The sequence below is a fragment of the Notechis scutatus genome, chromosome 3 (assembly GCF_049901735.1).
Source record: "Notechis scutatus isolate UNSWTSFEM ecotype Mainland chromosome 3, rNotScu1.2, whole genome shotgun sequence".
NCBI classification, from domain to species: domain Eukaryota; kingdom Metazoa; phylum Chordata; class Lepidosauria; order Squamata; family Elapidae; genus Notechis; species Notechis scutatus.
In genome coordinates this window covers 110,583,042-110,704,937 of record NC_142011.1, presented here as the reverse complement: position 1 = coordinate 110,704,937, position 121,896 = coordinate 110,583,042, and the positions used below count along the sequence as shown (strand labels likewise).

Sequence of the window (121,896 nt, the reverse complement as noted above, 5' to 3'; positions counted from 1 at the left end):
GCCACTGTGAGAGTTTTGGCAATTACAGTTGCTTTTTTATTTAGATAATGAAGTTTGCAGCAATGTCTTTCCAATCATTTTTATTTGTCCATTTTTGAAACTGTTGTTGTATTGTTAAATGATTTATTTCATCAATTAGTCTAGCATGTATATGTGAATATTCAGAGTATAAACTTTTTGCAGCTAAATTCACAACAGCAGCCATGTTGAGAAACTGACTTAAACATCCTGCTGTGCTGCTGTTACAGCTTTCCCACATTCCAGAGGTTACAGAATTTCGAAACATGAATTTTGATTCACATTCCACGTATGCAAAGGATAATCATTAATAAACTATTTCTTCATATATATATATATATGTAAAGCTCGCCAAGGATACTTGACAATGCCAACACCACAAAATCTCATCAGATCCTGCCTCTGTCAAAATGGGAGGAGTAATTGCTTAATGGTGTCTTTGGGTAAATCTTTCTCCTGTTGAGAAACTTTTATTATACAAGAAGCAAAGAAGAGAATGTATACATTCATTTCCCCTGCTATAGACTGTTCATCTGCAGCCTTTTCAGGTTTGTTGCAATTTGTTGATATGAACATGTTTCTATATGCTTGCTGTTTGTTGTGGCAGTGGATCTGCAAAAAGGTGTAAATCAGTCAGTTAAGACTGGAAAAGAGACCTGGTCATGTTTCCTTGTCTCCTTTAGTCTAAAGGATTAGGCTTATTCGGGTAGCACAATCTGTTTCTTAAAGCTTCTTTTTTTTGTCTAAATTAAGGTTACAAAATAAATTTGAATGAAAGAGAAACAGGAAAATAATTCTGGTTTCTTTTGTGTTAATTAATAATAGCAAATATAGCTGACAAAGAGTAAAGTTTGAGAGACTATCTTGGGATGACGAGGCAGGGCTGCTTATTTTATTCTGATTTCTTTGAAGACAAGCTAAATTAGCAATTTTAAGGGAAGCTTTGTGGAAATATTGTTGCTCAAGTAGTCCTCCCTTCTTCTCCTCCATTATTTCTTTTGGCTTAGAAAGTTAACAAGGAAAAAAAGCTTTACCTTTAATTCAGAACAACGCCTGCATTGTTTTTCTTCCCTTTTTTTCATTTTGATAATCCTATCCAAGACTAAAAGGTCCTTCAAATTTGTTCCTGCTGCTCTTCTCTTCCACATGTGTGAACCAGTGTATTTTTTTAAAGTTTTTATTTTTTAAGACAAACATATACAGACAAAAACATAAAAACATAAATCCATCTTCCAATTATATACATACAGCGTGTCAGTTGGTTACAAATCTTTTTGTGCTATTCTTTCATCGTCCTTGCTCACAAGTTATATAGATTCTCAAATTGTCAATCTAGTATATGCCTATATGTTTATCAATTGTTAATCATTCATTTGACTAAATTATTGTCATCATTTTATATGAGATGTAAAGGCTATATGTTGTTTTATCATTTTTTCCAACCATGTGTGGATTTTAGTCCAATATCTTTTTGCTTCCGAACATGTCCACCACATATGGTAATATGAACCGGGTATCTGATGACATTTCCAACATTTATCTGATTTGTTCTTAAACATTCTGGCAATTCTTGTCGGGGGTACTTGTAAAAAATCTTATACAAATTTTGAGACCACAATTTTTGCCATTTCTCTAAGTCAATCCCATATCCAAAATTTTCCCCCCAAGCAATCATTGTTTCTTTAATTTGTTCTTCCTCTAATTTAAATTATAATAAATGTCTATAGAGTTTTTTAATTACCTTTTCATCAGTACCCATCAACATTTTATCTAAATCAGTCAACTTTCATAAAAACCTTCTGTTTTAAAATCTTTATCAAATCTAGATTGTATTTGTGCATATGAGAACCAATTCATTTTTATACCCTGTTCTTCCAGCGCTTGCATAGATTTAAGTTTACCCTTTTCATTCAATATCTCACCATATCTAGCTGTTTGTTCCTTTTTATATGTTATTGGATAAGAAATAGTTTCAATAGTAGATATCCATAATGGAATTTTTAAGTAATATTGCTTTTTTATCTTCTCCCAGTTTAAAAACAATGCCTCTCGAATATAACATCTTCTAAAATACCCCTGTGTTTTAGTTCCTTATACCAAAGAAAAGCATGCCATCCCAACAGCAAGTTGTGTCCTTCTAGGGTCAATAATCTGCTGTTCCTTAAGGTTATCCATTCCTTTACCCACATCAAGTTTGTCACCTGATAATATAATTCCCAATTGGGCAAAGCGAATCCTCCTCTTATTCTTGCATCTTGTAACAGTTTGAGTTTTATTCTCGCTTTCTTTCCCTGCCAAATGTATTTTAACATTATTTTGTTTAGATCTTCAAAAAACTCTTTCCCTAATCTGATTGGAATTGTCTGGAATAAATATAAAATTCTAGGCAATACATTCATCTTAATTGTAGATATTGTAGATATCAATGATAATTGCTAGTTTTCCCATTTTATCAAGTCTGTTGCAATCTGTTGTTTGAGTTTAAGATAGTTATCCTCTTTCAGTGTGCTGCATCTTCCTGTTATGTATACTTAGCCTTGTTTGTGACCTGGATTTCCAAGACTTCCTTTAACTCTTTCTTTCGTCTTGCTAATATGTTCTTTGTTAATATGTTTGTTTTATCTTTATTTATTTTTAAACCTGCTACTTTTCCATATTCTTCTATTCTTTCTATTAATTTGGGTGCTATTTCCAATGGATCCTCTAGTATAAATACCAGGTCATCTGCAAAGGCTTGCAATTTATAATCTTCTTTTTTAATTTTCATTCCTTTTATTTCTTTTTCTTCTCTAATGTTCCTATTCAGTACTTCCAATGTCAACACAAACAACAGAGGTGATAGTGGACAGCCTTGTCTAGTCCCTTTTCTTATATCTATAGAATCTGTTAACTCTCCATTTATCATAACTTTTGCAGTTTGCTTATAATATATCGTTTCAATGGCTTGAATCATTTTTTTTAACCAAAGCCCATTTGTTCCAGTTGTAGTAACATAAATCACCAACTCACGTTGTCAAAGGTTTTCTGTGCATCTAAAAACATCAGAGCCATTTGCTTTTCAGGATGTGCCTCATAATATTCCAAAGTATCCAGAATTATTCTCATATTATCTTTAATTTGTCTCTTTGGCAGAAATCCATTTTGATCAGGATGAATAAAGTTATCTAGATATCTTTTCAGTCTTTCTGCCAAAATTGAAGCAAAGATTTTATAGTCTGAATTTAATAGGGATGTGGGTCTGCAGTTTTTAACTTGCTGTGGGTCTGTATCTTCCTTCAGTATAAGTGTAATGTATGCTTCTGATCATATTTTGGATATTCTTTTCTTTGACATAACTTCTAGTAATTGAAGATTCAGTGTTTCCTGAAATATCTTATAAAATTTTGCGGGCAGACCATCTGGACCTGGTGTTTTTCCAGTGTTTTGTTTTTTAAGAGCTTCTGTTAATTCCATCATCGTTATATTCCCTTCTAGCATTATTTCAATGTCTGGGTATCTGGGGTAAATTCGCTTTCTGTAAATATTGCTTAATTTTTTCTTCTTGAATATTCTCTTGATAATACAGTTTTCCATAATAATCTTGTATAATTTTTTTCTTTTCCGCATTTCCATAGCAGACATATCCTTGTTCATCTGTTAATTGGTTTATCCTTCTCGATTCTCTTTCCTTTCTCAATTTATAAGCTAACCATCTGCCTGGTTTATTTGCATCTTCAAAATAATTCTGTTTAGCATTTTTACTTTTTTGTGCTAATTCCTCTTTTTCCATTAGTCCCATTTTATGTTTAGTTATGCCCATTTTAACTTTAATGTCTCTTTTTTGTGGAAATTTCTGTAACTCTTTTTCCAGTCTCTTATATTCATCTTCCACTATTTTAAAAGTTTTTTTTTATGTTTTATATTTCTTTTTCTTGTATATTCTATTATCAAACCTCTTGTGTAGGCCTTCATCATGTCCCAGAGATTCTGTAAAGATGTATCCTCTTTTTTATTTTCTTTAAAAAAGAAAACCAATTCTCTCTCAATTTTCTGTTTAAAGTCTTTTTTCTTTAATATTGTGTTGTTTAAAGTCCATCTAGATCTCCTCTTTTGTCCTTTCCATGTAACAGTCATTGAATTGTGATCTGTCCAAGTACTTGTTTCTATTTCGATTTCTTGTATGTTAGAAAGTAATTCTGTTGACAGAATCTTATCTATTCTAGACCATGATGTGTGTCTATTTGAATAAAAAGTATATTGTTTATTTTCTATGTTTCTCTCTCTCCATGCATCTTTTAAGTTTATTTCCTCTATCATTCGAAAGAAGGATTTTGACAATGTCTTTCTAGTTTTCTTTGTTGTTTTCTGTGTTTTATAGTCCAATTTATTGTTAATTATTCCATTAAAATCTCCCATTATACAAATATTAACATAGTCGAGTTCAAATATTTTCATATGTAATTTCCTGTAAAATTCTTCTTGATTCTCATATTCTATTCTATTCTATTTATGGTTTCTTTACCACTGACTCTTCTCACCTTTTCTTCTTGTAAACAACTAAATACACACGTGTCCTCTGAATTTGATTTTTTCCTTTGAATCTGTATCTCTCAGAGCCCTACTCTGTGGCCAAAGAATCATAGAAAGTATGAGTTCCCAGTGGAACTTCATAGGTTAACTAGCCTGGCTGCTGCATTAAACTACCTTCAACAAGTGGCCGTCCAGTCCCTATCTGAAATCTTCCTAAGGAAGGGAGACCATCACTATTCTAAGGCAAATGGTTCCAGCTTAAGAACTTTTTTTTATATTCAGCCCAAATCTCCTTTATTTAAATTTCTATTTGTCTGGTTTTTGTCCTGAAAAAGCGGGAAAAATAACAGATCTATCCCATTACACAGAACAGTCAGATATTTATACACTGCTATATATCTTCTCACTCTTGCAAAGGGAACATAACTGCTACTTTCATTGTTTTTGGTTAAGGCTTCATTTTCCTACTAATTATCATCCTAGAGCAGGGGTGTCAAACTCAAGGCCCGCGGGCCGGATCCCGCCTGCAAGGTGGTTAGATCTGGCCTGCAGGGCTGTCCTGGGAATAGGAAAGGACTGGTTTGCAGCAGCCTGGCCCAGGCCGACCAGGAACCGATCTGCAATGTGACAGTGGCCATTCAAGCTGGTATGCAGCACCACTCTGGAGCCAGCAGGAGGCTGCCCCCATCCCGCCCCCTTGCTTGCACCCAGGACGTGGTGAGTGCACGTGGGGCCTAGCCCCAGGGATCGTCTTGCCCCACAGGCTAACTAAATTCTGAGCGCTTCTCTTTAACCCAAGATGCCAGTGCTTGCACACTCGCCACCTCCTGGGTGCATGCCCAGGGGACAGGGCCGAGGTTGCAGGACATCTCTCACTGGCTCAAGGCAGCCACATAGGTCGGAACTAAGGCACAGGCATAGGAACCAATTCCGTCTGTGGCCCAAGTGGGCTTCTCGCTCGCATGTGCCGGCCTTACCGTTTGAGGGCAGGAACAAAGCCTTCAACTGAGCAAAGCCCTCACACCCACATCCAGCCCACCAGAGCTCACCACATTGGGGGGATGAATGAGACCCATTGTCTCATGGAGCCCACTGCTGCTTGACCAGGGAGGAGGAGGAGAAGGGCAGTGAGGGTTTGTGCTTGCTGGCTGGTGAGGCAGGGAGTAGGTTGGGCGGGACTGGCTGGCTGGGGATCATGGCTGCTCAGGTGGCTCCTGCCACCACCACCAGCAGCTCGGGTGCCTGGCTCCATCTGAGCTGAAGAAAGTGGAGGCACAGCAGCAAGATTGCCCTCAAAGATTGCTCTATTCCCAAGCACCCTATTTGCATGCAAATGCCCCACTTGCATGCAGGCAAACTTCATAGGACAATGGGGTCTCATTCCTCAGCGAGCTGTGACAGGCTGGTCATGGGTATGAGGACTTTGCTCAATTGAAGGCTTTTTTCATGCCCTCAAACAGTAAGGCTGGCACATGCGAAGGTCTCTTGCTCAGTGCAAAGATCCTCCAGCAGCTGCGCTTGTAACACCCAAGTTCCATGTCCTTCCTTCTTTTCCTCCTCCTGCTCCTTCTACTATGTCTGCTTCTGCCTCCTCCCCCTCTTCCTGGTCCTGCTTCCTCTTCCTCCTGCTTCTACTTGGAGGACACCACTGTTGACAGGTACAGAATTTGACAGGACGCTCCTAATTTTGACCATTTGTTGTCTGTTCGACAGGAATGCTTCTATCCAATTATTCAGTTGTCCAGAGATACCGTAAGATTTTAGTTTTAGGAATAGTTTGTGGTGTACCACTGAATCAAAGGTTTTACAGAAGTCTATGTAGATTGTGTCTATTGCTTTGCCCTGATCGAGTTGTGTAGTCCATATGTTTTTGCAGTGTAAGAGTTGCAGATTACAGGATAGTTTTTTTCTGAAACCAAATTGTTTATTAGAGAGTAGATTGTTTGTTTCTAAGTGGAAGATGATGGATTGGTTAATAATTGATTCCATGACTTTACAGGTGATGCAGCATAAAGAGATTGGTCTGTAATGTTCACCTAGGCTGGGTTCTCCCTCTTTGAAGATGGGGATGACCGTGGCTTGTGACCATAGTTTTGGCAAGGAGCTGGTCCTGAAAGATTTTTCAAAGATTATGCTTAGAGGTTCATGGCAGTGGATAGCTTTTTTAAGAAGTAGGCACATATTCCATCCGGTCCAATAGATAGAGATCGTTTTAGATCGCCTAGTGCTTTTTCAACATTGTCTTCTGTAAAATCAATATGTATTAGATCATTGTAGTTGTCTGTGGTTCGACTATGAAATACTGGGCATGATCCATTGCTGTTTACAAATACTGAGCCAAAGAATGTGTTAAATGATTTATCCATCTTATATGTAAGAACACTATGAGAGACATTGCAAAAGTCTTTATTTTTACTGAGATCAACGTAACCTACATCTATGGCCTTGCCTACTAAATTAGTTTCTGCCTCTTAAATATATGAAATTAGCTTGCTATTTTTGTTTTTTACCAATATGGTCATTCATTATAAATTTCTTTCTTATGTGCTTGCAGACATGCTGCTTGATACTGCTATTATCTTTCCCAATGCAGATGATGTAGTAGTTTTCCATGTCCACGCTGCTCCCTTTTTGAATATTGGGATTAAGTTGCCCTTCCTCAGTTTTCTAAAACCTCATCCATTTTTAAGTCTTACGCTCAGTAGTTCTGGGAATAGTTCAATAAACTCGGCATCCAGCTTCTTAGATGGTCATGTGGAGGGGACAGCCATTCATGATCTTCAATCACTATGGAGATGCTTGTGGGAGGCCTGAGCATGATTTAATTTAAGGAAGTGCTAATCATTCTGAAACCATTGGAGGAACTGAGAGTCTTGGAAGGACAATGGGCTGGGAGGTATGCAGATGAAATTGAGGTTGGCAGCCATCTAAAGAAGTGATAGGAAATGGCAACTATTGGTTGGATTCATGATCCTTTCCCTGTTATTTCCAAAGATATTGGATTATTTATTTTTTCAGGTGTTATTATTATAAAATACATAGAAATAAATAAATTGGTCCTAACACATCTGCTTTTGGGAAACAGAAGATGGGAAAGAAAAGAGTGGCAATTATTGGAGCTGGTTCCAGTGGCCTCTGTAATATCAAATGCTGCTTGGAAGAAGGTCTGGAGCCTGTATGCTTTGAAAGCAGTGATGATATTGGGGGACTCTGGAGGTTCAAGGTAAGTGCAAATGCTCCATAATATTGAAGCTTTACTTCCAAGGGATTGTTGTAAATTCTCTCTACCTTCAGCACTGTTTCATGTAGACACTTGGTCTATATTTATCATAGTTAGAAATATGAAAAATATATTTTTACCTCAAAAGCATCCTGAAGATCATAGAAATATGCATAAGTCAGAATGAAGAGAAGGAAAAGATGCAGCTAATTTTGTCAAAATTTACAGCTTTCCGTGAAAACCATTCTGGAGTGCAGCTTACAGAATAGGCAGATGATTTTCTGTGCATACGAGGGCTGGATACATAGGGCATGATGAATTTAGGTTTAGAGCTGCATATGTACCTCTTTCTGTGCTCTTATATTGATATTGAAACTTGGTACTTTTATTTGAGGATCTTAAACCTTAAAATCATCTCAGACACAGGAAATGAGCAATAAAGTCTGAATTGAATTTCCAGGGACTTGAGAAACAGGAATGCATTTCAAATAATATGTATAATAAAAACACTATGCAACAAACATTAAATTTTTATTTGTTGCAGGACAATCCTGAGGAAGACCGGGCTAGTATTTACAAATCTGTGATCATCAACACCTCCAAAGAGATGATGTGCTTCAGTGACTTCCCCATCCCAGATGATTTTCCCAACTACATGCACAATTCAAAGATAATGGACTATTTCCGGATGTATGCAAAACACTTTGACCTTCTGAAATATATTCACTTCAAGGTAAGATGAATATGACCCTTTTTTTCTGAAGCATTGCAGAGGCACATATGTTCTTTTCACCTTCAAAATCGGGGGTGGGGGGTGGGGAGGACAGGATCGAGGTGAGTACTAGGCAGTTTGGTGTTGACACTGGGCAAAACTCTGGAACAGATTATTTGTGAGCATTTTAAAAAAATGCATTGCTGGGCAGGAGAGTAAATCATGCCAAATCTTATCTACTTTTCTCATAGTGACCAACTACAAATGTATTAACAAAGCATTGTGTCCTGATTAAGAGTCATTTGGGTGCCTATTTTACTTTGATCAGATTGCACCTACAATATACCATATGTTTCTTGGGCATTGCATTGAAGGAAGGACATTGACAAACTGGAAGAAAAATGATAACAGTCCTGAAAGAAAAAAACCTATGAGGAAGGATTGGATGTGTTAGGTATGTGTCACCTAGAGATGGTTGAGGAGAAATGATAGCTCTGTTCCAATATATGAAAGATGTGTAGAAAACAGAATAGAATTGTGCAAAGCTACACCAGAAAACAAGATGCAGTAGGTATACTGTAAATGGCAAAGAAGCAGATTTTAGATGGACATCAGGAAAAATTTTCTAATGGCAACATATCTTCAACAAAGAAATAGCTTTGGAACCTGATGGGTTCTTCTTTACTGGAGGTGTTTTTAATGGAAGATGTGGTAGCCTGGTCAGGGGGTCGAACTACATTAAGGAGACTTTCTCCACTTATATTCTAGATTTGATGAGTTTGCCTAATTTTCAGGTTAACTATACCCATCTTCTTTTGAGAGCAACAACCTATCCTTGATGACTAAAATTCCTGTATCTAGCAAGTTACACTAAAAGAGTTTAATGGACTGGTTACTTGTAACATACCTATGTTTTAGAGACTGTTATGCTTATACTTATTCCGTCAACATCTTAAATGAGATTACATCCTAGTACAGGTAGTCTTTGATTTATAACCATTATTTAATGACTGTTCAAAGGTTCAATAGCACTGAAAAAAGTGACGTACAATCGTCACAGAATCCTCATTATCAAAATCCAGGCAGTATCCCAAGGTCATCATTTGTGACCTTCTCAACTGGCTTCCAACAGACCAAGTCAAAGAGGAAGCTGGATTCTCTTAATAACTGCTTGATTCATTTAACAACCATGGCAAAAAAGTCATAAAATCAGGTATAACTCACTTAACAGCTGCCTTGCTAGCAATGGAAATTCTGATCCCAATTGTGATCATAAGCTGAAAACTACCTGAAATTAGCATGCTTGGTGAGAACACATTCTATGTTAAAATATGGATGGGATTTTAGTGTTTTAGGAACTGATTTTAATCCTTCCACTTGTATAGTTGCAGAAATATCATAAAATCATTGAGTTGGAAATAAACATTGTAGTCAACTAGTCCAGCCCATTACTCCATTCAGGATCCAATAGAGAAGTATATTTTAAATGTTTTGCTCTCCAAACTCCTTCCCATATTTAAACATTATTGAAGAGCCCAAAATAACTTTTGTTTGTATGGGTTATATTTATCATTTTTACTGTATTGAAAGGAGAAATAATGCATTTGTAGAATATTTATTGATTGAATAAATAAAGTCAGGAAGTTCTGCTTAATTTTTAGACTTGAACCACATTCATATAATTTTTTAAACCACTGATACTTGTCCTACCTTAGGATTAAGCATAGTTTTGTTTCTAAATGTCTTCAGATTTCTCTGCCAGCCATAGGAAGTTAGAGTGGTCACATACACTGCTCCTGAGTAGGGGTGGGATTCAATTTTTTTAACAACCGGTTCTGTGGGTGTGGCTTAGTTGGTGGGCGTGGCTTGGTGGCCATGTTATTGGCTGGGCATAGCCAACTCAACATCACTCACATCATGGCACGCATCTCCTTGCCTGGCCTCTCATGACTGTGGGGATGCTGCAACAGTCGTAAGTGTGAAAAATGGTCATGTCACTTTTTTCAGTGCCATTGTAACTTTAAATGGTCACTCCACACAAGCAAAGTACCAGCTAAGGAGGTGAAAAAGACTCCAGAGAAATTCCTGAGACAGGAAGTCTAGTCCTGCCAAGAATGTAATAAGGGTTAATGGAGAGGCAGTTTCTGTAAGCAACACCAGAATGTTTCCTTCCTGCCTTCCTTACAGGATTAGGCCAGTAATTTCTTCTAACAACCAGTTCTTCGAACTGCTTAGAATATTAATAACCGGTTCTAGCGAATAGGTGCGAACCTGTAGAATCCTACCCCTGCTCCTGAGCACAAGCAACATATGGGGTTCCCTTCCATGTGTAACCTGCTTGCTTGGTTGCTTGCTTAGCCAAGGTGAGTGGAAAATTCCAATCAAATTTGCTTCTAAAGCACACCCACACTTTCATTTAAATCTTATGCAAGAGATCCAGAAGTTTACTAGAGATTATCTCTCTTAATATTTTGTTCATTTATTAAGGTATGTAAGATTAAACCAATACATGCAGAGACCTGTTTTTCAGGTGCGGTGAAAGAGTTTTGTGCAGTGTCATTTCCACACTGCAGGATATGTTTCCATCAGAAATATGGTACTCCACACTACTTGGATTTTAGGACAAAAATGTTAAGACCCAGCTTTCTAACCCTTTAACCTATTTATTTAAGCAGACTCCTCTGAAATTTAATCTTTGGGTTTAATTTTTATTGGAAAGTAACTAGAAAGTAATCCCCAGGCCCTTCTCTAATAAATCCTATTATTTTTATGTATTTATTTATTTTATTCATTTTGTCAAACACTTACAATATAATAGAAATAAGAATAAACATAAGTTTAAAACATGACTAGGAACTAATAATTGGGGACAATAGGACAGGGGTGGTAGGCATGATTGTTCCCTTATGCATGCCCTTTACAGACCTCTTAGGAATGTGGTGAGGTCGATAGAGGTTAGTTATTATGTCTACAGTTTTCTAGAGGGAGAAAGATTTTCTGAGCAAATAAATAACTATGCGTTGATTTATTCTTTTCCTGACTTCTGCTTTCAGACTAAAGTCTGCAGCGTAACAAAATGCTCAGATTTCTCTACCAGTGGCCAATGGGATGTTACCACAGAATCAGATGGGAAGCAGGAATCATCAGTTTTTGATGCAGTTTTGGTCTGCACTGGCCACCACACCAGTGCATATCTGCCCCTGGACTCCTTCCCAGGTATGATTTGAAGTTTTTAAGAGACTGACATTCCTTTTTGAAATACAGAGTTGCACCAAATGAGACAAAAGACCAGCCCTCGTCTCCAGGGAGGCCCAAATACCCACAAGTATTCCATCTTGCTAGGTTTGAGTCAGAGCTATTTCACACATCTAGTCCTCAACATCCTCCAGTCATTGGGATAGGACATCCACAGTATCACTCAAATGGAGGAACAGAACTTAACAGAATAACAGAGTTGGAAGGGACCTTATAGGTCATCTAGTCCAAAACCTTGCCCAAGCAGGAGACCCTACACCATTTCTGATAGATTGGGGTGGGTGGGGGGTGGACTAGATGACCTACAAGGTCTCTTCCAACTCTGTTAATCTATATATCTATGATACATATATAATCTATGATACATATATAATCTATGATAGATAGATAGATAGATAGATAGATAGATAGATAGATAGATAGATAGATAGATAGATATACACACATACATACATACATGCATGCATGCATACATACATACATACATACATACATACATACATACATACATACAAACAAGATGGAAGTATCTTCTTGAAAGTTTCCAGTGATTAAGCTCCCAGAACTTCTGAAGGCAAGCTGTTCCATTGGTTGATTGTTCTCAATGTCAGAAAATTTCTCCTTATTTCTAGGCTGAATCACTCCTTGATCAGTTTTCATCCTTTATTCCTTGTCTGGCCTTCAGGTGCTTTGGAAAATAGATTGACCCCCCTCCTCTCTGTGACAGCCCCTCAAATATTGGAACACTGCTGTCACGTCATCCCTGGTCCTTCTCTTCACTAGACTAGCCATATTCAGTTCCTCTAACCATTTTTCATATGTTTAACTTCCAGTCCCCTAATCATTTTTGTTGCTTTTCTCTGTATTTTTCTAGAGTCTAAACATCTTTTTTATAATGTGGTAACCAAAACTGGATGCAGTATTCTAGGTGTGGTCTTACTAAGGCTTTATAGAGTGGTATTAGTACCTCATATGATCTTGATTGAATCCTCTGTTAATACAACTTAGGATTGCATTGGCTTTTTTGGCTGCCGCTGCACATTGTTGACTCATATTTAATTGGTTGTCCATTAAGATTCCAAGATCCCTGGTTTCTCCTAATCTATATGTGTACTTTTGGTTTTTCTTGCCTAAGACTTTACTTCTCTCTGCATTGAATTTCATTTTATAAGTTGGGTCCCAGTGTTCAAATCTGTCAAGATCCATCCGGATCTTGAGCCTATCATCTAGGGCAGGGGTGTCAAACTCTCAGCCTGCGGGGCCGGATGTGTCACATGCTGGCCCTGCCCCCGCCTTGTTTAGCGAAGGGGGGAAAAGTCCCGATACATCACGTGACGCTGCTGTGACAATGTGAGTTTGACAGCCCAGATCTAGGGTGTTGGCTATTTCTGCCAGCTGCAGATGTAGATGTAGTACCAATAAGGACTACTTGTTGAGTATGGTTTGTCAGCCAGTTAGAAATCCATCTGATGGTGATACTTTTTTCTAGTTTACCAAGAAGTAGGTTGTGGTTTACTTTGTCAAATGCCTTGCTAAAGCCTAAGTGTATTATGTCCACAGCATTTCACTGATCTAGTAATGTAGTCACTATGTCAAAGAATGAAATAGGATTGGTTTGCATGATCTTTTTTAAATAAACCCATGCTGACTTTTAGTTATTACTTTACTCGTTTCTAGGTGTTCACAGATCTGGTTTTTTTTATTATCTTTTCCAGTATCTTCCCAGATATTGATGTTTGGCTGATTGGTCTATAGTTTCTGTTCCAGTCCCCCATGTGCACACAAATGAGGAGTTTAAGGACTTTATTGAGGCTATACAGACTTTATTGAGGCTATACAGACTTTATTGAGGCTATACAGACTAATACAGGGTTATTCCCCAGGTTTCTACTTGCATCAAATGCAAAGTTCTATTGAGCCTGATATTGCACAGCGTAGGCACAACTCCACAAAGACAAAGTCTGAAATCCAGGCACAGTCCAAAGTCCACACATGGTAATTAAGCCAAGGTTCAAGTTCAGAATCCAATGAGCAAATTCAAGGTTCAAATACATGGCCAAAGGGGAAGAAAGAACAGAATCCTGAGGTATTCCACAAAGTAGGGGATGTGATTTGGATTTCTCTTTCTCTGTCATCGCTGACTGGCACTGGCACTGAAGTAAGGAGGAGAACCAGCACTATACAGTGCCACTTACCTTTAATTCCTAGAACTGGAAAGATACTATGATAAATAGTACCAAATCCCACTGAGAAGTTAGGAAGAGCCAGGATGGATGCACTACCTCCACCCAGAAGAAGTTATGATATGTATATGAGCATGATCAATGTGATCTGAGTTCCAAATCCTGTTCTGAACCCAGACTAAAAGGGGTCTAGATAATCTGCCTCATCCACTGTTCTCTAAAGCTGCCATTGACCACTCTCTCCACCACCTTACCTAGAAAGGGGAGATTGGAAACCAGACTTTAATTGTCTAATCTAGCCGAGCCGAACAATGGTGTCAGAACTGCCATCATACACTGAACTGTGCATTTGCTTGCTGTCAGTCTGCCATGGACATGAGAGGAGGAAGCCGGGTTGGAGGGAGGTAATTACTCATTGTGCCTTCCAGAAACAGCACGGGGCAAAGCAGAGAGCTAGAGCCTGAGAGCAGCGCAGATAGCAATCAGGAAAGAGACAGTGGAGATGAGTGGAGGGCTGAGTGAGCAGACCAGACAGCGGAGCTGAGCTGACTGGAAAGCTGCACTGCAGGCCAAGAGAGCTGACCAGAGCAGGGATGAGGTCGAAAAGACTCAAGCACCAAAAGACAGAACGGACCTGGCAGAGAAAATGACAAGAGGCCAGAGCAGCGAATGACAGAAGTGAAGGCAACAAATTAAGCCAGAGGTCCCAATAGGCAGGGAGGGAAGACCCCAGTAGATAATAAAAATAAATACAGGACAGAAAATAAAAGATAAATAAATGGGCAAATAATGACAAAAGTGGAAAATTAGAAATCAAGGAATTTAACAGGATTAATAAACATCAATCAAATAAATAAGGCAAATCTTAAGATAGGGAGGAACTGGAGCTTAAATTTCTTTTAAAAATATAGGAAAGAAAGGGATAAATAAAACTAACATAATAGTAAGCAAGTAAAATAAATAACAAGGTATAAAAAAAAAGCAGAAAAAGGCAGAAAAAAGGATAGGAAAAAAACCAGATACAAAACTTTTGACTCTTAAAAGAACCAGCAAAAAGAAACAAACTCATGGAACAGGTGACTATTACGGTATGCAATATATGTTCCATGCATGTGCTTATGCCCAACGAACATCCAAATTATACATATATTAAATGTAAGCTATGTGAACTACTAGAGGAAAAAGTAAGGGATCTAGAGGCAGCTCCAAATCCAACCTACGCAAAAAACCTATGCTCAAATTGAACCAAATAATGAACAAATAATTCCCAGAGGATTTGACCCTGCTGACAAACCCCTGGAGGAAGACAAGTGGAGGTACGTCACAAATAGAAGGAAACACAATAATCAAAGAAAAAAGCGGCACACAACTAACAAACTCCTACTGCCTAATCTCACCCAATCAGAAGTGGTCCCATTAAAACGGGGCATGTGCTCTCAGGACGCTTCCCTGAGGCCCACTAGGCCAAAAACAGGGTGTGGTGGGATGCTGCAAAGGAAAAAAGAAAGAGAAAGAAAGAAAGAGGGAGGAAGGAAGGGGAGAAAGAAAGGGAGGGAAGGGAGAAAGAAAGAAAAAAGAAAAAAGGGAGGGTGGGAGGGGGGAAGGAGAGGAAGGAAGGACCTTGCCACAAGAGACGCAGCTTCAGAGAATGCTTTGAAACAGCACAACAATCCAGGGTTGGAAGGTACCTGGAGGTTATCTAGTCTGACCCCCTGCTCCAGAAAGTGAGTTTCTGTTTTTTGGACCCCCCTCCCAGTCACATGACCACATATCCATGCCCACCCAGTCACATGACCACATACCCACTCCCACCCAGTCATAGCCTCGCCCACAGAAGCGATAGTAAAAAAAATTGAATCCCCCACTGGTCACCGCACTAAAAAAGATGTTGAGACTCTGGAAAAAGTGCAGAGAAGAGCAACCAGGATGATTAGGGGACTGGAGAGTAAAACATATGAAGAACGGTTACTGGAACTGGGCGTGGCTAGTCTACTGAAGAGAAGAACCCGGGGAGACATGAAAGCAATGTTCCAATATTTGAGGAGCTGCCAGAGAAAGGAAGGGATCGAGCTATTTTCCAAGGCACCTGAAGGCCAGACAAGGAATAATGGATGGAAACTGAACAAGGACAGATTTAAGTTGGAAATAAGGAGAAATTTTCTGACAGTGAGAACAATCAACCTATGGAACAGCTTGTGTTTTTCCTTGGAAAGGCAAGTACCCCCATAGATATGAGGCAAAAAGAGGAATAGAGCAAGCTTTTCATTGATCAATTTGTGTTGAACTTACCATCTTCACCCTAACTGAAAGAAAACAGGCACACAACAGCAATTTGAACAATTTTACTCTTGGTTTACAGGGATTACCACTTTCAAGGGTCACTATTTACACAGTCGTGATTACAAGAGTCCCAATGAATTTACAGGAAAAAGAGTCATTGTGATTGGTATTGGGAACTCAGGAGTGGACCTTGCTGTGGAGATAAGCCACACAGCACAACAGGTTTGTAACTACATGCTTTCTTTTATATTAATGAAGGGCAAGATATTAGGAAAGTGTTCTGAAAATTATGAATGTCCACTGACCTTGTGAACTCTAAAATTCTGATGCTATCAAACTTTTTACATGCAAGAAGTCTTTTTGAAAATATCCATAGGATATCGTAGAATGTGATAAAAGTGGCGGAACAGGTGTTTTGAAACAAAGGATTACTTGGCTAAAGGATTGTCTGTGGTACAGCTGTGGCAAGTTCCCTCTTGCTCATCTTCAGAGATTTTTTCCCCCAAAGCTTTTCCAAAACTTTTGATCATGTACAGTATCTGTATAGCTTAGAAAAGAAAGTGAAATGGAAGCACCTATTTAGTTTATTCACCCAGTAAGGAGGGTGGTTTTATTATTGAAACAGGTACGGGAAATTCTTTTTTAGGTTTGAGAGAAATGTGAGAGATTGATTGGCAAGTGTTGCAGTGATATGGAGGATCTCTACTAGCCTCTATGCAGAAATTATATTTGAAGGTTTTGCACTGATGGTATTAAACCTTCCAGGAATTGCACAAATATCATTATCCAGCCAGATGTTGGAAGGGTTATAAATAGAAAGGGACATTCCTCCATTTTGATGGACAAGTGAAAAAGAATTTTTGATAAATGTTATGATTAAAAAAATAATTAAATTAGGATTATTACATATAATTCAATGCAGAGTCTATGGGGCTAAACGGTCAAAAAGTACTACATTGCTTTTGGCTTTTCAGCACTGGAAAAATCTAGCATATTTTATATATTGAAATTGACATAGAAAAATTTGATCAGTAGCTTTGTATTAGATAAAATGTATATGTTGAAGAAACACTATTGAAACTTTAATATTATCTTTAAAAACGGATTTAACCATGCCTGTCAGTCCATAGACCACAGTGGCTTTATAGTTTGTATTCCCTAGGTCTGGAACATCATTTTGAAATCCAGACTGACCATGAGACTTTGGAACACTAAAATTTTCTCATAAGTTCAAACACTACTGTAACAGCTCAATTGGGCACAATTCTGTTTTTGTTTAAACATTCTTACTTTCTCAGGTCAAATAATTTTTAAAAAATTATCCTTTATCAGCCAGAGTATTTATTGATTTATGGTTCCCCAATTTCTAATGGGTACCTGGAAAAGTTTGTTCCCAAGCACCTGGCTGACCCTAGAGATAGAAAGGAAACTAGTTTTCCAAGTGAACAAGCTATATGATCCAAAACGACACCTATATAAAGATTCAGTTACAGTAAATGATCTACTATTGTTTTTTCTTTGCCTTCTACCTGTCTTTTCTTGAGAATGAAGAAACTTTACTACGTGCCATTCCAATGGTAGTTGAACTTTTCTCTCTGGTAGCTGTTCCCTGTTATTTCATGGCCTCGTGATCACTCTCCATGATGCAGATTCAGCAGATGCAGAATCAAACACTGATGCTCTATCAAATCACTCCTCAGCCAGGCCCAATTCATTTTTTTTTGGCCAAGGAGTAGGGAAGATCCACTTTCCTGCCTAAGAATTCTATACCCTGCTAAGCATCTTGTGAATAAATGGCAAGGCACTGATTTTGCATGCACCTGGTTCTTCGTTATTGGCAACTATTGAGCAAGGAAACTTCATTCATGCATGCTGGACAAGGAGAAGATTTAAACCATGAAGGGACTGCCTTCTGTTGCTGGAAGTTTTGTACTTCATTTATTCTTGCACCAGATTGCTGATACTTTTTTTTAACCATAGTATGTTCTTAACCAAGTTTTTGGGTCTTTCCTTGGCACTTTTGAAGGTGTTGTGTGTTTTCCGATGACAGACTAACTGAATTGTCTTCTCTTAGCCTCCAGTAAGCATATGCATATGGCGCATATTCATGCTCTTTGTTCTACTTCTCACTACCTCTGCTGTCATCTCTCCTGTCTGGCTAGACTTGGCTTCTTGATGCATTCACAAGCCTCACTGAAAATGCACCACTCCAACTGCTTGTACTTGCTTCCTCACTTTTGCATCTGTTACCAAACTCCTACCAGGTTCCCTCCCTAACATCTCTGCAAGCCTTCCATGCAATCACTCACATCCTACCTGTATTTTGTTACTAACAGCATGGGTTTTTATACACACACACACATGTTGCCATGGGACAACATGCTGCGGGACAAGAGTTACTGTCTTGAAAGGTAACCTTTGCACAGGAATATTCAGATCTAGCCTAATGTCAGCCCTCCCCAAGTCAGATCTTCAGGAGAGAAAGACCCTCAACTCCATTTGGTTGAAGGGGTTGGTTCTTTTACTAATGTTAAGTGAGTGCAGTAAAACTAAGGCTAGATCTGAATATTCCCACACAAAAGTTACATTTTCCCTTTTTTTTATGGTCCTCCCCCCTTTGACCAGTCCATCAGTGGCCAATGGCAGGCCATTTATATGTTTTTGGAACCACTTGGTTGTTTGGTGCCACTCGATGCAGTTTTGCATTCTGTTCCCAGTCAGCTATTGTTGGTGGTTGGTTTAATCTGGCATCGCATCTCTGGTTTTTATCAAGGATGTCTCCCCTTCCCTCTTTGCATTTTATGGCAGGATGCCAGCAAAGCATAGAAGGTGAGGATAACAGATCTGACATTTACATAATATTGAAGAAATGGTGAAATAGAATCATTAAAGAAAGGATACAAAAGGAGAGCAGAATGAAATATGAATAATAAATATTAAAATAATTGTTTAATTATTTTAAATAATATAAAACTGTTGAATTGTGCTGCGGCGAGTTGTTCTGTGGTGAATTGTCAGCAGCTACATGTCCCATGGCAAGTTGGGCACGGTGAGCTGGCCATGGCAAGTTAGCCATGGTGAATTGGCAGCAGTGAGTTGACCTCACCATGTTGGCCATGGCAAATTGTCCCATTCCGGTACTGAAAATGCACCCAGATTCCCATCGGATATCCTAGGCTTGGAATGGCCTCTTTCCCCCTCTACTTCTTCTTTAAACTCCCCCACCCCCACCCCATTTTGGTTCAGTGGAAGAAAAAAATGATGTGGACTTTTAGTGTATGTGATGTAAACTAGAATAGTTGATTCACTGGAAAATCTACCAAGATACTGAATGTAAAGGGAAAAAGCAGGAAATGGGCGTTGGTACCTACCTGATACGCCCGTTCTCGTTGAGCTGCGTAGAGCATCCAGATAGTGGGAGGTGCTCCAGTCTTCGCTCTGACAGGCTGAGCTATAATTGAGGAATGCTCCTCCTCCTCCACGTGACTCCTCCACGCGTTCCCCCAGTTTTACGAAGACGAGAAGACAACAGCTATCCTCTCATGTCAACTATATTACAAGACTCAACTCTGAACTATAAACATCATTGGCCGAAACGGGATTCCCCCCCAGACGGACCAAGTAGGGTGGGGCTGGATGCTCTCACGCAGCTCGGCGAGAACGGGCGTATCAGGTAGGTACCAACGCCCATTCTCCGTTGAGCTGCTGCAGCATCCAGATAGTGGGACATACCAAAGCCTGGCTTGTCCCTACGGGAGGGACTCCGTCTGGTCCGGAATCACCTCTGGATCCTTTGCCACCTGTTGAAGGACTCGCCTGCCAAAGGAAGCCTCAGCTGAGGCGAAAACATCGATTTTATAGTGGCGTATAAATGGAGATGGAGAAGCCCAGGTAGCTGCTCGACATATGTCCTGAATTGACGCCTGAGTAGCCCAGGCAGCCGAGGTGGCCGCACTCCTTGTAGAGTGAGCGGTAATACCACTAGGGACAGGAAGAGCCTGCGCTATATAGGCCTTGGATATAGTAGCCCTAATCCAACGACCAACAGTAGACGGGGAAACCTTGCAACCCAGCGTCTTTGGCTGAAAAGACAGGAATAAAGATTCAGATTTTCTGATTGATTGAGTACGGTAGATGTAAATACGAAGAGCCCTTCGCACATCAAGAGTGTGCCACTGCCTTTCCCTTTCTCGAGAAGGCTTGGGGAAAAAATTAGGTAGGATCAATTCCTGGGATCTGTGAAAAGCCGAGTTGATCTTAGGCATAAAAGCGGGGTCTGGCCTCAGAACCACCCGATCAGCGTGGAAGACGCATAAATCTTTTCTCACGGATAGACCTGCTATTTCAGATATCCTTCTTGCTGATGTTATTGCCACCAGGAACACTACTTTGAATGTGAGGGACTGAAGTGAAGCCTCCCTGAGAGGTTCGAAAGGAGGTTTAGTTAATGCCATAAGAACTTTATTAAGATCCCAGGTAGGGTACCTGTGAATCACTGGAGGGCGTAGATTGGAAGCCCCTCTAAGGAAGGACCTTATGCGAGGGTGGTGTGAAAGTGAGCCAGAAGAACTGCTAGAGATCACCGTTGCCAGGGCTGCGACCTGCCTTTTCAGAGTGTTGGGGGAGAGACCTCTATCTAGCCCGGCCTGTAGAAAGGCTAGGAGTTGGGCGATTGAAGGTGAGAGCGGATTCACGGATGACTTACTGCACCACTGACAAAAGATATTCCAGGTGGCGTCATAAATGCGAGTAGTCGAAGGCCGCCTTGCTGCCAAGATGGTAGTGATGACCTGGGCCGACAACCCCTCATCCTTTAATCTTTCCCGCTCAACCTCCAGACGGCTAGCTGAAGCCACTGCGGGTCCGGATGCTGAAGAGGACCCTGGGACAGAGAGATCCTGTCGAGGGGGATCCTCCACGGTGGGGCCACTGATAGATTGCGAAGATCCGCAAACCACGGTCTCCTGGGCCAAAAAGGGGCTATCAGGAGGACCTCCACTTGTTCGAGGATCAATTTCTGAATCACCCTGGGTATCAGCGGGAGGGGTGGGAAGGCGTATAGAAGCCCGGTGGGCCAAGGGCAACGCAGGGCATCGTGATTCTCTGCGCCGTGTGCAGGATAACGAGAGAAGAACCTCGGTGTCTGGGCGTTGAGGGGAGATGCGAACAGGTCCACCACAGGCTGACCGAACCTCGCTGCCGCCTCCCTGAATAAGGAGGGGTTCAGGCGCCATTCTGATTGGTCCAGCTTGGCCCTGCTTAGCCAGTCTGCTTGGACGTTTGAGACCCCCGAGATGTGCTCTGCCCTGATGGATAAGAGATGTCTTTCTGCCCATCGACAAATGCGCTCGGCCTCTCTCATGAGACGAATGGAATGAGTGCCCCCTTGACGGTTGATGTGGGCCTTGGTGGTAGTGTTGTCTGTTAAAACCAGGATGTGACGGCCTCGTACCTGAGGGAGGAAGGCACGTAACGCCAGATACACTGCATGCAGCTCCAGCCAGTTGATGCTGCAGCGTCGCTCGGCTGCTGACCAAGTTCCTTGGGTTGAAAATGACTGCATGTGAGCTCCCCATCTGTAAAGGCTGGCGTCTGTTGTGAGAGTGACCCTCTGGGGCTCCTTGAAAAGATGACCTCGATTGGTAGACGGTCTTGTCCACCAGAGAAGCGAGGCGAGAACCTTTGGGGGGACCTTCACCACGAGACTTGAGTTGCTCCTTCTGGAACGTTGGTAAGGCAGGAGAAACCACTGCAGGGATCTGGAATGTAAACGTGCCCAGGGAATAATTGATATACAGGAGACCAACTTTCCAAGCAGCTTGGATAGGTTTAGTAACGAAGCCCTTTTATTTTGCCTTATTGTCCTGATAGCTTTTTGTATATTGGTGAATCTTTCTTGTGAAAGAAATACCCTCTCTTGAACCGAATCAATTACAGCTCCTAGATGCGCTATGCGTGTGGAAGGATTAAGCTGGCTCTTTTCCCAGTTAACGAGAAATCCATGAGCCTGAAGCACTGAGAGGGTGATCTTAGTGTCACTCTCAGCCTGCTGTCAGGTAGGAGACAGAATAAGGATGTCGTCAAGATAGCAGTGAATGCGAATAGGGAAGTGTCTAAGGTGTGCTGCCAGGGCCGCCAACACCTTGGTAAAGGTCCTCGGGGCCGAGGCAAGACCGAAAGGAAGGGCTACATACTGGAAGTGTTGATTGTTATAGCAAAATCTCAGATACTTGGAATACGAGGGATGAATAGGTACATGCAGATAAGCCTCAGAGAGATTGATGGAAGTGAGCCAGTCTCCCTTCCTAGTACCCTGTAAGATAGACTGAAGTGTGTGCATTTTGAATTTGTGATGAACAATATAGAGATTGAGCCTCTTTAGATCTAAAATGGGTCTCCAACCCCCGGAATGCTTCGGGACCAGAAAGAGGAGGGAATAAAACCCTCCTCCCCGCTGTGACAAGGGAACAGGCTGGATGGCCTTGATATTTAAAAGATGAGTGACAGCAGACGCCATGAGAGCCCGCTTAGTCGGGTCCCTGGAAAGGGGAGAAACCATAAAGTGCTCCGGGGGAGGTGATTGAAACTGAAGAGGGAGACCAAACCTTACAGTATCCCTAACCCAGGAATCAGACGTGGATAAGTCCCACTGGTCGGCAAAGTACTTAAGGCGGCCGCCAATGGGATAAGAAGTTGAAGGGCTACCTGGGACGGCGGGGAGCTTTATTCCCAGCGCCCCGGAAGGGTCTCCTGTAGGAGCCGCCCCTTCTATTTCTATCCCCCGAGTCGCTCCGGTCCTGATAGGTCGACCGGAACATCGGGGAGCCCTGATACCTGGGGGTGAAGGCCGGTGGAAAGGAAGATCGAAAGGAGCCTCTCCAAAAGGACTGAGACCCTCTAGACTCTTGCCTTCGAAAAAGAGATGGAAGGAACTTCTTCTTATTCCTGCTCTCCATCAGCAACGGATCAAGTGCAGGGCCAAACAATTTTCCCCCTGACAAAGGAGCTGAGGCTAATTTGGCTTTGTTCTTGACATCGGCCTGCCAGTGCCGAAGCCATAGTAATCTACGTGCAGAAACGTGTGAGGAGATGGCCCTAGCAGAAAATTTAACAGAATGAAAAGTGGCATCGGCTGCGAACTCTGCTGCGGCCGTTAGTTTCGCAATGTCCTGATGTGTCCTAGTGTTTGAAGGGGGGACATGCTGTCTTAACTGCCTGAGCCACCTGATAGAAGCTCGGGTGAAGAATGATGCGGCTGGGGCCGACCGGATGGCCCAAGCATCCGACTGGTGCGCTCGCCGTAAAGCCATCTCAGCCCGCTTATCCTCCGGCTTCAGCGCTTCTAAGGCGTCGGTGGGGTTGGATGAGGATGCTAGCCATACTATTGGATCATCTACCTCCGGGGTGTTCAGCATGTTGGAAAACTCTGAGTCGAGATTGAACAACCTCTTGTCTTGACTGGAGGGAGCGGGAGAGGGGCCGGCAGAGGCCCATTGTCTAGCGACCAAATCGGAAAAAATTGGGGGAGTTGGAATGACCTCGGTTTCGATGACCAGTTGTCTGAAAACTAAGTCTTCTGGTCCCCCCGGGATCGCCGGTGGTGGTTCAGAAGGAGCCTGGGGAATCAGACCCAAAACATTCTTTGCCTTGAATAACAAGGACTTAAACAAGTGCGGCTTAAATAAGCCTACGAATACTGGCTGGTCAGGGGAAATGCCCTCGTCCTCGGACATTTCCCCTTCCATGGGGTCTACCTCGAAGAATGGTTCTGAATACTGGATCGACCCCCTGTCTGAACCTTCCTCTTCCCTGAAGGGATCAAACCCCATTTCTTCCTCTTCCTGGCTCACCCCCCCTTCCAGGAAGGGGGCTTCCACATGGGAAGGTACCTGACCATGCTGTGATGGCAGCCTGGAGAGAGATCTTCCGGACATCGACTCGACCTCGGGTGCCATCGTTTGGGATCCAGTTCTGGACAACTGTTGCATGCCCTCTGCTATTCCTTGTTTGATAGCCAGCTGCATCCACTCTCTAATGCTGTCCGGGATAATGGATGAGGACGGGTTTTCTGGATGCAAGCCTGCAGCGGTTGGCGTAAAAGTCGCTTCAGGCCAGATGGTCTGGAGGCTTCGGGCGGGAGAACTGCGCCTGGAAACAGAAGGTTGTTCTGGCAAAGGAAGAGGTTGAGTAGAAGTAGAAGGGGTAGGGAGGGCTGGTGGTACAGATTGAGATTCCCTAGAGCACCTATCAAACTCCTTCTCCAAAGCCTTGTGACGCCCTTTGAGAGGCTTTGGAAGATTCCTCGGTCCGCTTGCGCAGATGGTGTGTCTTTGCCTTAGCCTTCAAAGAAGGACCTCTGGGATTTCCTTCTGCCATAATAAATCCTGAATAAGATAATATTAATACAAAGGCGGTTGGCACGCCTAGGAGTTCAGCCTAGTTGTGGGTCGGCTACCTTAACGTTGGGCTGCGTCCCCCTTTTGGTAAAAAAAAATTTTTTGTTATTCGTATTTTATTTATTTATTTTTATTTTTATTTTTTATTGTTTATTTTGAACAAAAAAAGAATCAAAAGTAGGCCAAAACTAAACTCTAAGGTAATTCAGAAAAAGGATAATAACAGGACCAATAGATCGAATGAACGCTGGGGCCAGGCAAAAAAGAGCCAAAGAAAGAGTAAAAATTTTTAGGAAAAAAATATATAAATGTCTATGGAAGAAAAAACAATGGCCTCCTGAGACAGCCTCCCAACACCAATGGGAAGTAGGTGTCTCTCCTCCCTTCTGAGTCGCTGCGGTAGCCAACCAAAAGCACTAAAAACAGGGCAGCAGGGCACGGAACCACAGACCCTTTTAAATGAAAAAACGAACTTCAAAAGGCCTGCCGGTCCTGTTCTAAGCCTCTCAAATCGTCGCAGCCAAAAACGAAAGTGAAAAACACAAAAAAACAAAATGGCGGCCGGCCACGAGGCGCACCCAAAATGGCCGCCGGAACCAGCACTCACTCAGAGGGGAGGAAAGCCCCTCGAAAACAGTAGAAAAAACTGCCGAAAACGAGGCAGAACGAGGGCCTGAGAGAGCAGAGCTCGCCCTCTCTCCTGCGTTCGTGGGGGGAAAGACGCAACGACGCGCTATGCAGCGCGCTAGTACAAGCCGCTATGGCAACGATACGGCTAGAAACGGCAGGCACCAGAGTGAGGGGGGTGGAGGGGGCGAAAGGGCCCTAAACCCCCCAATCTCCCCCTGAGGGGCGAAAATAAACGACCCCTTCTATATCCTAGACAAATTCAGCTGCGCAGGGACCGGAGGAAACAAGGAGAAATTCAAACCTGAACAATGTTAAAGAGAAATCCCAATTCGGCCAAGGAGCGAAATGCTAAAGCTGCCTGTCTCTGCGAGGCTGAGCTAAAACTGGGGGAACGCGTGGAGGAGTCACGTGGAGGAGGAGGAGCATTCCTCAATTATAGCTCAGCCTGTCAGAGCGAAGACTGGAGCACCTCCCACTATCTGGATGCTCGCAGCAGCTCAACGGAGAATATAAATGCACATGTGCATTTCAGTGTGGAATGTGTAGCTGATGTGGCAGTCATCAGACATAACAAGCAAAGAGACAGGAAAACAGTAAAAGTAACCCAAATTTGCATTATCTTCAATTAGATCATCTTTGTATTCTTGATTAGATATTGTAACACTGAAAATAATACAGAAAAAGTATTGGAAATCTTCTCTACACAATTTATTCAGGATCAAAGAATAATGAGATAATTTACAGGTTCACTTCACTTTTCCATCACTGTTTACTTTATGTACATTGGCATCTAGCAGCTACTTTAATAATGATTAGCAAAAAAAAAAAATACTACTAAGGCAAAAATGTTACTGGATTTGTTAGTTTAAGATACTGTCTTTATGTTGTCCAGGTTTTCCTCAGTACTCGCCGAGGAGCATGGATATTAGGCCGCGTTGCTGATAAAGGCTATCCACTTGACACTATATTAAGTACTCGAGCTCATTTATTCCTGAAACAATTTTTTCCCTTGTCCATGATTGATCAGTGGATACAGCACAAATTAAATAACAGATTCAATCATTCTCATTATGGCTTGAAACCTAAACACAGGTATTTACAATAATATGCTGCTTTGCTTTCTTAATTTTAAAAAAAATGTATCTCACATTTCTTGCAACACACAACTCAGGATACTGTACATTGATGCCAACTAAATACTGACCGGTCCATTATTTACCCCTAGATAAGTGGGATGGCTACAATATCATAAATTATTGGATACTAACTACCTCTTCTGTTTAAACAGGATACGTTAGAACTGAGAATCAGTTTTCTTTCTTCCTTACCAACTCTGAGGTTAGCTTTTTCTGAGGCCAGGAATCTCCAACTGGGTATGATGCTCAGCAGCTATGGATAGAGAATGGATGAGGACCAGCTGGCTTCTTAGATGTTTCAGCTCTCCCTTAAGAAAACATTATTTATTAAAGGGCCTATTTGCTCAATACTTTCATGAACTCTCAATAACCCATGTTCTCTGTGGTGGTGTAAAGCAGTGGTCCCCAACCTTTTTCGTACCAGGGACCAGTTTCACGCAGAAACACTTTTTCAAGGACCGGGGAGGAGTCCGAGTTTGGTGGTTTGCTTGCAGACGTTTCATTACCTGACTAGGTAACATCTGATGTTGTTACCTAGTCGGGTAATAAAACGTCTGCCAGCAAACCACCAAGTTCAGGGAGCGCCAATGCCTCCTCATTGCAACCCTGAGCGACAGATATTCTCTTCTATTGGGACATTTAAAACGGAGGGTTTCAGCTGCAGATTCAGGAACTGCGCCGGGCTGAGGAGCGGCTTCAAAACTGAGCGCTGGGCGGCGGCGGCCCACGACTGTCTCCGCGGCTCAGGACAAGTCCCTGCAGGACGGCTGAAAAGCCCCACCTCTCAGCCCTGCCTCCCTCAGCCTCATCCCTCAGGTGTCTGCCTCGTTCCTCTCTCAGTCGCTCTCTCGCTCCTCCACTAGCCCAGGAAGAAACAGCTTCAAAGAAGCCGGCAGGGTGGCTTTTCCTGTCAGCGCAGCTCCTCCGAAGCGCCCATTCACCCCCACCCCGCCGCCCGCGGTTCAATCCAGTGCTCCGTTCTGCCTGCCTGCCTGCCTGCCTGCCTGCCTGCGTTTCTGGTTGTTTCGGAGCAGCTTCGGCTGAGAAAAAGAGGCGAATAGTTATTATTCTCAGCCGAAGCTGCTCCAAAACAACCAGAAACGAAGGCAGGCAGGCAGAACGGAGCACTGGATTGAACCTGGATTGATTGGCGGCGGGGTGGGGGTGAATGGGCGCTTCGGGGGAGCTGCGCCGACAGGAAAAGCCACCCTGCCGGCTTCTTTGAAGCAGTTTCTTCCTGGGCTGGTGGAGGAGCGAGAGAGCGACTGAGAGAGGAACGAGGCGGGAGGAAACCGAAGCCACTGAGCCGGAGAGCAGGACAGGCTTTGGTTGCTTCCTCCCTCCCCTTCTTTCATTTGTGTCCTTGATCCCTGATCCCAGCAGCATTCACCGAAGGCGAAGAAAGCCGCCATTTTTATTTTATTTTTTATTTTTATTTTCTTTGTGGCCCGGTGCAAAGTGATCCACGGCCCGGTACCGGTCCGTGGCCCGGTGGTTGGGGACCCCTGGTGTAAACAGTAAAGAAATATTGCTTAAGCCCAGACTAGGGGGGAAGGTTTAAAAATATATCAGACAGACATTTCATCTAATATATTAAAGAGAGTGTTTGGTGTAGTGGTTAAGGCATCAGGTTAGAAACTGGGAGTCCGTGAATTCTACTCCATCTTAGACTAAATGCAACTGGGCAACCTAGGACCAGTTACTTTCTTCTCCTGCATAGGAAGGAGGTGATGCCAAACCATTTTTGGAAAAAAAAATCTTGCCAAGAAAAATGCAGGGACTTGTTCAGGCAGTCTCCATGGAGTAGACATGATTGAATGGAAGGAAAAAAAATGTAAAAGAGAGAGGAGGGGAAATATTTTTATAAAAGTAGATTTAGGCTATATGGAAAAAAAAATTTGGTCTGGTGTACCTTGTAGGGCTGACAAGTACGACTATCAGTTTGTCTAATCCATCATCAGGCCCTCAGCTACCTACAATTCTGGACTGGACTGCAAACCTCTGAGAGTCTAGGAGCCCTAAACTCTTGTTTGCCCTGAAATAACTGGATCCTAATGATGGATAAAATATCTGATAAAAAACCATCTTTTGTGAATCCAGACTCTGAAGCAGAACTTCAAATACAGCTTTCTCATCCCTTGCAATTATCTGAAGCACCAAGATGAAACCAATTCCCTTTTTGTGCACCTCAGAATTATTCGCTTCTTGCTGTCAAGGTGCAGTGGAAAGCCAGCAATTAAAAATAATGTTACTGAAGAGATAGAAATCTTAGATAGGTTGGAGTGGGGAGGATGGATAATATATGACTGAGGGAGTGTCCCTCCGGCTCTCAAGACATCAATAAGTAATGTGTGGTCCTTGAAGCCAAAACATAGCATTTTCCTTATCTAGAATTTAATTCACAGCTACTAAAATATCTAGTAATTATTTTAAATCTTGTTTCCTGATTGAAAAATTGGATGCTGCTTTTCAGAGTACCAGTCCTGGAAGCTTTAAAGAGATTGTTTTAATAACGTGTTCATTTTAGTGCTCACTGATTCCAGGACTATGACTTTATACAAATGGATATTTAAAATATTTATTTAAATGGCCACCTATCTTATACAGTAATCCTACATGACTCATCCCAAAATCAATAAATCAATAAATCAATTAAAGCATTTCAATCTCTCCTCACCATGGTGCCATGATATCCAATCTTAATGATAATATGAAAATTTTATCAATGGCACAGAATATTTTGATAACCACCTAAGGTAGTGTCAGGCTACAGAACTTTTCCCATTCAATCAACAAGAATGAACTTCTGAAAACCAAACGTATCAAAAGGAATCCTTTATTGAGCTAATTCATCGAGGGATTAAAAGCAGCATCTAACGTGCCTTAGGCATGCAGGGATAGATAAGGGAGTTTAAGACACCTCCCCTTCTCTTGATGTTTATTTAGTAAAACAAAGAGCCAACATGTTTATCCCCTCCCCTCTTCTGAGAACGATCTTTTTTTGAGGTTCCCAGGAGACATCTCCCAGCAGGAATTTGTCTCTTCATCCTGTGGCTGTCTCTTTCAGAGGTGACCGGTTTCCGGGACATCTGGTTTCTGTCCCTCCATAGTATATCATGAGTTATCCAAATTCAATATAAGATTTAATATATCCAGGTTACATCAAAAAGGATTTCTTTTACCAACTCCCCCCCCCTTCTTCCATGAAGAATGGCAGATACATGGATCTGACATCCTGCCCTCATTAAAAAGCAGATAGATGTACCTTGAAAACAAAAATAATGCGTTACACTTTGCAATTTAGGATGGTTTATCAGGGTATTTCAGGTGGAACTTTCGTAGCAATGTGGGCGCTTTTATGTGTCGTTTGGCTACCCACTCATTTTCTGAGGAAGGAAGGTGTTTCCAAGCTACTAAATATTGGGTGGATCCACGGTGTGTGCGCGAATCAAGGATATCTTTAATTTCAAAATATAGTTCCCCAAGTACCATGATGGGAGTTGGAGGTGTGGGAAGGGGGGGTCTCAGGTTTGAAGTGATCTCTGGTTTGAGCTAGCTACAGTGAAATACTGGATGAACCTGCCTAAGTGTTTTGGGAAGTAGAAGCTCTACCGTAACAGGGTTAATAATTCTGGAGATGGGGAATGGTCCAATGAATTTTGACCCCAGTTTCTTAGAGGGTTGTAATGATTTTAAGAATTTTGTGGACAAATATACATGGTCCCCAATCTTGAAAGGTTTAGGATTGCAGCGTTTTTTGTCCGCTTGAACTTTAAAAGCTGCTCTAGCTTCTTGTAAAGCTAATCTTACCACTGGCCACATGGCTTGCAAGTTATTAATCCACTCCTTAAGGGAATGGATTTCAGGTTCCTTGGTGGGTAGTTCTGGCATGGGATTGAATTCTTGGCCTGTGGCTACGTGGAATGGGGTGAAACCCATGCTGCTGTGGACCGTTATTGTATGCTACCTCTGCAAAAGGAAAAAAGTCAGTCCAATTGTCCTGTTGGTAATTAATAAAGCATCTTAAATATTGTTCTAATACACTGTTAACTGTCTCTGACGAGCCATCCATCTGGGGGTGATTGGGTGACGATAACCCCTGGGTGGAGTTTAAAAGGTTTAAAATAGGTTTAAAAATGCCCACCAAAATGTGGATGTGAATTGAACACCCCTAGCAGAGATAATCTGTTGGGGAGCTCCGTGAAGGCAACAAATGTGTATTAAAAACATCTTTGCCAAGGCTTTGGCCATTGTGATCTTTTGGCAAGGGACAAAGTGAACCTGTTTTGAAAAAAAGATCAGTTACAACCCAAATGACAGTATTTCCTGCATTTTCAGGGAGCTCCACTATAAAGTCCATAGAGATCTTTTTCCAGGGTGTTGAAGGTTCTACTACTGTTTGTAGAAATCCAGGGGATTTTCCTTTTTTTCTTTTTGCAGCAGCACAGATGGGGCACTTAGCAACATAGTTTTCAATGTCCTTTTTGAGAGACGGCCACCAAAATTGTCTTTTGATGAGGTGCAGGGTTTTTACAAAACCAAAGTGTTCTGCTATTTTTGAGTCATGGCAGCGTTTCATGAGATCCACCCTCTGGCTTGCCGGGACATAAAGTTTGTTTTCTACCCAGGCTAACCTATCTTTGAGTAAGCATGTGTTTTTGTTAGCCTGGAGCTGGTCATCCTTAAGTAGTGCCTCCTTAAATATTGAAGTTGTTGCATTATCAGTCAGTGATTGTTTCTTCTCTTGTGCCCAGGTGATTACTTTGGTTGCAAGTTGGGTCGGATGGATCATGGGTTTTATAACTTCAATCTTTTTGCTATTGAATTGGGGTTTTCTGGACAGGGCATCTGCCAAAAATTTTTTTCTCCCTGGAAGATATTTGAGAGTGAAATTAAACTGTTTAAAATATTGAGCCCACCTTGCTTGTTTTTCTGAGAGTTTCCATGAAGTTTTCAGGGCTTCTAGATTTTTATGATCAATCCAGACTTCAAAGGGGATTAGGTTCCTTTCCAGGAAATGTCTCCATGTGAGGAGTGCCCATCTTACAGCATATGCCTCTTTCTCCCATATGGCCCATCTTTGCTCTGTTTCCGTCAGTTTTTTGGAGGTTTTTTGGAAGCGCATGGTTGTAGCTGTCCACTTACATTCTTTTGGAGTAGGACTGCTCCAACTGCTGCATCACTAGTGTCTGCTTGGATTACAAATGGTTGCTCGGGGTCCAGGTGTTTCAAGATTGGTTCTACTGAGAACAGACGTGTAAGTTTTTCGAATGCCGCTTGGCATTCCATTGTCCAGATAAGGGGTTGCCTTGGTTTGGGTTTCTCCCCCCCCCCCCCATTCGTTTTTAACAAGTTCGTGATGGGGAGGGTGATATTTGCAAAAGCTGGAATAAACTGGCGATAAAAGTTTGCAAACCCCAGGAAGCTTTGTAGTTATTTGTGAGTATGGGGCAGTTCCCAATCGACCACAGCTTTTACTTTTTGTGGGTCCATCTCTATTCTCTCGTGGGATATTCTATATCTCAGGTAGTCATTTTTTTCTTGGTGGAATTCGCATTTAGAGAGTTTTGCATATAGTTTAGCATCTAAGAGTTTTGTGAGAACTGCTCGGAGTAGCTTGATGTGTTCTTGTATTGTTTCTGTGTAAATTAAAATATCATCAAGATAAACAAGAACCCTTTTATATAAAAATTTGTGGAGGTTCTCATTAATTAATTGCATGAACATGGCAGGTGCTACTTGTAATCCAAAAGGGAGTACTTTAAATTGGTAGCATCCCAATGGGATGTTAAAAGCGGTCTTCCACTCATCCCCTTCCCTTATTCTGATGCGGTAGTATGCCTCTCATAGGTCTAACTTTGAAAAAAAAAAATCCTTTAGAGAGGTGGGCTAACATGTCCTTCATGAGGGGGAGTGGGTACATATTCTCCAACATGATGGCGTTCAGGTTTTGGTAATTAACACATAGACGCCTCGAGCCATCTTTCTTTTCGCAGAATAGTACTGGGGCTGCTATTTTTGGTCGGGTAGGTTCTATGAAACCCCATTTTAGATTTTTATCAATAAATGCTTTGAGTTTTTTTAGTTCTCTGGGGGACATGCAGTACATTTTCGGTTTTGGAGGTAGGATTTCAGTAGGATTTCAGTAGCGCAGTCAGTGGCACCATGGGGTGGGACTTCATTAGAAGCCTCCTCGCTAAATGCTTGGGCTAAATCCTGGTACTCATTGAGGATGTTAATGGGTTCAGCTGGCTGACCGGACATGGCCAGTTCTCTGTTCCCTATCCCCATTCCTTTCCTTTCCCCTGGGCTATTTGCAAATGCTACGTGTTTCTGGAAATGCACGGTCCCTCTCTTCCAATTTATTTTTGGATTCCATTTCCATAGCCATGTGATACCTAGGACTAGTGGCCCTTCCATTCCTGGGGCTACAATGAATGTGAGCATCTCCCTATGGTTCCCTAGTCTTATTTTCAATGGTTCTGTGGCAAACCTGGCTGGCTCCCCCCCCTCCCCATAGTTCCATCTAATTGGCAAAAAGCAATGGGATTTTCCATTTTTTTCAGTTGGATTCCCAATTTCTCTGCTAGGGAGTGGTTGATTAGGCATCAGGTACATCCCGAATCCAGTAATGCTGCAACTTCCTCCCCCTTCCCTTGCCTGGGGATAAACAGTCTTAGACGTAGAGTGATTGGTTCAATTGGGTCGCTTACCAGTGGGTCGTCTTCTGGATCACTTTCAGACTGGTTCAGGTCTCCTCAGAACACTGGGATTCTTCCTCTGGGTTGGGGGGGACCGGAACCTCAGAGCTTCTCGGCTTCTCAGGTCAGTCTCCTTTCCTCGAGGGTTGGATGTTCCAGGTTTCCCCCCGATGGGTGGTCTGGCTTTCTGGCAGGGGTCTTCAAATGGAATTTTGCTATGCAGTGTCCCTCCTTTCCACACTTAAAGCAGCCAGATGGACTTGGGGTCATGGTGGTTTGGGGTTTGAAAAAATCCCACTTTCCCTGGGTGGCGGATTTTCTCCAAAGTTTGCCCCTGTGGTACTGGTTATGGGTCATGTCTATCTCTGCTTCCTCTGCCATCAGGTGCCATTCATGCAGGAGGTTTGGGGCCCCATGGGCCAGGCATGCAGCATACAGGTTTTCATTGAGTCCATCTTTGAACCAACAGACTAGGATATCTTCTGGCCAGTCGACTCGGCCGGCCAGGTCACAAAATTCCTCGGTGTACTCAGCAACCAGGCTTTACTACTCTGATGCAATCGTGGGCTTTTCTATTGGCGAGGGGGTCTTTGAAGCGGTGGCGTAGGGCTGTCATGAATCCATTGAGGTTCCTCAGTTCTGGGGCATTGACGTTGTGGAGAGTCACCATCCATCTGGCTGCTGCCCCTTCGAGGGCCAGGGTGATGACTCGCATTCAAGCCCCCTGGGTCGGGTAATTCTGCCTGTATTCTTGCATGTTGGTGAGGACTTGCGCCAGGAAAAATCCCAGTTTCTGGGGGTCTCCATTGAATTTTACCCCCAAGAGCGGGACCTTTCTTTGCAGTTGTATGTCTCTGTATTGGCCAGGGTTAATCCCCTGCTCTGGGGTGGCAAGCGTTCAGGTACCTGGTATGGCTGCTGGTTCTTCAGCTTGTTCCTCTGCCCAACCATTCTCAGCTGGATCAGGGGCGACGGCTCAGGTTCTCTCAATTTCTGGATCCCTCGCTCTCCTACATTGGTCTCCTGGTACATCCCTCACATTGAGGTCCTCCAGGGCTTCCCTCACGAGGCAATTTATGTACCGTTTCAGTCAGTCATCTGCCGGTGGTTCCTCAACCCATTCTTCCTGATCAGATAGGGTCTCCAGCTCCAATTTCCACCTGGGTTTACAATTACCCCAGGTGAGGGTTACTCCCTTGGTTCTTCCATCCCAGCTGTCTCTCTGTCCTACACCTATAGACCACTGGGGCTTTGTGGAGTTTTTGCAGGCAGCTTCATTGTCTTTGATGGGGTACGCCAAATCAGTGTCTGGCTGGGTAGATATCGATGTTTCTCCCCAGCATTCAGCTTCCCCATGCTCCTTGCTATATTGAGACATTTTTGCAGGGTTCCCTCGGTATAGTGAATTTTTTTAAAAAAGAAATTCCTCTCCGGGTTGACCGCTATTGCAGACTAAGCTTTATGTCAGCTACTGGATTTTTCCCAGTCAACCGAAAAGAATGAACTTCTGATTACTGGATGTTTCAAGAGGAATTCTTTATTGAAATGAGATTATTCCAGCAGGATTCAAAGCAAAGTCTAATGGCTCCCAGGCACGCAGTGGTAGAGAAGGGAAGTTAGGACCCCTCCCCTTATCTTGATGTGTATTTTGTCAAACAAAGACCTAACCTGTTAATTCCCCCTCCCCTTCTTTGGGAACGATCTTTTGAAGAGTTTTTCAGGGATTATCTTCCGGAACTGAAATTTTAATGGTCCCTTCTGCCCTTGCTGTCTCTTCAAGAGGTGATAGGTTTCTGGACACCTGTCCCCCAACCTTCAGTTATATATCCTGTGTTGGTTATACAAATTCAATATAAGATTTAATATATTCAGGTTACATCAGAAAGGATTACTCATACCAACTTCCCTCTCCCCTTCTTCTTCCATTGAAGAATGGAAGATACATGGATCTGACACCTGCTGTTTCCTTTAGTTTTTAGAATAAACCCCCTTTTAATTACAATGTTAAACCTCCTACTATTAATTCTCTTTCTATTCCCCCTTTGCTTAAGTTTCCATTGGTTCAAGTGTTCATTTAAGACGGCTACTTCTTGCATTGATTTCTCTTCTTGATGTTGTTCTTGGTATTTTGAAACCTCCATTTCCAGAAATTGCAATGCAAAACCAAATGATTTACCTTCTTTTTGTAGTATGTCTTTTCTATTTTTAAGTTCCAGTTTAAGGTCCAATAACATTCCTGCCATCTTTAAACAATATTTATAAAGGTTTTCCAACGTAAATCGAATGGATCAAAGTTTTAAAATAGAAAGGAATATTCATAAACAATTCCCCTCTCCACTAGATGGCACTCTTTGTTGTGTTTGAAGTCAATTCTCCTTTTTCCCGATCCTTCACTCATTCAATGATTTTAAAGTTCCGGTATCAGTAAATCCAAATATTAATTTTCAAATTTTATTTTCCACCTTGACACAGCCCAGTCCAGCTATAATATACCTGTTTGGTGTCAGGGTTGTATATTTAATTATTTCAAATACAAGTTTCTTCTTCCAGCTTCTTCCTTTTCACTACAAAGCCACTTCATCTGTCAGAATTTTTTCTTAATTACTTTGTCCGCCACTTAAATCCACTTTCATAACGATTTTAAAAGTTGTACTTTTTCTGATCACCCTTTCTAATGTTGCTTTTGGAAGAGTTTCTATTGATATTGTGTTAGCTCCTTTGTGTATCACTATCAACATTTTGTTTTTTCTCTTACAGATTTAGCAGCCAGCATCCAACTGTCAATGATGAACTCCCAAATTGCATTATTTCAGGGAAAATTGTCATGAAATCAAACATCACAGAGTTTACTGATACTGCTGCCATCTTTGAAGATGGTTCCAAGGAAGAGGATATCGATTGTGTTATTTTTGCTACAGGATACAGTTTCTCATTTCCTTTCCTTGGGAACGTTATGGGAGTTGTTGAAAATAATATCTCCTTATATAAGTTTGTCTTCTCACCTCAACTGGAGAAACCCACACTAGCAATCATTGGTCTTGTGCAGCCACTGGGGGCCATCATGCCCATTGCAGAACTACAAGCTCGCTGGGCTACACGTGTCTTTAAGGGTAAGGTCTTTCAAAGTTTGTCTGGATCAAGATTCTTCAAACTTGGCAAGTTTAAGACTTGTGGACTTCAACTTCCAGAATTCCTGAGCTAACATGACTGGAGGGCGAATTCTGGGAGTTGAAGTCCACAAGTCTTAAAGCTGTCAAGTTTGAAGACCCCTGGTCTGGATTATCAATGTACTAATCTTGGGCACTGGGTTCGCTATATTTATCATGGTTAACTGAAGTGTACTGAAATAATCCAATTGCTTGAGTTTACACAACATGCCAAATGATAAGCAATTATGCCAGCTGAATTATCATAACAATCTGAACAACACATCAAGTGAAACCAGCAATACTTTCAGAACCAAGCTAGAAATGATATTTTGATGGTACTGGGCATTTATTTTCTGGCATTAAAATATTTATCTAATGAGAGCTGCCATTGGAGAAACTTCCTCATATGGACTATCTTCAGAAATCTTCCTATTTGATCAGCCAATCTTAATTACGAATAGAATATCATAGAGGAAAAGATGATTCCATCCATTCTGGATAGGATGTTTTAATTTAGCTGAATAATAGTGTTTTCAGAAATTCTTTGTTTTCATTTCCCTGTCTTTAGAAACCTTCCTTCCTTTAGATCCATGAAAGTATTGTCTCTTAATTTTTGACCCACTTTTTTAGGGCTTGCTGAGCTGCCATCAACAAGTGAGATGATATCTGATATTACTGTTAAGAAGTTTTCCATGGCAAAAAGGTATGTGTTTCAACTGTTGAAATGTGTATCAGTCTTCTAATAATTACTTTAAGCATAATAATTGGTAAACATGTCGATTGGATAGGTGATCTTCTGTCCTATAACGTATTTGCAGACTTTTCTAAGCAGGTGACACTGTCAGGCTTCCCGACACTAAAGCCTCTTAGAGACATCCATAAGAGGCAGAAACTAAATCTTTACTATATTTCAGAACAGTCAGTTGATATTCACTGAGCCATTGAAGCTCAGTGATAGATTTTTTCCTAGATGAAATCCAGCATTTTCCCCCATGTCCATTCTTTTCGTAATGGAGCTCTGAGAACTCAGATGTCTATGCACTAAGGCCCAAAGTATGAGAATCAAACAGGGTGAACTTTAAGTCCTAGTACATGAGGGCAGTACAATATTGTTTCCATTACCAGGACTTGGTGGGATGAAGCCCATGATTGGAATGTATTGTTAGAAGGAGATAAATTGTTTAAAAGAAAGACCTAACAAAGGAGGAGGTAGAGTTGGATTATATGTAAGAAATTACTGCACCTCTACAGAAATGTACAAAAACGAAGATGAAAGCCTTTTTTCAATGCATTTGGGTTAATATAACATTTATTGTCACTTTTTTCTGTCAACACATTGGCACACATTAAAAATGAAACTCTGTTGTTTGCTCTCAAAACAGTACACACACACACACACACAGAGTATATATATTAATCATGGTCAATTTTGAATACATAGTGGAAAAACAAATCTTGAGCCTTAACAAGGTCGATACTACCATGTTTCCCTAAAAATAACACCCGGTCTTATTTTCTTTTGGGTTTGAAAATAAACACTTGGGCTTATTTTTGTGGAGGTCTTGATTTTTTTTAATAGTCCCCATTAACATTTTTATTGAGCTCTATAACAACAACAACAACAACAATAATAATAATAATAAAACTTCTTTATTTGGGGTCACAGACCAAAACACAAGTACAACAAAAGAACATGGGAAAACTAATCATGAACAATTGGTCACCAAAAATCTGACTAAGGGGAATTACAGTGTTCTCCTCTGATGGTTCTTAAAAAGCTCTTTAAAAAATTGGAAACCAAAGAAGTGATATATGAGGAGCTATCCCCTAGACAATATAAGAACAAATTACTAACACTGGGTCTAGAAGGGTCTATTTCAAGGACAGTAACTTAGATCTGCCTGCGTTATACATAGGGCAATATAAAAGGACATGCTCCACAGTTTCAACCTCAGCTCTGTCACAGGGGCATAGCCGCTTTATTGAGTTATAAATAGAGGTGGTATTCAGCTAGTTTGGACCATTCGGGTGAACTGGTAGCAGAAATTGGTAGGACCGGCAAACACCACCTCTAGCTGGCCCTGGCCCCACCTGCCTGGTCACCTCGTCGCTGCTCAGCCCTGCCCGCTTGCTGCCTGCCCCGCCTGCCTACCCGCTCGCCTCCCCCCCTCTCGCCCCGCCTGCCTGCTCAACCCACCCCACCCAGTCACTCCTCATCTTGCTTGCCGCGGCATTGCAAACCTACCTTCGCCTGCCATTGCTGCCTACCTTCTGCCGCAGCCCTGATCTCCCTGGGTGAGTTATTGTGCAAGCCCTGGTCGAGTCGACTCCTGGCGTGTCCTACCTGTTTCTGCTGCCACAAGCCCCAGTTGAGTGCTGACTCCCAGTCCGGCCTAGGCCGCTGCACGCCCCCCCATCTCCGGGCTTGATTGGCTTGCTTTGCTGCCAGTGTCACGTTTCCATCACATGCGGTGCTCGCAGTGTGGCTAGCTAGCTGCCCCGCCCCACTGTACTCAGCCTCCAGTGCTGCTTCCAATGCTTCCCGGCACTTCCTGCCCCTTCCCACTGTTCCCGGCATTTCCTGTGTTTCCCGGAACTTCCCATGTTTCCCAGATCTTCCCGCTTGCCTCTGAATGCTGTCTGAGAAGCCACATTGCTCTGCTGGCTGGAAGAACGGGGAGAGTGTTATCCCCTTGGCTGGGAGGCTGCATGGCTATGCTGGCTAAGAGAACTGGGAGGGCGTTTTTCCCTCTGGCCAGGAAGCCACATGGTTGTGCTGGCTGCGAGAACGGCAGAGCGCTTTTCCCCTGGCCGGAAAGCTACATAGCCACACTGGCTGGGACAACAGGAGAGCCTTCTCTCCCCTGGCCAGGAAGCCACATGGCTACGCTGGCTAGGAGGATACTTGCCTCATGCAACATTGCTCACCTGCCTTGCCAGTGTGTGTCAGAAGAAAGGGAAGCAAAAAGTTCAGCCAAATCTCCTCTTTCTCAGGCATACATGCAGAGAATACCTTCTGCAAGGAGAGGGCGCGGAGTGAGTCCCTCCGGTGCCATGAGATGTGCGCACGCTCCGTGTGTATGCCCGAGAAGGAGGAAAAGTCTTGGCTGAACTTTTCTGCCTCCCTTCGCAGCGGAGCTGCTCAGAAGGCAGCAGGACCTTTAAGGTACTTCGATGCAGGAGGGAGAGAGGGACCAAAAAGGAACAGGCAGCCGCAGGAGCTGCCTTCCGAGCATCTCCACTGGGAAGGGAGGCAGAAAAGTTCAGCAAGTCTTCTTCTTGAGCATACACACAGAGCGTGCACACATCTCATGGCGCCAGGATCTTCTGTGAGGAGACGGCACATGGACGAGTCCCTCTTGCACCATGAAATGGGTGCACGCTCTGTGTGTATGCCCGAGAAGGAGGAGAAGAGTTGCCGAACTTTTCTGCCTCCCTTCGCAGTGCGAAGGCAGCTGCCGCAGTCTGCCTCTTTAAGGTACTTCGATGAGCTGGTGTGGTTCTTTACTTGGGTAGCCCGACGGCGCCACAGCGCCTGCAGTAGAAGCAAGCAATGTTGCAACAATGAAGTACAGTAAGATTTGACGGTGCAGAAATTGGTCCGTACAAAAATAGTGCATCTCTGAGGGGCTTCTGACCAAAAGAAACAAACAAACCAACACCACCGCAAAACAAAACCATTCGGCAGGCAGACTCGGCAAGCAGTCGCAATCTTCAGATTGGCTTTTATTTTGTCAGGGGAGGTACGTAGGGAATCACCCTGTCTCTGCAGCATCGGTCATGTGACTGAGTGGGCGGGGCCAACTCGACATCACTCACAGCAAGGTGCCACCCCACCATGCCATGAGTGACATTGAGTTGGCTACGCCCACCCAGTCACATGACCACCTAGCCACGCCCACAGAACCGGTGGTAGTAAATTTTAAATCCCACCACTGATTATAAAGTATTATAAAATATAAAATACAAAGGAAATAGAAAAGCGGAGAGGGGAAAGAAAAGTTAGAAAAGGTAAGAAAGAAAAAGAACCATTGACCTCTGAGTCTCTCTGTTACAGTAAAATAAGGCATTAACATCAAATCACATCACAGCTTTTTGCTTTTTCATAACAATATGAGCAAGCCATTTCTATAAAAATCTATCAGTCTAATTAGTAAAACCCAAAATCAGAGTTTCATTCTTCTCCACATCAAGCACAAAGTTCAGAAGCAGTCTCCATGTGGAAACAAAAGTACTTATATTCTTTTCTTTAATCAAAGTGGTCAGTTTTGCCATTTCAGCCAACTCCATCAACTTCTGCAACCATCCTTAGAAGGAATTGAAGCGTCCTTCCATTTTTGTGCATACAATAGCCTTGCTGCTGTCAACATATATAATAACAAAGTTCCAATTTTTTCTCTACTTCTTTTTCCATTAAACACAAAAGGAAAATTTCTGGTTTCATTTTCATCTGCGTTTTCACATTTTTTTGTATTAAAATATGAATCATATGTTTATACATCTTAGATAACTTATCTGTGTTAAATACCAACAATACATTATCTTATACATTTGTTCTTTTAGATTGTAATTTAATGTGAATTTTAAACTTCATCCACATATTTTCCCATTGTTCAAGTATCACATTGTATCCAAAGTTCCTTGCTCAGTGAATCATATAATATTCATTTTCCAAATTTAAGTTCAATAACATTTTATTGATTTTAGTAATAATATATTCATCGTTGCCACATAATGGAATTTCCAATTCATTTTTAACAAAGTCAAATCCATTTTTTATCCAGTTTAAACCCTTCTCTGAGGTCAGGTATCTTCTAGGTATCTTCATCCTTGCAGTCCCTGTCCTCTGGAACATCTGCACTAAGAAACACTTGGCCCCACTCCCATGTTTAAAAGAGCCTTGAAAATCTGCTTTCTCCAGACCTTGGGTTTTCTATGCTATACTCTTCTTCATTGGTTGTTCTTTCTTTTGCTGTTTGAGTTTTATAAATTGTATGTTGTTATTGTTTTTACTATAAGCCATCCAGGCATTATAGAGTTGGACTGCTTTGTTAATCATTTCTCCTCCTGCTTGTCTTTTTTAGATATGTGAAAAGTCAACGCCACACCATCCAAGTGGACTTCATAGATTATATGGATGAACTGGCTTCTCTGATTGGGGTCAAGCCCAGCATATGGTCGGTTTATCACAGATCCTAAGCTGGCCCAGGAGCTTTTCTTTGGGGCATGTACTCCGTATCAGTATCGCTTGCAAGGGCCAGGAAAATGGGAGGGAGCCAGGAAAGCTATCCTGATGCAGCATGAACGGATCTTGAAACCCTTGCAAACCAGGCTAGTTACTCAATCAGACAACAATGCCTTAGTGCCCCTTTGGTTTAAGTTAGTTGGCCTTCTTCTCCTGTTTGCTGCAATTTGGGCTTATTTTTGAATCCACAGAAGTCCTATTCTCCTAATGCCAATCCCAACCTACATAGATTTTGGCATTACAATTTCATCTTTGTGCCTTTAATAATTTACCGATTAAGTCTGCACATATAAACAGACTTTATTTCTCTAAAAGTAGCAACATTTTACTATATTATGTGTAAGTTTCACCCATAAATGATTGTTAATATTTCTTGTTAGGGGACATGTTGAGGTAATTCCCCGTTAGGAGAATGAGTGCGACCAGGGAAACGTAGTGAGAGTAGTGAAGAATAACACACAACTAGCACACAGATACACTATATAGTAAAATGTAGGTTTTTACTTCCAATAAACATTTAAGCAAAGTCCGAACAAGCAGTCCAAGTCATTCATAGTTAAAACAGTCAGTTTTCAGTCCAGGGATAATCCAAATAACAAAGTCCAGTATCAAAAACAGTTCAGTAACAGACTTACATCAAATCCAAGACGAACTATGATCAGTAAACAATCAATAGTCAATAGGAACCAGAACAACAGAACAGGAACTGAACAACCCAGGTTTCTGGCTCCATCTTATGGCCATTTGAGGAACCATATCCAATTACAGTTTTAGCATTCTCTTAAAGAGACTGTCTTAAAATGTCTATCCTGGTTTATATATTTTCCAACCCAACTAACTGTTAGGTGACTTACATTCCTAACAGGACAGTTTTGTGTTATTCATTTTATTGAGTGTACTTTTATTGGTGAATGATAATAAAGCTCCGTCTGTTTCATATATTTCTGTTATCCTTCTATTCATGTAAGTCAGTTTTGCTAGATGGGAATGCATTTTCTTAAATGTAAAGCAAAGTAATCTGCCTAAGTATAACCCGTATTACTTGGAACTTGCCTAGAAATGTCACTTTCCCTGCAATAAAATATTTGTAAACAGAGAGATGTTATAACTATATCTGAATGGAGCAAAGACATAAAAAAAAGACTGGGTAATTTTTAATGTAATGTACCTGTTTCCTTTGTTGCCCTAGATTCTCTGATAGATTTCACACATATTCTAAGTCAGAGGTCTCCAAACTTGGCAACTTTAAGACTTGTGGACTTCAACTCCCAGAATTCCTCAGCCAGCATCGCTGGCTGAAGAATTCTGGAAGTTGAAGTCCAGAAATCTTAAAGTTGCCAAGTTTGGGGATGCCAGTTCTAAGTGGTAGAAGTGGGAATGATGTTTCAGATAGGAGAAAAGCTACATTTCTGTACAATTTCCCCACCCCTCAGTGTTTGCCAAGCAGTGTAAATCATTCTCTGTGAATTTTCCAGTTATAATGAATCCAGTTTTGGGTTGTGTTTGCAGGAGGTGGTGGAAAGACATGTTTAGGAATATGGAGTGTTACAGTAGTACCTCAGTATTCGACTGCTTCAAAACTCATCATATTTGATACTCCATGCATTTTGACATGAAAATGTTGCCCTAGTCCTTGGCCTTTGTTTAGTACTCAGTGCTAATAGGAAGAGGGGACGGTTGTGGGGAACAGACAAGAGGGAGATGAAATTTTGTCTGCTTGCAAAGGGAATGGTTTGAAATGGAGCTAATCACTCCGATTCAAACTGTCCCCTTTGCAAGCAAAGCAAGCTTTGAGTCTCTGGACCGGGAAACAGAGAAAGAAACTGGGAACTAGAGTTGCAAGAAACACTGGGCTAAATTGGAAACTCGAATTTGAAACTTGAAATTTGAATTTGCCTGGAATCAGGCATATCAAATTAATTGAGACAAAGAGAACAACTGTTTAATGGGAATTTTAATATTGTTATTTTATTAAAAGTCTACTCATGAACCTGTTGGAAGAAATGTCCATCTGGGTTCAGTTCCAGTGGGAAGACAGACACTGGAAACATGGAGACTGCATGGAAAAATGGTTTAATTGTGAACAGACCACATTGAGGTCCTGGGCAAAAAAACCCCACATTGTTGAGAGAGGGAGAGAGATTTATACCCTCGGTTGGGCGTTGAACTTGCTTCCTGTTCTTGTGGCAAGAAATGTATCCTGATTGGTTGTTAAAACTCCCATGGGGCCACGCAGGGGTAACTTTGTAGGTTGTCTTGAGTCCCAAGCTTGGTTGAAGTCTTGCTGGGTGATGTAATGAAGGGGCTTTGGGCAATTCCTATTATGGCTTAATGGCTTGGATCTGAGTGACCTGGAGCTAAACATCTTTTGTCTTGTAGATAGGATGGCTGTCTTTCTGGAGCTATTAAGAAAGGTGGGGGCTGCTCTCCAACAGCATGTTTCTCCTTTTCTCATCCAGAGAAGTATAATATTCTGCCTTTTTAATATTTCCTAGAATATTTCATTCTTCTAGAAGGGTAAGTGCTAATTTTCTACAAACCTATGTGATATTCTTGAATGTTCAAGGTTCTACTGTAATTTCTTTTTGTAATATATGAAACGGGATACTGAATTCCTACTTTGGGTTCTATTCCAGATTTTTTTTCTTTATCAAAATCATCTATTAATGTATTTGAAACTATTCATTGTTAGGTGTTTTTCCAGTGAAACCGGTCTGTCAGGGCAACCTGCTATGGGACAGAGCATACTGCTTTCGCCTTTCAGCCCTAATCCATAAGCCTCCACAGGCAGTCGCTTTTGTGACAAATTGTTTTTGTGTTGAATCAATATTTTACTGACAAAGAAATAAAGGCAGTCCTCTAGTCCATTTCAAGTTATATTCAATATTATATATATTTCAAGTTATATCCAAGCCATACCCTATCATTGTTAGGGTTAGGGTTCTCTATTTGTAGCAGATTAGCACCATCCTGTGGCCTCTTCCAGTTTTGCGGTTTGGATATTTAAAATGTAAGCGTTTTTTTCCTGCTGCTTTTGCTTTTCTTTCTTAATAAGCTTTCGTTTTTTTAATCTCTGACAAGGCTGATCTATCCCCCAAGGAGGAAAAGATAGGCTGAAAGATCTGGTGATCTGCCTGTACAATGTAAGAAAAAGGGGCTAATATTTTTTTTAAGTATATTCGTTTTTATTTATCCCCCTTTAATCTCCAGAAAGGCAACACCACAGGTTGTGAGAGCCCTAGCTCTTTCAAACATCAGGGGGAAGTGGAAGACACGAGTAGAGGTATATAAAGCGGTGGCACTGGGATCCATCAAGCTGCTGACTCAAAGCAGGAAGCAGTACTGGGATGTGAAGACACAGATGATTTACTTGGGAAGGGGCGGGTGGGGGGACAGCGGGCTTTAGAGATCTCCAGGTCTCCATTTTTGAAGCTCAGCTTTTAGGAAGTTACTATGCCGATTTCCCTCTTGCGTTATATAGCTGGGTGGAAGTCGTCTATACCAGCCTTGTTCTGCTCTCCAAGAAAAGCAGTCTGTACATATTAAGAAAAAAATAGAGCAGAAAAGGAGATTTCCTACTCCTTCCACATTCCCCGGTAATACAAAGTCTTTATCAGACCAACGAAACGGCCGAAAGCCAAGACAAAGACTACACTTGCCTTTTCGCCGTGACGCAATGCTACGTTACAGGAGGGGGTGGAGCTCCCGCCAGATTTGAACGGTGCATTCCGTTTGCGATGGTAATGGGGGATTATTAAAAGTTTTCCCCCTCCGTTCGACCGTCGTCTGTGTTTTCAGGAGCGTAGCTATCTGCGGGGAAGAGACGCTGCCTCCATGTAAGAGCAACTCCGGCAGGGCCAGGTTTTCTTGACTTGCAAAAAGGGCAGGGAACAGCCTTCACACTTCAAATGGGCGTCCATGCCTTGAAGAGGATGGCTGTATTTTTCTAAACTTGCTCAGGAGCCCCCGGCTTCCGGGGTGAGGGATGAGAAGAGTTCCTGAATGTTGGGGGGTGGGTGGAGGTTGGCATCGGGAGAGGTAGTATACTTCTAAGAGATGGGGTCATCTGGTGGATGGTGGAAGGTGAAGAAGTAGCTCTTTTATGTAAACTCAAAATATACATTTTTGTTTCGACAATCCTACCCGTTTTATTGTTATGTAACTGTTATTATTTAATTTATATCCCTCTTCATTATTTTTATAAACAACTCAAGGTGACAAACCTCTAATAGTACTGTCTCCTATCTTCTCCACAGGAACAACCTTTTGAAGGTGGGGTTTCCCATCAACTTTTTAATGTATAATTCAGGGGGGGAAATGTACTTAATACTCTTGCCTACTACAGTATTTTCCTTGTAACAACAACTCTGAGGTGAATTTGACAGAGTGACTACCCAGAATCACTGAGCCAACTCTCATGACCAAGGGAGGGTCACAATCTCCTGCTTTCTAGACCAGCTTCACCACTACATCCCACTGATTCCCTAGTCTAGTTTCTTTCTGTCTGGCCTACAAACTGCAAGAGGTTTTGAAGTTTTTAAAAACCAGCCCCTGTGCCTCAGTACTACTTTTTCCCTGAGATGGCAAGAAAAGCCTTGCAATTCTGAGGGATGATAATGCTATCTGAACTTGCTGAGGCAACTTCAGGATTTTCTCTACTGAGTAACTTTGGTGATTATTAACCGCTGTTATACAGCATACAGAGATATAGCACTGGGACTACGATTACTTTACAAATCTGTAGTGTCTTGGAGAGCTAGGAATAGCATCTTTTTTAATGTAATAAAACTTGGAATGTCTTTTCAAAATAGGCTTTTCCAAGTCTATTGTGTTCTGGGTTAGTTATTTTTTATGAAATCATCATAAAGCCAAGGGGAAAGAATAAAATATTTAAATAAGTAACTTTGAAATAAAGCTTTGAATTTACCTGGCCATTACATCTAATTCAAAGTAGTATTTTTTCCTTGGATTAATATAATATTCTCAATTCTCATACCATCAAATACTTCAATTAGCAGCTTTGTAAAAGGAAATAGCTGATACCTAAACAACATTAAAAGTAATTTTTTACTTAATAATTTAAACTTACAAAGTAAGATTTAAATAGATTTAAGAACAATTTTCAAAATCTTTTTCCAAGAAAACTCACAACTTTTCTAACTGCACAATAAAAGATACTGTTTATGTAAGTCTGACTCGTTCCATGAATTCTGATTTTCCAATTTAACTCTGTTTTGGCTCATAAATTACCGTAGATTGAGAGAAATCTCTTGACTCTTTATGTGTATAGTGAAGTGAGCTACACTTAAATAACCCTTCATATTTGTTCATTGTGTTGCTACAGCCTATGCCATATAATATATCCTATGTATACTGCACTGAAGTACCTTGACTTATCTGCATTACATTTGATTGAAATGCTTTCTTGATGTATTCTGTTATAGCTACTTGGATTGCCCTTTATGTATTATAGCAGGTTTTGATCGTACTATTTTGATCCTGGGAGATAATTTATGGTATGAAGTGGTTTTATGCTGATTCTGGTGACTTCAGATCATGATTGTGTAGGGTTTTTTTTAAGGATAGAAGCTAACTTTTGGACTTTCCCCCCCAGTCTTATAGCTTTTATATACACAGGTTATATTTTACCAAGCATTAACCAAGCCTAACCATGCTTTAGTTTTGACCCAAGACAATACACATAATCAGAACAGGCTGATTGGTTCTGTAGTTTCCAGGGTCTTTTTTTTTTTTTTTTTGGCTTCCTTTTTGAAGATGGGAACCACATTAGCTCTTTTCCAATCCTCAGGTAATTCTCCAGTGTTCTGGGATTTTTGAAAGATATGATACAATTGTTCTGAGATAACTTCTTCCAGCTCCTTCAGAACTCTGGGACGTAATCCGTCAGGTCTCGGTAATTTATATTTGTCAAGATTCGATAGGTGTTTTCTAACCATTTTCTTGGTTATTTTAATTTTTATTTCTGTCTTTTATGGTTAGGTTTTTAGTAGGCTGGGCTATAGTTTCGTTTTGTGTGAAGACTGATGCAAAGAATGAACTTAAGCAGTTCTACTTGCTCTCTGCTCTGCTGCCTGTTACTTTCTTGCCATCTTCTCTCTTAAGTGGACCGACTGTTTCCTTGACTTTTTTCTTGTAATTTATATGTTGAAAGAAACTTTTTAAAAAATTCTCTTTCACTTTTGTTGCAAGTCTTTGTTCATTTTTCCTGACTTCATCTATGCTTTCCTGACTTCATCTTTGCAGATTCTGGCTAATACTCTGTCTTAGTTATGTGTCCCTCTTTCCATTTTTTGTATTTGTCCTTTTTGTCTTTCAAGCAAGATTGGCCAAGTGCTGCTACATGCAAGGATTTGTTTGTTTATGCAATTTTTACATTTACATAATATTTTTATTTTTTGCAGGATGGATAGTTGTACTTTTCCAAGATACAGTGACAATGACATTGTGGTACACATTCGCAATTGTTTATTGAGTGGAAATGAGGCTAAAACTTTTTCAAAAAGTGATTTATTTCCAAATGTGAAGGTAAGAGTTTCTAACATTCAGTGAAATTGGAGTTCAAAAGTATAGTATATACATCGCATGTATGCTTTATTTTTTTTTTGGTGTTTTCAAGTCAGTTTTTTACTCCTGGCAACTGAAAACCAAAACCCTGAAGTTTTATTGGCAAGTTTCTTGGAAGTTGCTTGCCATTGCCTGCTGCGTTGGATGAGAGAAAAACACTGGCCCTGTTGGTCTTGTTTCTTCAATCTTCTGGATAAACGAAACACTAGAAAGACTACTCAATTTTTTGACATTCAACAGATACGTTAACAGATATTAATGAAGTCTCATTAATCATGTCTTGCCAAGAAGGTTCTACAATTTAATTTAAGAGGAAATAGATCTGTATCTAGAAATCATCTTGGTTTACTATTCTGTAATTCACCTCACCCTAATAATAGCATTTTTTAATTTCTTATCCAAATGCTCTTGATTGAAGCTTTGTGCTAAGATTCCTGGATCTTTAAACATGGTTGCATGTATTTCACATATAGCACCACTGCTCCCTTATGTCTGGCCTATTTATTACACCCTTGCATGCTAGTCTTACATTTCATCCCACCAAATTTCAGTGACCATTAAATCGTATTTCCCTCCTGCATTAAGACTTTCAGTTCCTACTTCTTCCCATACGTCACATATTTCTATAGAATCACTGGGAAACTTGGGTCCACTGACAATTATCCCTTTATTTTCACATGGATCAATCAAAAGCGGTAGTTGTCAGTGGATTTAAAGAATCAGAAGCCTTTTGATCACAAGGAAAAAGGGCGTATCTTTGGATATCCATTGAGTTTAATAAATTCTGCTTTATCACCACAACATAGCCCTTAATAGAGGCTCTAACTCATGTTCAGAAAGATTTGAACTGCATCATTTCCAGCACTTCAGGCTCTTCTTTACATGTTTCATCTCCCTCAACTATTTTATAAATTAGGAAGATTTCCAGGAATTCCTGAGTTTGGGTGTGATCCAATCAAAAGATTCTGCAACCCTCTCATTCTTTGGGCATCAGTTGGATGAGCAGCGTATCCTCAGAGACAATCCCAAGCTCCTTCTGAGGCCCAAAGGTGTGCATCAATTGCGTGGGGTGGACCAGTCTAAAAGATCCTGTCTCCCTGCGGTGGAGGACAGTGCCAGAGAACTGCATTATTCATCAGTTAGCAGTCTAGCCATTAGACATTAAACTTAATATGAGTTATGATTATATGAGATGAAAAGGGAGGTTTAGGCTACTGGATCCAATGTCAGTTATCCTTTGTCATTCCCTCTGCTCTGTGAATCTACTGTTTTATCTTTTTTTTTTTTTGCAATGTCTTTCCTTGTGGACAATCAAAACCTGTTTTTGCCACAAAGGCTTGAAAACTTCCTCAGTTTTTATTACAGAAGTCTATATTTCTTTTGCCTGATTGCCAGTTCATTTACCAAACTTACCAAACTTCATTGGCAAACGCCTTTTTGCTCTTCCTGTTCTTTTGCCCAGTAAGCCCACTCTTTGGAACCTTCCTGGAGGAATATTAAAAAATAATTAATTTCTACTAATTAATTTTCTAATTATACAAAACAATTATTCAGTGACTTGAAGTGGGCAATCACCAATTATTTAGAACATGTCCTTTTTATCTTAAATAGTTGAACCTTTAGAACTTTCAGTGTTGCCACAATTCTCATTTCTTCCTTGTGTTAAAATGGCATTTCTCACAACAATAATCCTGTGAAGTAGATTGGACTAAGAGTGACTGGCCTTAAGTCACTTATTGTGTTTGCAATATGGAGGGATGTCTTTGAACCTGGGTCTTTTCAGAGCTGTCTTACGTTCTAAATATGCCTAAAGTTGACTTGAGAGATATGTAGTTTCAGCCTCTAAAATGAAAGCATATTCCAGTCTGTTAAAATCACTTTTGTGGAATTTTAAATTTACGCTTGCTGTAAAAGTTTAAGTTTGTTTTCATCTGCTGCACGATTAGACTTGAAGGTTTAGTAATATTTTTATTTGACCATAGGGTTAATTTTATAACGAGGAATGATGTCAAAATATGTAATAACATATTTTAAGTTCTTGACTTGAACTTTTCTTAAAGTTTTCAGAGTTCTCATTCTGGTGGTAAGCAAATTAAATAGGTTCTAAGTAAAATAAAATGCATATATTATTTGTTCATTTAATTAAATTGTACTTCTCTTTTTAGCCTGAAATATTGCGTATGATTTTCATGAGAGTTTTACAAAGTTTGTATGGGATCCGTGTGGAACATTTTTACACGGTAAGAATATAAGTCATGGAAAAAATGCATTGAAACTAGAATGAGGTGGAGCCTTAATAATTCCCCATATTGTTTTACTTTGCCTTTAAAGATTAACAGATTTATTGTATGTTTTATTGTCTTAAGACAGATAGTACACAAAGTCTTTGGTTTTTAAGTTACTACCATGATTTTTGTTTGTTGCAATAAATTACAGGTAGTCCTCAAGGTACAAACCTAATGGAGCCTGCCCATTAGGTTATTAAGTCAAAAAATTCATCAAATGAATCAGACCAATTGTACAAATTTTTAAAATCAAATTCATTAATTGAATCAAATGCCTTGTTAAATAAATGAAGACCTGCCTTATTTCCAGCCCACTGCCAATCAGCTGTTTCCACCTCCACCAGTCAGCTGTTTCTGGTACAGACTAAGGAAGAACTAAATTGCCTCCAAGCACTTCCATTTTCAGTTTACAAAAAAACCCCAACCTTTGCACAAGCAACAGCTGCCCAGAGGGGGGTGAGATGTTAATTTACAGAGTTCTCCATTGCAGTTGCTTTAAAAAACACCACCTGCCACTTAGCATAACAGTATCTAGCCAGCCACTCAGGAGGAGTTTTACAGAACTCTTGGCTTGCAATAGTAACAGAGATGGAAGGGACCTTGAGGTCATCTAGTCAAACCCACTGCTCCCACAGGAGTATTTCCAATAAATACTTGTCCAGTCTCTTCTTAAAAGCCTCCAGTGATGGGCCACCTACAACTTCTGGAGGCAATTTAGATTTAAAAATAACTCCTGATCGGCACAAACCTCTCCAAGCAAAATCCAAAAACCAATATAAATAGCTTGCAAATTTGGAAATCAGCAGTTTAGAGAAGAGATACAGCACACAACATTATAGACTGCTTTGTGTAGATGCTAACTAGCATTTCTACAAGCAATTTTAAAGCAAATGCAAACAAACTATCTTTGTACTTAAAACACAATACTGTAGTTTGCAAAGCACAATACTTTAAAAAAAGCAGAGCAGTTCCCAAAGTTCTTACAAACAGTAATGTTCTACACAGTAATAAAAAAATATTTTAAAATACTTACAGGAGCAATTTTAGCATTCTAGTTCTCAAGCCAGGCTTGAGGGGGGGGGGAATCGGGGCTGGGCTGGCTGCAAAGACATGGATCTTGTTTGGCCATTGACCAGGACAAAAAACCCCACAAAACCTGCTGGCTTCAGGAAATTTCCTCATAAGACCGAATGCGAGTTAAAAATGTCAGCCGTATAGCAGTGACTGCATGAAAGTCACATGGCTACAGAAACCTGTTTTTGATCGCAGTTTTGAATTTCTAACATAAGTACCCTTCCTGAATACATTTGTTCTGGTGAAAAGTCACTGAAGGAACCCTTATATCCAGGGGATTACCTGTAATGGCTGCTTTTCTGGCAATGAGTGGAGATGGGCAAAACATTAATTTGAGCAACTATGCTTCATATTCAGTCTTCTAAGTCAGAAGAGGGACAGCAAATAAAATAAAATATATATTGTATTTGGAAGCAGGGAATACAGTTTTGCCTGGCTTAGTTATCCAAGATAAATGTGGTTCCCTGTATCTTGTCTCTGCCTGCTTGTTCTTTTTAAGTAGTAAATGAGATAGAGCTAAAGCACTGCATTGGATTATTCAACATGAAATTGTTTCACATGCTGTGCTGGAGTAATGATAGCTTTATCTGGGTTTAAACATCACAGGAAGCCAAGGATTTCTTAAAGACGGTTTTAAACCCATTATTGTAATCTTTTACACATGGCACTAAACTGAAAACAAAGGGCATGAGTCATTAGTGATTGATATTATACAGGTGGTAGTAAATACATAATGGTACCAGGTATCTAGGTATGATATAAATGAAAAATCTAGACAATGTGGTGACATTTTTAATTCCTCTTGACTAGGTGAAGATTTGTGTCATAATTTACTAGAAATATTATCACACTCTAGTCCTACATCTTCTGAAGATGGATTATATCACTAGCTATGGCAGTTGGTTATTGTAAAATTATACTGTTCTAGAATTAAATGTATAGTACTTAGGCTTATTGTAGGTGTATACAGTCATGTGAAAATGTGGACTGTGATACACCACTATAGATATCTTGCTATACATGCATTTTATATTATCAGAGGAACTGAATGAAAAAATTACATATTTCATTAGTTACTCTTTATTGGTTATCTCCAATTAGATGCCAGTGACATTTGAAACAGCATATCCTCAGATTTTTGAAGGCTTTCTACCCATAGGAAACCTATTTGTTAATATGTAAGTATTCTGAAATCATGTCTTTGTGGCTAGTTTTGTTTGTATGAATTTGAATGTGGGAGTATGTTGCTCTGCAGTCTTTTCTTGGGGTAATAAATTTTCTGTAAATATCTAGAATTATTTTGTGTTCAGTGAAATTATGATATTATTTTTAGGGCTACATAGTGCTTAGGTTTTAAAGTAAAAATGTGGTCCAGAGCAGGGGTTGCCAACCTCTTGGACCTCAGGGACCACCAAACTCATAATTTTAAATCCCCGGGACCACTAACTGGTTCTGTGGGTGTGGCTTGGTCATGTTACTGGCTGGGCATGGCTTGTATGTAAATATTATAAATATTTATATAAATATTGAATTTTTATTAAAAAAAAGAGAAAATTTTACCCCAAAGCAGGCAAAGCAGGCAGGCAGATTGAGTTGATCACAGATTCACTTAAGAGATCTGTGTTTCTGCCATCGGCTATGTGAGTCTGTCACATAAAATTTGCTTGCAAACAAACTCATAACATTTGCTAGCAAGCAAGCTCATAAAATTAACTCACAACACACCATGTATGTAAATATTGAATTATTTTATAAAAAAGAGCAACTTTTACCCAAAATCAAGCAAAGCAGGCAGGCAGATTGAGTTGCTTACAGAATCACAGACTCACTTAAGAGATCTGTGTTTCTGCCATCAGCTATCTGAGTCTGTCACATAAAATTTGCTTGCAAGTGAACCCATAATATTTGCTAGTAAGCAAACTCAAAATTAACTCCAATACACCATGTATATAAATATTGAATTTTTTATAAATAAAAAGAAAAAGCAACGTTTACCCCAAAGCAGGCAAAGCAGGCAGGCAGATTGAGTTGCTCACAGAATCATTCAGAGATCTATCTTTCTGCCATTGGCTACCTGCACTGAATAATAGAAACTTCAATCCTAAGGGAGGTTGGGCTGTGCTTAAAAGCAGAGCCTAAGATCTAAAGATTAGCTGGAAAGCAAGAAATGCAACGATTTCCTGCTTTCTAGCTAATCTAAATCTGGCACAGCAGAACAGCTGATGGTTGGGGGGGAAAAAAAGGAAAACTAGCAACTTAGCAGGCAAGTTTGCCAGGTAAGGAGTGAGTGGGCGGGGAGAGAGGGCCCTGTGGGTGGCACGGCTTTGTGTACCTGCGCAGCCTGGATTAATTGCTTTGGGGTGCTCTGAGGGTGACATTTCTCTGCGGACCACCAAAATTTTCTAGCGGCCCACCAGTTGGCAACCACTGCTCCAGAGCATGTAACAGCACATCCCTGGTACTCCTTAAACAAAATGAATATTTCTGGAATCATGTGATTGCTTTAACTGTTCTGAAGTGCAGCACTGCCTTTATAATGTATGGTAATATAACTTGCTGACTCAAAGGATTCATTTTTGGTGCCGTACTGCTTTACAAAGGTAGCTTTGTTCAAGCAAACACCTTGGAGTTGATGGAAGACTTAAATATAATTAAATATATAATTTTGACATGTACTAGTAAATTGTCATGTAGTATTACAATGAAATTAACATATTTCTTCTAGACTTTCTGCTTTAATTTTTTTTAAAAAGAAGCTAACTAATTCAAAGGGAATATTAAAATAGTAGCACTCTGCAGCACTATTTGGTAAAATTTAAGACTCTGGTTATAGTTGTTTCCTTTATTATCTTCATATGTAATATAATACCAAAGAAACAATTACTGATGAATTATACTGGTGAAGTAAATAGTATAAGTAATCTAATTAAAGAATATGTAAAAAACTTTGACAGGGAGCGATTTTTCCCCATCTGTCGTGTCAATGACTTCCAGATTGCAGACATTATACATCCAAGTAAGCATTAATTTTTTTTTCTGGATTGTATATGCTTCATAGCTCAAATGGTCATATATTTTTATTTACCCAAAACTGGTTCACTAGATTTTATTTTATGTTTTTTATAGTTAAGTTTACATTTCAGTATTAATTTTCTCAAGAGCAATGGTTAATATAATAATATGGAAATTTATCAGGTTAGCATGTTGCCAAACTGCAGGCATGACTGCATGATCTGTCTGACTTATAGGACTGTAGCTTCTCCTATAATTGGAATTCTAATAATGTGGAAGAAGTTATGCTTCAATAAGAAGAAATAGTTCCAAATTTATTTTCATTTACTACATTTGTATTTTCTTCTTCGGTTCTACCTATTTAATCTTTGGAATAATTAAGAAGAAATATTGACCCATATGACTTCATAAACTTTATGATAAGGAATTTATTTTTATTTGTAGGATACTTTTCAATTCAAATAAACATGTTTCACATAAAAAAGTGAAGCATGTATATGGAAATATTAATAATAAAATTACTGATCGTTACACGGAGATACTAGTGGTTAAGGCACCAAGCTAGAAAGTGGGAGATCTTGAGTTCAAGTCCTGCCTTAGCCATGAAAGCCAGCTTTGGATGACTTTAGACCAGTCACTCTTTCTTAGCACAACCTACTTCACAGTGTTGTGGGGGGAAATAGGAAGGAATATTAGGTATGTTGGTTGTTTTGAGTTATTTGTAAGCATAATAAAGGCAGGTTACAAATAAATATAGAAAAATAAAATAGATATCTTTATAAATCTTTCCTAATTTAGATTGGAAGGAAATACATTCTCTAGCCTGCAAAAAAAAACCCCACCCATAATTTCTTCTTTATATCTCAATTCTGAACAGATTTGAAATCTATGAAACAAAACAGTTTAATAACAATGTTTTAAATTGCTCCCAGGAAGTAAATGTAGGAACATATATTTCAACCTAAACCACATGTTTTCCCAGACATCTTTATCAAATTGCAACCTAACTTCTATATTTTACATCAGTTGCAGCTTTTGGACATTTTTCCAAATGTAGTCCTGCACCTAACACATTGCAGTAGTCTAGAGCGAATGTGACTATGGCCCAAGCATAAGTTATTGTGGCACTATCTGCAACTGTACTCATCATCACAGCTGCCACCTAATAATGCCAGTCAAGTGCAAGAAGATATCCCAACTTGCAGACTTGTTTCTTCAGGGGGACCGTAACCACAGACAGAACAGACTGGAACATAAACCTAAATTTGTGTGCAAAAAACTTTTTAACTGTTTAACAGTTAACTGTTTAACAGTTGTTTCTGTTGTTGTAACTGTCCAGAACCTACAGAATTTGTAGATGCAGTTCTTTAATTAAATCTAGTACAAGAGTGTATTGATAAGGAAACAGTTTTACATCATCTAGTTCAGAGGTGTTAAACTCAATTTCATTGAGGGCCACATCAGGGTTGTGTTTGACCTCAAGGGGCTGGGGTGGGTGTGGTCATACTGGACATGACCAGGATGCGTGCCCCGCCCAGTCTCCCCTCCTATGTGGCACGATGGGTCCTCGTGGCTTGCCTTTCTAGCCTGCCTTCCCATGTGGTGCCTGCACCCCAACTGAGCAGCCCTGATCTGCCTGCTCACAGGTAAAACTGTGAGTTGTGCTAGACCCTCCCCCACCATCCCTGGACCTTACTGAGCCTCCCCACCATTCCCAGATCTTCCCACCCTCCCACTGTCTCCGGAGCTTGCTGAGCCCCCCGTCCCCAGGCTCGGCTGGCTGGCTTCCCCACCAGCGCGCCCCATCCTAGTGGCGGTGCTGGCTGGGGCTTAGCTAGCTGTCCCCCCCACTATCTCCCGGCTTGGCTGGCTGACTAAGCTGCCATGCGCTGCTTTCCCAGCTCTCCCTACCATGTGGCGGCTGCAGGGACCCAGCTGCCTCCCATAGCAGCACCATAGGCCTCTGCTGCCGCTTGCTTCCTTTCATTTTGTCCCCCAGGAGAAGCGAGCGGTGTTGCTCTGACTGGGAGGGTGGGTGAATGTCCCGGGGCTGCTCCACCCGCTGCTCTGGAGCTTGCTGGATCAATTCGTCCCAGACCAGGTGTGTATGTGAGAGAGAGAGAGTGTGGGGTGTGTGTGTGTGTGTGTGTGTGAGAGAGAGAGATCAAGAAAGAAAGTGGAAGGGAGAGAAAGAAAGAAAAAGAACAAGAAAGAAAGAAATAGAAAGGAAGGGGGAGAGTGGTGTGTGTGTGTGTGTGTGAGAGAGAGAGAGAGAGAGAGAGAGAAAGAAAGAAAGAAAGAAAAAGAGCCAGAAAGAGGAAGGGAGAGAAATAAAGAGGAAGAAAGAATGAGAAAGAAAAATATAGAAAGGAAGGGTGTAGTGTGTGTGTGTGAGAGACAAGAAAAGAAAGAGCAAGAAAGCAAGAAAAAGGAAGGGAGAGAAAGAAAAAAAATAGGAAGAAAGAAAAAGAAATAGGAAGGGGGGGAGAAAGAAAACTCTATGCTATTATTTTTAATTGTTCCATTATTTATCATATATTAATATTTTACACTGTCCCTACATCTAGAGTGATTTTACTGCCTTTCTTTTGCCCAGGGCTACCACATATTTTTCAGGGTTTACATACATTCAATGTCTATAGTCCAGAGCATAAATATACTTGTGTTTAACAGAGTTGAAAGGGACTTTGGAGGTCTTCTAGTCCAACCCCCTGCTCAGGCAGGAAAACAGAGGATGCCAAAATCTGAATAGAGGTCCTGGGAAAGGTGTCAGAATAACAGAATAGCACTTAGAAGGGACCTTGGGGGGAACCCTATACCATTTCAGAGAAATGGCTGTCCAGTCTTTTCTTAAAAACCTCCAGTGTTGGAGCACCCAGAACTTCTGGAGACAGGCAGTTCCACTGGTTAATTGTTCTCACTGTCTGGAAGTTTCTCCTTAGTTTTAGGTTGCTTCTCTCTGTTCATTTTCATTGGATTGCTATTTACTGTGAAAGAGTTGACAAACTGCTTCTAATTTGTATAAAATATTAGAACAGATATTAAATTTGTATAAAACTTTCAGAATTCTAGCTTCACCCATGTTCAATTTCAGAACTGGGAACTATTGTTTTTAGAAATGAATTCCAAAATAGATAGAATGAGATTCTTTGCTGTAAACAACTGGATGTTTTACAGTGGTTTGATAATGAATTAGATTCTTAATTATATAACAGCCATTCAAGCCATCTTCCCCTTTAAAAAGTATTAAGGTACTAAATTAGATATAAAAATGGAAATCTGGAATAGATTTGTAAATGCAAAGGTTTGAAGTTCAATTATATGTTTCATTATGAATACCAAAGAAGAGTGGCAGCATTATGCAGTACTTGCCTTTGTTTATATACACAAGACTTGCATTCAGATGTGATCAGCTCCCAATAAAATTCATCTGAAATCATTTAAAGTGCATTTCTGGTATACAGTTCAATAAACACTCAACCTTTTCATGGATTCCTAGTTGCCATATGTCATCTCTTCCTGGTTGGTTTGCTTTCAGACAGATAGGAGTTTAAATCTTATAATTCTTTCAAACAAATTATTAAACCATAAAATATTAAAATATTTAAACTATTTTTTTTGTAGAAGCAAACAGGACAGCTCGATTTTTGAGTGGTATTTTAAATTTTCTATTCTTCTGTGACTCACGGCGTGAAGTCTACTTGGAAATCCAGAGTGTACATGTAAGATTAATTTTCACTTTTTTCCCCTGTTAGATCTTTAATTTAATTCTGACAAATTGCATGTAGTATACTGTGGAAAGGTTCTTCTAGTTTCTTGCATCTTTTGTATAGTTAATTTCACATTTTTATCTTTCTAGCTGTTAATCAGTTACTCATCATGATTTTTTTTTGTACCACTTTAGTAAACAGCTTAGCTACCATTGTCTAAAATGCCATGAAATTACTTTTTCCTTCTAGTTTAATTTCTATCAGTTTTTTAGTTTGCCTTTTTACAAATTCAGCCAGTTCAACAAAAAGCTGAACATTAGAATTTGTCAAATTCTAAATAATATTAAACTTATGATCTTGAGCTATCCTTTAACTTGTTCTCAACCTTCCAGACAAATAAAAGTGCAAAAGAGTAAAAAAGCCCTATGTAGCTTTTTGATGAATGGATTCATAAATCTGCAAGAAAAAAGGCCAAGTAAAATCTGGATCCATACCTCTTTTTCTGAGCAGTAAAACTTACACTGCAAAGCTGCTGCTGTCTCACCTTGCCTGTAATATCACAGTTACGTTTTTTCTTAAGATTGAAAAATTGGAAAACTAGATCATTACCACTTGGTGTTCATTAATCATCTAGGTCAGTGATCCCCAACCTTTTTTATGCCGCGGCCCGGTACCGGCATCAGCTGGGCGCCGCCATCTTTTTTTGATGAAAAAGTGCTTCCGTGACCTCACCGGAAGCACTTTTTCATCAAAAAGATGGCGCCACGTGCTTCCGGTGAGCTCTCCTGGAAAGCTTTCGCGGTAGAAATGCCGCTTTCTACCCGGAAAAGCTCACGGAAGCACTTTTTCATCAAAAGATGGCGGCGCCCAGCAACCAGCGGCCCGGTAGGACTTGTTCCGCGGACCGGGACCGGTCCACGGACCGGTGGTTGGGGACCCCTGATCTAGGTATCAGATATGCAAGCAATGAAAATCCCACTTTTTAGAGCAAGGGTCTTCAAACTTGACAGCTTTAAGACTTGTGGACTTCAACTCCCAGAATTCTTGAGCTAACATGACTGTAGGAGGAATTCTGGGAGTTGAAGTCCACAAGTCTTAAAGCTGTTAAGTTTGAAGACCCCTGTAATTTAGAGGAATTATCCATATACTATTCAAAAGAGATAATCAATGAGATAAAAAGAGAACAAAAACACCAAAATATCTCATCATCCGGAATCAACACTCAGAGGAGCAGAGAACACTGAGATTAACATTTGATGTTCAAGAAACAAGCGATACCCCAAATTCAGGGACTGCCAAACAAGCTAATGGTAAACAGCCCAATAAAAGAATCACTAAGACCACTCCCAACAATACTGACAGGGCAAGCCATTAGAATATAAAACGAGAGCAAACCCCACTCTGCTGGCACAGATGATGTTAACTAGTTTGGGTAAAGAAATGTCTGTAAGAAAACAACCAAGCTCAAAGAACAAGGACCCCTCATTTCAATCCTGAGTACGAATATTCTTTAAAAGTTGAATCATTTTGCTGAAGGTCCTCCTATCCTCAGTTTTAAAGAACATTCATCTGATTATATTCTGACCTGCTGAAGAACAAGAAAAGTTTTTTGAGATGTGGATCTGCTGCTGTTGAGAAAGTGGCATTTCTCTCCTTTCCTCTCTAGTTTAATTAATCAGGGAGACATATCTTGCTTTCATGTATCTGTAGCCAATATTGTCAGTTCAAACTGACAAAACCTGGAGCTTTTTATAGCCTGATTTGTAGCAAATAGGCATAAATTTATTAAATAAGGATATACTCTGACCAGTATAATTTCACTTTTTATAGTCAGTTGCAATTTTTCTATAATATGTGGAATTGCATGTAATGTAAGTTGTTCTTTTTCAAAGAAAGCAGCAATGGAGAAAGAGCAACAACTTCAGGTGGCAATTCAGGATGCAACACGGAAGCTGGAAAAGATGGAGTAAGATAACTACCTGATAAGTTTCCCATTTTAAAATCATTAAGAATTAGTTCATAAGACTGAAGTACTTTCTATCTGACATAGAATTTTTAATATTTTGAAGACTGCACACCTGAATTCTGCTTTTCACATGGATTTGAATCAAAGATTTGCCATAGCATGTTGTTACAGGGAGCGTTGTAAATTGACTCTGGATATTCAGTACTTAAGACTGTTGAAAAATAGGTGCTGCTAGTGAGTTCCTTTGAAGTACTTCTCATAAGGAAATTTTAGGGACAGTCCTGTATGTTTGTTCTTTATTATTTCTTGTCATTTATGGGAGATCATATTTATCTGTAGTAAGTGTTATAATATGAAATTAAAGCCTGCATGACATGATGGGTCAGGACACTGTCAAAGGAAGGAAACAGTGATCATCTATGTTTTCTCAAATTTGGTTTATATCTTCCAAGGAGAAAGTAAGATTCCTTTTCCAGTTTTTCCATTACACATATATCTGCTCTTCTGCTCATGTCTCTTAGTGCAGGGGTCGGCTCTTTCAGCCCTCTGCTGCAGCTCCCTGTCAGTTGATCCCACCATTGACTAGCTCCTCCCCTCCCAGTCACTCCTCGCCTGGCCTGAGAAGGTAAGGCCAACGGTGGGGGATGGACACTTGCTCCAAATTCCAGAATGGGAACTTGCCTTTGTGCGGCAACAGCATTCTGCCTTTGTCATGGTACATTTGTGCTCAAGGCAGCCCTTGCCTCCCGCTGCTTCAGGCTAGGAGTAACGCCCACCCAGGTTTTGTGGCTCCCGGTGTTTTCTGTGGAAAGCAGGTCCAAATGGCTCTTTGACTGTTTAAGGTTGCCAACTCCTGTCTTAGTGGATCGGGGGAAAAAGAAGAGCTTATTTGAATGTGCGTGTGTGTGTGTAAGAGAGAGAGAGAGGGTAGTGGTGGTTTCCCAATGGAAAGCATGGTTGAAATATTTTGGGAAGGACACATTCTCACAATGGCTTATTGGAACCAAATTGGTTCAGTTTCTATAATACAGCCTCAAAATTACGGGGATTTGATTTCAGTTAAAAAAGAAATGGATTGTACTTTTCTTGGACCAATTTTCTGGAGCTACAGTCACTATTTTAGGTGCAAATAATTATTGAGTTCCTCGTCTAGATGTGGCTTGGGTTAATAAGGGGCAATAGGTTTCTTTGTGTCCGTCATATTGGTTTATCTCCCCTGCTATTTTCATGCAAGATCTTTAAAAGTCATCTTCTCCAAATTAAGATTTTTAAAATCTTGTATATTAAATTGAAATTGTCTAAGCAAATATCTATAGAAAGATGTTTTATATACATATCTAAAATTTTACATTACATATATTATTGCAGAACGTAAGATTGCCAAGTAGCTTCATCAAAAATAAGCAGCTTTTTAAATAGTGAAACAATATGTACTTTCTGTATGTTAAATTTATATGTGAAATTCATTTTTCTCTAAACTGAGCACTATTTCTATATACTTAGTATTGTTCCTGCAGACCAAGAAGTAGAGTTCAAGGAGCTGTCTCAAGAAATTCAAGAACTACAGCATAAACTCAACCAAGAATATTGGCAGAAAACAGTATGTATTCTTACTAGAGTTCATGTGATATCCACAAGCTATGCTGTGTAGCTGTCCGTTACATAACAGCTTAAAAGAACTTGTAGTAAAACATATACAGGTAGACCCTGACTTATAACAAGTTGCTTAGTGACTATTGGAAATGATGATGGACCTACCAGGGACTACTTTGGACCCAGATTTGAAATTGCAATGATTGCAACCCCTTCTCCCTGACTGCATTCATAGTGATTTGCAGCATTTTATGGTCATGTAATTGCATTTTACAATTGTCAAAATCTGGCATTTACTTCCGGTTTTCAACAAAACTGTGCCCCTAGTGAACCATTGGTTTACTTAGTGACTTGGGTGTTTGCTTAATGACTGCTGCAAAAAAACTGGTGAAATTTTGTTGGTCATATGACCGACCCATTTTATGACCATGATGGGCAGGCTTCATCACGGTCATGATCACCTCTACTGTCACTTGCTACATTTTTAGAATATTACATTAATGGTTTAGGATTTAGAAAATATCCACTGATTTGTTGCAATTGTATGTTCCCATTCTCATAATTATACCGAACAGGGTATTTTGTACCAGAGATGTGTGACTTACAGTGAATAACAATAAATAACACTGAGGTTATTTCTTCCCTATTTTCTAGTAAAGCTATTATAAACTGCTTCTGAGGAGCTGAATTGGATCGGCTATTCTCCTTTGTATGGCTCATGTGCTCATAATAGCTGGGTTAATGTCTCATTGTAAAATAAGATTCTTAGCTTTGGTTTGTTGAATAAAGTATAGTTGGCTGGATTCACATATAGGTTACTTTATAAACCATTTAGCTAATTGTGATATGTGAAACCTGATCTTAATCTTACTAGAAATACTTTATACTTTGGAAGAAAAAATGCCTTATTAAAACTGAAGGTATTCTAAGATGAAAAATAGAAGACACTCTTTCAACATATGAAAATATATAGATCCTTTTCAGTTGGGATTCATTAATGGGAGAAATACAGAATTATTTGCTCTGGTAGATGACCTTCATGAGAGCTAGAAGTGGGGAGTCTCTTCGTCTTGGTAGAGCTATTAGCAGCTTTTGATAACAATGAGCATGCTGTAATTCTAGTTCACATTCAGGAGTTGGGAGTGAGGTTTATCTTTTATTTCAGTGAATTGCCCATATGATTATTATGATGGAGTCTTCGGGTGTGTGTCCCAAAAGTGCTTTTTTCAAGAGGAAACTGGACTTTCTGGTTTTCCTTTGAAGATGTTTCGCTTTTTATCCAAGAAGGCTCCTGTAGTTTTTCTTTTTTTTTTTGAGATTTGCTGAAGGCCCAATTGGGATAGTCACATGTTCTGAGGGGCTTCCTTGATGTGTTTACGTTCTTTTTCTTCATGTTCATTTTCTTTTTGATGTGTTTATGTTCTTTTTGGGCCTTCATCAGATCTCAAAAAAGACCCTACAGGATCTCTGCTGTAACAGACAATGACAAGGACAATAAACGAAGCAACATTGTCATTCTGTACATTGCAGGCATATGGGAAAAACTCAAGAGGATCTTATGTGCATAACATGTGCACACTTCAAACCCAAGGATACAGTAAGGCAGAAACATGTTCACCCCAAGGATAAAACACCCAGACAGAAACTGAGGAACGTGCTATATGTAGTACAGTGCAGTGAGCCATGTACAGATCTGTACATTTGGAAAATGAAACAACCACTTTATAAATGCATGGCACAACATTGGAGAACAAACACATCAGGACTAGATATGGCAGTCCATCTGCATTTAAAAGACACAGGCCACTCTTTTGAAGACAAAAAAGTCCATATTTTGGACAGACCGCTGGTTTGAAAGGGGTTAAAGAGGCCATCTGTGTCAAAATTGAACAGACCGACAGAGGGGGAGGCATATGGCATCATCTATCTCCAATTTGCAACAGTCCTTTCAACAGGTCCAAGAAGGCTCCACACCAATTTGTACCACTCAGGTAACCCTGATGACACAGCTTTACCTGTACTAGGGTGCCATGGCCACAATAACTCCTGTCCTATCACAACCTGATGGGATTCCTTCAATGTGCTTTTGGGTGGGGCTGCCTTTGGATATCACATGGAAGGTAAGCGGCTGCAAAATATGGTGGCAAGGCTGGAACAGCCTTGATAATGAAGAATTAAAACTACTAAAATGGTGGATTGGTTGCCAGTAAGCATCTAAGCCTCATTTAATATAGTGGTAATTATCTTTAAAGCTGTATATGGTGTAACACTGTGACATACTACACAACACTTCGGGAGGATTGAAATCCATTTGAGTCATCTAGATTTCCCATGCCCATGGCAGCCACATTTTCTGAAACTCTTCCCACACCATACCTTGTTAATGTTCAGTAAGCAAGCCAAGCCTATATTGTTTTAGCAACCTTTTGGCCCCTAGATCCTTAGTGGGCCTGTTTATCCTTTATATTTAAGGTTTGGCTTTTATAATACAATACTTTTACTTTGTGTATTGCTATTTGTCACTTAAAAGTCTTCTGGGATTGGGACAGATTACTGTATAAGCATTGCAAATGTTCTTAATTGTCATGCAATTTTTTTGTAGAATGTTTTACAAGAAGTGATCCACCAAAAAAGAATGGAAATTGCAGAAAAAAATCAAAATTTAGTAAGTAGCATTTAAGCAAAGATCAATAAATTTAAGAATCAAATTTCAAAAACTGGTAAGAGTATATGCTTATCCATAATAGTTTACATACTGTATAATGTGAGATTCTTTGAAAAATATTTCAAAGTTGTTATATTTTAGAATCATAGGGCTGGAAGGATCTTGGAGGTCTTCAACCCCCTGCCTATGGCAGGAGACCTTACATCATACCATATAAATGGTTGTCCAATCGTTTCTTGAAGACCTCCAGGGATGATGCACCCACAATTCTGGGAGGCAAATTGTTCCATTAGTTAATTGTTCTCACTATTTAGAAATTTCTCCTTAGTTCCAGTTTGGATCTCTAATGATCTTACACCCATTGCTTCTTGTCCTACCCTTGGGTGATTTGGAGAATAAGTCAACCCCTCTTTTTTGTGACAGCCCCTCAAGCACTGGAAGACAGCTATCATGTCATCCCTAGTCCTTCTCTTCGATAGGCTAGGCATACCTTAGTCCCTTAACCATTCATCGTACGATTTAGCCTCCAAAGTCTTTATCATCTGTGTTGTTGTTCTCTGCACTAGAGTCTGTTGAGGTATTCATAATTACAGCATTCTCTTAAAGATACAACAGTATTAAATGACTGTCTTGGTTTATATATTGCCAACCCAACTGTTAGGTGACTATCGTTCCTAACAGTCTCAGCATCTTTTTTGTTTCATGATGACCAGGACTCGATGCAGTATTCCAAGTGTGGCTTCACTACTGCTGTACAGAGCAGTACTATCACTTTTTGTGATCTTGATGCTACCCTTCTATTGATGCAGCCCAGGACTGCAGTGGCTTTTTTGGTTGCTGCTGGCTCATACTTAAGTGATGGTCCACAAGGACACCTAGATCCCTCTCATAGTTACTACTGTTGAGCCAGGTACAGCCTATTTTTATGCTTATGCATTTGATTTTGGATGCAGGACCTTACTTTCCCCCCACTGAACTGCATCTTGTTAGCCAGGGCCCAGTGCTCAAGTCTGTCAAATTTTATTCAAGAATAACAGAGTTGGAAGGGACTTTGGAGGTCATCTAGTCCAACCCCCTGCTTATATTAGCTTCTACATAGGATTGAACTCACAGTCTCCACTTCATGCTTGTATCACTTTTGAAGTGAGATTTTTTTCCATTAGGGATGTGCAAGCCCCTTCTGTATGAGTTCAGGCATCCCCTGCCCAGATCAAGGTGTGTTTTATTTTTAAATAATTTTAAATGCATTTTTTGTCAGGTTCCAGGCCCAGAGTCACTGTTGTAACAGGTATTTTAGGGTGGGAGGGAAGGAAAGCTAACCATATAGAGATGGGAAGAAGGAGAGAAAAAACAGGTATGTTATACCAGCATTGTCCTATTTGTCCCTTAAGTCACCTTTGGTTTTTCTTTATCAAAACCCATTTCCACCCATTTTGCTTAAGTGTCACTGTGCTCTCTAGAATGGTTCAGGTAAGCTTCAAGGCACAATATATTTGCATAGTACATCAAGCAAAACATGTTTTTCCTTGGTTTTTGAAGATTGGAACCGCATCATTCATTCATTCATACATCAGAAACCAGCACTTTGAATTCAAAGACAAAAAGCTAGTTGAAAACATGTAAGGGTGTGCAAGTAATACCAGTTTGCAACTTTTTGAAACAGCCTAGTCTTTTATCTTTTACATGCAGTTGCTTTACATTCTTGGGAAGATATGCATTTGGTTTAAGAATTTGCAGATATGTACTAACATACATCCCTGTATAATCTGACATACCCCCTTTGAAGTGAAATTTAATCTTCTGGCAAATAATCCATCCCTCTGTATAATGAATGCTCAGTTCAGAAATGCTGTATGGACAGAGATAGACCAATTTCTTTTCCATCTATTCTTTTTTGTTCTAATCTGTCTGCCATCAATTTAAATCAATTTACAATCCTAAACCAAACACAAGAAAAACACCTGCAATACAATGTTCATAGAAAAGGATTTTAAATTGTGAGAAAATCTGTGGTCATTTATATCACAGGTTAATTTGATCTGATTTGTTCTAATGTAGGCACTTTTTCTCTTTGTGATAGAAATGAGGGATGTTATGTATACTATACTATAGTATTGCTGTGAATCATGAATAGCATCTTCTATAGCTCTACATCAGGTAGGGAAATAGAGTACTTTTTCAACACAAGCTACATTGCATTAAAAATGGCATAATACATGAGGCCTACCAGTATCATCTAGTTTTGGCCTACAATTTTCAACAAAAATCCTATATGGTATTGATCAGAAATGAAATCGGCTCTGAATGTAAAATGATACTTTCCTCCCCATCTTGAAGATGAATAAGAAACAAGGTTATTCTGAATGCTGCCTGGTTTCCCTGTCTTGTGAGTTAGAGTTACCAAATTGCATTTCATCCCCCCCACCCATATTAACAAAGAAGTGCAGGGCAAGGACATTTGACAGGAGATAACAGGGAGGGTAAGGGTCAGCACATTTGTCCTGACCTTGATGGTAACAGTTTCATCCCTCTCCTGTTTCCCAGGAGACTACTGTTGCAAATACTCCCACTTTACATTTATTCTGAACTTACTGTTTTTTTTTAATAAAGCAGTATCCATTACTGTCTGTTCTATAGTACACCAGTTTGGTGTAATGGTTAAGGTACTGGGCTTGAAACCTGGAAACTGAGTTCTTGTCCCACCATATGCATGCTTTTGTCAGTCCAGAATCCAGAACAGTTTTGGAAGTTCTAGATATTGCAACAGCAGAATTTTGCAGCTTCAAAATTCTCAGGAATCACTAGGTGATGGCAAAAACATAACAAAATACCCTGACTCTTTGGTGCCATCTAATGATCACGGGAGAGGAATCATGTTCTTTCAAAATCTACCTCAATATTGAAAGAAATGGGTTGCTTTTCCTTTTCAGCAGCCTGATGCTGGGTGGCTGCCAAAAAAGCTATTTGCATTCTATCAGACTGATTAACTGACCCTGGGAACCACATTCATTCAAAATGTAAATTAAATTTATCATAATTACTCTTTAGTATACATAATAGAAAAAGTAATCATAAACAGAATCAAACTCATACTCTTTCATCAAACAACAAGTCTTCCTTTAACCCTTGAAGACAGAAAACCCGTGGCAAACACATCAAACGATTACAGACAAAATATACCATTGACAGCATCATCATCATAGAATATAGCAACTGTCCTTACAGGTTACCTAATCCAATTCTTTCTGTTCAAATTCACTACTAGCATCAGTAATACATGGGCATCCGACCTATTTATAAACACATGTTCAATAAACTGCACAAGAGCATAAACGGTTCATGCATGTAAAACTTGGAGGCCAACCTCAGTATAATCTTTTATGCATTTGGGAATGTGTGCTGCAATCTCCAAGTCCCTTAACAAAAAGAGACAAGGAACTGCAATAATTCAGTGTAAAAGGATAAATAAATATCTGGTTTTGGCAACAACACTCTCCAGCCTCTAAATCTGTAGAGAAAATATTGACAAAATATTTAAGTACAAAAACAGTGCAATGCAATGAAAATGCAATCTTAAATCCAGTCAAATGGAGAACTTTATATTTAAGAATGCCTTGCTATCTTTTTTATGCATGCTTTTTGTGTATTTCCTATAGGGAAATTAACAGTCCTGCAATTTATTCATATTAAAAGAAATGACTATGTGTTGGGCTCTTAATCCTTCTCTGCAAAATGTATACACAAACACTGACAATTTAGCTGCTTAAGATTTATTTGATAATCAAATGATTCTAAACTACTGAAAGCATTAGGATTAAAAAAAATTTTTCTCAATAAACAGAACGATCTGAAAATGGCAGTCTGTTATCTAAAACAAGAACAAGAGCAACTGAAGTCCAGGATTACAGAGTCTCCAGAGACACTCACTAATATCAGGGAACGGATGAAGCAGACACAGCAGAAGATTAAAAAAGACAAGGTGAATCTTAATAAGGGCATTTTCTGTTTTCTTTTATAATTTATCATAGCAGTTACAATTTATAACAAAATAAGTATTTGTCAGATTTGCCTCCCATAGCTTCAGCTTCTATGGATTCCTAAAATTAAGTTAAATTCATAAGAATATACATTTTTCAAAATTAATTCAGTTGATTGTATGTTACATATTTGTTGCAATAATGAAAGTCAGTGGAAAGGTATCATTAGTGCAAAATTTGACCACTGTCTCAACTTTCTTCTAGCTTTTTTATGTCTACAGAAATATTTAAATGCATGTCCTCACAGTCTCTTCAGGAGTAGTAATGTTCCCAAATTTGGTTCCCAAATTATTTAGCTCTTCATCATTTCAACCAATTTATTTCCAGCTCAGATAACTCAATTGAAGGAACTGTTGTGAAGACAGGTTTGCAGCAGTAAATTTGCCACAGGCATTACACAGCAGTCTGCTCTCTGTTGCCAAGATCTCTTACGTCCTGTCTCCTAGGCTCTTTTTTTTTTTTTTTTGCTTGAGCAAAGTGCTCAAGCACCAGAATGCCACACTACTGCTTCACCACATTTTAAAAATTGAGCAACTGTGTAATTTTGCTCCCCTTTCCAGTGAATGGTTGAGATTTCTTGTTTTTAATCTCTCTAGTATTTGTGGAGCATAATAAAAGTTTACCGTTCTTGTGATATAAAGAGTAAAAAGACAAGCAGGTATATCGATACATACATATTTCTTTTTGCTCAGAAATACACTTATGTCCTTGCCTTCATCAATTGTTAGTTTCATCTTGATGGGCACCAATAGAGCCTAATATAGTGCCAACTTGTTTGCCCACTATTGATCAGCAAATTTGCAGCTGAGAAAAATAATGGCCTGCCCTGGAGACAGACGTGTATCTTGTGCAGCACAGAAATGTTAATGAACCTCTAGAGAAAAACACAGGAAAAATATTTTTTCCCCTTGATATTTATCCTAATTATAAAATATCAATGATTGAGATATGAAATGTTATTTGGATCTGAAAATTCATTATATCAAAAATAAGATAACCTGTAACATGGTAGAAAACTTTAAATGACAAAATAAAAGATAGAAGAAAGGAATTGCTGACAGTTATAGTACTTTGGATTTGGAACACAAGACTGATTAGACAGTTTCATGTGGCTACATGCATATTAGGAATGTTGCAGCTCCACCTATACCAATCTCCTTAATTCCTATTTCTTTTATTATAAAGCAAGAAGTAATTGAGAAGTATGAATCTTATAGAGACTTGGTAGAGATGTTTCCATCGTGTCAACAGGAGGTCCAATTTTATAGAAAGAAAATGCAAACACAAGGAGCAAATATGGATAAGCTATCAAATATATTGGCCCAGGTTTGTGCTATTCAACTATATCTATCAAGCTTGTTGATAAAATATTTTGAGGTACTCATTCTTAGTAGAATATAGTCTGAAATAGTGGATTCAGCACAGCGTTAGAGGGCTCATAAATGAAATAGGACTTTTTTTTTTGCTTCCTTGTTTTAAAGTAAGCGTGTACATGAACACACACACATACACACACACACATGTATATTTGCTGAAGTTTACCAAGTTCCTCTTCAAATTAGAGGGAGGTAATGGAAACCCATTTTTCTCAATTTATATTAAATCTGAACTGGGGGAAAAACTTATAGCCCTGCGGGAAATGGATTGGAAGGCAAAATCATACTTAAGTTACATTGAGGCAAAGTAAGATTTTGCCTGAAACCCCCAGTTTTACTAGCAGCAACTCATCCAGACAAACTCTTAGCAAAGTAATATAGGTAGTCCTTGAGTTATGAATATAATGGAACCTGCCCATTTCATTTGTAACCTGAGGATTTGTGAGAGTGAATCTCGTACTTTGAATGTGATCACTCCCTCCTTTCGCCCAAGCATTCACTAATCGAATGCGAGGGTAGTTAAGTGCACATGAGGTATCTTGGGGTGGGGCTAGTGATCAAACAGGCCATCTACTTCAGACAACCCAAGGCCTCCCCCAACCCACAGATACCTTATCTCCCTCCCATGGGGTCCCCACAATTGCTTCCACCCCCATCCTGCCGCGCCAGGTAACTTTATGAAGAGATGTCTCCTCTCCACCCTGTTTCTTTGCCTGCTTCCTTATTTCTCATCAGCAACGGGCTTGATGAGGACTTTTTTGTCACTGGAGGCCTTGTCATGTGGATTGCCAGCATGAAAAGAGGCCCGGAAGTCTGCGCTTGGCCTTCTGGGCCTCCTTTTTTGTCACTGGAGACCTCATCAAGTGGATCGCCAGCGAGAAAGGAGACCTGAAGGGCTGCACGTGGCCTTCGGGGCCTCCAGCAATCCACGTCGCCAAAGCACTTGAGGATTACGTCTCTTTAGGCTTCAGCAGCCCTTTTCAAAAAGCCCTTGCCAGTAGGAACAGCATCAGAGGGGGACACCCTCTCCTCCCAAGCTCCGCTGGTGCTAACAAAAGCTTTTTGAAAAGAGCTACCAAAGCCTACAAGAACGCAATCTCCTGCAGGCTTTGGCAAGGAAACAGCAAACAGAGGGAAGGCCTTTAGGACCACCTTCCCTCCGTTTGCAAATGTCCAGGCCTCAATTCCAAGAGAATAGAGGCCTAAAGTGCGAGATCACACAAGATCAGCAGCACAAGCTCTCGTGCTTCTTATCTCGCATGATCTCCCGGTACGTTAGGCTTCTGTTCTCTGTGAATGCAGCAAAGCTTGAAACAATGAAGCAGGCAAAGAAAGCGCAACAGAGATCTTAGCAAGATAAATAAATCTCCACAGGCAAAATGTCTGTGAAGTCTCAGTGGGGGGTGGGGGGAATAGGCAGGGGAAATGTTGCAGAGCAATATTCATAATTATGAGATTTCATAATTTCAGGGATTGTTTGTAAACGCTATGGGGCGCTAATTGCATAACTTCAAACATTTGCAATGGGAACACTTGTAACCTGGGGATTACCTGTAGATTGTTCTTCCGCAATGCATGAGGTTTCATATTGCATCAATAGCTCATTTACCAATCTGTTATGAGCAGAATAGCACATTCCTTTAAGAACCCATAATAGAACAACTCTAAAAAACATTTGAAAAGCAGTCTTTGTAACCTTGGGGAAACAATAGTGAATATCTATATATACTCTAATTGTTTTCTTTTTGCAAGAATATTATGTAAATATTACACCTCTTTCAAAAGTTTTTTCCCAAAATAAATTGGCTTACTAAATGTGGATTGCTCAGATGTTGCATTTGTTTAACTCTATAGCATTTGAAGTAGTATTTTCACTAATTAATGACATGTCTGCTACTTGCATTCTAAAACACTTGTTTTTCAGATCAGAATGTTGGAGGACCAGATTGAGAATAGCAAAAGTGGACTGAAGAATGCTAAGACAGAGGAAATGTCATTGAAGAGATTAGTCACAGTTAAACGTGAAAAACTTGCTGCTGTTGAAATTAAACTTAAAAAGATATATGAGAATACTGAACTACAGAAACAGGCGATAACTGAGTATGAATACTGGCATTTAGATCATTGTTTAATTCTGCTTATTCTGCCAACACCTTTGATACAATTCAAAATTAGCAATTTGAAGAAAACACTGGGAAGAAATACCCATCTGGTTCAGTTCCAAGCTGGGAGAAAGATACTGAAAACATGGAGGTTGATTGAAAAGAAGGCTTATTGATGAAGCAAAACCACATGGGTTTGTGGTTCTGACAAAAGAGTTGAGAGTGGGTGGTTTTTATACCTTCTTTGGGCTTCGCACTTGAGCTTCTTGTTCTTGTGCAAGAACATATATTCTATTGGCTGTTGTCAGATTCCTATGGGGTCATAGCTGTCTAGGCAAAAGAGGAAATGCAAATCCTAGGTGTTTGAGCTCCAGGTTTGGTTGAAGTTTGGACTGCTCTGAGATGGTGCAATGAAGGGGCTTGTGTTCTGAAAGGGTGTTGGGCAATTCCTATTGTGTCTTAATGCCTTTTCCAGTGTTGGATCTTGAGTGAGGGCTAATCCTACCATTCTGCCTTTGTTCAGACTTTGCTGCAGAGAATTTCAAAATATCCTGTCTTAAATGGATATCTGCTTGCAGTATTTGCCTTGCCTATGAATAGAGCTATCTAGATACATGTCTTCCTTTTTCAATATGCTCTTTTTCTCTTAAGTGCTGACATCTGCTGTGGGCTATTAAGGCTGACATCTGCCTCTAAAAACATATTTCTCCAGTTCTCCCTTTGGGAAAATATAATATTCTGCCTTTTTTAATATTTCCCAAAATATTTCATTCTTCTAGGAGGGTAGGCGCTGACTTTCTACAACAGGGTGTCACACTCACATCACGGTGGCATTACATTATGTATTGGGACTTTTTCCCCCTTCGCTAAACTGGGTGTGGGCTTGGCCAGTGCATAAGGCATCTGGCCGTGGGCCGGGAGTTTGACAGCCCTGTTCTACAACACACTAAAATATACTGCTTTTAGTAAATAGGTATGTTCTTGAAGACACAATTTTCAGTATAGTTTGAACTTCATGCTGCTTTTCTATCCTTTAGCTCCCTGAGAAAAGTAACAGTGGAATAACTTCATGACAACTATTTGCTGTTCCTGAATCATTCATAATTTCACTGTCATTTTTCTCATTATCAAACACTTCAAGGTCTGTTGGGAAATTGAGATTTGGATCCCAAAGGAATGCAAGCAAAATGGGAAATTATGCTTGGTCCTAGACAGTTTTGTCATCAATAGAGACACATGACAATATTTACAACAGAAAGTAGTGCTGTATTCAGATAACATTCCTAAGAGACTAAAAAGCTATCCTTTATTGCCACCTGATACTTCAAGGAGTTGATCAGTAGGATGCAGAAATACTTGGCACCATTCTCTTTTTTTCTTCCACCCCATCCACTATACAGAGTGAAATGGAAGGAACTTGCACCATTTTCCAGTCCTGTCTGCTTTTGAGAATTAGGGCTGGTTGATGTTTCCCAAATCCATATCCCAAATTACATAGAAGGAATGGAACTTAGTTCAACCATTAAACAATAAACCATAACACCCTAGCTTTTTAATTTTTATGACCCACTTTTTTCTTCATAAAAAGATTAATTAAATCTTAATTTGTGAATGGTGTTTCTAAATAGTAAAAATATTTTCTAGATGCTGCAATAAATTTCAAGAGAAGAGAGGAGTTGTCTGTGAAAAACTGACAGCAACAGACACAGAAATCATGCAACTCAAAGGTGCCATTCAACAGCTCAGTGACAGTATTGGGAAAGAGAAGGTGAAAGAGAAGGTGAGTGAGTGCAGCAGACACTCTTGCTTATGTGGCTTTTGTTAAAGCTTTTTCAGGTATGAAGTTATCCAGCCTGCTCATGTCATCTGCAGGGTGAAAACTTCTATGTGTAGAGGTATACATTGGTTTCGGTCCCTGCAGACATTGAGACTGAGCATGCCCAACCTTCCAGGGGGACAGGTATCATCTGAGTAACATTGGCCGGCCTTGTCCAGGCATTCATTTGCTGAGCGCTTAGCCTGGCATAATACCCAAATGTGATTAAACAGCACAGTAATACAAAAATTCATTCAATGACTTATCCAGGAAGTGGGCACTGTTGAATTCTGATACTACAGAGTTTGTATATTTTCCTTCCATATATGTGTGTACATGTATATGCATGGTTAAATATTCTTTACAGATCAACTCCTGAATGATATGCTGCAGAGTAATGGCTGGTGTTTTTAAGATTTCACAATCATGTACAGACAGCCCTTAAATGGCTCTAGAACAGTGATGGATAACCTTTTCAGCTTGGTGTGTCGAAAATCGGGAAAAAGTGTAGCCTTCCTCGGGTCGTGTGTCAAGAAATATCAATAATTTGGTTTATGACGGACTGGGCTGGGGTGATCACACAGGGCTGTGAAACTCGTCTCCCTGGTCTCGGGGCTGCAGGTGCAGGATGTGGGGATCGGAAGGCCACCTTACAGGGCTGTGAACCTCATGGATCTCCTTTCCTCCTGTAGCGTTCCTGAGGTAATGAAACTGACAAACCTCAGTTTATGGCGGTTAAAACTGGTTCTCTGCTGCAAAGATCTTGCGGCAGCGGTGACACCACGCCTCCACACAACAAGCAGGGAGCAGGGATTGGAGCAGAGCACAGGCAGCCTCTAAATGCAGGTTTTCCCCACACCAACAGGCGTGTCAGTCAAAGTGCCTCGGCGTGTCATAGGTTAGCCATCACTGCTCTAGAATAAAGATAGAAAAAGTGTTGCACAAGACTTCATGTGGCATCAACATTCCATTTCTTTGCCCTGGAAATATAGATAAAATAGATAGTCAAACACTTGGCACAGTTCTTTTTGCATTTATTTCATATAGCTGGGAAAGTTTGAAGGGAGCAAATGTGTGCAGTATGACTTTTGACCCATTTTGCCACTTAAAATTCCTTGGCAGCCCTCAGCCAAAATGTACCTTGAGTAGGATTGTCCTTGATAAGGCTGGTTGAACTCTCAAGCCTAAAGAAATTAAACAGCTCTACTCTTGAGAAGTTGTATGGATGAGAAGAGACTCTGAACACTTTCATTCCAAACTTTTTTAAAAAAGATGTTTGATAGGTTTGGCAAATGCCTGTTCCTTGTACTTAACATTATAAAATACATCTCTTAAGGGAACGTGTGTGTGTGTATGTACATCTCATGTCTCTTATAAAAAATAACATCTGCTGATCTTCTACCTCTTTAAGGAGATCTACCTCAGCTTGAGGGTTGGCTTGGAGAAATACCATGAAAATCTGGCCAGGACAATGAACAGCTACATATCATCGAGAGAAGACAAAATTGATCAATTAATTGGACTTTTTTGATATTGTAATTCTAAGTATTTTATATCATTTTCTTGAGCTAAAAATATCAAGTAGCCTGTTAATTGCAGAACTATAGAGCTTACAAATTTCTGTTGAAGTGTCAAATGACTATTTTCTGGTTTCCATTATGTTAATATTTTCTTAAATGAGTAGTATTGAGAGATGCAAACTTGGATTTGCTTTCATCGGATAATAGCCTTACGAATGGACATATATTTCTAAATTTTCTTTTGTCATATAATAAAGATTTGTGAATCTAAAAGTTTATAAACCCTAACTCAACATTTTCTCTGTTAGTCTGGTTCTTTTTAATCACTTTGTAAAAAAAAATCACCTGAAGTTTCAGCAACAAATATTGGCCATTGAAGTTTTTGAATTTCAAGATCTTATGCATACTATTGCAGATAATTCCTGTAGTAGAGGAGTATCAGACTCACGTCATTACAGCAGTATCACATGATGTATTGAGACTTTTTTTCCCTTTGCTAAACTGGGCGTGGGCGTGGGCGTGGCCAGCATGTGACGCATCTGGCCCATGGGCCAGGAGTTTGACAGCCCTGCTCTAGCACAAATTATTTTAACAGCCCAAATCTCAGAAGATTATTAAATTCTACAAGATCTTGGCCTTGCAGAAAATCTTGCAAACATTTGCTCACACCATGCTAGGAATATTTAATCTTGAAATTGGAGTCCTATGAACATCATCTGAATGACTTGCCTGAGCTAAGGTGCCCACTGCATCATGTTTCTGATAGAGGGCTTACATATGATTTAGAAATTTGCTAAAAAATAAAAGTTAAGACTCATTAACCTACATGTTTCATTTTGCTATATAAACCAAATTTGATAATCTCTTTCTGATGCATTAATGGTGATGTGTTTATAAAGAATATAACATGGATATTTTTTTTATAAAAATTGCTAATTTTTATCTAAAGGAATCTTTAGCTCAATATTAATTAGCAACCTCAAATTCAGCATTTTAATAAAGATTAGATTTATATTCAATAAAAGTCCATAAAAGTTATTGTTTTACTCATTTTAATGAAGTACTATAATAGATAAAACAATAACTTTTCAAATGTTTTTGTGATTGTATACATATACAATTGCCTTTATTCAAGTAAGTAATATCAATAAAACCCTTCTTGAAATGGGGAACCCTGCATTGTAATGTTTAGGTTAGATATTTTACAGCTGAACAATACAGCTGCAATGTAAGAACACAATCATACTAACGACAGAGAGCCGGGCCTTCACTCTTCTGGAAAGATAGGCTGCTTCAGTAGGAAAGGAACTTCTCTGGGACATAAGTCAGTTTGCAGCACATCCAACCAGCACACAAATAATTCTGCAGGATTCATCTATATAAGAAACCTATTTCTTTATATACAATACCATATAGTGGAAATCAGCATACAAAATCAGGTACACAGAAGCAGTATTCATAGAAGTAAGTCATTACAGAGTAGAGAGATACAGAGGCCTAGGTAACAGTACAAACCAACTCATATACAGTTCAGCAAGTCTAAGCCACGCCCAGACTCCAAACTCTCTTATGGCCCCATTACAAATGAATACCATGTTTCAGTTTCCAAACAGTCCCCTTTGGCCAACCAGTTGCCATGCCTATTCAAACAGCCCCCTTGACTGACCTATTACCATGTCTATCCAAACTGTCCCCATTGGCTGACCGGTTACCATGTCTATTCTAATTCTTAAACTATACTGACGCTCCTCCCTTCATGATAGACATAAAACTGAATAACTTAATATGGATGGTGCACTCCACCCAATGCAGGAGTGGGATGCTACCAGTTCGGCCTGGTTCTACCGAACTGGTAGCTCCAAAGAGCAGCTGAGATTGAACCAGTTCGCTGTGATGATCTGGTTTTCCGTTTGGCCCACCTGCCCACCCGGGCTGTAGGCTGTGCTTTATTGCTGCTTTGTGTGGCACAGCTGAGTGCCACGCATCAGCAGGAGAAGGTGAATGCTTGCAGGAGCCAGTGATTTGGCAACAGTGCACATGCACATGAAGCATGAGCACCCATGCAAAACACATGCTCACCGAACCAGTTGTAATGCCGGTAGGATTTCCCCCGTGACCCAATAGCTTCGTCATTTTTGTCCTCACCCAAACCTTTTAATTCAAATTTTCTCTCTATTTGGTTAGCAAATCCCTTTTTCTGTGACACATCCTTTGAATAAAGCAAAGAGCATCCACAATTGCTAACAACTGACAATCCCCACCTTGTATTTTTCCAATATATGTGCAAGCATCAACTTTGCAACTTTTGAACCCAAGACCCTTCAATGCAGCATCTAGACAGATATTCCAATTCCTAGCTGACTGCTTCAGCCCATAAATAGCCTTGTTCAATTTATATACAGTGTTAGGCTTTTCACTTTCATACCCTGGTGCTTGAACCATGTAAAATTTCTTCATTTAATTCCACATTGAGGAATATATCAAAATGCCAAATTTTATGGCCACGTGCCACTGCCAACACTAGTGCCAACCTTATACTTTCACTTTTCACCATTGGCAAGAATACCTTGTCATAGTGCACATTTTTCTTCTGTGAAAAATCTTGTGCTACTAATCTTGCCTTGTACCTCATTGTTGGACAGTACTTTCTTTTTGTACCACCCACTTACACCTATGGCTTTGCAACCCTGTGGCAAAGTCATAGAAGTGAACACTTTATGTTCATCCATGGATTTCATTTCTTTGTCCATGGTTTCTTTCCACTTTATTTGTTCAATTTTGGGTAATGCCAATACTTCTTTATAGTTCCTTGGCTCATGCCACACATTACACACTTTAACTTTACTAGCAGAATACCTGTCAGGTGGAATCCCTTTGTTCCATCGCTCTGACCTGCGTAGCATTGACTGCTCTTCAGTGTCAACACTCTCTTGCTTTATACCTAAATGATCTTCTGACTCCTTTATTTGTGCTTTTTCCGTTTCTCCTCCCTGAATGCTGACACTGTCATTAAGTGAGTTACTGTCACTCAAGTGGATCACCATAACTAAGTGGGTCATTCCAAAAATTGGCATCAATTCTGGTTCTTCTAGACCTTAATCCTATTGTGGGATAGTCAATTATGATTCAAAGTAAAAATTAAAAAGAAAAAGAATAAAACCCAATAGTATTAAAAAGTAGTAGGAAAGAAACAAAGAATTCTTCAGGTTCTTCACACCTTAATCCAGTTGAAAGACCTCAATAATAAAAAATAGCCATAAAAATGGATCAAAAATGAAAATGGAAAAGGCAAAAGTCCCAATAAGAAAAAGAAAAAGATATTCTGAGGCTTTCCCTTTAAAAAGAAAAGAAATAAAATATATATATACAAATATTACAGAATACTATGGGATTGAAGAGGAGGGATAAGACAGCTAAGAAAAAATAGAAAAAAGAGCACACTGCATTTTATTTAATTATCCAAGGCTCTTATTATGACTTCTCCACAAATTTCAAAGCCAAGCTTCAAATATTCAATTGTTGATAGAAGTCCCAAAGAACACCTGTAAAAACATTCTCCAGTGTTCTTCCCTCTATCTTATCAAGTTCCAGTGTCCTTGAGAGAGAGTTTTTCACAGTTCTCTCAGCTTCAAATAAAGTATTTTTCAAGCCTCTAGTTGGCAGTGTTACAATGTTTCTTTCATCCACTCCCCCTTCTTTCCCAAAAAAAGCACAATAAAAAAGAAGGTATATATGTATGTATGTATGTATGTATGTATATATATAAATTACTAAAGGGAGCCTCTATTCTAAAAAATAAAAACAGTCAAAAAGGAGAAGAAAAATAGGTAAATATAAGAGGAAAAAACCAGTCCAGTTAACAATTGCTAAATCGCAATGAGAAGTTCAGTAAAAAAAAGTAAAAGTAAAAAGCCAAGCCTCACTTTGACATTTCTCTTTAAAAATCGCTGCTAAGTCAGTTTTGTCGAAAATCTTACAGATTTTTTCTCATTCTTAGGGTGTCCTTTAGTCCCAAATATTAATAATAATAAAAAGTCCTCACCAAACCGATACACTTTCTCTTTCGATCTCTTCCTTCCGGAGCTGTCCCAGCTTCAGCAGCTTAATGGCTGCCTCTCCGCCGATGGTAAAAGGGCTTCTTCTGGATCAACCAGGGACTTTGCGATGTCCCTGGGATCAACAGTAAGCGCCCCTTACTATCACCGTCTCTACGGGACGGTTTAGGGCCGTTGGGACCGACCAGGGCGAAGATATCAGCTGCGATCTCGGAGCCCCGAGATTGCAGCTGTATCACAGCGACGTGGCTCCACCTTCTCCCACAATAGACTATCCCACAATAGGATTAAGGTCTAGAAGAACCTGAAGAACCTTTTCTTTTTCTTTTTAATTTTGGGCTTTTTAATTTTTATTGTCTTTTTTTTATTCTTCTTTTTTCTTTCTTTTTCCCTAATTGGATTACAATTGGCCACTCTACTAATTGGATTAAAAGAGCTCGAAGATCCTGAGTTACATAAATGAGTAAGAAATTCATATCTTCTGGCATTTCAACTTCTGCTCCTGCCTCCCCAACAGTTGGAGGACGACGTTTAACCCAGATAATGTCGAAGCAAGATAAAGAACAAGTGGATTTAAAGATGATTATGCAAGGAATTCAAGAACTTAAAATGAAATCGGATATCATTGAAAAGAAAATAGAAAATATTGAACAAAGAGCTGAGAATATTGAACAAAGAACAGAGAGTATTGAACAAAGAACAGAGAGCATTGAACAAAGAATGGAGAGTATTGAACAAAGAATTGGGAAGACCAATGAAAAAGTTGAAAATATTCAACAAATGATGGTGAAAAATGATGAGAAACTCCAAAAAATTGAAGAGAAAGACAAACAAAGAGATGAGACAATTGGAAATATTGATAGCAGATTAACAATGGTTGAACAAGATAAAAGTGGGATTTTGAAGTGGGAGATGGACAGGTCAGAATTCTATCTCAGATTTCAAAATATAGAGGAAGAAAAAGGACAAAATTTGACTGCAATAATGATAGAAATCCTGGCTGGAGCTCTGGGAATAACAGAGGAAAAGATGATGGATGGAGTAGATGAGATATACCGAGTCTTTACAAGATATGCGATGAGGAACAATCTACCAAGAGAGGTACACGTCAGATTTACAAAAAAATACTATTAAAACACAAATATTACAAGTGGCAAGAGAGAAGATGCTGAAATATAAAAACAATGAGATTGTGGTCTTAAAACAAGTACCCAGAAAAGTGAGAGAGATGAGAGGAGAATATCGATTCTTGACTAAAATGTTATTGAAAAAAGAGGTGAATTACAGATGGCTGATTCCAGAAGGATTAATGTTTACATGGCAAGAACAGAGACACAGAATTGACTCAATTGAGAAAGCAGAAAATGAATTTTTACAATGAATTTTTCGAAAGAAGAGAAATAGAGACAGAAAAAGAGATTATCTCAACTGAACTTCAAGAGGACCAAATGGGGATGGGAAAAGAAGAAGGCGCAGTAGGTGGACAAGCGGAGACCAAAGAACAACGTGAAGTAAGATCTACGAGAGCTGTTAGACCTAAATACAAAACACAATCATGGAGGAAAAAAAACTGATTTCTATGAATATAAATGGACTGAATTCAGCTACCAAAAGAAGAAAAATTTTCCACAAATTAGAGAAGTTAAAATTTGATATAATTTGTTTACAAGAAGTACACATTAAAAAAAACAACATGAACAATTACTGGCACGACCAAAATTAGGGAAAATATTTACTTCCCTGACTCACTGTAAGAAAAGAGGAGTGGTTTTATATATTAAAGAAACTATCCCAGCAAAACTGATTCATACTGATGAAGATGGAAGAGTATTAATGGTTGAAATAGTGGATAATAATACAAAAACACTCCTGGTTGCAATTTATGCCCCGAATGACAAGCAAGAAGAATTCTACAAAAAATTACATATGAAAATAATTGAACTGGACTATGCTAATATAGTTATGATGGGAGATTTCAATGGAATTGTAGACAATAAACTGGACTATACAGCAACAGCAATATAACAAAATAGAAAGACTCTCCCTAAATCCTTTTTCAAAATGATAGATGAATTAAACTTAAAAGATATATGGAGAGAAAGAAATGCTAAAATTCAACAATATACTTTTTACTCAAATAGACATTTATCATGGTCCAGAATAGATATGATTTGGACATCAACAGAATTAATATCTAATATTCAAGAAATAAATATTGAAACAAGCACATGGGCAGACCATAATCCAATGACAATTAAATGGAAAGGACAAAAAAGAAGATCTAGATGGACATTAAATAAGACTATTTTAAAGGAAAAAGACTTTACACAATGGATGGAGAAAGAATTGGCTTTCTTCTTTAGTGAAAATAAAAAAGAAGATACTTCAATACAGAATGTTTGGGATACAATGAAGGCATATGCGAGAGGATTAATAATAGACTATACAAAGAAAAAGAACGTTAGGAAGAGGCAAACCATTAAAGCTTTAGAAATTGACCACAAAAACTGGAAAAAGAATTACAGAAAATGCCACAGAAAAAAGATATTAAACTTAAAATGGACATAATTAAACATAAAATGGGTCAGATAGAGAAAGAAGAATTGGCACAAAAAATTAGAAGTGCTAAACAGAACTATTTTGAAGATGCAAATAGGCCAGGTAGATGGTTAGCATACAAACTGAGAAAGGAGAAAGAATCAAGGAAAATATTACAGTTAATAGACGATCAAGGCCAAATGTGCTATGGTGACAAGGAGAAAAAGGCAATTATCCGAAACTTTTATGGACAACTATATAAACAAGAGGATATTGATGAGGAAAAAATTAAACAGTATTTACAAAATGCTAACCTACCTAAGATACCTGAAGAGACTGAAAAAATGCTAGAAAGTACTATAACAATGATGGAACTAACCGAAGCACTCAACAGACAGAATAATGGAAAAGCACCAGGTCCAGATGGGCTTCCGGCAGAATTTTATAAAACACTACAAGAATCGTTGAGCATTCCATTGCTAGAAGTCATGAATGAAGTTATGTCAAATAAGAAGATACCTAAAACATGGTCAGAAGCTTACATTACACTTATTCCAAAAGAAGGGGCCGATCCATTACAAATCAAGAACTATAGACCTATTTCTTTATTGAATGCAGATTATAAAATCTTTGCTTCAATTTTTAGCAGAAAGGCTTAAAAAATACTTAAATAATTTTATTCATCCGGATCAGAATGGATTTCTGCCAAAGAGACAAATCAAAGACAATATGAGAGTAATTCTGGACACCTTGGAATATTATGAGGCGCATCCTGAAAAACAAATGGCTTTGATATTTCTAGATGCCCAAAAGGCATTTGATAATGTGAACTGGAGATTTATGTTACTACTACTGGAACAGATGGGTTTTGCCAGAAAATTTATTCAAGCAATAGAAGCTATATACTATAAGCAAACGGCAAAAGTAATGATAGAGGGAGAACTCACACTCTATTAACATAAGAAAAGGCACAAGACAAGGATGCCCATTATCATCTTTGCTATTTGTATTGACTTTGGAAGTGTTGAATAGAAATATTAGAGAGGACCAAAATATAAAAGGAATGAAAATCAAAAGGAGGAATTTAAGCTACAAGCCTTTGCGGATGATTTGGTTTTCATTTTGGAAGATCCTCTAGAGCAGGGGTGGGCAAACTTTTTGGCTCGGGGGCCACATTGACTTTTAAAATTTGACAGACGGGCCGGGTCAGCACAAGATTTTTGGGAATCGCCCCCACCCTTTCCCCCCTTCTTCTCCTCCTTCCCCTCCTTGGAGGCCCCTGAGTCAGGAGTTGCTACCGCCAGCGCAGCTCCGCACGGCTCCAGTCTCGCGTTGCCTCGGGAAGGGAAGGCAAAAGGAAGAGCCGCGGCGGCGCTTTGCAATGGCAGCAGTGGCACCGGAGGCTCAGGCTCAGCGGCTCCTGGTTTTGCCTTTCCCTTCCCAAGGCAACGCGGGACTGAGCTGCGGAACTGCGCCGCGGTAGCAACTCCTGACAGCCCCAACCGCACACCTGAGCGGAGCCTGGGCGGAACTGCCTGTTGCTGCTGCGGGCGCTGCTGCTGGCGTCTGGCTGCCCAAGTAAAGAACCGCACCAGCTCAGGGCAGCTGTGAGGAGCAAGAGGGGAAGCCAAGGTGCTCATTTCATAGCAGTCAACTTCGCTCTCTTTTGCTCCAGTTAGGTGCTCCCAGCATGCACAAGGAGCATGAAGGGAGGCAAATACCGCATGGATGCATTTTAAAAGTCCGAGAACTTTGCCCAAGACTTCTCGTGTATTCAGGGGCTACACCTCTGCCAACGATGAGTTGGTGGCGATCTAACAAAACGTCTTCCAGCTCTTAAAGATTGACTTTAAGAGCACCCCCATGGAAGAAGCCAAGAACGAGAACAAAAGTAGAGCGGCGGGGGCAACAAGGGCATGTGATGGGTCCCTCCACGGTCCCTCCCAGGTGACAGCCAGGGGTTTGGCACCTACTTTTTCCTGAGAGGTGCGGTGTCTGCCTCCCTTCATACTCCTTGTGGAGGGACACACATGCCCTGTCACCCCTGCCACCACTCGTTTGCTCGGCTTCTTCCATGGGGGCACTCTTAAAGTCGACCTTTAAGTGGTCTCGGAACATCCGCCCACCTGCCCGGCACCCGCCCTCCCGAGCACGCTTTCTTCCTTCTCCTGGAGAAGCGTGCCTCTTCCAGCCCGGCCTGGCCCGGCCAGCCAGCAGGTGACCACATGTCCTGGGGCTTGTCGCGAGATGCCTGCAGCATGCTCTGTTCTATGTGTCAGGCCCAGCAAGTCCGAGCAGCCAGCGCATAGAACAGGGTGGTGCCGGACCATTGGAGAAGCGGAGCAAAGCCGGAGATTAGTAGCTGCCTCTTTCAGCGCGAAAGCTTCCCCAACCAGCCAGCTGGTCTCCTCCTTCTCTGCCTGTTTGTTCTGTATGGCCGAGGAGGAGGAGACCAGCCGAGAAGCACGCTGCCAGGCGGGGCCATGCGGCGCAGGGCAACACGCCACCGCCCGACCCTGGCGAGGAAAGCAGTGGGCGTTCCCAGGCGGCAACCTCGGCCCCGCCACCAGGAAGCGGCTGCCCAGCTCCGTGTGTGTGTGCGATTTTTGGCGCGCGCGTGGTCTCTTTGGCGGCCCCGATTTTTTTTCAGAGGGATTTTTTTTTTTCAGAGGGGAATTTTTTTTTTTCCAGAGGCGGGCCATATTAAAATGACCAACGGGCCGGATGTGGCCCACGGGCCGTAGTTTGCCCACCCCTGCTCTAGAGACAGCTTTAAAACTATTGGAAAAGATAGAGACGTACGGTGAGATGGCTGGTTTGAAAATAAATAAAGATAAAACAAAGATTCTGACAAAGAACATGTTATTAAGACAAAGAGAAGAACTGGAAATTCAAGTCACGAACAAGGTTAAGTATTTGGGGATATATTTGACGTCAAGGTGTACTACATTGAAAGAGAACAATTATATTAAACTGAAACAGCAGATAGCATTTGATCTGAAGAAATGGGAAAACCTACAACTGTCATTAATAGGCAGAATTTCAACAATCAAGATGAATATTTTACCCAGAATTTTATATTTGTTCCAAACAATACCAATTAGGCTTGGCAAAGATTATTTTGAAGATTTAAATAAAATTGTGTTGAAGTATATATGGCAAGGTAAGAAAGCGAGAATAAAATTAAAACTTTTACAAGATGCTAGAACTAGAGGAGGATTTGGCCTTCCTAATTGGGAGCTTTATTATCAAGCTACAAATTTGATGTGGGCCAAAGAATGGATAACATTAAGAAAGACTAGACCAGGGTGGGCAAACTTTTTGGCTCGGGGCCTCATTGACTTTTAAAATTTGACAGACGGGCCACCACCTGGTGTCGAAATGCCTGTCATTACAAGTCAAAATCAAATGAATGCAATCATTCACATCAAACCTTAATTCTGTACCAATCTTCGGCGGGCAGATTAAAAAGACCAACGGGCCGGATGTGGCCCGCGGGCCGTAGTTGCCCACCCTGGACTAGACTGTTGACACTAGAAGGACATGATTTATTACTGGGTTGGCGTGCTTTTCTGTGGTATAAGGGAACTCAATCGTATGGCTATTTTAGAAGGCATTATATACGGGAGTCTTTATGGTTAAACTGGGAGAAAATTAAGAGACAATGTTATTTGAAAATCCCAGTTTGGTTATCAACTATTGAAGCTTTTTCTTATCCTATAACACAAGAAGGAACAAACAGTTAGATATGGGGAAATATTGGATGAAAAGGGTGAACTTAAAACGATGCAAAATCTAGAAGAACAAGGTATAAAGATGAATTGGTTTTCATATGCGCAAATACATTCAAGGTATGTTAAAGATTCTAAAACAGAGGGATTCTATGATAAATTGACTGACAGATAAGATTTTGACAGGTACTGATGAAAAAGTGATTAAAAAATTATATGGTTATTTACTGGAAATTAAACTAGAGGAAGAACAAGTTAAAGAAATGATGATTGTTTGGGGGAAGAATTTTGGATATGGGATTGATTTAGAGAAATGGCAAAAATTGTGGTCTCAAAATTATAAAATGACAATGTCAACAGTATATAAAGAAAATCTGTATAAGATGTTTTACAGGTGGCATTTCCCCCCGACAAAAATAGCAAGAATGTTCAAGAATAAATCTGAAAAATGCTGGAAATGTCATCAGATACCTGGACCATATTACCATATGTGGTGGACTTGTGAGGACGCTAGAAAATATTGGACTAAAATTCGCATATGGTTGGAAAAAATCACAAAGAAACATATAGATTTAAAACCAGAGATTTTTTTATTGGGAATCTTACCTGATACATACAATAAAAATTCGAAATATTTGATTGTAAATGTATTGACAGTGGCTAGGATTGTATTTGCTAAAAATTGGAAGAGTGAGAAAATACCACCACAGGAAGAAATTATTAAGAAAATATTGGAATGTGCTGAAATGAGTAGATTGACATTTGAAATTAGAGAACAAGAAGATAAACAATTTTATGAAGTTTGGGACCTTTTCTATCAATGGCTAGATAATAAAATATAATAATAGAATATTTAGAATTCTAGGAAACAATGAATATATATTTCTTTTTTTTCTTTTTCTTTGATATTATCCTTATAAAATTTTATTAAGATAGACTGGGTATGATTTTATGATTTGCTATAAAATAAATTAAGTAAATTATAGTAATAGTTATCTCGTTAAAGTATGAATTAATAAAATTATAGTCAAATGATTGTTTAATAATGATATCAGGCTATATAATTGTTGATTGATAATATGAGCTATTATGTAATATAACTACAATGGAGACTATGAAATGGATGCACAAAAAAAAGTGGTAAACCAACCGATACACTGTCTGTAAACTTATGAAGGAAAGATGATGTTTTTATGTTTTATGTGTTTTTGTTTGTTGTTAAAATTAATAAAATTGTTTTCAAAAAAAATAAAAATTGGCATCAATTCTGTTCCAATTTTGCTCTGCAAATGTTGAAACCACTATTCTCTTGCTTCCATTGCTAAAGTGATAGCCCTTTGATCCAGGCTCATAGCCTGTAAACTTTAGCTTTCTAGCGTTTGGTTGTCCCTTTCTTCTAATTGCTTTTGGAATAAGTACCCATGCAGTGCTTCCAAACACCCTTAAATGTGCCAGAGATGGTTTTCTCCCATATAGCACTGCATATGGAGTATCATTAATTGGAGAACTCCACAGCCTATTGATTAAATAATTTGCAATCAACATGGCTTCACCCCAATATGACCTGCTCAGACCAGAATCCTCCAACAGTGAGTCCATTGTAAGACACCATTCCGCCTCTCAGCTACACCATTCTCAGCTGCTGTGTACGGATTTGTGTGCCTGTGTGTAAGGTCCAGACTGTCTCCCCTTCAAACAATAAGAATAAACTTCTGAAAGCTGGGTACTTCAAAAGGAATTCTTTATTGAAAGGAAGTTATCCAGGTACTAGTCAAAGCTGGGTCTAATATGCCTCCAGACATACAGCATAGATAAAGGGAGTTAGAACCCCTCCCCTTATTCTAATGTGGATTTTGTCAATACAAAGAAGCAACATGTTAATTCCGCCCCCCTTTTCTGGGAACGTAGTTGAGAAAAGTTTCCCAGGAAGTTTCTTTCAGAGCTGGAATTTTTATGGCCCCTTCTTCTCTTGCTATGTCTCCAAGAGGTGACAAGTTTCCAGGCATCTGGGTTCCAGTCCCCAGTTGTATATCATGTGCAAATTATAAAGATTCAATACAAGGCTTAAGATATTCTTCCATTGAAGAATGACAGATACAAGGATGTGACACTGTGTTTTATTCCTAACTGTCCCAATCACTGTTGAAAACTTGCTGACATGAATTCTGAATCTCTGTCAGTTTGCAGCTGACATACCTGTTATTTATATCTCCTTTCCCGAAAGCTTACCCATTGCTTACATTTCTGTAGCACCTCTATTTTACTCTTCAATAAATAGCAGAACCCAAATCTGCTGTAGTCATCTACAATGACCAGTGCATACTTTGCTCCTCCCAAACTGGCTTGCATTGGCCCCACCAAATCTGCATGTACCAGCTCTAGAGCTCTTGTCTGCCTTGTGCTACTTTTGCTTACTGGGAATGCCTTTGACTTTGATGATATACATACTGCACAGTCCAAGTATGTCTTACGCCCCTTTAGGTTTATACCTTCTGCAAACTGTTGCATCTTTTGCAAAACTCTGAAGCTAGCATGGCCAAGCTTTCTATGCAAGAGATGAACACATGAATCATATTGTGCTACATTTTCAAATGTTTGGGCACATTGAACCTTTTGTCCCTGTGACACATAAAGATTATCCTGCTTTATGCCCTGTGCACATACACTTCCATTCCTTTTTATGAGACACTTCCCATTTACAAATGTAGCCTCAAAACCTTTTTGGTCTAGACTAGAGACACTCAGTATGTTATGTTCCATTTCAGGCACATAATACATTACTAAACTTTTTCTCCAGACATGGAATCAACACACTGCCTTTTGCTGTGACTTTAGCCTTGTGGCCATTCATTAAGGCTACTGCATCACCTCCAGCTGGATCCATTCTGAAAAACAATTTAGAATTATTAACAATTGTTTGACTAGCCTATTAACCTAATAGACTAGTCTATTAACCATTTGTCCCTATTACAATAGACAACTTTTGCAACAGCAGACTGTCCATCTATAATCCTTTTCTTTGCAAACACCCTTTCTTCAAATGACTCTTATCACCATAGATGAAACACTGCCATTCTGTTGCTTTCTTTGTAGGAAAAACTTCACTGGGCTGTCATCCGATTTCTGCAGACATCTTGCCTGTTGCTTTTCTCTCTGCTCCTTGGGCCCCATTTCAGGAATTTCTCCTCATGTGCTTTTTCTAAAATGGCACTTATTTTCTTCTGAAATCAAACGAGCTTCCATTCTTAAGTTCTCTTTTGGTTCGCACTCAAAAACATCCCATGTTTCATCAAGACTGTTTAGCACCAACAGCACCTTTTGAGATTCAAGAATCTGCATCCCATGCTGTTCCAGCTCAATGAATAAAATCTGCATGTGCAACAAATGCTGCTCCACACTCACTTGTGGCTGCAGCCTGGCTCTATACAACTGTCTCAATAATTGCACAATATTGCATGCTGATGCTCTCACATGCACACTTCTCAATTTCACCCAAACCTTATTTGCAGTCTTCAGGTAGCTAAATTCAAAAATTGTTCATCTTTTAAACTTAAGACAATGTAGGCTAGTGCCTTATCATGCTGCCCCTGGTCAGCTGCTATTAATGGTGCCTGGGGTGGATTAACAACATGTCAGAATTCCTTAGCCTCCAGGAAACATTCCTATTTTGCAGCCCAAATAATATAATTCTTCTGTCCCAAACGAGGCAGAGATCTCTCCTTGAATTCAAAAGCCATCCTGCAATCTTTCTCTACCTTGTTGTCTTTTTATTATAACACAGACAGTCCTTCAGCTTAATTATAGTTCATTCTTACTGTGTGCTCTGGGCCTATACCTGCCAGAGTTTGCAGCACATCCAACCAGCACACAATTAAATAATTCTGCAGGATTCATCCATATAAGAAACCTATTTCTTTATATACAGCAGAAATCAGCATACAAAATCAGGAACACAGAAGAAATATTCATAGAAGCAAGTCATTACAGAGTAGAGAGATACAGAGGCCTAGGTTACAGAGGACCAACCAACTCTTATATACAGTTCAGCAAGTCTAAGCCATGCCCAGACTCCAAACTGTCTCTTATGGCCCCATACAAACGAATACTATGTTACAGTTTCCAAACAGTCCCCATTGGCTGACCTGTTGCCATGTCTATTCAAACAGTCTTCATTGGCTGACCTGTTAGCATGTCTATCCAAACTGTCCCCATTGGCTGACTTGTTGTCTATCCAAACAGTCCCCATTGTTACCATGTCTATTCCAATTCATGAACTATACTGACAACATATCTGCTGTTTGGCCTCCTTTCATATCACTTTATGATTTATGCAAGTAGAAAGAATGGGATTGTAAAACTAGTCTTACAGCACTTTCAAGACTCAGTTCCAGATTTAAATGTAAAGGCTGATTTTTGACCTAGCATCAAATGCATTAAAGTTTTAAAAAGAATCTCCACTGTATATCCAAAAGACTTGGTTATGTTATTAGCTGTTTAGGTGTTAGTTTTATATTCCAACTTGCATTAAAGAATTCAAGGCAGGGTACATAGTGCTCTTTTCTACTGTCTTCACAGCAGCCCTGTGATGTTTCCGTAGCATTGATCTTTTCCAGTTAAATCCAGATCTGAATAATACTCTTATAAAAAAAAAATGGATTTAATCTGACTATTTTGTAATAATTATATAAATTGTATTCAGAAGTGATCAGATTGGCCTAATGATATGAAAAATGAGAAATGCTTCACTTGTATAAATTATTTGTAATAATTATCACATTTTTTACAATGTCAGCTGTTGTAGATATTTATAATACTTTCCTTTTCAGTCATAGAAATACCAATATATTTGTTTTAAAAAAAGAAACTCCATGTTTGCCCAGAAGGTGACACTGTTGCACTAGCAAATATTTACTTTTAATGTTGAATGTTAATTTTGGCTAGTCAGGACAAAGTCAGAGATAAATCTGCCCCTTGACAACTCAACCGTCTTTGAACAGAGACCTGAAAGACATAAGAATTGCTATAAAAACAACATATTAAATTGTCCATAGATTCCTAAGTGAAGGTTTGGGGCCAATTTCTCCCTAGAATCTCAGTAAGTTCTGATAGAACTGAGTGATATGCTTGCTCCAATGGATTTGTGCAGGATAGGGCTTCCGAATTTGCAGATTCTTGGGGAATCTTTGTTACATGAGAATGTAGTCTTCCTATTTTAGGAATAATCTCAAGTTTCCTGATTTCTAATATTTATCACAATTACCAAAACTTTGCTTTCAGAAAAAAGGGCTAAACAGGTAGTCCTCAATTAGTGATCACAATTGGGAATCAGCAACTTGGCTATTAGATGAAGTGGTTGCTAAGTGAAAAATTGTGACTGCATCTTTGCTTCACAGTATCAGAAAGATGAGACCCAAACAGATAGGTGAACAAATGGAAGATTATATAGAATTCAACTTATGAGGAAGCCAGGTAAAAGGCAAATTTTATAGTGCGTTCCCGCCACTCCTCCACCCTTTGTAATGCTCACCCCAACACTAAGATAAGAAGCAAGAAGAGAAATAATGTTTACATTCATCGGAGAGGAAGGAATTATAAGAATAAGGCACACAATGACAAATACACAGCAAAACGAATGTGGTGCCACCTCTGCCTAACATTGTGCTGCAGCAGCAGGCCTCGAGTTTGACATATCTGTATTAAAGGGAGAGATGGAAAGCTAACCATAGATGAGATGTTGAGCAGGATTACATTTTAATACCGCTGCTATTTAATTACATTAATTTGATTATTTCACATTTAGAGTGTCCCAATTATCATCTTCCAATGCTGATTTCTAAGGCATCTCAGTTAAAGCAGGTGATGCTACTATCATTTCACTAACTCAGTAGAGTTTCAGCTGTTATTGGTCAGATCCATCTGCAATCCATACATTCTCTAACAAGTTTAGTATTTTAAGTGTCTTGGTAGTATCCTCTGTCTTCAGTATCAAGCAATGCAAAATTAATTTAATCAGTGCAAACTTCCCCAAAGAATGCAGCTGCCATCATTTTCTTTTGTCAGCACAGAAATATTCAGCTCATACTTGCAGCAACAAAGTTTTTCTTGGTCAAAGTATATGAAGTCAAATTTGGGCTGTAAAATAGGGTTCCCAGATCACTTTTTTCCCAGATCCCTCATGATTTCAAATGTTATTCTCAACAATGAGGCACAACTAAATAGAAAGTCCACTCAGATGGGAAGGAAAAAATAGTCAATGTTATATTTGTACAGGGGTTAGCATTTCTGATTTTTGAAGATAAATTCTCTTTATTTTGGACATTCCTATTGGAAAAGGATATGCTCCAGTTTGGATTCTCTTTAAATACTCTAAGTACAACAACATGATCATTGTTCAGTGGAGGTATAATAAAAGATCCTTAATATAGTTTAATCTTATCCTGCTCTGATCAGACTGACAACCAATTTACATGGACATATTTTTCACAAAAGGTAATCAGACAGGTTCTAATATCAGTTCACTGTGCTTAAATATTAAATGTTTTTGTTAAGTTTGGGGGCTTGAATTCTTCCTTAGTTAAGGTGTCATCAAATTTCAAAAACATTGAAGAGAAGAGGGCCAGAATACAGCTCACCTGAATTGAAACACTACCACATTTAAATGGCTTAACTTGTGTAACTGTTTTTTGTGCAACATTCAAATTAAGCAAAGTAATCTCCATGGATCAATGAAACAACTCCATCAGAGACTTTCTCTAGGGGTGGAATCAGAAGTTGATTTTAAATCGCTAAGTGCAACATATAAGGAGTGGAGAAAAGTAGCTACTGTATGTTCCTGTTGCCTGCTAGAGTCTGCTTGACAAGGCAGGGTTGGCAGAGCCAGTACAAGGTAGCAGACCACACTGGGAAAAGTGTAGAAGACAAGATTACAGTTGGCTAACTGATACCCAACCATCAATTTCTCCAATCCAAAACACCCAACACCAGCAAGAAGATGTGGCACCCAATTTCGGACAATCCACCTAGTCTTGGTAGAGCATCTGTTTCCAAAAATTAGGGCTGTGCAAAGCCTCAAATGTATTAATTAGTCCAAAGACAGTTTCAACAGAATCATTCTGTGAATCTTCATTTCCAAATCTCAGATCAGATTTGGGTCTTTGAATTGCTTTGAAGAGATAAGAATGTAATTTGGAGATTCAGTGGACAATTGGTGTCAGATCCGTGTATCTGTCATTTCTTCAGTGGAAGAAGAAAAGTGGGGGGGGGGGAGGCTGATAAAGAAATCCTTTCTTGATGTAACCTGAATATATTTAATCTTATATCAAATTCGTATAACCCACACATGATACAATGGAGGGAGAAAAGCCAGATGGCCAGAACTATCACCTCTGAGAGGCACAGCCAGGAGATGAGAAGATCATAAAAATTCCTCAGTGAGATGTGTCCTGGGAATCTCTGGAAAAGTTCGTTCTAAAAAGAGGGTGGGGGGGGGGGGGAAATTAGGTATGCCCTGGGAAACTGTGAAAAAGATTGTTCCTTACAAAAGGGGTGGGGAGGAATTAACATACTGGCTTTTGTTTCACTAAATACACATCGAGATAAGGGGAGGGATTCTAAACTCCCTTATGTATCCCTGTATGCCTGAGAGACCTCAGATGCTGCTTTGAACTCCTACATGAATTGTCTCATCTCAATAAAGGATTCCTTTTTGATACGTTTTGATACGTTTTCAGAAGTTCATTCTAGTTGAGTGAATGGGAAAAGTTCTGTAGCCTGACAATTGGTTTTGCAATGTCTTGAATAACCACAAGGAGGCTTCCTCCTCTTTGTAAATATTGTCTATTAGAGGGCTTTAGACAAGTGCTGATCTGATTTTAGTATCTCAAGTTTTATGTTTGTTCAGGCAGAGTGAGGGTGTCAATCTTTTTTTCTGCCACTCTTTTTTTGAACCTGATTTTTTTTAAAAAAATATTTTATATTTACAATAAATCCATCTTTCATTCAAACAGTGTGTCACCTGGGAACATATATCTTGTGCTAACAATTATAATTAATACTTTTCTTGCCAATACAACAATAATCACATTTTCTTTAGGAGGGCAGAGCTGACATTGCGGGGAGAGGATGGGCAATTTGGGGGCTCCCGAAAAGCCATCATCCTGGCAGCTGGATGGTCCATTTGGACCTAAATCATCCCATAGAGATGAGGAACAAGGAAAGCACACTTCATGGATCCCAGGGATACCACAAAGTCCCTAGTTGATCCAGAGAAAGATTCCCAAACCAGCTGCAGAGGAAAGCAGCCATCAAGAGTCACTATGAGACTGGGACAGTTCCAAATGGAAAGAAGATATTGAAGGAAAGTGTGTCTGGACTGGGTGAGAAGCTTGTTTTTTTCTTTCCAAATAAGTAATGAAAGAGAACCTCGAGAATAAGCAGAATATGACAGGATTTGAAGATAGAATACGGAGAGGGAATTAGCCCCTCTAGGAAGCAGTGAGGAAAGCATTTTTAAATTGTCAATTGGAAACAGAAACAATTCATTGAGATTTTAACAAAGGAAATAATATTGGAAACTGGACTGGATTTATTGAAACTAATGGGACAGAGATAAATTTGGACACTGGGCTATTTTTGCTTTTTTCCCTTTTAAAACTTAACTGTAAAATATAAAAAATAAAAACTTTATGAAATAGTATATTGAAGAGACAAAGAGAAAGCAGAGCAACAGCACCACCTGAAGATTAGAAATAAAATTGGAGAGAAGAAGGGGATGATGACTGTGAGAAAGGAAAGATAAAAAGCTGTTTTGACACAAGAAGAGAAGATAGGGAGCTGAGCACTTGAACTTTTGTTTTAAATGCGTGCAGCTCCTGGAAAAAAAACTAAGAAACTGGGAACTGAAGATAAAAGATTTCCCCTTTTCCTGGAATATTTTGTGTTTCTTCTCTTGTTTGGGTTTTGTTTTTTTGTACCAGCTGGTTGCTCTGGCTTGCTTTGTGGATTTTTTTTTGTGGATTAAGAGAATATAACAATGGATAAGAAATACCTGGATAAAATTGGATCATAATCTATTATTGGTTATTTTTGGAGACTGCTTCTCATTATATATACATACATATATATTTTTCCTTCTTTCTTTTTTCTTTTTTTTCTGGTTCCTTGTCTCTTCTCTTTTAAGCATTGGATTATTGTATTAATTTTTTTTCTTTTTACAAACATTTTACATAGATGATGGTGATGGTGATGGTGATGGTGATGGTGATGGTGATTATTATTATTATTATTATTATTATTATTATTATTATTATTATTATTATTATTATTATTATTATTATTATTATTATTATTATTATTATTATTATTATTATTAAACTTTTTCTCTTTTTGCATTGGTGTTCCTGCCTTGTGGAATTGAATTTTGTCAACTTGGATTACAATTTGCAGTTACAATTTGCAATTTCTTACTTTTGGGATAAGCTTCCTCCTTTGCGTTGGGTTACTATTTTTCTATTTTTATCATTACTGAGGTCATTACCTCTATAAATTTGGATGAAGGTAGAGAACCTGAAAAAAGAAGCTGGGCCTGGATTAATTGGCACATATTTTCTGTTTTGGGATTATAAAAATAATCATTTAAAAATGAGGAAGACAGCTACAACATCATCTTTGATTCCCACCTCATCTTCCTTGAATCCAGTGGACCAACATTCAATATAGACTATGTTTCAACAGGAAAAGGAATGGGAAAAGGAAGTCTCAATGCAACAGATAAAAATGATGATACAACCAGTACAAGGTCAAATGAAGCAAGTAGAAGAGAAAGTGGAAGAGAATGCAAAAAATAGAGGAAAGAGCAGACCAAACAGAGAAAAGAGTAGGAAAAATAGACAACAGGTTGACATTAGCAGACCAAGATAAGGGAAAACAATGATCTTGTTAGAAATGGATCGTGCAGATTTTTATCTAAGATTTCAAAACATGGAGGAAGAAAAGGGAGAGAACATTGCCGAAGTAATGGTAGAAATACTAGCAGAAGCATTGGAAATACCGAAAGAAAAAATGATGGAAGGCATTGATGAAATATGTATGCAATGAGAAATAAACTACCCAGAGAAGTCCAGGTAAGATTTACCAAGAAAGCCATAGAAACAGAAATTCTGCAGAGAGCAAGGGATGATCCTCTGAAATATAAAGGAAAAGTGATAACAATGTTAAAACAAATTCCAAGAAGAGTAAGAGATTTGAGGAAAGAATACCAGTTCTTAACAAAGATTTTAATCAAGAAAAGAGTGAATTTAAGATGGCTGATACCAGAGGGTGTGATGGTCACTTGGCAGGAACAAAGAAATAGACTGGACTCAATAGAAAAAAATGGAGCAATTCTATGATGAATACTTTAGAGGAAAAGAAGAGGAAATAATTAAACATTGAGGGGAAATGGCAGAAGAAAGTGAGAGACAAGAAAAGAGAGAGGAGAGGATGCGAGAGGAAGGAGCAATAGAAGGAAGAGTAGAACCAAAAGAAGCAAGAGAACAAAGAACGACAAGAGCAATAAACCCTACTTATAAAGTATAAACTATGCAAGAGAAAAAGTTAACGTCAATAAATGGATTGAACTCGGCAATCAAAAGGAAATGGATTTTTTGTAAATTAGAAAAATTAAAATTAGACATAATTTGTTTACAAGAAGTACATATTAATAAACAATATATTAAAGTTTTAGACTATTCTAGAATTGGCAATTTATATGCTTCTTTGGCACAACAAAGTAAAAGAGGAGTAGTTTTATATATTAAAAATACAATAAAAGCAAAACAAATTTTTGCAGATGAAGAAGGAAGGGTGTTGATGGTGGAGATGATGGAGAATAACAAACAGATACTTTTAGTGGCAATATATGCACCAAATGAGAATCACAGGACTTTTAGAACAAACTTCAAAAGGATAATAGAACTGGAATATGACAATATATATGTCTTAGGAGATTTTAATGCAATAGTAGATATCAGACTACAAAACACAGAAGATGAACAAGAAAAAATAGAAAAATATTAGCGAAATCCTTTTTTAAGATGACAGAAAAACTAGCCCTCCAGGATGCCTGGCGAGAAATTCACCTTAAGAGTAAACAATATACATTCTACTCAAATAAACATTTGTCATGGTCTAGGGTTGATATGACTTGGATGTCAACATAATTAATTTAAAATATACAGAAATAAGCATTGAAACAAGCACTTGGGCAGACCACAATCCTATAAGAGTCATATGGAAGTTTTAAATGAAAGGGGTGAACTCAAAACAAAACAAGAACTGAATGAATGAGAGATTGATATGAATTGGTACCAGTGGTGGTATTCAGCCGGTTTGCACCAGTTCGGGCAAACTGGTAGCAAGGATTTGGTGTGGGTTGCCGAATCAGTAGTAACTTCTGACTGGCCATGGCCCCAACCCAGTCGCTCGGTCACCACTCGCTTGCTTGCCCCGCTCACCCAATGCTTGCTCATCCTGCCTGCCTGATGCTAGACTGCCTAGTCACTCCTTAAGATATTTCTTTTACCCCTCATGACAATCAGGTGTTTCTCTGATCAGCTGTGCTGGGATTCCTCTCGCTTACTTACTGCTTCACCCAGGCTTCCTGAGGCTCAGGAAGGCAAAAACAAAAAACAAACAAAAAAAAAACCCTCCAGCCCCCCTCCATTTTTTGACTTCCTGGGCCCCACGGAGGCCCCAAAATGAAGTGTGGGGGGTTGTGCGTGCCTCCCAGACTCAGTTTTCTGACTTCCTGAGCCCCAGGGGATCCTTCTGGGAACAAAAATGCCTCCCCAGGAGGCTTCCCTGAGGCTCAGAAGGCCCCAAAGCGTGGGGGGGCGCTGCACCCCCCCTCAGCTCAGTTTTCTGCCTTTCTGAGCCCTAGAGAAACCTGGGAGCAAACATGCCTCTCCCCCCAGAAGGCCCCAAAAAATGGGGGGGGGGTTGGTTGCTGCAAAAAAGCCACGCCCACCTAGTTACATGACCATGTCCCAGCCACACCCACAGAACCGGTAGTAAAAAAAATTGAATCCCACTACTGATTGGTATATATGCAAATATATTCTAGATATGAAAAAGATGTCAAAGCAGAGGTGTTTTATAATAAATTGACATAATTTATAATAAATTAGATAAAATCCTAACAGGAACAGAAGAAAAGAGTTTAAGAAATTGTATAGCTACTTATTAGGAGTGAAATTAGAAAAAGAACAAGTGAAGGAGATGATAGCTTGGGGGAAAAACTTTGGCTATGGGGTAGAATTAGATAAATGGCAGAAACGATGGGATAGAAATTATTAAACTAACAATGTCAACAGCATATAAAGGAAATCTATATAAGATGTTTCATAGATGACATTTTGCACCGACAAGACTGGCAAAGATGTTTAAAGATAAATCAGCTAAATGCTGGAAATGCCACCAGATACCAGGAACATATTACCATATGTGGTGGACATGCACAGAAGCTAAAAGATATTGGACAAAAATACACACATGGTTAGAAAAGATGATAAAACAACACATAGACTTAAAGCCTGAGATGTTTTTATTGGGGATTTTACCTGAAAATTATAGTAAAGAAAAACATATTTAATTATATGTATATTAACAGCAGCTTGAATTGTATTTGCTCAAAATTGGAAAAATGAAAAGATTCCGAAGAGGAAGAGATGATCATGAAAATATTGGAATGTGCAGAAATGGATAGATTAACATTGGCAATTAAAGAACAAGAAGAAGTGGAATATTATATGATATGGGATTTATTTTATAAATGGTTGGAAAATAAAAGTAAGAAGTTAAATGAACATAATGATGATATATAAGGTTGAGCAATTTTTAACATGAATGTAACCATAATAAGAAATGTATATTAAACATAAATATTTGCACAAGATATATGTACCCAGTCAACATACCGTATAACTGAAAGATGGATTTGTTGTAAAATAAAAAAATATATTTTAAAAAACATTTTCTTTATAAGCCATTATCTCTTACATCTACTATTTTTATAACAATCTTAACTTATTTCTCTGTACGTTCATCTACTCAATTTTAACTTGTTTTATTTTCCAACCATGGATAAAATAAATCCCATACCATGTAATATTCAGTTTCTTCTTTTTCTTTGATTGCCAGTGTTAATCTATTCATCTCTGCACATTCTAATATTTTTTCAATCACCTTTTCCTCTACTGGAATTTTATCACTTTTCCAATTCTGAGCAACTACAATTCTAGCTGCAGTTAATACATGAATAATTAAATATGCTTTTTCTTTGCTATAACATTCAGGCACCATTCCTAATGGGAATATTTCAGGTTTCAAATCTATATGTTGCTTTATCATTTTTTCCAACCATGTGTGGACTTTTGTCCAATATTTTTTAGCTTCTACGCATGTCCACCACAATATGGTAATATGATCCAGGTGTCTGATGACACTTCCAGCATTTAGCTGATTTGTCTTTAAAACATCTTTGCCAACTTTGCTGGTGCAAAGTGCCATCTATAAGACATCTTATACAAATTTTCTTTATATGCTGTCGATATTGTTAATTTGTAATTTCTTTCCCATAGCTTCTGCCATTTATCTAATTCTATAGTATACCCAAAATTTTTCTCCCAAGCTATCATTGTTTCCTTTACTTGTTCTTCTAGTTTGACACCTAATAGATAACAATACAACTTGTCTTCTGTTCCTATTAATATTTTATCCAATTCTGTCAACTCCTTATAAATACCTTCAGCTTTAACATCTTTTTCATAAGTTGATTGTATTTGCATGTATGAATACCAATGCATATCAACCCCTTGTTCATTCAATTCTTGTTTAGTTTTGAACTCACCCTTTTCATTCAATATATCCTTATATCTAACAATAGTTCCCATTTTATAAGCATTTGGATGTATGAATGCTTCCATTGTCGATAATCAGACTGGAATGTTCAAATAATGTTGTTCTCTAGTTTTTTCCCCATATTGACCATTCCTGACATAGTGTCTTTGAAAATAACCATGTATCTTACTTCTCCCAAACCATAAAAAAGCATGCTAGCCCAATTGCACATCATGCCCCTCCTATGTCAACAACCTTGTATTTCTTAAATTAATCCTTTCTTTCATCCATCTTAATACCGTGGCCTGATAATATAATTCCCAATTAGGTAACCCAAATCCTCCACTGGTTCTTGCATCCTGTAACATTTTAAGGTTAATTCTTGCTTTCTTCCCTTGCCATATATATTTCAGTACTAATCTATTAATATCATCAAAATATTTTTTCTCCAATTTTATCGGAATTATTTGAAACAGATACAATAATTTCGGTACTTTATTCATTTTAATTGTTGCAGTTCTTCCTGTTAATGATAACTGCATGTTACTCCATTTTTCCACATCTGTCTTAATTTGTTGTTTCAACTTATATAATAGTTTTCCCCAAACATTTCACTTCCTTTGTGAATATCTTCTTTCTTTCTGGATATCTAATTAATTAATTAATTAATTCTCTTTTTGTTTCTCTGTCATGTTTTTTAAACCAAAATCTTAATATTCCGTTTTTGTTTATTTTCAATCCTGCCACTTTCCCATATTCTTCTATCTTGTTTATCAACTTAGGTTTTTGGTTTTTGGACCTGATTTGATCTATTTGTTTAATCCTCATCTGCCTTTTCCAAGCTCCATAGCCTTTTATCCTTGTTTAACCTAATGTCTTGATGTATCTTACCTGTAACATAGTTCTTATTCATTAATAGAACAACAGATTTGGAAGGGGCCTTTGAGATCTTCTAGTCCAACCCCCTGCTCAGGCAGGAGACTCTATACCATTCTAGACAAGTGGCTGCCCAGTCACTAAGGCCTCCAGTGACGGAGTACCCACAACTTCTGAAGGCAAGTCATTCCACTGGTTAATCGTTTTCATTGTCAGGAAATTTCTCCTTCGTTCTAGTTCTTCTCTCCTTGATTAGTTTTCATCCATTGTTTCTTGCCTTATGTTCTGATGCTTTGGAAAATAGGTTGAGCTCCTATTCTTCTTTGTGGCAGACCCTCAAATAACACTGTTATCACGTCACCCCTAGTCCTTCTTTTCATCTTTGTGCTTACCCTATCTATAGTTCATGACTTTAATACTCCCTGTGCCTGATCTGTTTTTTTAAAAAAGGTTTTCTTTCTCTTTCTGCTGTTGCTCTCTATCTTTTCCCACAGTAGAGCTTATGGTCTTATGTTTTTAGAGAATAGAATCTTGAATCGATTTCACATTGAGCCTTGGTTGCCTTCTAATCTCCAATACTAACAGTACTGGAGATCCAATTCCACCTGTGCAGCTAAAGTTGCCATTCAGTCTCTCTGCCCTTCTCAGTGGTTCATTCAGACTGTCTCCATCCAGTCTGCCACATACCACTTTCATAGGTATCCCATACATTGTCACTGAACATTCTGTCACAGAAGAAAATCTAATGCCAATCCACCATTTATTAGATATTATTGCTCAAAATAAATCTCATCCTCGAGTAACCAGCTCCACTGATGATTTTTATATCTTCTCCACCCTCTTAATTTGATCCAGTTGCTTCACTTTATTGTATCCCAAGAATAGAAAGATACACATAAATTTATAAATCACAACTGTCACCTAGTCATTTATACTGTATGACAACATTTTCTAAAATGCAACAGAAACAGCATCACAAACCCTGCTGGCTGTCAACCATGGAGGCCATGATTCACCCGAACAAATTGGATATAGGAAAAATGGTAAATTATAATGAACTTTTAGATAATCAAGGGAAACTTAAATCGAATCAAGAATTAAGCGAACAAGGAATAATAATTCACTGGTGGCCATACCTACAAATACAAAATAGGTATAAAAAAGATTCAGAGGAATTTGGATTTGACAATGAACAAAATCAATTAGATAAAATACTAGTTGGAACAGAGGAAACATTTATATCCAAAACTTACAAATATTTATTGGCAATTAAAATGGAAGAGGAAATTGTGAAAGGTAATATGAAAGCATGGGCTCGAAATTTCAGCTATAACATTGATTTAGATGAATGGGAGAAGTTATGGATTAGAAATTACAAATAAACGACCTCAGCGGCATGTAAAGAAAATGTATATAAAATGTTTTACTGATGGCATTTGGCACCAATGAGATTTGCTAAGATATATCCCAACACAAATCCAAAATGTTGGAAGTGCGGATATAAAGACGGTGCCTTCTATCATATGTGCTGGTTATGCCCCGAGGCCAGGAAATACTGGAATAAAATTAAAAACTGGCTGCAAGAGATCATTAAATATCAAATTGAATTTAAATCAGAACTCTTCCTCTTAGGAATAATTACAGAGCAATACCCCAAAAAGATACAATATATTATTTTACATATTCTGACGGCAGCCAGAATAGCTTTTGCACAAATGTGGAAAGGAGCCAACACCCCATCAGAAGGTTTAATTAGACACAAAATATTAAAATGTGCGGAAATGGATATGCTCACGTTAGAAATAAAAGAAAAAGTGAACTCCGAATATTATATAATATGGGACAAATGGTATGAATGGTTAGAGAATGGATATAGAAAGTAGGAAAAATGGATTAATGTAATTAAAGTATGAGACCTTAAGAGAATAATTCCACATAAACAAGAAGGTATAGAAGAGAGAAGCAATTATAGATATTTGTAATAAACCACACAAGATATATGTTAATGTATAAATAATAATGTATATAATAAGAGCTATAAGATATAAATATTTGTCGATGCCAAAATGCTGTTACGAACATGATTGAGATTTGTATTTGTGAAAATGTAATAAAATTTTTTTTTTAAAAAAAAGCGAGCAGTGTGCAGCAGCACCCAAAAAAGCCAACACAGTTCTAGGTTGCATAAACAGAGGGATAGAATCAAGATCACGTGAAGTGTTAATATCACTTTATAATGCCTTGGTAAAGGGTATTCATGGCTGGCCTGGAAATAGCAAAGGTTCACATGGAGTGGTTCCATGTGAGCAGCAGGCCCAGGTTCGAACACATGCAGCTCTATTTTCACAAGTAGTGGGTGCGAGTACCCATAGATTGTACAAATGGAGCTTCACACACGAGCACAAGCGCCCACTGCTTGAGCAAATGGAACTTCACATATGAGCAGGGGTGGGATTCTACCAGTTTGCACCTATTCGCCAGAACCAGTTGTTAACATTCTAAGCAGTTTGGAGAACCAGTTGTTAGAAGAAATTACTGGACTAATCCTGTAAGGAAGGCAGGAAGGAAACATTCTGGTGTTGCTTACAGAAACTGCCTCTCCATTAACCCTTATTACATTCTTGGCAGGACTAGACTTTCAGGAACGTCTCTGGAGTTTTTCCCCCCTCCTTTGCTGGTACTTTGCTTGTGTGGAGTGACCATTCAAAGTTACAATGGCACTGAAATAGTGACATGACCATTTTTCACACTTATGACTGTTGCAGCATCTCCACAGTCATGAGAGGCCAGGCGAGGAGATGCATGCCTCAATGTGAGTGATATTGAGTTGGCCACGCCCAGCCAATAACATGACCACCAAGCCATGTCCACCCAGTCACATGACCACCAAGCCATGCCCACCACCTAAGCCACGCCCACAGAACCGGTTGTTAAAAATTTGAATCCCACCCCTGCATACAAGCATGAGCACCTGCCACTTGCTCAAGTGGACCTGCACACACCCGTTCACCTGTTTGCCTGGCCTAGTTCTGAAGGGGTTTTGGCCCAGGGGTTGGGAACCCCTAGTCTAGACTATATTTCTGTAACCATTATGTGTTATTTACATTTCTTATGACACCTACCAGTGAAACTTTCTGACTTGTTCCTTAAAAATCACAGCATTGCCTGTTCAAAGGATATATAGGTCTATTTGCAACTTTGTATTAATTGGGCAATTAATAAATTATTTGTTTAAGATCATATGGAAGATCTAAAATTAATTAAAATTCTCTGTACTATAAACACAAAATAAAGTAACCATTCTAAAAAAAAGTATGTGTAATTTTGCAGAGTGATATCTAGGAATATGTGCCCCAACATCAATTTCTTTAGTTTCCAGAGAATAGGAAAGAGAAGCAATCTCATTTTAATTATACCTCTTTATTGCTAACAAAGGAATGATTTATTCAATTAAATTACTGGGTAGAAAATTATTCTCTGCTGAGCTGTCCTAATTCTTCGCTTTCTGAATTACAGGCTCTCACATTTTTCTATAGAGATTAATTTTTCTGATATGCAAACAGTATTCCTTGGAACATTTTTAAAAATCCATCTCCCCTTTTCTTCATGTGAATGACAGGAGCAATATTTGTGAATTGTTAGATTATGAATTTCTATTTTAATGTAGAAAAGGGAAGTGCACCAAGAAACTTTTTTTAAAAACATATTATCTAGCAGAGAGGTGAGCTTTCTAGGCTTTTTTTTCACTCTATTACTGAAGAATATGTAATGATAATTGCAAAAGATGCAAATTTTAAGCATGTCTCTTTAATCACTGGGTGAAAAGGACATATTTCATCAGATTCAAATATCACAGATACACATTACCAACTTTTCTCAGTCAAAGTTTTAGTACCTTTTCTCAGAAATTATATCATTATTGTTTAAGATTTCAAGAAGTTCTATTCAAATAAGATCTAAGTTAATCTCAAAATGTTGCTTTCGTTGAAAATTATTTAAGAAAGTAGTGCCTTTCCTCAAATGACTTTCTTCCTGCTTTTTATCTTTGCCTGATGTAAACAGTAGATAGTACACATGTACTAAACTTATGTTGTTGGTTCCAAAGCAGTCAGTTCTGTTATGAAAGTGCGATATTTATGCTGAGATTACCAATGTTTAGAAAGACTTAAAAACATTAATCAACCCCCATCCAAATATTAAAATAATAAAACAAAAGCATTTGAATTTCATGAGGTTACTATTTCCCCATTTGCACAGCCAATATAATTCTCATCAAAACTTGTTATGATGCTTCTCAGACACTAACTACACCTATGGTAAGGCATTTGTATGTGTGGAGGCTTCCTCTGACTACTGGAACTGCCAGAAGATAAACCAAGCAGATGAAGTGAAATAAATTGGCTGTTATGTTTCATTCTTAGATGTGCAGCCCTAATAACTACAGAACTAGAGCCTAAATACAGGTGATCCTAATGCATATCTACAAATTAGAACTAGAATTTTGGTCGTAAAGTGATGGGGTCATTAAGTGAGCCATGTGACCAGAAGCGATTTTATGACCCTTTTTATTATTTTCGTAATCATTTTAACGGAAAATGAATCATGTGGTTGTTAAGAGAATCAGTTTCCCACATTGTTTTTGCTTGTTGGAAGCCTATGGGGAAAGTTATAAATCGCAATCATGTGTCCCCAAGACACTGCAACTGTGTAAATACAAGCTGGTTGCCAAGCCCCTGAATTGCAATCATGTGACCATGGGTATCACATGGTGCAGCTGTTGTAACTTGGAGGATAGGTCATAAGTCACTTTTGCTGAGTCCTTCATAACTTTGAACCACCTTTAAACAAATAGTTGTAAGTCGAGGACTACCTGTATGCCTTTTATATAATCACATTTCAAAATATTTTTGAATAGATTAAGTTATTTTTTAAAACTACAGAATCATAGAATATTTGAACTGAAAGGGTCCTTCCAGATCATTATGTCCAATCCCTGCTCAGTATAGGAATGCACTGAAGCGTCTGTAAAAAGTACCCTTCCTGCTACTACATGAAAATCTCCAGCAAAGAGGAATCGAGTATTGTTTTAGGCAGACTGGTCACCAGCTTAAAAGCTTTTAAGCATCAAGACATTCCTCCTAATTATTATCCCTAATTTTCTTTTTTCTTTTTTAATTTAAACCACGTAGTCCTTTTCATTTAAATTTCAACAGAGAACAGGCCGCTCCCTCTTGCATAAAGGGAAAGGGAAAGGTTTCCCCTTCCAGTCATGTCTGACTCTAAGGCAGTGGTGGCTAACCTTTTTGGGCTCCTGTGCCGAAAATTGCTTGCGCACACGCTCACGTGCCAGCACCCAGAATGCAATACTCACACCCCTCTCATGCCCCCTGCGCATGGACACGCAACCCCCCATGTGCTCCATGTGTCTCTGCACATGTGTACATGATCCCCCGTGCACCATGCATCTCTGTGCATGCACGTGAGACTCCCCCGTGTGCCCCATGAGTCTCTGCACATGCACGCATGTCTCCCGCACACACTCCATCCCCCATGCATGTGCGCCAGATACCCGACAATCAGCTGTTGAGTGGGTGGCATGCGCACATGCGCAGTGGAGCTCTTCTGGGTGACCTCTCGCGTGCTGGCAGAAGTGGCTCTGCGTGCCACTTTGGGCATGCGTGGCATAGGTTCGCCATCACAGCTCTAAGGCATGGTGGTGCTCAACTCCATTTCTTAGCCGAGGGAGCCAGTGTTTTCTGAAGATACTTCCATGGTCACAGAGCCAGCATGACTATACACCAAGGTGCACGGAATGTAACTTTCCTACGGAAGTGATACCTATTTATCTACTTGCATTTTCATACTTTCAAATTGCTAGGTAGGCTCACCCCATCACGTGGCCTCAAATCCAAACCTTCAGCTTTCCAGTTGAAAAACTCAACGTCTTTAACCACTGAGCCATTGCACCTCTTTCCCTACATATGGTAATTCTTTAGCTATTTCTAGACCACCAGTATATCTTTCCTCAGGTTTTTTTTTTCCTAAGGTGAGCAAGATGAGCTCCTTTAACCATTCCTTATACCTGTTAATTGACAATACACAGAATCGGACACAGGACTTCAAATGCAACCTAGCTGATACTTGTCCAACAAAGCTATTATCTCACAGGATCAATGTGCAATGCTTCTATTAATGCAGGCCAAGTAATTATATTCTTATTCAGACAGGACAATTATTTCAATCAGAACTTCTTGACACTTTTTTTTTTTACTCTATGCTTACTCTCTATACTCTTTTCCATTTCTGCTGAGATAATAATTCAAAAAAGACAAGAGCCACTGAGAATGTCATTGGTAGGGGCACCTGGAATCCACCAATAATCCAAATTTCTCTCAGATAAATATTAGCCATAACTCAGAGAAGGCACATCAGAGAAAATATGGACAATCTGAATAATTTAAAATTGTGTTATATTAAAGCTAGTGGAGGATCAAAGTGATAGTGTGTTCTCACTATGGTTCCCTAGTCTTATTTTCAATGGTTCTGTGGTAAACTTAGCTGGCTCCCCCCCCCCCCCCCACTATAGTTCCATCTAATTGGTAAAAAGTGATGGAATTTTCCATTTCTTTCAGTTGGATTCCCAATTTCTCTGCAAGGGAGGGGTTGATTAGGCATTGGGTGCATCCCGAATCCAGCAACACTGCAACTTCCTCCCCCTTCCCTCGGCTGGGGATAAACAGTCTTAGAGGTAGAGTGATTGGTTCAATTGGGTTGCTTACCAGCAGGTCGTCTTCCGGATTGCTTTCGGACTGGCTCAGGTCCCCTCGGAGCATTGGGGATTCTTCCTCTGGGTTGCGGGGAGGATCGGAATCCCACAGCTACTCGGCTTCTCAGGCCAGTCTCCTTTCCTCAAGGTTTCCCCCCTGATGGGTGGTCTGGCTTTCTGGCAATGGTTTCCAAATGGCATTCTGCTGCACGGTGTCCCTCCTTTCCACACTTAAAACAACCAGACGTTCTTGGAGTCATGGTGGTTTGGGGTTTGAAAATTTCCCGTTTCCCCAGGGGTGGGGATCTTTTCCAAAGCTTGCCACTGCAGTACCAGTTACGAGTCATGTCTATCTCCACTTCCTCTGTCATCATGTACCATTCATGCAGGAGGTTTGGGGCCCCACGGGCCAGGCAGGCAGCATAAAGGTCGTCATTGAGTCCATCTTTGAACCAACAGACTAGGATATCCTCTGGGCAGTTGACTCAACCAGCCAGGTCACGAAATTCCTTGGTGTATTCTGCTACCAGGCGATGGCCTTGCTTTACAACTCTGATACAATCGCAGGCTTTTCTATTGGTGAGGGGGGTCTTCGAAGCGGTGGCATAGGGCTATCATGAAGTGATCAAGGTTCCTTAATTCTGGGGCGTTGACGTTATGGAGCATTACCATCTATCTGGCTGCTGCCCCTTCAAGGGCCAGGGTGACGACTCATACTTGGGACCCCTGGGTTGGGAAATTCCACCCATATTCTTGCATGTAGGTAAGCACTTGCACCAGGAAAAATCCCAGTTTCTGGGGTCTCCATCGAATTTTACTCCCAGGGGTGGGACCTTCCTCTGCAGTTGTATGTCTCTGGGTTGGCCAGGGTTAATCCCCTGTTCTGGGGTGGTTAGAGGTCGGATACCTGGTATGGCTGCTGGTTCTTTGGCTTGTCCCTCTGCTTGCTCAATTTCTGCTGGATCTGGGGTGGTGTCTCGGGTTCTCTCATTTTCTGGTTCCCTCACTCTCCTATGTTGGTGTCCTGGTGCATCCCTCACCTCGAGGTTCTCCAGGGCTTCCCTCACGAATCGCAATTTATGTACTGTCTCAGTCAGTCGTCGGCCAGTGGCTCCTTGCCCCATTCTTCCTGATCCACCCGGGTTTACGATTACTCTGGGTGAGGGTTACTCCCTTGGTTCTTCCATCCCAGCTGTCTCCCAGCAGGAATTTTTATGGTCTCTTCATCCTGTGACTGTCTCTTTCAAAGGTGACTGGGTTCCGGGCATCTGGTCTCTGTCGCTCCATAGCATATCATGGGTTATCCAAATTCAATATAAGATTTAATATATCCAGGTTACATCAAAAAGGATTTCTTATACCAACTCCCCCCCCACCGCCTTCTTCTTCCACGAAGAAGGGCAGATATACGGATCTGACACTAGTTATGGAAGACTAAAGGAGAGGTTTGAAATCTACAATTAAGCAAACAAAAAAACCTTAAGAATATGAACGAAATAAGGAATATCCTGATATTTGTGCTTTGAAAACTATTGCAAATCATCAAATGAATAATTGGCATAATTCCAAGACTGAATATAGCCCTTGGTGCTTTGAGTTTCTAACAGATTGTGTCTTGTAAGTTTTCAAATAGAACATTCAAATAATCCATTCTCAAGAGGATTGAGAAACTATATTTTTAAATTTCATAATGTAAAATTCAGTTAGTTCAATAACCATAATATTCATTCATCTTCTAGGACTTAATATCAATATGTATAAATTAAGAGTACATTCAGATGTTCACAAATCACCCTAAGCCAGGGGTGTCAACTCACCTCGTCATGGTGTCATCATGTGATGCATCGGGATTTCCCCCTTCACTAAATTGGGTGCGGGTGTGGCCAGCGCATGATGCATCTGGCATGCGGGCCACGAGTTTGACAGACCTGCACTAAGCCATGGAATGTTGAACGAGGCATAGTGATTTAGTTCCCACAATGCATATAAACACAAATCATTATTTACAAACTATAGCAGCTTAGTTCACTATTCATATTAGGCCAAGTTCAAACAAACTACATGTATAAAATGTACACTTTCAATCTTGAGATGGTTTTTCAACAGTCAATCCAAATTCATCCATATAAGGTTAAGGTAAGGTTGCTGATAAGTTCTTGCTATGATTAGATGATTCCTCCAAGGTTTTTTTTTTTTAATCAAGTGCAGGTCTTGCAGGAATTTATATCTCCTGAGCCATAGCTGACCTACTAATTGCCATTCTATTGATTTCAAACTTCTTTTGAAAACATGAGATAATAGGGAAACATTTTGCATGTACATATGTTGTGTATGTATATGTAGGTTTTTGTAGAATCCTTTTGGCCTCTGTAGATTTTATTATATGTAAATTACTAAATTATGTTACCATTGAAAGGTAATTTCAATGAGAAATTCAATTACACTCTCTTGGAGGGAAAGAGGCAAGTTTCTTTGAATTTTGGCACATTGTGTGGAAAATTCCAAAGAACTACAACTCTTCTAATTGATTTCTGTACCTGTAATGTTTGATTGTGTGTAATTTATTGTCTCCTTGATTTTAATTAATTTCAGACTTGTCAAAATACTTCCTCTGACAAAGGATGTCTGATGAACTGTGATAAACTATAAATGGAGGCTGACTCTTATCAGTAATTGCTATCATGCTAAGAGTTATTAAAATTAGCATACACAGAGAGAGGGGGGAAAATTGTATTTTTCAAAATAAGCATTAGAGGCTGCTATAAATCTCTGGTTTGCTCCCAGTGTGTGAAAGATAAGCAAATGTAAATGACCACTGAGTATCAATCACTTGCCAGATGCCTTAAAAGTATGAAGAATGACAAAGTGGGAAGACTTATGAAGTCTGAGGGATGAAAGTTAAATGAATACAAATATTCCAAATCAGTTTACTTCAGAATGCTTGGAGGAGAAAGGAGAAAAAGTGGAAATGGAAATCCATTGGCCTATAATTAAACCAGAATTTCTGACAATGAACTGAGTATTTCCTCTGGCAAAAAAGAGGGCTGTTCACACATTGAGTCAAAAAACATCTTGTTTATCTTGGACTTCACTTATTGTGTTAACTCCACTTTTGTGATGTACAATTAAGGTAGAAAAGAGAAGAACCAGGTTCAAGCTATCAAGAGATATCTGAGGCCAGTCATTCTTTCTCAGGTTTGCATTTGTAGAGATAAAAATGAAGAAAGATCCCCATGCAAGCTGCTTGAGTTTCTGAAGGAAAAGGAATATATAAATTAATTAATAAACTAGTTATTTTAGACAAGCAATCTTATATAATTAAAGCCACTATGATATTTGATTTGTTCTGTCCTCTGAAGCTACATTGGGAATGCCACTTGGTTAAGTTTGGGAACCTGGAGTTTATCATGGGAACAATGGTTTCAACAAATTAGGAAGCATAGTAGCCTCAAGGTCATTCTTGAGACAAATGACAACTTAGGTAGGATTACCTTCCTTTATGCATTAAATCTTCAGAAAAATCAGACCCCATAAAAGAGGAGGTGGAGTTGTGCTGCATGTAAAGCAGGGGTCCTCAACCACTGGGCCCTGGTACAAAAAAGGTTGGGGACCACTGATGTAAAGGACCACTATATTGCTATAGAAATGCATGAAACCAAAGACAAAAATATCCTAGAATGCATATAGGTCAATATAAAAGAAAAAAAGAATGACATTACCATAGGTGTATACAGGAGTGGGATTCAAATTTTGTAACAACCGGTTCTGTGGGTGTGGCTTAATTTGTGGGTGTGGCTTGGTGGTCACATGACCAGGTGGATGTGGCTTGGTCACATGACTGGGTGGGCATGATTTGGTGGTCACGTGATCGGATGGGTGTGGCTTGGTGGCCAGGTGACTGGGTGGGCATGGCCAGGTGGTCATGTGACTGGCAAACCAAATATAAGTGTCCTCGCTTAATGGTTGGTTGCTTAGCAAGTGTTCTAATTTATGACTGATCTCCCCAGAGCTACTTGACCTGTTTTTGGAGTTTTGGCAGCCATGCACACACACACACACACACACACACACACACACACACACACTTCTAACCTTGCTATTCTATGATTCTGTAAGGATCTCCTGCTGGAGGAGAGGATTGGACTAGAAAATGACCTCCAAGATCCCTTGCAGGCCAGCCCTAGATTGCTGTGCTATTTCAAAGAGTCTTCTGGAGCCAGGGTTTGTGTCCTTCCTTTCTTTTTTTCTCTCTCTCCTTCCCTCCCTCCTTCCATGTATTTATCTATCCATTCATATATCTCATTCACTTTTCCTCCCTCCCTCTCTTGGTGTATCTGCCATTCCTCATGGAAGAAGGCGGGGGGGGGGGGAGTTGGTATAAAAATCCTTTTTGATGTAACCTGGATATATTAAATGTTATATTGAATTTGGATAACCCATGATATACTATGGAGGGACAGAGACCAGATGCCCAGTCACCTTTGAAAGAGACAGCCACAGGATGAAGAGACCATAAAAATTCCTGCTGGGAGACAGAATTGTCTCCTGGGAACCTCAAAAAAGATTGTTCTCAGAACAGGGAGAGGGAATAAACCTGTTGGCTCTTTGTTTTACTAAATACACATCAAGAGAAGGGGAGCAGTCTTAAACTCCCTTATCTATCCCTGCATACTTGAGGCACATTAGATGCTGCTTTTAATTCCTACATGAATTGTCTCCTTTTGATACGTTTCCTTTTGATACATTTCGTTTTCAGAAGTTCATTCTTGTTGGTTGAATGGGAAAAGTTCTGTAGCCTGACATAAAGCAGCATCTGCAATGGAGGTCAGCCCGGAGAGGAATTATTTTTTTTAAAAAAAAAACTTTCACTCTACCAAGGGGGCCCTGCAAAAAAAGAAAAATGTCTGAATACAGCAAGGATCAAGGGGAAGCCGAATGCTGGGGAGAAACGTCAACAGTTACCCAGCCAGACACTGACTCAATGCACCCCATCAAAGATAGCAAAGCTGCCTGCAAAACCTCCTGCATGAATGGTACAGAATGGCAGAGGAAGCAGAGATAGTCATGACTCATAATTGGTACCGCAGTGGCAAGCTTTGGAAAAGATCCCCACCCCACAGCCGAGTAGCTGTGGGATTCCGATCCATAGAAAATATGTACTGGAACTTCTGGTTTGAGCTTCTTCAGCAACAGACCAAAACCTCATCTCTGCAAGGCTTCGATCTGTGCTTGCCGCTGGAGCGCCCCGAGCCAGCTGGTTTCGGGGCTAAGCCACCCCATAGAGGTGGTGAAGAGGGGGGAGGGGGGAGACTGCCAGCAGGGTTGAGGAGAGCAGCATCTCTCCTCCCCAGCTGGCCATTACTCCCTTTCCTGAAGGCAGTTGCAGCGGTGGTCAGAAATGGCCACCACAAAGAACTCGACTGAAAAAGAATGTGCAGGAGGAAGACAAGAAGAGAAAGTTTTGGTTGACCGGGTCAAACAGCAAAAGCAACAAATAAGACACCCTGGAATTGAAACTATTAAAAAACAATAACATTGTTCCCTAAGAAGATTTTTAAGCTGCGAAGGAGAGAGAAAAGGGAAAAGATTTGGTTTTCTCCTTTTCCTATACTGACAGCTAAGAGACTTAAGCAAGGAATTGGAAAAAAATCCACTGACATCAATAGGCATTTAATGCTGAAAATAAAAAGTCAAAGGGATAATAAAGATTTCTGGATAATTAAAAGCTTTTGAAAACAGGAAAGGAGAGAAAAAGAATAAAAGGGCAGGATCTGGAAGGGAGGAGACTGCCTGGAATTAAAAAAGAACTTACAGCAAAATCTCAACAAGACTTCCAAAAGAGACATTCTAACTGAAATATTGCAACAAAAACCCCAGGAAGAGAAAGTCGAAAAAGAAATAAGAAGATATAACTCGGGACTATCTGGATTACTTGATGATTTCTGGATTCTTGGTTATTGTTTTGAATGACTAAAATCAATCGGGTGGTTGTTTAAAACTGTTTAAAATGCCTCCACTTTTAGAAGAATGAAAATGGAACTTAAAAAGTACAAAGATGCACAAGAAGGGAGAGGTTCTTTTGGCTTCGTATTTCAGTTTTTAGAAATGGAGATTTGGAATTATGAGAAACAACAAGAAATGCTTGCAGAACAAGAAGATTGCGACAAAGAAGAAGCCATCTTTAATGAACAAGTAATCTTAGATGGGGGGAAAAAAGGAAAGGGGGGAAAGAGAATGGAAAGTTTAAGATTGGGAAAAACAACTCCCCTAGAGTGAAAAATAAGTATAAAATCAGAAAGCAACAGAAGAGGGAAATGCAGAAGAGAGAATTAGAACTAGAGAGACAAGGGGGTAAAAAGGGGAGGGAGAAGATGAGAGGGAAGAAAGAAAGGAAAAGAAGTTATAAAGGACAGAAGCAAAATATAGAGAAAGAGGGCCTATTTAGAGATAATGGATGAAAACGTAATGGAAAAAGGGATTCTGCAAAGGTACATAAGATAGTATGGTTATATTAGAAGCAGAAATAATTTTAGAAAATATGAAACAATGTATGATTAAAATATCTGATAAAATAGCTATCATAATTCAGTGGAATGCTTGTCAATAAATAAATGTAACAAAAGGTATATTTAATGATTTATAAAACATATGTGAAGAGAAATAAGGGAAAAATTAATTAAGGAGATTATATGTGTTTTTAAGGAAGTATGATATTTAATTGAAAAGAAATATGTTAAATATGTTAAGATTTTAATGATTATTAATGATAGAACTGAACTGGAATGGAATGAGGGTTTATAATTACATATATTTACAATCTTTCTTTTTTTAAAAAAAGAATATAGTGTGTATTTTAAGAATGTGCCAAGCAGAATTCGATTGGAAGTTATGTATTATGTGTTATATTGAAGGTCATAAACTTAAGGTATATATTGAAGTTTAAATAAGTTGAATGGATGTAATTAAAAGATATAAAGGTGTCATACTCCAATTAGTAACTACAGGAGAAAATTTGTTTAATGAGAAAAGATAATATGAAATTGAAACAGAACAGACAAAAGTATAAATATAATGATTTGAATTGAGATGAGATAATCAAAATAAAATTGAGAAAATTAAAAGAGGGGAAAAACTATATAGAAAATGTAAAATAGTATAAGATATGGAATAGAATACAAAAAGGAGCATGAAATTGAGTTTTGTGTCTGTATAAAGAAGTTCATCCCGGGACCATGCTATTTTCAAAAAGATGTTTTACTTGTATTTTGTGTGTGAAAACCCATATAAAACTTTATAAAAAAAAAAAAAAGATCGTTCTCAGAACAGGGAGGGGGAATAAACCTGTTGGCTCTTTGCTTTACTAAATACACATCAAGAGAAGGGGAGCAGTCTTAAACTCCCTTATCTATCCCTGCATGCCTGAGGCACATTAGATGCTGCTTTTAATCCCTACATGAATTGTCTCCTTTTGATACGTTTCCTTTTGATACATTTCATTTTCAGAAGTTCATTCTTGTTGGTTGAATGGGAAAAGTTCTGTAGCCTGACACAAAGCAGCATCTGCAATAGAGGTCAGCCCGGAGAGGAATTATTTTTTTTAAAAAAAAACCTTCACTCTACCAAGGGGGCCCTGCAAAAAAAGAAAAATGTCTGAATACAGCAAGGATCAAGGGGAAGCCGAATGCTGGGGAGAAACATCAACAGTTACCCAGCCAGACACTGACTTTTATTTATTTATTTATTTATTTGATTTGCCAATTGTTTACAAGATAATAAGTATAAATGTATACATAGTTGTGAATACATGAAATGGTTACATATAAGAAAAAAAAAGAATAAGAGAAACAATAGGACATCAAAGTACACCCATCAAAGATAGCGAAGCTGCCTGCAAAACCTCCTGCATGAATGATACACAATGGCAGAGGAAGCAGAGATAGTCATGGCTCATAATTGGTACTGTAGTGGCAAGCTTTGGAAAAGATCCCCACCCCAGGGGAAACGGGAAATTTTCAAACCCCAAACCACCATGACTCCAAGAACGTCTGGTTGTTTTAAGTGTGGAAAGGAGGGACACCGTGCAGCAGAATGCCGTTCGAAAACCCCTGCCAGAAAGCCAGACCACCCATCAGGGGGGAAACCTGGAACATCCAGCCTTCGAGGAAAGGAGACTGGCCTGAGAAGCCAAGTAGCTGTGGGATTCCGATCCTCCCCCACAACCCAGAGGAAGAATCCCCAATGCTCCGAGGGAACCTGAGCCAGTCTGAAAGCAATCCAGAAGACAACCCACTGGTAAGCAACCCAATTGAACAAATCACTCTACCTCTAAGACTGTTTATCCCCAGCCAAGGGAAGGGGGAGGAAGTTGCAGCATTGCTGGATTCGGGATGCACCCGATGCCTAATCAGCCCCTCCCTTGCAGAGAAATTGGGAATCCAACTGAAAGAAATGGAAAATTTCTTGCCAATTAGATGGAACTATAGTGGGGGGGGGGAGCCAACTAGGTTTACCACAGAACCATTGAAAATAAGACTAGGGAACCATAGTGAGATGCTCACATCCATTGTAGCCCCAGGAATGGAAGAGCCACTAGTCCTAGGTCTCACATGGCTGTGGAAATGGAATTCAAACATAAATTGGAAGAGAGGAACTGTGCATTTTCAGAAACATGTAACATTTGAAAATAACCCAGGAGAAAGGGTAAGAAGGGTGACAGGGAACAGAGAACCAGCCGTGTCCGGTCAGCTGGCTGAACCCATTAACCTCCCAAACAAGTGCCAGGATTTATCCCAAGCATTTAGTGAGGAGGCTTCTGATGAACTCCCACCCCATCGTGCCACTGACTGTGCTATTGAAATCCTACCAGGGGCTAAACTTCCAAAACCAAAAATGTATTGCATGTCCCCCAGAGAACTAAAAGAACTCAGAGCATTTATCGGGGAGAAGGCGGAGCTTCGTTTCGGCGATACAGCTGCAATCTCGGGGCTCCAAGATCGCAGCTGATATTTTCGCCCCTGGTCGGTCCTAACGGACCTAAACCATCCTGTAGAGACGGTGACCGTGAAGGACACATTCCCAGGATCCCAGGGACATCGCAAGTCCCCGGTTTGATCCGGGAGAAGTCCTTTTGCTGGCGGCGGAGAGGCAGCCTCCATAGCTGCTGAAGTCGGGACAGCTCCGGAAAGGAAGAGGCTGAAAGTTAAGTGTGTCGGCTGGGTGAGAAACTTCTTTTTTTTGTTAATTTGCTGAGTTTTGAAAGGACACTCTGAATATAAGAAGAAATCTGTGAGATTTTTTTTTTGACAAAACTGTATGAGCGGCGTTTGTTAAAGGGATGTCAAAATATTGATAGCAGATTAACAGTGGTTGAACAAGATAAAAGTGGGATGTTGAGGTGGGAGATGGAGAGGTCAGAATTCTATCTCAGATTTCAGAATATAGAAGAAGAAAAAGGACAAAATTTGGCTGCGATAATGATAGAAATTCTGGCCGATGCTTTGGAAATTACAGAGGAAAAGATGATGGATGGAGTAGATGAGGTATGTCGAGTTTTTACAAGATATGCGATGAGAAATAAATTACCAAGGGAAGTTCATATCAGATTTACCAAAAAATCCATCAAAACACAAATACTACAAGTTGTAAGAGAGAAGACATTGAAATACAAAGGCAAAGAGATTGTGGTTTTAAAACAAATACCCAGAAGAGTGAGAGAGACGAGAAGAGAATATCGATTCCTGACCAAAATGCTATTGAAAAAGGAAGTGAATTATAGATGGCTGATTCCAGAAGGATTAATGTTTATGTGGCAAGAACGGAGACATAGAATTGATTCAATTGAGAAAGCAGAACTTTTCCACGCAGAATTTTTTGGAAGGAGAGAAGAAGAGGCAGAGAAAGAGGTCTCATTAATTGAGTTTCAAGAGGAACAACTGGAGACTGAAGAAGAGGAAGGTGCAGTAGGTGGACAGGTGGATAGTAAAGAACAGCGTGAAGTGAGGTCCACGAGAGCTGTTAGACCTAAATATAAAGCATAATCATGGAAGAAAAAAATTTGATTACAATGAATATAAATGGACTCAATTCAGCTGTTAAAAGAAGGAAAACCTTTCATAAATTAGAGAAATTAAAATTTGATATAATTTGTTTACAAGAAGTACATATCAAAAAAACAACATGAACAATTGTTAGTACAGCGAAAATTAGGGAAAATATTTACTTCTTTGACTCAATGTAAGAAAAGGGGAGTGGTTCTATACATTAAAGAGGTTATCCCAGCAAAATTGATTTATACGGATGAAGACGGAAGAGTATTAATGGTGGAAATAATGGACAATAATATAAAAATACTCTTGATTGCAATTTATGCTCCGAATGATAAACAAGAAGAATTCTATAAAAAATTACACATGAAAGTAACTGGACTGGACTATGTTAATATAATTATGATGGGAGATTTTAATGGAATTGTGGACAATAAACTGGACTATATAGCAACAACAACAAAGCAAAATAGAAAGACTCTCCCTAAATCTTGTTTTAAAATGACAGACGAATTAACCTTAAAAGACATTTGGAGAGAAAGAAATGTTAAAGCTAAACAATATACTTTCTATTCAAATAGACATTTATCATGGTCCAGATTGGATATGATTTGGATCTCAACAGAATTAATATCTAATATTCAAGAAACAAATATTGAAACAAGTACTTGGGCAGATCATAGCCCAATGACAATTAAATGGAAGGGACAAAGAAAAAGATCGAGATGGACATTAAACAATACTATCTTAAAGGAAAAAGATTTTACACAATGGATGGAGAAAGAATTGGCTTTTTTCTTTAGAGAAAATAAAAAAGAAGATACTTCAACGCAGAATGTTTGGGATACAATGAAGGCATATGCTAGAGGTTTGATAGATTATATAAGAAAAAAGAATATTAGGAAAAGGCAAGCCACTAAGGCCTTGGAAGATGAGTATAAAAGACTTGAAAAAGAATTACAGAAAATGCCACAGAAAAAGGATATTAAATTGAAGTTGGATATAACTAAACATAAAATGGAATTAATAGAGAAAGAAGAATTGGCACAGAAAATTAGAAAAGCTAAACAGAATTATTTTGAAGATGCAAATAAACCAGGTAGATGGCTAGCATATAAGTTGAGAAAGGAGAAAGAATCAAGAAAAATATTGAAGTTAAAAATGATCAAGGCCAAGTTTGTTATGGTAATAAGGAGAAAAAGGAAATTATTCGAGATTTCTATGGGCAACTATATAAACAAGAGAATATTGACGAGGAAAAAGTCAAACAGTATCTACAGAATGCTAACCTACCGAAGATACCTAAAGAGACTGAAGAAATGCTAGAAAGCAATATAACAATGATGGAATTAACTGAAGCACTTAAGAAACAAAATAATGGGAAAGCACCAGGTCCAGATGGGCTTCCGGCAGAATTCTATAAAACATTTCAAGAATCATTGAGCATTCCATTGCTAGAAGTTATGAATGAAGCTATGTCAAAGAAGATGATACCCAAAACATGGTCAGAGGCTTATATTACACTTATTCCAAAAGAAGAGGCTGACCCACTGCAAATTAAGAACTATAGACCTATTTCTTTATTAAATGCAGACTATAAAATCTTTGCTTCAATTTTAGCAGAAAGACTTAAAAAATACTTAAATAATTTCATTCACCCAGATCAAAATGGATTTTTGCCAAAGAGACAAATTAGAGACAATATGAGAGTAATCTTGGATACTTTGGAATACTATGAGGCACATCCTGAAAAGCAAATGGCTTTGATATTCCTAGATGCTCAAAAGGCTTTTGACAATGTGAACTGGAGATTTATGTTATTACTATTGGAACAGATGGGTTTCGCCAGAAAATTTATCCAAGCAATAGAAGCCATATACAATAAACAGACAGCAAAGGTAATGATGGAGGGAGAACTTACAGACTTTATCAATATAAGAAAAGGCACAAGACAAGGATGTCCCCTATCTCCTTTGCTATTTGTATTGACTTTGGAAGTGTTGAATAGAAATATTAGAGATGATAAAAGCATAAAAGGAATGAAAATCAAAAAGGAAGAATTCAAACTGCAAGCCTTTGCTGATGACTTAGCCTTTATTTTGGAAGATCCGTTAGAAACAGCTCCAAAGTTATTGGAAAAGATAGAGATATATGGTGAGGTGGCTGGTTTGAAAATAAATAAAGACAAAACAAAGATTTTGACAAAGAACATGCTACTGAGACAAAGAGAAGAACTGGCAGACCTGTTGAAAATCCAAGTTACGAATAAGGTCAAGTATCTGGGGATATATTTGACAGCAAGATGTAGCACATTAAAAGAGAATAATTATATTAAACTTAAACAACAGATAGCTACAGACTTGAAGAAATGGGAAAACTTGCAATTGTCATTAATAGGAGAATTTCAACAATTAAGATGAATATTTTACCCAGAATCCTATTTTTGTTTCAAACAATACCAATTAGGCTCGGAAAAGACTATTTTGATGATTTAAATAAAATTATGTTGAAGTATATATGGCAAGGTAAGAAAGCGAGAATAAAGCTAAAGCTTTTGCAAGATGCTAGAATTAGAGGAGGTTTTGGCCTGCCCAATTGGGAATTGTACTATCAAGCTGCAAGTTTGATGTGGGTTAAGGAATAGATAACATTAAGAAAGACTAGATTGTTGACATTAGAAGGTCATGATTTGCTGTTGGGTTGGCATGCTTTTTTATGGTATAAGGGAACTAAAACACAGGGTTATTTTAGAAGACATTATATACGGGAGTCTTTGTGGTTAAACTGGGAGAAGATAAAAAGACAATGTTATTTGAAAATTCCAGTTTGGTTATCGACTATTGAAGCATTTTCCTATCCTATCATTTATAAGAAGGAACAAACAGTTAGATATGGGGAACTATTGGATGAAAAGGGTGAACTTAAATCGATACAAAATTTAGAGGAACAAGGTATAAAGATGAATTGGTTTTCATATGCAAAATACATTCAAGGTATGATGAAGATTCTAAAACAGAGGATTCTATGATAAACAGACTGATCTAGTTAAGATCTTGATGGGTACTGATGAGAAGGTGATTAAAAAATTATATGGTTATTTACTGGAAATTAAATTAGAAAAAGAACAAGTTAAAGAAACTATGATTGTTTGGGGAAGAATTTTGGATATGGGATTGATTTAGAGAAATGGCAAAAATTGTGGTCTCAAAATTATAAAATGACAATGTCAACAGCATATAAGGAAAATTTGTATAAGATGTTTTACAGGTGGCACTTTCCCGGACAAGAATAGCAAGAATGTTCAAGAACAAATCTGAAAAATGTTGGAAATGTCATCAGATACCTGGCTCATATTACCATATGTGGTGGACTTGTGAGGACGCTAAAAAATATTGGACTAAAATTCACATGTGGTTGGAAAAAATGACAAAGAAACGTATAGATTTGAAACCGGAGTTCTTTTTATTGGGAATCTTACCAGATACATATAGTAAAGATTTGAAATATCTGATTGTAAATGTGTTAACAGCGGCTAGGATTGTATTTGCTAAAAACTGGAAGAATGAGAAAGTACCACTACAGGAAGAAATTATTAAGAAAATATTGGAATGTGCTGAGATGAGTAGATTGACATTTGAAATTAGAGAGCAAGAGGATAAACAATTTTATGAAATTTGGGATCTTTTTTATCAGTGGCTAGATGACAAAATACGATAATAGAATATTTAGAAAGTTAGATAGCAAGGAATACCTTTATTTTTTCTTTTGCCTATGTATTTGACATTATATCTATAAAGTGTTTTTAGGATAGATTTGGTATGATTATATGATTTGTTATAGAATAAACTGTTTAAAGTATTGTTATCTCATAAAGCATGAATGATTAAAAGTATAGTCAAATGATTTATTAATAGCAATATTAGGATATATAAGTTTGGATTGACAATATGAGTTGTTATGTAACATAATTGTAATTGAGACTATGAAATGAATGCACAAAACTGATGAACCAACCGACACACTGTACGTACATAAGAGAGTTGATGTTTTAATGTTTTGTTTGTCTTGTTTGTTTGTAGAAAATCAATAAAATTGTTTTCAAAAAAAAAAAGAACTCAGAGCATTTATCAATGAAAATCTAAAAAGGCGCTTTATCAAACCTACCTGACCAAAAATAGCAGCCCCAGTATTATTCCATGAAAAGAAAGATGGCTCAAAGCATTTATGTGTGAACTATAAAAACCTCAACGCCATCATGGTGGAGAATATGTACCCACTCCCCCTCATGACGAACATGTTAGCCCACCTCTCTAAAGGAATTTTTTTTCAAAGTTAGACCTACGAGAGGCATACTACCACATTAGAATAAGGGAAGGGGATGAGTGGAAGATGGCTTTTAACACCCCACTGGGCTGCTACCAATTTAAAATGCTCCCTTTTGGATCACAAGGAGCACCTGCAGTGTTCATGCAATTAATTAATGAAACACTCCATGAATATTTATATAAAGGGGTTTTGGTTTACCTTAATGATATTTTAATCTACACGGAAATGATAGAAGAACACATCAAGCTACTTCGCAGTTCTCACTAAACTCTTAGACACTAAACTATATGCAAAACTCTCTAAATGCGAATTCCACCAAGAAAAAATTGACTACCTGGGATACAGAATATCCCAGGGATAGAGATGGATCCACAAAAAGTAAATGCTGTGGACGATTGGGAACCACCCCACACGTGCAAGCAATTGCAATGCTTCCTGGGGTTTGCAAACTTTTATCGCCAGTTTATCCCAGCTTTTGCAAACATTGCCCTCCCCATCACGAACTTGTTAA

At 39.2% G+C, this 121,896-nt stretch overlaps 2 protein-coding genes across 7 annotated transcripts; both read left to right on the top strand.

Moving 5' to 3' along the window:
- The first annotated feature begins 391 nt into the window (after positions 1-391).
- On the top strand, positions 392-42,375 carry LOC113429145 (flavin-containing monooxygenase 5-like). The gene is given in 10 exon segments (XM_087962469.1): positions 392-566; positions 7,546-7,750; positions 8,292-8,480; positions 11,513-11,675; positions 16,257-16,399; positions 26,096-26,295; positions 35,798-36,150; positions 36,820-36,892; positions 41,274-41,366; positions 41,368-42,375. Coding segments are annotated over 9 exon segments (1,599 nt in total). The 5' UTR covers positions 392-566; positions 7,546-7,615; the 3' UTR covers positions 41,618-42,375.
- A 1,298-nt stretch (positions 42,376-43,673) lies between these two features.
- On the top strand, positions 43,674-75,470 carry NUF2 (NUF2 component of NDC80 kinetochore complex). 6 transcript variants are annotated; one of them, XM_087962473.1, is made up of 14 exons: positions 43,674-43,951; positions 47,857-47,980; positions 50,185-50,259; positions 52,480-52,556; positions 54,333-54,394; positions 58,015-58,112; positions 59,993-60,066; positions 61,570-61,666; positions 64,262-64,324; positions 68,166-68,303; positions 69,547-69,687; positions 71,662-71,837; positions 73,484-73,619; positions 75,067-75,470. In XM_087962473.1, the coding sequence occupies exons 2-14, from the start codon at positions 47,858-47,860 to the stop codon at positions 75,184-75,186; spliced, it is 1,380 nt and encodes a 459-aa protein (XP_087818599.1). In that variant the 5' UTR covers positions 43,674-43,951; position 47,857; the 3' UTR covers positions 75,187-75,470. The 6 variants fall into 6 exon arrangements, with proteins under 6 accessions (XP_087818599.1, XP_087818602.1, XP_087818603.1 ...); XM_087962476.1 differs by lacking the exon at positions 43,674-43,951 and adding an exon at positions 44,430-44,577; XM_087962477.1 differs by lacking the exon at positions 43,674-43,951 and adding an exon at positions 44,665-44,717.
- The last annotated feature ends 46,426 nt before the right edge of the window (positions 75,471-121,896 follow it).

Bases quoted from the DNA above. Each gene is read 5' to 3' on its own strand.
- NUF2 (XM_087962476.1), top strand. The intron at 69,688-71,661 runs GTTTGTGCTATT...CTTGTTTTTCAG, and splicing joins TATCAAATATATTGGCCCAG to ATCAGAATGTTGGAGGACCA. The intron at 73,620-75,066 runs GTGAGTGAGTGC...TACCTCTTTAAG, and splicing joins AAGAGAAGGTGAAAGAGAAG to GAGATCTACCTCAGCTTGAG.